This window comes from Oryctolagus cuniculus, chromosome 4, assembly GCF_964237555.1.
Source record: "Oryctolagus cuniculus chromosome 4, mOryCun1.1, whole genome shotgun sequence".
Lineage (NCBI taxonomy): Eukaryota > Metazoa > Chordata > Mammalia > Lagomorpha > Leporidae > Oryctolagus > Oryctolagus cuniculus.
Window position 1 is genome coordinate 130,607,069 of NC_091435.1, and position 132,812 is coordinate 130,739,880.

The following is a 132,812-nucleotide window of genomic DNA, read 5'->3' on the forward strand; positions in this document are numbered from 1 at the left end:
ACTGTCTTCTTCCAGACCTTTCTATCCACTTTTAAGCATACAAAAAAAGGAAGCAGTTGCTTTGCTTTACATGGTTCTTTTTTTTATGATTTATTTATTTAAAAGGTAGAGTTACAGAGAGGCAGAGGCATAGAGGGAGAGGGGCCTTCCATGTGCTGGCTCACTCCCCAGATGTCCGCAATGAGCCAGGAACTTCTTCCAGGTCCCCCACGCAGGTGCAGGGGCCCAAGGACTTGGGCCATCTTTCACTGCTTTCCCAGGCGATGGCAGAGAGCTGGATTGGAAGTGGAGAAGCCAGGACTCGAACTGGCACCCATATGGGATGCCAGTATGGCAAGCAGCGGCTTTACCCGCTATACCACAGCACTGGCCTGGCCCCTGTGGTTTTTTTGTTTGTTTGTTTACATAAATGGGATCACTTTGAGTGTTTCGGGCTGCAGCTTTGCTTTTTTTTTCATGCAACAATTTGTCTTAGAGACCCTTTCCAAATCGCAGAGGACCTGGTAGGCTGACTTTGTGGAGTTTGTTTCCCTGTTAATGGCCATTGAAGCTGTTTCCAAACTAAACAGTGATTTCATTTTAGCATATCTTCCATCATATTAAATTATAACTTTGAAAATGTGAGCATAAATCAAAATAAGAAATTAGAATGTGAATTCTGGCTTTACTCCTTTTTTTCCCCTATAGCTGTATATAATAATCACCATAAAATTACATTCCCACATTTGTTTCTGTATATCTAAATAGTACTATAATAAACATCATTTAAGAGAAAAAAAGCAGGACAGGTAGGTCTGTCCTTTGCATTTCTTTTCACATCCAAGCTCTGTGATCTTGGACAGGTTTGTTGGTTATTTATTGCTATGTAACAAATTACCCCCAAACTTACTGGCTTAAAACATCAGCCATTTATCACCTCACAATGTGTATGTCAGCTCATCTGCATCCTCTGGTCCAGGTTCACACAAGTGCAGTCACGGTCGGCCAAGGCTGCGATAAGCCCAAGGCTGGGGTGGGGGGGGCACTTCCAAACTTCCGTGGGCAGGCCTGGGGTCCTGATGGTCAGAGATGCCAATTCCTGGATGCCAAGGACCTACCTTTCCATGATGTGCTCTGAACATGGGAGCTGATTTCACCCACCGAGAAGGACCAGAAAGGTTTATAAGTGATGCTTATGTCTCCTCACCCCAAATTTGTATGTTGTAAGTGATGACACTAGGAGATGGGCTCTTCACAAGATAATTAGGGTTAGATGAGATCATGAGGGTGGAGCCCGCCTGAATGGGACTAATGTGCTCATATGTATCCCATGGGAGGAGCTGGCACTGTGGCGTAGCAGGTTAAGCTGCCATCTGCAGCACCAGTCTCCCATATGGGCACTGGTTCGAGTCCCAGCTGCTCCACTTCTGATCCAGCTCCCTGTTAATGTGCCTGAGAAAGCAGCAGAGGATGGTCCAGATGCTTGGGCCCCTGCATCCACATGGGAGACATGGGGAGTGAATCAGCCAATGGAAGATATCTACAGGGTATATACAGGGTATATCTCTGTAATTCTGACTCTCAATAAATAATCTTAAAACACACACACACACACACACACACACACACAAGAACCTGCTTCCTGTCTTAACACAGGAAGACACAGCAAGAAGAACTTGGTCCTCACTATTGACACTCAATCTTTGGCACCTTGATCTTAAACATCCCAGCCCCCATAGCGTCAAGAAGTAAGTGTTTTAAGTTTCCAGTAGTCCAATTTGTGGTATTTTGTTATAGCATCTCGGGCTGAGAAGACAGACAGGGACAGAGAGCAAGCCAGAGTCATGGTCTTTTAGCAGCCTAGTTTCAGAAGTAACACTTCACCACTCTGGCCCAATTCTATTCCTTTAAAGCAAGATCAGCTCTTACTCAAAGGAAAAGGAGGGGTGACACGGGGGTGACACTGATGGGAGCCTTCTTGTAGCTTACTTACTACAAGCAGTGTGTTCTGTCTGGACCTCAGTTTTGCCATTGTAAACCTCTACAGGGTATACTTCACAAAGTTTGTGGATGAACAAGATCAAAAGATAAGTTTCGTTTTTTAAGATTTATTTTATTTATTTGTAAGAGTTACAGAAAGAGGTAGAGACAAAGAGAGAAAGGTCTTCCACCCACTGGTTCTCTCCCCAAATGGCCACAATGGCTGGAGCTGAGCCAATCAGGAGCCAGGTGCTTTCTCTGGGTCTTCCACGTGGGTGCAAAGGCCCGAGGACTTGGGCCATCCTCTGCTGCTTTCCCAGGCACATTAGCAGAGAGATGGATCAGAGGTGGAGCAGCTGGGACTCGAACCAGTGCCCATATGGGATGCTAGCACTGCAGGCCAGGGCTTTCACCCAATGTCAATGTACCACCGCACCAGACTCAATAAGTTTGATGGAAAAAAAAAGTTAAAATCCAGCACAGTTTTTTTTCTAATTACATATTTCATGACCTTTTAGAAAACCCTTTGTATATATGATTTCAAAAATTTTTGCACCAAAGCAAAATCTTTTTTTATTCAAAGATTCCATCAATTCACTTGAGAGGTAGAGCTACAGGCAGAGAGAGGAAGAGACAGAGAGAAGGCCTTTCATCCTCTGGCCCATTCCCCAAATGGCCACATGGCCAGAATTGAACTGATCTGAAGCCAGGAGCCAGGGGCTTCCTCCAGGTCTCCCACGCAGGTGCAGGGGCCCAAGCACTTGGTCCATCTTCTACTGGTTTCCCAGACCATAGCAGAGAGCTGGATCAGAAGTGGAGCAGCCAGGTCTTGAACTGCTGCCCATGTGGGATGCTAGCGCCTCGGGTAGAAGCCCAGCCCACCACACCACAGTACCAACCCCCAAGACAAAATCTCTTAATGCCATTTTCCCACAAGCTTTTTTGAAGTACTCTCCTATCTCAAAAAAGACATCTTGAGGATTGAATGAGTTAAAATACATAAAGAGCTCAGGATGGTACCTAGTACAGGGTGAGCACTAGAGAGACAGTAGCTAAGTATGGAAAACAAGGAGCAGGCACTTGTCCTAGTGGTTAAGGTGCCCATGACCCACACCAGAGTGCCTGGGTTTCAAGTCTCAGCTCCAAACTCCAGCGTCCTGCTCATGCAGCCCCTGGGAGGCTGCGGTGGGAGTTCATGGAACTGGGCTCCTGCCTCTCACATGGGAGACAAGGATTGAGGTCATGGCTCCTGGCTTCAGCCCTTCTCCATTACGGGCATTTTGGGAGTGAACCAGAGGATGGGAGCTTTCTCTCTCTCACTCTTGCTCTGTGTCTCAAATCAGTTACGTAAAAGAAAAAAGAATGCAAATACATAGACCTGTTCTGTTCACTGCACAGTAGTAAGAGCCTGGTGAGTGGTCACAAAATAAAAGGGTTATTCAGAAGAAGTGTGAGCATGTGGAAATTACCCCAGCAGCAGAAGTACCTTATAGAGCTAAACGTTCCTACCATAATTGGTGGGGGGCCTCGTAGTCACCTCCAAATTTCCCATCAGCTTTCCCCCATGAGAACTTTGCAAGCGCCAGTGCACACCTGAGTCATCTCGGAACCTAAATAGAAAAAGCCGACCACATTTTGCTCTGCAAATGCACGCCGTTTGCCTGATAGCAGAAGCTGCCTGATTTGCAAAACCACACAATGTGTAAGGTATAGAAAAAAGGGCGAGAGCTTGTGTCTGCTCGCTGCGGGACTTCTCCTTTTCCTCAGCAATGTAGGGGAGCTTGGATGCTCACCTGTGAGGTTTTGCTCTGTTTTTTTTTTTTTATGACTCACCCTGATATTTGAAGGAATGAAAGGGTTATTCAGCACACCCCCAGTCTGTAAAGGTTGGGGCAGATCAGATGGGCTAAGGAGCAGCGTCCTGGCTGAGATACGCCGTCGTGACTCAGTGGGTGGGGGGAGGAGGAATCCCTCACCCAGCACATGTGGTAGATGACTCATAAATCCGAAGATAACAAAAGGCTGGGCTCCCCTCTCCGCCAGGCCACAAAATCACCCATTGTACAGTAGCCCTGGAGCACCGTAGCAACACATGCAAGGGCAAACACACCTGCAGCAACTCAGTTTTGCACCCATGTTGACTGCCCACAGAGTGGCCGCTCTGTGCTGACTGCCCTCCTGATGGAGAAGGCTCTAGGTCACAGTGGCCAAGGTACAAAGGCTACCTTTCTCCCGTTCAAAAGCCCCACTGGAAGAAGGAAGAAGAAAGGAGGACTGGAAAAACCAGCCAGGCAGCCTGGAAAGGTCACTGAGGTGGTTCCACCTTCAGGCCTGCCCACTGCCTTCCTGCCTGCTGTCAGGCTGCCCGAGTCTGTGGCTTTGCTCCTGTTGTTTTTAATTAACACAGGCCAACTCCATCAGGAGTGCGAGGATGTAACAGAGGAAGCAAAAAGAAATTTCTCTATATACCAAAGTAAGAGCGGATGGGGCAGTATTATTAGGAAAATTATCCCGAGATGTCTCTGCAGAGAGTAGCTTTCCCTCTTTGTTTCAACACCTCCCTAACTAAATAACTAAATAACTTTAAATAACCTGCACCTAACTGGCTAGAACATGTCGAAGGGCAAGGGTGAGGATCTGACCCTTCCAATGCCAGCCCGCAAGCCCCAGGTTGGGGATTGGTGGGTGGTAACTGCGGGGCTGGAGATGGAAGGAAGAAAAATATATTCCAATCATTACGTTTGAACAACTCGAGTTTTAAATTAAAAGTGGAAAACATGGGGCTGGTATTAAGGTGTAGTGGGTTAAGCCACCACTTGGGGCGCCAGCATCCTCTATTGGAGTGCCATTTCCTTTCCTGCTTACTCTGCTTCTGACCCAGATTCCTGCTAACGGTGCCTCGGAAGGGAGTGTTGGATGGCTGGTTGCCCACGTGGGAAACCAGGATGTAGCTCCTGTCTCCTGGCTTCCGCCTGGCCCACCCCTAGCTGTTGTGGTCATTTGGGACATGAGTGGGAAACACCCGGGACATTATTTGTTCTGGCCCTGCCAAGGCAACCACAGGTGGGACTCGAATTCAATAAATGTACAGCAGGCTAATTTTTCAGTTGATAATTTATGGCCAGCAAGTGATGTTATAAGTATCCAGATGGCCCTTGGCAGAAAAAAGGTTCTCTCCTTCCCTGTCTGTGTCATTCTGCCTTTCAATAATAAATAAATAAATCAAGAGAGAAAGAGAAGGAAAGGGAAGGAAGGAAGGAAGGAAGGAAGGAAGGAAGGAAGGAAGGAAGGAGAGAGAGAGAGAGTATGTTTGGATGCTCCCACATGGGTAGCAGCATCCCATACGGGTGCCGGTTCGAGGCCCGGCTGCTCCAGTTCTGATCCAGATCTCTGCTAATGGCCTTGGAAAAGCAGTGGAAAAGTGGCCCAAGTCTCTCTCTGACTTTCAAAATAAATAAATAAACCTTTAAAATAAAAACAAGTGGAAAACATTCCATTTTCTCCAATAACAATGAAACTGTGAATGATTTCTTTTTCTTTCTCATCCCTATTCTGTCCCCTTTATGCGACAAAAAGGTGGAAGTGGAATAAATAGAATGATTTAATCTGTTTCCCACGAGCTGCTAAGGGAAGACGTTCTGCAAAGTTCGCCCGTAGGATTCAGGACTTTGTCACAGGCCACACAAGTCTCTGCCAGGATGCTCATCTAAGCTCCTTCAAGAGTGCAAGCAGGAGTCGGGCAACACTGGGAGGAATCAGACCTGGAGTTAACAAGGGTTCCGACAGTAGGCTTTCGGCCCAGTGATGAAGACCGAGGAGTGCCTGGGTTCCATTCCCGACTCTGGCTCCTGACGCCAGCTTTTGCTAATGCAGAGCCTGGGAGGCAGTGGTGATGGTTCAAATACTTAGGTCCCTGCTACCCATGTGGGAGATCTGGATTGAGATCTGGTCTCCAGTTCCTAGGTTGGCCCCTCTGCCATTGTGGGCAGTAGGAGAGCCAACCAGCAGGTGGAGTCTCTCTCTCTCTCTCTCTCTCTCTCTCTCTCTCTCTCTCTCTCTCTCTCTCTCTAGCGGAACAAAAGCGGTGTGTGGGGGGGAATCCAGAGTGTGTGCTGACGTTCTCAGATGTGTGGCCTTGAGCAAATTAGCATCAGCTGCTCCCTCAGCTGTTAAAGAGAAGCAGTTAGCAGTAGTATCTGCCGTGTAAGACTTCCGCAAAAATACTTAAAAGCATCCACTCTGACAAATACTGAGCACTCAATAATTATTAGTTACTTGTATTTTTTACATTTCCCACAGCATCTATCCAGAAACGCAGGTTCAACCATGATACACTTTGACACTGAGGTAAAGGTCTTACTACACCAGCTGAAGGTCCCACCTCCCTGCTCACCCATTACACGCCCCCCAGCAGCAAGTCCTACTGCACCCTGGGAATGCATTCTCTCACTCTGAGCTTTAGCTCCTTCTGTGTCTTCCCATCTGCACCGCTCCAACAAAGCTGAAATCCTGCCCCGGGGAGGGTTTGGTCCGGAGCTGCCTCCTTACATTCAGGATAAAGGCACTCTCAGAGCCCTAACAGTAGCCGCCGCCACACAGTGCAGGAGACCCGTACCACAGGGGAATGACACCTATGCCTGCTACCTTTTCCAAAATTGAGATGACTCCTACCAATTCCATGCATGGAGTCTTTCTAGATGCCCCTTCTGAGATTACACTTCAGGCCTAGCAGGACGCACGACTGTTACTACTCTGCTTGGAACACCTGCTTCCCGCACTGGAGTGCTAGGTTGGAGTCTCCACTCTGCTTCCGGTTCCAGTCTCCTGGTAGTGTAGACCCCAGGAGGCAACCAATGATGGCGCAAGTGGTTGAGTCCCTGCCACCCACTTGGGAGACCTGGATAGAGTTCTCAGTTCTTGCTTTCTGTTGGGCCCAGCCCAGGCTGTTGAGAACATTTGGGGAGGGACCTAATGGATGGAGCTCTGTCTCTTTGCCTCTCAAATAAATAAAATGTGATTTATTTATTTTTTTGTAGGCTCTAATAGCATATTTCTTGGACCTATTTTATCCATGGGTATTCACTAGTATTAATTTTAAGTATATGGGGCTGGCATTGTGTTACCCATATGGGCATCGGTTCAAGTCCCAGCTGCTCCATTTTCCAATCCAGCTCCCTGCCAATGTGCCTAGGAAAGCAAAGGAAGATGGACCAAGTCCTTGGGCCCCTGCCACCCACATGGGAGATCCAGAAGAAGCCCCTGGCTCCTGACTCCTGGCTTTCGCCTGGCCCAGACTGGCCATTGTGGCAATTTGGCGAGTGTCTCTCTCCCTCCCTCTGTAACTCTGCCTTTCAAATAAATAAATCTTTTCAAAAATAACTCAAAAAAGTTTAAACATTCACTAAAATGTCCTAAAACAGCTAATATTTAAATGAACCTTATGATATATCTCATATATGACATATTTGACACATAGCATACTCACTTAACCCTTAATACCCACCTATAAGATGAGTATTGCCTTTATTCCACTTCTACAGATGAGGAAATTGAGGCCCAGATAAGTTTTTTAAGAACTTGCCCTTGCGGCTGGCGCTGTGGTGCTATGGGTTAAAGCCATGGCCTGAAGCACCAGCAACCCATATGGACGCCGGTTTGAGTCCCAGCTGCTCCACTTCCGATCCAGCTCTCTGCTATGGCCTGGGAAAGCAGAAGATGGCCCAAATCCTTGGGCCCCTGCACCAGCGTGGGGAGACCCAGAAGGAAGCTCCTGGCTCCTGGCTTCGGATCAGCGCAACTCCAGCCGTTGCGGCCATTTGGGGAGTGAACCAGCGGATGGAAGTCCTCTCTGTAACTCTCTTTCAAATAAATAAAAGAAAAAAAAGAAACAAACAAAAAAAGAACTTGCCCAAAGCCACAGACATCAAGGACACAGGCACCATTTTTCACCCAGTTGACAACCTGTTGTTCTAACCTCTGTCCCACAAAGACTACCCAATTCCCAACTAAGCAGCCCGTTCCCTTGACTCAAGCAAGTGTGCACAAAAGTAATTTAACCCGAAGCACATCTTAACCATTCAACGAACACGGGGTTCACGCCGGGCTGCCACGCCTCCAGAATCGCTTCCGCGGCGAGGCCGGTCCTCACGCAGCGCCCACAGTCTTCCTGAGCCTCACGACGCACCCTAGATGATCTCCAACTCTGCTTTAGCCTACGCTACCCCACCCCCGAACTGCTATGCAAATTAAAGATGCTCGGGTCACCAAGGCATCCTCCCCGTCAGCTGGTCACTGAATAAGGGGGGGGGGGGGTTTCCTGTCCACCCCTCGAGACAGGACCACCGAGTAGCCCAACCCCGGCCTTAACAGTCCAGCACTAGGTCCGGTGCCGGCTGCAGACCCCCTCCGAGCCCCTGGTCCCGACCCCGCGTTCCAAGCGCGACAGCCCGGCGGGCTGCGTCGCACGCCTCCCCCACGCGCTGGTGACTCAACCGAGGGAAGAGGACCTCTGGGTTTTTCCGACATGTCCCCGGCGCCCGCGCCCCGCCCCGCCAGCTCGCGTGCCGGCCCGCCCACCGGCCACGCCCCCGCGCGCCCGAAGTTGCCCCTGTGGTTTGAGGGTGGGGAACGGGACGGCTGGGCTACCCGGGGTGTGGCCACGGGACGCCGGAGGTCGGCCCTCCTTCCCGGACCGGGAACCGCGACCCCGCGCGGCGGCGGCGGCGGCCGGGGCGAGCGGGGCGTGCTCCCTGCAGCCCCAAGCAGGAAGCGCCCGCACTGGGCGGCCCCCTGCGCCGCCAGCTGGAACCGGGCGGAGCCCGCGCCGGGGCGCAGGGTGGCTCTGCCAGTCCCCGCGCGCCTGGGCGGCCGCACACGTGTCCAGGCGTCACGTCCGCGCGCGCCCCCGGGGCTTGCGTCAGCGGCCGCTCCAGAAGCTGCTGGGCTGGGTTCTGCGCGCCGCTCGGGGTCGGGGCCCGAAAGCCGCCGGGAGGGAGGAAGGCACCGCGCCGGGTGGGACGCACAGGGCTGTGCGGATCGCCCGGGGCCGCGGAGGGCGTCGGCGCGGCCCAGCCCATCTCCCACCCGCCCACCGCCCGCCTGCCGAGAGCCGACCGTCGCCGTTGCCCGGTCCGGGGGCTGGGCGCCGTGGCGTTGCCCCGGAGCCTGCCGCCCGCGGGGCGCGCACCGCCTTGACCCGGGCGGCCCCGCGGCAGGCAGGCGCCCGCAGTTCCATGGTGGGCTCCGAACGCGATGAGCCGCCCGTCCTCCACCGGCCCCAGCGCTAACAAACCCTGCAGCAAGCAGCCGCCGCCGCAGCCCCAGCACGCTCCGTCCCCGGCTGCGCCCCCGGCCGCCGCCACCATCTCGGCTGCGGGCCCCGGCTCGTCCGCGGTGCCTGCCGCGGCGGCGGTGATCTCGGGCCCCGGCGGCGGCGGCGGCGGCGGTGGCGGTGGCGGCGGGGCCGGCCCGGTGTCCCCGCAGCACCACGAGCTGACCTCGCTCTTCGAGTGCCCGGTCTGCTTTGATTATGTCCTGCCCCCCATCCTGCAGTGCCAGGCCGGGCACCTGGTGTGTAACCAATGCCGCCAGAAGTTGAGCTGCTGCCCGACGTGCAGGGGTGCCCTAACGCCCAGCATCAGGAACCTGGCTATGGAGAAGGTGGCCTCGGCGGTCCTGTTTCCCTGCAAGGTAAGCCCGGGGACCTGTCGGCAGGCCCTGAGAGGTGGGGGGCATCTTTCTTGTTTGAAGGGGTTGGGGGGGGGCAGTGTCTACCCTACGTCCACTCTTCCCCCGAGCCGGCCTGTCCACTTCGGGAGTCACTCTGGGTTGATTGACATTTGCCCGGACACTGAACCCAGAAGGATTGGCCCTCTCGCTGCTGGTGGGAACACATCCTAGCCTTCCGTGCCCTGTGCCTGCGTCCTCAGCCGACATGTGCTCGGGTGTGCTCGGTACGGCTGGGCCGCCCAAGTAAAACTTGAACTGGGTGGCTCACCGTGGGGACCGGGGAGGGAGGAAATGGGCGAGCTGAAGGCAGCATTTACCAGCACTCGGCTTGGCAGCGCTCGTACAGGATTCCTCATGCGCCCCGCGCCCCCGGTCTGCACACCCCTGACACGTGGGAGCTCCCGGGAGTGTAGCTAAAAAAAGGGCGCCCGAGCCTGTTTTCCTCCTGCAACCAGAAAGCCCTGCAAGCCACGCCTTCCCCTCTGCTGGCCTTCCCCGGGACTGAGGAGTTGTGGCTGCGTTTTTGTACTGAACAGGGTGAAAACGAGGCCGACTGGGAACTTGACAAGGGCTCCTAGGAGCTGTGTTACAGTCTTTGAAGCCCAGCATGTTATTATTACTTTTTTTTAAGTTACCAAACCACAGACCAGAAAAGTTAAGTCCAGAAAGACCAAGACCCCTCCCTTCCTTTCCCATCAGCGTTGGGTTTGGTGAGGGAAGACTTTTTAAACCATGCTTCTATGCATCCTCACAGCTAAATATAGAGCCCTCCTTGTGTGTGTGGCCGAGGAGTTTTTAATACCCACACATAAATTTTGCTCCAAAAATGACTTCTGCAACCTGGTGTTCTTAATTGATGCTATCACATGCTGTTTAATGCCTGAGCCTAGCCCAACCTTAATGCACTTGAAATGGCTGCATAGTAGTGCATTGTGTGGTCATATTATAACATCTGTTTGTCTACGGCCATTACTTTAGAATCCCCAGGAGCAGTTTCACACACTTACCTGTCTATAATCATTGAACCTAGAGCTAGACCATAAAGTTAGTCTTCTAAACTGAGAAGTGGAAATAATGCTGTTAAAAGTTAACTGTTCTGCCTCTTTGGCCATTTAGGCTGCCTTGCATATCTCTTTGGTACTATTTTTTTTATAGGGCAAGAACTCACTTTTAAATTAAAAATAATCCACCCGAGAATTCAGACTTGGAACTCACATCAGTAAAATGAGTGATCTAATTTGGTCTCCTGCCCTGCAACAAATCAGGATTAAAATAGCATATTCAAATAAGGGTTTGAATCAGGGTTTGGACGATGGGTTTCTTGCAAGCTTAATAAGTTACTTTGCTTTCAGTCCTTCATATAATGCACACTACCTCCCTCAGCCCTTCATTTCTCATAAAATTTAAATAAAATACTTTCATAGCTTTCTTAGGGGAGTGAAGAGTGTGGCAGCCTAGTGATTAAAGAAGATTGGGTGATAGTTGACATAGAGTGGGTATCTTATGTTTGAGGTGTGTGTGTGTCTGTGTTATGGGGGTAGGAGTATGCCCCATGGGATTTCTGGGGAGCCACTGTCTCATACTTTCACTTTTCTGCAGGGGTGGGGTATCTTTTCTCTGCCAAGAGTGTTGGATATTTATAACATCATTCACGGGCCACACAAAATTATCAGCCTAAAAATCAGACTATTATAGTTTTATTGAATTTTTGAGTCCCACCTGGTTTTGCCTTGGTGGGGCCAGACTGAGTGATTTCAAGGGCCTTATAGGGCCCATGGGCAGGCCATTCCCCATCCCTGGTCTAAACCTTCAGCGGCTAACAGAAGAATTGGCTTTGACAGAATTTTATTTCACACGTGAACATTTGATATGTCAGTGTTCAAAATTTAATTTTAAAACACAACCATGGGAGAATTATGTTGGTCCCAAGAGAAAAAGAAGAAAACCGTGGTAACATGATGCATGGAGCGTGGAGGTGCAGTTTCTGGATCTAGAACTGTGGTTCCTGTTGAAGCATATGCTCTTTCCTAATGTGTAGCAGGCGAGTGAAGTCGTTCTTCAAGAGTGGTTCTCTTGGGAATCAGGAATAGTAAGCCTTTTTTTATAAATCATTGATTTTCCAAGTCTCTATAAGAATGCAGTTTGGCAAAGCCATCACTTGGCAAGCTGAAATTAAAAAGGGTCAGCCATTCTCCTACAGACCAGAAACCAGGCTTCAAACATTATCGTGGGGTCACTGTGTGTGTGTGTGTGTGAGAGAGAGAGAGAGAGAGAGAGAATTTATAAAGTTGAAGTGTGCATGCTTCATCTTTGGTTGACCAGTAATCCAAGCTATTGGTAGGGCAACTCGGCCTGGCAGTATAGATAAACTAAACTTGGATATATACAGAGGCCCAGCAGGCAATCAAGACATATTTGTGTAAGAGAATCAGATGTGAGAGAATGAGACGTGATGGGGAACAGTAAGGCCTGTGTTACGCTTATGTCTTGTAATTTTATTTAGTTACTATTTATTTGAAAGGCAGAGAGAGATGGAGACAGAGAGGTCTTCCATCTGTTTGTTCACTCCCCAAATACCCACAACAGTTGGGGCTGGATCAGGCTGAAGCCAAGAGTCAGGAACCCGATATGGATTTTTCACATGAGTGGCAGGGACCCAAGTCCCTAAGCCATTACTGCTGCCTAATAGGGCAGGAAGCTAAATTGGAAACAGAGTCAGAACTTGAACCCAGGCACTCAGATATGGGACAAGGGCATCCCAAGCAGTGTGTTAACCATAGCACCAAACACCTGACCCACTGTGTCAAACTTAAAACCAGGGAAATCTGTGTAGCTAGCTAGCCCGTTGGCTCGCAGTTTGAGGTTCCTGGAAATTATAGGAACTGCCATGTCACTGTCCCTACCAGTTCTCAGAATCTCTCTCGTGAGCTGGCTCACGCCAGCAAGCCAATGTTGGGTAAAGTTCCAGGGCCCAGGTCTCCAGAGCTGCCGGGCACTGCTCCTGCTTGCCTGAGAGCCCTGTGGGCATCGTGATTTCATCATCTGTAAAAGAAGGGTCAAACTTCTGGACTTCGAAGGACCTGTCGTGTCCAGTGTCCCATGCAAAAAAAAGTGGTGTTGTGGGACATTACTGGGTGCCGCTGTCGCTAACTACTTTATGCCGACCAGGTTTTATTAGTTTGCGCTTTTGTCACTAAACAGAACCACACCTGTAGAATGGTTCAGTGTCAGTTGACTTGTCTAGCCACACAACTAGGAAGCAGGCCAGTCTGTGAACCTGCATCCCGGACCTGGACATCCTTTGTATTATTCCTTATGACATAGCGAATTTTTTTTATTTGACAGGTAGAGTTATAGACAGTGAGAGAGAGAAAGGTCTTCCTTCCGTTGGTTCACTCCCCTAATGGCCGCTACTGCCGGCGCTGCGCCAATCCGAAGCCAGGAGCCGAGTGCTTCCTCTCAGTCTCCCATGCGGGTGCAGGACCCAAGCACTTGGGCCATCCTCCACTGCCCTCCTGGGCCACAGCAGAGAGCTGGACTGGAAGAGGAGCAACCGGGACTAGTACCCGGCGCCCCAACTGGGACTAGAACCCAGAGTACCAGCACCACAGGTGGAGGATTAGTCAAGTGAGCCACAGCGCCGGCCCCAACATAGCGAATTTTGAATCTGAGTTTATACAAAAAGGCCCCACGTCATAACTCAAGACTGACACCAGTAATAAAACCATCTGCCTGGGTGAGTTCACCAGATGGGCCTCTGGTGGAACCATCCCAATAGGACAACCTATATGTTAACTATGAAATTCACTGACAAGAATTTTGTAGGGCATGTGGAATAGGCAGGTGGTGGTGGAGCGGTCACAGACCTGATAGTTTCATCCCAGTCTGAACTGGTCATGCTTTAGCCGACCTGTCCAACAGTGGATGTTTTGCCAATAGCCACCTTACACAGGTGTAGGGCCACTATTGAAGGCCAGAGTGCTGCCAGCACCTTTGACACAGGGTACCTGTGTATTATAAGCTCAGGTCTCCTTTTGTAAGCAGCATGGCTGTCTTCCACCTGGGGTAGTTTTAGTCTATCCTATGACTTATCTCATACCTGGGAACTTTTTGACATCCTGTACCTCTGTCTCGGGCTCCCCCCTCCCACCTTGGTGGAGTGTAGGCGTAGGGGAAAGTGAAGGTTGACACATATTTCAGTACAGTATATTTTACCACTCAACAGAATATTCTGATGCTAGCCAACTGTTTCTCTCCACATCTGTGGGAAGTGCTAAACCACTCTAGCCTATCTACTGTGATACAATTTTCTTTTCTACTTTCTTTGTCTTCTCTGAAAGTTTCTAGTACATCTAGAATATCTCCAAATAATCATTGCATTGGAAAGCCTTAGCCAGCCAAGTCTTCCCTGTGATTAGACTGTGATCATGTTGCTTTGTTTTTCCTCCCAAAAACCAAGTCAGGTCAGACAGCACAGTGAAGAGTTTAAAAGACCCTCTGGCTGGCTTCCTCTAGTCCAGTGAGACCAACTATAAAAATACCAGCAGGGACTAGTACCAAGGGGGCGGGGGGCATCTGACAAAGGGCCTCAGGGCAATGGAGACCATGGGTAGAGATCAGGTACCACCTCCGAAGAGGGCAGCCCTGGCTCAGCCGCAGCAGATTGATAGGAGTGAGGGGCGCATGTGGCCATGCCGAACCTTCAAAGTTTTTCAAGAAATCCAGGAATCTGGATCTTTTTGTGTTAAACATCTCAATTTTTTCCCCTTCACGCCAGCCTAATTCAAGTTCACAGCCAGCACTTACAGGCCAACCAGACATATGGGCCAAGTTCCAGCTGCCAGAACAGAGCCTCTGATCTGGTTCTCATTGAACTCCTATCTGAACTTTGCGGCCACGATAGGGCCCAACCATAGGTGATTTTTGTAGCTTTTCTTTTCATCTTTCTTTTGCCAAGAGAATATTTATTCTAACCATCAGGAGACCTGAACTGTCATCCTGGTGATTAGAGGTTTAACTTGGTACCAGTCAGTCTCTTTTTTAGGCCCAGAGGGTTGGACTCAATGATTATACCAACATTCTTTCTTACTCTAAGATTTTACAATCTAGCAGGTGGTCCCAGGGAAAAAAATTCTAGCCAAGAGACAGAAAAACTGGGTTCTGGTGCTGGCTTTGCATCCAGTCCTGTACTTCTGTGAGCCTGGTTGTCCATCCATTAAAGAGAATGGAGCCACATGGCTGGTGGTGTGTGAGATTAGGCTCTGAGTGCTGTGGAGGGTTCTGCTTTCTGACATCAGACAGAAGATGAGTAGTATGGGTGGCTGGATGGTGATGGGTGGTCACCTAGAAGGCTGAAGACTAGCCAGTCAGCAGAAACAGTGTCTGGGATCTCTTCACAGCCTCCAAACAACATTTCCTTTGGAAATTGTCCCTGCACTCCTCTCTGCTTCATGCGACTGACCAGGCTGGTCCATAGAAGCAAAGAATGAGCTGGCAAGGACAAGAGGCTCAAGACTTTAAAGAAAACTGACAGTACAGCTTTTCATTATGGAATTAAGAACAGAAGCGCTGGAATGTGTTATACAGCAGTACTGAGGTTTAATGCTGATTCTACACACAGCGGGGCACAGGTCATCATGACCTGGAGCTGGCATACATCAGGTTTGTTGAAGTGGATCCTTCCTACAACCAGAATGGAGGCTCACTAATGGTGCAGCAGGTCTGGCCTATAAAATACCAGCCTGAGATTGGATTGCTTCCTCCCATTCTGTGTTTTGAAGTCCCATAGAAAGTGGGACAAAGAAAGACCTCACTGTAAAAGATCTTAAGAGCAAGACTTCCTTGTGCACCTGGCAAGGTTTGTGAGACAGGGCATTTCTTATTCAGAGGCAATAGGGGTTCATAGTAGGTATGCTTTTCCTGAACCAGCTGCTGTGGGTTGCTGGTGAGTTGCACAGCCATGGTCCTGCCTGGAATATTTGCATGTAGCTCTGCTCTGGATACCTCTGAAAGGAAAAAAGGAAGTTTTCCTAACTGTACCTTGAAGTTGTAGGGTATGCTGGCTAAAGCTTAGGAGAGACAGAAGTTCACCTTCACCCAGATGCCCATCTTTCTCTACTAGTTTCCTGAAAATTAGAAACCTGTTTTCTTCATTTCCAGTTGGGTAAAGATGTTATGTGATGATTTTTAGACCACAGAGTCTGTTTGGGGCACATACCCCTGTGTTAAGTGAGTGGGCCTGTGCGCTCTCATCAACCTCTGAATTCATAAAGATAGGTCTTTGGGCTCCCTCCTACTCTCGTAGATTCAAGGACAGGCCCTGGCCATGCTGTTGGTCCAGATATCTACTCTGTCCCCACTGTGCATAGCTGGTGACCCCTGCAAACCCACCCAAGTCACCATGGTTTGTTGGCAACATGGAATGATGGTAGGGTTGTTAGCATCAGCAGTGCCCTGGCACTAAATATATGTGCACAGTTAGAAGCAGACCGAGAACATATAGCCAAGGTCTAAGGTTAAGTCCAGGCATAAACTTGATATACAGACGGGGCCAGCACCATTGCGCAGTAGGTTAATCCTCCGCCTGTGGTGCCAGCATCCTCTATGGGCGCTGGTTCTAGTCCTGGCCGCTCCTCTTCCGATCAAGCTCTCTGCTGTGGCCTGGGAAGGCAGTGGAAGATGGTCCAAGTGCTTGGGCCCCTGCACCCGCATGGGAGACCTGGAAGAAGCCCCTGGCTCCTGGCTTCAGACAGACGCAGCTCCAGCCTTTGCGGCCATTTGGGGAGTGAACCAATGGAATGAAGACCTTTCTCTCTGTCTCTCCCTCTCACTGTCTGTAACTCTGCCTCTCAAATAAAAAATAAAATCTTAAAAAAAAAAAAAAAGAAATACAGAAAAAGGAATCCTGCTTTTTTTCCTCCCACAGAATTTCATAGAGTTGTGTAAGATGTCCCTGACTCTGGCTTTTCAGTGATGAGACTTTTTGCCCCCATTTCTTTAATGCTTTTAAAAGGGAAAACTTGGGTAGGTTAAGCAATATTACAAAATACATGCATTTTAAAGCTTGTTCATTTTTAAATATAGAACATATAAAAGGTGCTAAAAACATTAGAAGTCTCTATAAACACCTTCCCCAGGAAAAAAAAAAAAACAACTATAACATTTTACATATAATCCTTGCAAACTCATCTCTACATCATTGGAGTTTTTCACTTGGAAAAAGAAAGAAAAGCAAAGCAGGTGCAGCGGGAATCCTGTTGTACACATTGCATCATGACCTGGTTTTCCCCCACCTAGCACATTGTGTCTGCTTTTCTACACTGATCCATGTTCCTTTGAAAGTCCTGTTTAACCTCTGCATAGTATTGTAGTTCCCTATCAGTATATCAGTACTAGTTATTTAATCTAGTTTCTGTTTATGGCCTTTTAAATTGCTTTTTTTATTTTTTAAATTTCTGTTTTTTCATCTGAAAGGCAGAGAGAAAGAGAGATTTTCCATTACTGGTTCACTCCCTGAATTCCCACAACAGAAGGGCTGGGCCAAGCTGAAGTCAGCAGGCACCGCGTAGAACTCAATCCAGGTCTCCCACAGGGGTGGCAGGGACCCAAATATTTCAGCCATGCTCTGCTGCCATCCCTGGTGCACATTGGCAGGAAGCCGGATCAGAAGTGGAGGAGCCAAGACTCAAACCAGGCACTCCGACAGGGACGCAGGCATCCCTAGCAGCTGCAGCAGACACCCACCTCAGGTGTTTTGTCTCCTGACTGCGGTTTAAAAAGGAAAAAAGAACTGTTGTAATTGAATCTATGTGCATAAGAAAATAAGTACTTCCCAATATTTCTAGAAGTTGGATGATAGAACCAGAGGGTATATATAGGCAGAAATCTAAGCTTCAGCTAGTGCAGGCCAATTGCTTTCATTCCTGGAATCATTTACAGCTGAGTACCCATTTCTTCCCAGCATCACCAACACTGAGTGTTACCCTTTCCGCTTTCCTCAAGGCTGCTGCCTGCCTTTTCTCTCTAATGGAACCTCAGGCCAGAACTGGCCACTGCCGCCACTAACTTGTAAGCATACCCACTGTTGCCTGGAGTCTCCTGCAGCCCCAGGCCGAGTCCTTCCCAAACCAGTCGCCTCCACTCGCAGCCTTCTGTGTCTGCTGGGACACAGGTAAGCACAGTGTTAGGCCGTCACAAAACACACCAAACACCGGAGTAAGGGAAAGGGTTTATTGGGGAAAACCAGCAGGCTGGAGGGAAGGGGCGAAGAGGGGAAAAAGGAGAGAGAAGGAGAGTGTAACGGAGAGGAGAGAGTGAGAGCGAGCAGGAGAGGAGAGGAGAGAAGAGAGCGAGAGAGTGAGCAGGAGAGGTGAGAGTGAGTGAGCAGGAGAGAAGAGAGTAGAGGAGGAGGCTAGAGAGAGAGCCTTGTGTTCAGGAGCAGGTCCTTTTAAAACTTTGCTGGAGGGCAGGCAGGGAAGCAGGAGTAGCGAATCCCATTAGAAAGAGGGTGGAGCTTGACGCCAGTGGTTGGGCCACATGGCCACCTGGCTTCCAGCAATGGTGGCGTGGGGCTAGGGCCTAGGATGTAAATCAGGGTGTAGATCGTGCCATAGATAAAACTGCGCCATTTTCCTAACACTCGGGGCATGCGCGGTCCGTGAGAGAGGAAGGGATGCAAGCTCTTGAGGAGGTTATGTGGGGAGGCCAGCGGCGCCATTTGCAGAGGACGCTGCTCGCCTGCTGGCTCTCCAAAGGAGGTGGGATGCGGTTAGCGTGCCTCCTGAGGGATCTGCCCGACATCAGGCAGTTTGCAAGTTCGGGGGGCAGCAACTGCAACCTGGGCCTTGTTATTACCCCTGCTGTGTCTTTTCCACTACAGCCTCCTGCCCTTCCTGCGGACACCCCTCCCCGCTCCCGCTCCCCCGTGTGGCAAGGCAGGACCCTCTTAATCGGGGTGGCCAGGTAAAATACAAGAAGCACAGTTATATCTGAGCTGCAGGTAATTTCTTGGAGGAAGGGGAGTCTAAGCAAGGCATGGAGTCTTAGTTGCGAATCTGTGAATTCGGCCGCTTTGATTGAGAAAGACAGACTGCTGAGGGCCAGAAGGCTGTTTGGAGAGCTGTCCCGGAGTAACAGTGACTGCTGGGCGGGGAACGGTCCTACAAGAGGCTGCAGCTCCCGCCCGCTCTCCCGTCCCAGTGCTTGTGTTGCCCTGGATCTGCCCTCTCAAGGGATCTCGCCAAACTGGTGCTCGCAGACAGCGTGCAGTTGCCTGCCAACTCTGGCTGCGGGCAGATGAGAAACATAACGTGGTCAAAAGTGGACTTCTGTGTGGAGTTGCTAAGAGGGAAAGTAAACCCTAGCCAGCCCAGGGAGTCTGTAAGACCAGAGCCACCTGCCCCTCGGGGCAGGACGGTCTCAGATTTCTGACACAGGAGTCTTCCACAGAGACCACCACTGAGGAAGAAAGCTATGTGCAACGGGTGCACTGTCACCTTCCTCGCAGGCAAAGTGGGTGAATGTTTGAGCCCAAGATTTTAACTAGAACCACCTTCCCAGCAGAGGGTGTGCAAAGTGTTTTCTAGTGTGACCACTGCTTGGTGACAGTGTTGGCCAGCTCTGGGGCACAGTCAGCTTGTCTTGTGTTACTACTGTCTATGCATTCACAGTTGTCTCAGGGCCCTGCCTTGTACGGGAGGTGAGGTATTCACCATTTAGGTGAAAATACACTAAGCTTCTTCTTAGCCGAAGGGTGCTAGACAGGTGCAAGTAAGAGTGAGTGCTAGCATCATTGTACTCCCATGGCCAATTCTGGATGTGCTTGTGTCTCTTACACACTGTTAACAATAGTCATGAGGTGAGTCGCAGGCAGAGGTGACTGGGAGGCTCAAGGGCACACAGGACACCATGTCCTTGAGTTCTAATCAAGTGGTTACAAACATTTCAAGCCAGCAAAAGGACAACACCCGGCTGGTTCCTGATCTGCGTAAGATTTCAGAAGAAAGAACACTCTCACCAGATTCACAGTGCCTAAACAAAACAAAATAACATTTTTCTTAGATGATTTCAAGGTCTGTTGCATTTTTTTTTTTTACTGGGAAGTTCCACAGTAAGACTGCTCATAATAAATTAACCTGGTAGAGAACATTCAGTCCTCTGCAGATAGAACTAACATGTATTCATTTATCAGCAAATATTGTGAGGGCAAGAAGCAATGAATCAGCGAATCAATAAACAAAATTAATAAACTCATAAATAAACTGGGAAGCAACCTGTGATTGTTCAGTAGTGTCTCGGGCATAGGTGGAGATTTTTAATCATGAAAGAACAACCATAAATCGCTAAAAGTCCTTTGAAAGAACGGTAAGATTATGTGTGACTTCTGTCTGAAATGTAAGTTTACCTATACTAGGTTTAGCTGCAACTTCCGTTGAACATGTCTCAAGAATACTGAGAAGATAGAAACTCCAACCCTTAGCCTGCTAAGTATGTGCCGGTCATTCATACAGTAGACTGTCAGGGACTCAGCCTTCCACTTGAACTCATAGAACTCGGCTTCCCTTTCTGTGTTCACCTCCCTAGTGCTAGAAGAAAGGGAAAAAAAAAAAACCTGTGTAAGAGAAAGGGGGCTTGGGTAAATCTCACTCCCAGAGCTCATCTTTCCCATGGAGTCTGGGATCAATAGGCATTGACCTTGGACCACTGTGGGTGGTCGATAATGAGCCTGCGGTGGCCAGACTTTGTCAGAAGGATCAGAGGACATTGCAGAACGCTGTGTCTTCTCTGGGGGCCAAAGAAGTGCTGGTTCTTCTAACAATCCATGTCTTCATTGCAAGCTTGTACCAAGTCACTAAAAGTTTCAAAGGGCCTAGAGTCAAAGAAGCACCATGAAACTTGAGTTGCTTTGACCTGTAGAGATATAAGACTATTTTTTCTTAGAAAAACACTTGATGCAACTTAATTCAGTCAGCTACCTCTGCATGAGAAATTTCTATCAAATAAAGGATAAATATACCAACTCAGTCCTGGGATTATTTAATGATTCTTTAATATATTTTTTGTTTTGTTATGCCTTGACTTACACATCAGTTGCAGTAAGACTCCAAAATAAATTCTGAAGAGCCTTTATCAAGATTCCCCACTATTTTCTTCCCCCCCCTTTGCTTTATCATTTGTGCTCTCTCCTCTCATATTTTAAAACCATGTGAATATAAACTGCAAGCTCTTGCCTTTTTTATTACATACCTCACAGTGTTTCTCCTATAAACAAGGACATTGTCTCATGTAATTACGGTACAGTTATCAAAATCAGGAAACTTGACACGCACTAGATACTATTATCTAATCCACAGACCATGCTCAAATTTCAGCTGTTGCCCCAGTAACGTCCTTCGTAGCAATTTTTGGTTTCCTAGGCCAGGGTCACGGATCTCATTTTGCCATCAACATGCATTTTGTGACCATTACAGCGTCTGTGGACAAAAAGAGGACTCTGTTGAGACAAGGTCATTTCTTGGATTTTGTCCAAAAGGATATGAGCATCACCAACAAAATATGAATTGTGCTTTGTTTTCTTGAGATGTTCTCATGTGAGGCACTGGCAGATACTTTGCTCGTACAGTTCAGCTGTCTCCTAGGAGGTAAGCCGATCGAGGGAGGGTGGTCCCCCGAGAGGAGTGTGCATCTGGTGCCTCTGAGTGTTGGCGGCCACGGTCCAGTAAATTATCCTTGAATTGCGTGGAATGGGGTTGAATTAAATAGATTAAATGAATTGTTCCAAACCATTCCCTCACACCCTGCCTAAGAAAGGTTATTTTGCTTATATACTCATTGCCTAAACAAATACAATGTGACTGTGTTTATTAGGGAAATAACAGGTGCCCTGTATTTATGCTCTGACGTATCTCATTGTATGTATTTGTACATAAAGGGTTCCTATGTCAAAGAAGGGAAACACTTTACCCCAATTCCAACATAAATACAACCTTCGAATCCTGTATGTAGGATAAGAATGGGAACTGCCTGCCGCTCTCTGCAGAGACATAAAAACGAGGCACCAGGTCACGCATTGCCTTTTGGGGCAGAACGTGTTTGCACACGACTTTTGAGCAACGTGAAGTTTCTCAAGACAAGTCAGAAATACGATTTCAACATTTCTCCGTTTCATGTCCTGCTGAGCCGTTTTCCCCCTCCTCGAATCCTTCTTTAGCTTTGAGCTTCTGTGTGTGTGTTTTCCTTGGAGAGGTTGACTTAAAACTAAGCGGGATGAGCAGATCCTCTCCCTAGGGAGCAATCTCGTTTATAGCTGTGAGCAGGTCCCAGAACACACTGGAGGGCTGCTCTCTACGGAGCCAGCAGGAGCCGTCTCGGTAACAACGGGCTACAGCTAAGAGCCTGGCGCCACCAGGAAAGCCCTCCTCGGCCCAAACACACAACTCCTCTGACCCCTTCTTCCCATGTGGTGGGGCGAGCCCTCGCCAGAGGATGAAAAGCGAAACCTCGGGACCTTCTTGCCAGGTGCCACAGAAAGTGGGGAGGGCCCGGCAGCCCGATCCTGCGGGGAGAGGTGTGGCTGCCACCTTATTCCTTAAGGAGTGGCACCTCAAGGGCTGGTGTGCTCCTTGCCAACCAAGGAAGAAGCCACTGTTGGAGCCTCCTTCAAAGGCCGGGTGTCTGTGGGCTGGGGCTTGGTGTGGGGGTAGCCAGTGGGAATCACCGCTGTTCCTTTTTCTCAAAACGTGGGTTCTTTGGTTTCTGAGGGACATGGGGCTGGGCTCCAGGTGTGTTAGGCAGTAAGATGGGTGGAACTGGCTTTCTGGTCTACCTCCTGGTCTGCAGTGGATCCAGTACTGGTGTGTGTCGGGGCTGGCGCTCCCCAGGGGCCCTGCTGGTGCCTGTTGGGCTGGGCAGGGACCAGCTGCACCTGGTCGCTGGCATGAGCCCCTCCTGCAGCTGGCAGTGTGGCTGCCTGGAAGCCAGGCTCTGTCAGTCATGGGAAGCAGCATCTGTGGTCCTCGCTGGGGCCGTTTGGTCCCCTAAGAGACATTTGGCCTTGGCTGGAGGCCCTTCTGGTTGTCACAGCTGAGGGTCAAGAGCGGCTGCTACCGCCTTTAATGCATAGAGGCCACAGTTGCTGCCAGACATCCCCCAGTGCACAGCACAGCCCCGCAACGGAGTGAGGGGCCCCAGACGGTTAGTAGCCGGGGAGATACACCGACTTGTCGGCCAAGGCGTCTTATCCCCACTGTCTCCTCCACTCACCCTGTACCAGAATGAACTGGAGCAGCTCCAGCTGCAGTCCGCTTTGTCCTTACCCCTTCCTCCTGAGCCGGCCCCTCCTGCTTTTACAGCGGTATCACTGATGTACAGTTTTCCACTTCGTAGCCAGAGCTACGTCCCAAGATTTCCCCAGCAGATGCCTGAAACTGGGTAGTTCCAAACCCTACATGTGCGTGTTTCCTCTGCTGAGCACATCTAGGATAAAGTTTGCTTTGTAAAGTATGCACGGTGACCGATGAGCAGGAGTAGAATAGAACTGTCACAACGTGCTGAAGGAAAAGCTATGTGAATGTAGTCTGTTTCTTACAAAATACACTGTCACCCTTGTGTCCATGTCAGCCGATACAGTGCCCACAGCCTGAGTTGAAGGGAGCTGGATGGTGCAGGCACTGGGGTGTGGCGTTCGCTGCTGTGGGCCCTCTGTGGTACATCAGAAGGAGGCTCCTGGGCCGTCACTGTGTTAATACGGGGCCAGCAGTGGATATAGCATGGAGACCCCGACCAAGGGGATGACCCACTCAGGGATTTCATCACGGTGCTCAGAAGGGCGTGTAGTTTAAAACTTGTGAATGGTTTGCTTCTGCAACTTTCCATTGAATATTTTGAGACCACTGTTGGCAGCAAGTAACTGAAACCACAGGAATGAAATCGGGGCTAAGGGGGCCTCCACATTTGGGTTGTTTATCGTTGCAGTGCGTGGCCCTTGCAGAGGCTGCAAGGGCAGGAGCCACAGCTGGTGCCCTCTGTGTGCTCTAAGACAGCCCTGGCAAGCCTCAGAAACCTTTGGAGCTTTTCAAGAAGGCACAAATCCAGGGCCAGGGACCAGTGGGATCTGCCCTGGCCACTCGGAGGCACAGAGAGAGTTTTATGCAGGCTTAGAGAATTTGCAGACCGTGTGAAGCCCTCTCTCTGGTCCCTGAATGGGAGCCCCGAACCAAGACTCCTGTAAGCATGCGTGGGGCCCAGGGATGCTGAGGGTTTGGGTCAAGTTTAGGTCTTTTCTTTGTGGAGACCGTCTCCAACCAGTCATCATGAAAGTGGCATGAGGGTGCAGGAAGACACTCCCGTACCCGGGATGCAGAGAGAAGGGAGAGGTTGGCATTAGAGCTCAGCTTGTTCAGAAAAGAGAGTGAGCACCTAAGGCGTTCAGAGCTGTTCACCTAAGTCACAGCCGCGGCAGCAGGCTCTGTTTTCACAAGGTCATCGTCCACACAGAAGCCAGGCAGCACCCTTTCTGCTGGTGTAATTTGGGCAGGTTCCCTCTTCCCTGTATTTGGCTTGAAGGAAGAGCTGAATGTGGGACTTGTAAGGCAAACCAAATACTTCAGAATATAAATACCACTGCTGGGATGGGAACGGTTCTAAAATGATTGCAAGAAGAGAAACATTTGTTGTCAGCGTTGAGTTGGTGAATGTGGGGCGGTTGGAGGCTCTGGGAAGGGGTACAGTTTGTACGTTCCGGTGTTGCCCTTCGCCCAAGTTCATCTTGTTCCCGGGATCGCTTCTGGGCAGCTGTGGTAAACAACCCATTCTGAAACGTCTTCAGGTCGGGATCTTGAGAGCCTGTGGCAGTCAGAGAAGCTGCGAGCCCCTGGGCTGGGTCTTGGCTGTGTCTGAAGAGGGCGTGTGTGTTTGTTTGTGTACGTGAGAGAGAGAAAGAAAAAACTCCAGGCAGAAATGCCTCACCCACCCTGACCATCAGCGGTCTCTATATCCCTAGCCACAAACTGGATTTTAAACACAGTTAATGGTAACTTGTTTTTTTCAGGCCTTTTAAAGAAGAAACACGAAGTATAAATACACTGGGGTAAATAAATTTAGTTCCCTCTGATTGCATTTTTTACACCCATGCTTTCAAAATTAGCCCATGGTTCAAAAACATGAGCAAGCCGTTCTCATCGGCAAAGTCAACAACTGTACAATTTCTGTTCAAGATTATAATCTGCTTTCGGGTGGGGAAGGTGAGGGCAGAGCAAGCTGCCATAGTCTCTTTGAGCCATTCTTCCCGAGTAGAATGCAGGCTGGTGCGCCCCTTCCACAGCTGTGACTTGGTATCTGGTGTGGAGAAGGTGCTGAGTACCTCCATGTTGCTAGCAATAAAGTCATCTGTAAAGATCAGAATTTGGGGCCAGGCATTGGGTTCAGGGGATAAAGTGCTTCTTAACCATTGGAGTACCAGGGTTCGAGTCCTAGCTGTGCTCTGGGTTCCAGCTTCCTGCTAATGCACACTCAGAGAGGCAGCAGGTGACAATTCAAGTACTTGAGTCTCTTCCACCTATATGAGATTGGATTGAGTCCCTGGCTCCTGGCTCTGGTCTGGCCTAGCCTAGCTTTTGGCATCTGGGGAGTGACCCATCAGATGGGATATCTATATATCTGTCTGTTTCCCTTTTAAATAAAAAATTATTTAAAAAATGCATTATAATTTGACTTACTTAAAGTTTGTAACGGGGTTCTTGGGAGCAGCTTCTCTGTAATACGGCCTCATTCGGAAGGGGAAACTGAGATGTAACGTGCACCCTACATCCAAGTGGTGCTTGGAATAGACATAGTCTATGGCAAAACTTGACTCAGTAGAAACCTTGTGCTGATACAGAAATGCGGGCCATAACTAACAGGAGTGAAGTCCCAAGGATATTCTGTGCTGGTGTTGGCCTTAAGGAAAGAGCCAGAGTGAATTCTAGTGACACTAGTTCTTTTGTCTCCAGAATCAGAGCAGTATTGCTAACCTTCCAGGGCCAGCAGTTGCAACAGTAGACAGTAGGTGGTGGTCTTGAACTGGCCGTAGCATGTGCTACCACCACTGTCTGGGAGGAAAAAGGGCCTGGTTGATACAAAGTCGCCAATTATTCCAGGTAGAGGCAGTGATTGTCAGGTGTAATCGGAATGTCCCTGGCCCAGGAGCTCATCTCTGCGCCCTGGATCATCAGCCGGGAAGCCAGAGCAGTGGACTTGAGCAGCCACATAGGAAAGCAGAGCACCATCTAGAGAAAGACAGAGCCTGGAGCTGGCCAGAGTCCCCCACTCCGCAGCGTGTCCCAGTGAGAGTGGCAAAATCCGCCATCAGTGGAGGGATGGAGGTCGATGCAGTTAACAGGGTTAGCCGCAGAAAGAGCTTGTCAGGCAACAGTCAGACCCAAAGACCTGGCTTTTAAAGAGAAAAGGCCCCTGGCTATAAAGGAGAATAGAGGAAATGGAGATTCTTAAAATGCCACTGTCCTCCATGCACTTCTGGACGTGGTTTCAGATCCACTGTAGGCCTCACACATGGCATCTCGGTGACCACGGTGAAGAGCGAGTGACTCACGTAGTGAATGACGCGTCTGCAGTGGGCCTGCCTGTGTGTGTGCTTCGTTGGCATGTCAGCACGTCATCTTTGTTTGGATTTATAAAGCTAGTAGTGTCTGTTGTCAAGACCCGATTTAAAGTGATACATGTTTAAATAAGTCCTGTATAGGAGGCTTCCCATTCTTAATTTTTCAGTGTGAATTATTTATATACTGCACATTCTAGAGAATATTCCTGCCTCCAGGATAGATGTTTGCCCTCCTAGGAGGGGGTAGGCATTTGATGTAGCGGTTAAGACACTGCTTGGGATGCTCACAACCCGTATCAGACTGTGTGGGACTGAGTCCCAGCTCCACTCCCAATTTCAGCTTCCTACTAGAGTGGACCCTGGGGGCAGGGGTTGATGCTTGCATCCCAGTCACCCACGTGGGAGACCCAGTTTGAGAACAAGGATCTTGGCTTTGGCCCAGCCCAACTCCTGGAGTTGCCGGCATTTGGAGAGTGAATCAATGAATAGAGGAAATCTGTTTTCTTTTCCTTTGTTTCTTCCTTTCTTTTCTTTTTTTCCTTTCTTTCTCTCCTCCCGCTTGTCTCTCTGCCTTTCAAATAAAATATAATTTTAAAAAGTTTATAAGGGCATTATGACATAAGGCAGCAGGGTAAAGAGAAGCAAACACAGATATGAGGGTTTGGGGGTTTCGTTTTGCTAGCAATTGGATGCAGCATCTTAGAAAAAGGACCTGGCCCCTCCCTTACTTGGTGCCTTCATGTCTCGGTGGAAAAGGGCGGGATCCGAGTACAGAAGCCAGACAGTTCACCTGCTGACCTGCAGCCCAGGAGTAGAAGACTGACATCTAGTTTAACCTGAAAAGGTGACTCAGGTTTCTTAATTCTTTACAAGACAGCAGCACTGTACTCTGGGCAAGTATCTGCTTGTGGGCTGATCTCCATCTGGTACCTAGGAATTAACATTGTCATTTTTGTGAGGGCTGGGAGCAGAACTTGAATTCCTTCCAGTGTGGACTATTGTCCTGGCGGGTGCTATTTATCCACTGGGTAGGGCAACTCAAGAGCAAGGGAGAGGAAAGGTTTTGTCCCTCCTCTAGGAAAGCAGTGTCAGAGGGACAGATTGACCGTGTCAGAAAACTCGTCTAGTTTCCCTTCCTTTTGGGCCTGTGGTGGGAATCCAGCATACGTAGTTGTGAACAGATGTGCACTTGAACTTGAGGAAGTGGTCTTGGGAAAGTTCTGTAGGCTTTGGGAGGAGGGTTAGGCTCTTCTCATTTTGCCTCCACTGGCTGGAATCAAACTCACAAGCACACTACTGAAAGTTCTTGCCTGTGTTTTTTTTTATTTGTCTGCTTTTTCAACCCAAAAAGTATGGGCAAAGGCCCTCAAATCGAAGGCAGGTGACGTTTCCAGCAGTGTATAGGGGTCTCCAGCCTTCCTCTGTCCTGGCCTGGTCACTCCAGTCGTCAAGAACAAGGAGCTACAGGGTGGCTTCCCCCTGGCCTGCCTGCCAGCCACCAGCTTGAGCCTGGGGCAGTGGGGGGACAATAGAGAGAAGTACACTCTCTTCAAAATTGTCTTTGTGCACAAAGAGTCCAGGTAGTAAGCGGGTACTTCCAAAAGTTTGTGGAAAGCTGAATTCAAGAGAAGTTTATTTTGATACAAGAAAGTTTAAAGTCCACATATATGAAGACTCTTCAAAAAGTTCATGAAAAATGCATACTATGAAAAATAGTATGTGCATCTCGTTCAACATTTTTGCACCAAAATATTTTTTTTTAATTCTTTTGAAAGGGACACAGAAAGAGAGATGTTCCATTTGCTGGCTCACTCCCTAAATGCCCACAACAGCCGGAATTGGACCAAGCTAAAGCCAGGCTCCAAGAACTCAGTCCAGGTCTCCCACATGGGTGGCAGGGACCCAAGTACCTGGGCCCTCACCTGCTACCACCCAGGGCATGAATCAGCGGAAAGCTGGACTCAGCGCTGGCACACAGACTTGACCCTGTGCACTCTGATACACGGCCCTGTCATCCCAGGCAGCGTCAGCTGCTGCACTGAACATCTACCCCAAACTTCATTCTATTTCTCCATGAGGTTTTCAGGCATCCTCATGTAATCATTCTTGCCCAACCCACTGTCAAGCACTTAATCTCTTCAAAAAAAATGTCATGGAAAATGAAGGGAAGGTCTGGTTGATTCAAAAGTTTTGTTTGAGATGTTTAATAGTAAGAGAACCTAGTTCTCATCTTTTTAACAGTGTTGCCATAGGGGTAATGGAAAGCAGCATATTTCTGGTTCAGGAAATGCTCTTGATTTTCTGTATATCAATATTGATGGTAAACAGGAAGTTAGACTTTTAGTCTTAGATATTTTGCTCAGAATAGAGGGATACAGGTCAGTGTTTTGGCCCAGTGTGTTAAGCCACCGCCTGAGCCACTGGCATCCCATGTGTATGCCAGTCAGAGTCCTGGCTGCTCCACTTCCTATCCAGCTCCCTGCTGATGTACCTGGGAAGGCAACAGAGGATGGCCCAAGTGCTTGGGCCTCTACCACCCATGTGGGAGACCTGGATGGAGTTCCTGGCTCCTGGCTTCAGCCTGGCCCAGCCCTGGCGACTGCCGGCATTTGAGGAATGAGCCAACAGATACAGGATCTCCCTCTCTGTCTCTGTCTCTCTCACACTCTGCCTTTCAAATAAATAAATCTTTAATTTAAAAAAAAATACAGGGATTTTCAAAAAGTTAATGGAAAATGCATACTGTGAAAAAGCTATGCATGGATTTCAAATGTGTTTGCACCAAGATAATCCTACCTGTTAATTCCACTTTCCGTTGACTTTGTGCCTTGCCCACCTTCAATGGAAGCCCAGGAAACCTGAGTGGCTACATAGTCACAGGGACTTCTATGCTGGGAAGTGGGGAGAGGACCTGGGACTCAGTGTTTCTCTTTGTGTCTCTGCAGTATGCCACCACGGGCTGCTCCCTGACCCTGCACCACACGGAGAAGCCAGAACACGAAGACATCTGTGAATACCGTCCCTACTCCTGCCCTTGTCCTGGTGCCTCCTGCAAGTGGCAGGGGTCCCTGGAAGCCGTGATGTCCCATCTCATGCACGCCCACAAGAGTATCACCACGCTTCAGGGAGAAGACATCGTCTTTCTAGCCACAGACATTAACCTGCCAGGGGCTGTCGACTGGGTGATGATGCAGTCCTGTTTCGGCCACCACTTCATGCTGGTGCTGGAGAAACAGGAGAAGTACGAAGGCCACCAGCAGTTTTTCGCCATCGTCCTGCTCATCGGCACCCGCAAGCAAGCTGAGAACTTTGCCTACAGACTGGAGTTGAACGGGAACCGGCGGAGACTGACCTGGGAGGCCACGCCACGCTCCATCCACGACGGCGTGTCCGCGGCCATCATGAACAGCGACTGCCTCGTCTTTGACACAGCCATAGCGCATCTTTTTGCAGATAACGGGAACCTTGGCATCAACGTGACCATCTCCACGTGTTGCCCCTGATTCGCCGGGTGGCTTTCCTAAACCGTTGAGATGACCTGGGCTTCGTGCTCTATGTTTAATAAAGATTTTTACAGATGTTTTAGCCAATATGTCTTCGCAAGTCAGAGCCCGCCATCAGCCGGTGTTTTTTGTTTGTCGACCAGCAGCGTCCCATCCCGACAGAGGTCCTTACAGGGGGATGCAGAGGGCTGGCCTGTTAACAGGAGGCTCCTCTGTGCTGTCAGGTCACTCCGTTGTTAACTTGTGTTTACTTCCTGAACGACACGCGACAGGTGGCTCAGGGCTCCCCAGACCAGGATACGAGGAAGCGGAGGCACCTTCCCGCTGCCTCCCTCCATCTGTCCCTACACATTGACAAAAGCACATTGATTGTCAACAGATTCCTTAATCTGACTTCTACTTTTGAGGGGTAGGAACTGTTTTCATGCATTTTAAACCAAGTCGCTCAAACTGGATGGCTGACCAGAATCATCTGGAACCCTCATCCTAAAAATGGTGATGGGGGGAGGCCATGAATGGAACCGTCTCGTCACATAGTAAAGTTTGAGGATTAAACTGTAGACACAAGGGTCCAGGTTTTAAAGGTGCTTTAAGGTTGCCCTCTGCTGATACTGTTGGTCTTTCTACTGTTTCACTCTCCAACCGCCCCCTGTCCTCAAAAATAGAGCTATAGATCCACGTGAACACACTCCTGGGGTTGGTCACTCTTGGGTCTGGGGAGGGCTGCCTAGGAAAGGCATGGCCAATGAGAGTTCTCCGTGATTAAGCACAGATGACCTGTCTTCCCAGCAGCCTTCCTTGATGGTAGCTGGTATGAAAGACTAGGTTGGTAGAGTTGGAAAAGCGTTATAAACACACCATATGCTTGCTATTTAAAGGGATGTGTTGGTTTGTTTTTTTTTTTTTTTGCCACATTCACTTTAGTTTTGTAATAAATATTTTCCAAAAATGAATGTTGTCCTCCTTTCTCCTAGTTGGATAAGATGTAACTATTGGGCAGCTCCTGTGTGCAAGTGCAACTAAACCTCATCATGCCCTCTAGGATTGGAGCCAGCTCTGTCCCCAAAGGAGGAAGCAGCCATTTGTCAGAGGTCATGGTGTGTGGGGCAGGGGCAGCACTGGAGCCCAAACTCACATCTCAGAAGTGTGGACAGCAGTGGGCCCTTCTGTGGGACAGTGCCAGGACCCCTGCAGGAGGGGTATTACTCCCGCTGCACAGAATCAGGGAGCTGGGTGGGTGCTGATGTCCACAGTACTGAGCTTGATCCAGGGTCCCTCAGTCCCAACCCTCAGTTCTCTCAAGAACTCCAGAGATTACCCCCAGTGCCCAGAAAGCCTTCAAGACCACTTTCCACAGTAAGCTAGCGTCATTAGTACAGTACCAGGTGGCAGTGAGGGCTGTGCGCTTGTTTTTGTTTCTGGTGTGTGACAGTTCTCATCCCTGTCTTCTACCAGCATAGAATTCTGGCAGTAATGGAATTTCTAACATACGTATCTTCTAGCCTATCCTTCAAATAAAGGTTTCTTAAAAATGCCCTACTCCAAGGGAGTTGCTTCCAACATGTTTGGTGAATGAATGAAAATCCCAGCATTTATCACTAAGAAAGTTGCATTTCGAGCTGGTATATGGAAGACCCTGTGGAGGTAGAACTAGGGTCCAGGAGCGGCTGGACCTGGGCCCTGGGGACAGAGCCGGTCCACATGGCCGTCCAGTACCTGCACAGCCCGCAGGCAGTGTGTTCTATCAACCAGCCTGACTGGCCAGCATTCCTTATGTCCACATCTCACGTTCCCTGTCCTGTGTGATGGTAGCAATCAGGACCAATTGGTCCACAGTGCAGCAAAGGGCAAAGCTAGAAACCAAACATCACGAAGGAGAGAGAGGAAACAAATTGCCAAAAGCACCAAATGTTAGGTTTTTAGTCCAAAGAGGTAAAGTGACGGGGCAGGAGCCCCGCTGGACGTTGGTAAAGGCAGCACGGATTCCAGAATTCAGGGCTCCCAATTCCCCACTCAAACAGGCTTCTCCAACTGCACCAATGGAAATAAAGTTGCAGGCAACACAGCTTTTTATTTTCCAGAACTGTTTACCTCACTCTGGTCTTAGTCATTGGAAGTCTATAACCTTAACCTGTACTCTCTTTCTTGAAACTGCATTTTCAGCCAGAAAACAAAAATCCCCGGGTCATTCCCTGTTTAACGAGGAAGTAAAAACACTAAAAAAGATGGTGTAAGTTGAAATGCCTTTTTGCATAGTTCTAATTGCAAATGCGGTTTTAAAACAATGATATGTATTTGCCACTTATCTCAAAGTCCACTTTACCATATTTAAGAAAAAAATTTTTTTTCTCTTTCCAGTTTCAGTTCAATCTTCTAATTTGATAAAAATCTGGCCAGATAGGTTCAACCTGTGTTTAATGAGATCTGTGCTGTTCTAAAGGGGAAAAAAAAGGTTCTGAATATAACTTGAAAGACAATGTTAACAGTCACTCCTGAGTGGCAGGAACTGGAATATACGTTATTATTTGTATTATTTCATACTTTAAACACCAACCGCACTTGAGGACAGGACTATCCAAGCCTTCTTTGAGGAGGAAGGAACTGGCTTTAGTTAGTTTCCCCGAACCCTGAAGAGTGGACACTCTTGAGGGGTTAAATCCTATTGGGGGGCTTTCCAGGGGGTTCTGAGGTGTTAACCATCCTTGATCTCCGCCCCCCTCGCCAGGAGAGCCCCGATTCCATCAACACACACCCAAAGCAGCAGCAGAGCGCCTCGGCTAGCAGCCCTCTGCAGCTCCCTCCCACACCGTGCCCAGGGAATCCTCCTCAGGAAAGAGGAAGATTCTTCCACCTCCCTTCACGCAGGCCCGTGGAACTCGCCAGCCGGCCAGCGAGGGCCCCCTGGTTGAGTCAGCAGACCTCTCTGGTCCCAAGTTGCCTAACCCGCATCACCGGGAGCTTGATCTTCTAAGTGTTCTTCCTTTTGTGCTGATTTCTCTGCAACAATTAAGCTGCCCGAGGTTGGGGTTAAGGTGTGTCAGTCATTCCGCCAGCCTTCGTTCGAGGTGACCCCGCGTGTGTGTGTCAGCACTGGCAGGTGAGTCACGCTCCAGCTGCCTCTCACGTTCCCACGGCTGAGAGCTGGGCTGGTGCCTGGTCACGGAGACCAGTTGTGCTTTGTAGTGCTGGCTTGAGAGGCCCCCATGGCCCGGAGCCCTCCTGACTCATACATCCCCAGCCTTAAAGTGCGGTTACAGCTCAACGGCCTGTGGAAGGAGGGCAGCAATGCCTGCAGGATGGAAATCCCATTCTTGGTAGTGTTCATCCTTCTGCTTCTAGAGATGGCTCACTTGTGAATACTGTTCACTTGTCTTGGCATCCCCAGATGACAAGCACGAGAGGACTTTAGACCCATTTTGAAGTAGACAGGCATACATGTTGAAATTGATTAGTTTGTGAGCTGGAAGACCACGCCTTTACCACGCCCTTGGATGACCTCATGCCCCTACCTGGCCACACCTGAGTGCCCACCGGCCAATCAGGTTAATTAACCACTCCCCTTTGAGAGTGGATTAAAAGCCTGGACCAGGGTGTGTCCGGCCCTTTCCTTCCTTTCCCTGGCCTCTTGCCAGGAGGGGGCTGGCTGCAGCCCTGCGCCTCCCGGGCATGTGGCCTTTGGGTCACCCTTGCCCCATGCTTCCAGCCTGGATGCTCTTCCACGTGGCTGGTTCCTGGTGCTCGGTATGAACCCAGATTTACTTCTCTCTTAGATAAAGCTCTCACTCTCCTGTGCATCTTTCACACTGAATAAAAGCTTAAAATGTACCATGCTGCCTCATTCATTTGTGCCGGTATTCAGAATTCCTCTCTGAATATTAGGCAAGGACCCACTAGGGCTTATTAATATTAGGAACTTATTAATAAGCATTTGGTGATATTGTATGGCACCCCAAATTCCGATAACATATGTGGCACCCCAGATGGGACTTTTGGGGAACTTTAAGGGACCACATTTCGATATATATTTTAGGGGGCCAAATTCCGATATCAATTTGACACTGCCATTCACAACCACTATCCATCTTCCAGAAAAAAATAGCTATTTTCCAGAGGGGAACCCACTGGCCCCATACCACAAACTGGTTAGTGTCTTCCATGTTGAGCAAAAGGGGAAAATAATTACAGAGCTACAAGCCAACATTTTATGATAATTAGGCAAACGAAGTAAACTTGCTCTCAGTCTTGGTTCCTCCAACTTCTCCCGAGCTCCAGTGCCACCAGTTGGGCCTGGACCACTGTCCATGCCCTCCTTCCTCCTTCTGCCCCAAACCAGTCTACTCAACACGCAGTCAGCAAGCGCTCTTTAAATGAAGATCAGTGGTGTCACAGATAATATTCCCTTTTGGAACAGCCTGTTCTTTTCTTTGATAGTCTGAGCACAATTGCAATTGTCTGTTTGTTCAGCACCTGCCTCTCTTCCACAAACTCCAGGGTGAGAGACACTTGAAGTTCTTGTTCATTTGCCCCCATATCCCTGATACCCGGGGCACCCCATTAATGTCTGGCTGAATAAATTACTACTAACGGGCTAGGCTGATGGTAGCACTGAAGTCAACACTTTAAGAGTTAATGTTCCCTGGTTTCTCTGGCTTGGCACCTGAAGTCACTAGGGGAACCTGCAGAGAGCAGAGATAATCCCACAATCTACATAAGGGAGGGGGAAAAAGGGTTTCTCTACCCCTGCCATTCTCTAGGCAGGGACAGAATGCTGGTCTGCGGGCTCTGTGCCTTGAAGTTCCTTGCGTCACTGTGTCACCTGACTTTCAGATCAAAGGCAGGCTCTGTGTTTGATGAGCCTTGCAGAGAGCACAGATAAATTCCCTTGACCTGCAGGGAATCAGATTACGAGATTAGATCAGTTTGCAAAGTCCACCAAGATCACAGCCTCTATATGGGCATCTATTGTGTGCAAGGTGCTTTGTCCACATTAACCCTTTGAATGCTCCCCAGGAGATAATAAGAAGGACATATTAGCCCCATTTTGGAAATTAGAGATTAAGTGCCTTGCTTCCAGTGCCCAGCTGGAAAGCAACAGAACTGGGATAGAAGCCCATTGCAGGGTCCACGCCTATATTCCTACAACCAAGTACCTAAGATTAGCTACTCCTGAAGGAGAGTGTGCTTTGGCTCAGGGCTTTCATAGTCCAATATGCAGCAGGACCATTTATTTGGCCATCTGCCGAGGGTGGCGGATGGCTGTGGCACACAACAGGTAAAGGAAGGTGCACATGGCAAGCCAGGAAGCCGCTGAGAGAGCAGCTGGGCCCGACTGCGGCTTTCACAGCCAACCCCCGCCCAAGAACTACTCTCCAAGAGCACGCTCCCCTCCCGCTATGAACCTAAAGACCGACAACTAGGACCACCTCTTAGACATCATACTGGGTCACATCTTAACCCTCTTCATACCATCCATCCACGGCTTTGGGACTTGACCATCTGTAGCAGGTTGGGAGTCCTATCCTATTCAAACCATAGCAGTGCCCCTTCACCACATCAAAGCATCTGTCTTCATCTATGTTTGACTTTCATACATTCTAACCACCAACACAAACCCGCTTCTTTGGAATTTATTTGGAACAGATAAAGATAAGCAAGTTATAGGGTGCAGGAAGCTTGGTGAATACAGAACAGAACACCTGTGCTTCAGAACTGCTCTGTCCACTGTCCCAGCAGCTGGAAGGGGAAGGAAACCCAGAGGCCATGTTAGGCAGGAGTCAGAAATTGAGCCTGTGTGTGTGTGTGAGAGACAGGCCTGAAGACCAGCACCTACTGGGGAAGCTCCAGGAGCCCAGCATCTGGCACTTCAAAGTCCTGCCCAGACCCTGAGAACCTCCCAGGGGACCTCCCAGGGGGTCCCAGTCCTTCCCCCAAGGAAAGCTCCCAGGAGAATTCTCTCCTCAGGACCAAATGGGCTACCTGACCTGATAGCATGGGAAGAAACAACCTTCCCAGAAGCCCTAAGGGAAGCCCCATGCTCTGCCCTGCTGCAGCTTCCCTGCAGGTGCCAGCAAATCTGGGGAGGAATTTGCTAATTTTCACCCAACAAACCCTTCCACTGGGACTCCCCATCCTTTGTCCTGGAGGAGAGGGGGAGGTGGGTAAACAGACTCCCTTAAAAACCTAGCAAGTCCAAATGGACTGTGTGCTCAGCTCTCTGCTCTCTGCTGAGCCACCCACCTGGCAGGTGTATTCTCTCCACTCAACCATGCAACCTCACTCTTCCCCAGTCTGAGCGACTGGGCGCTCTCTCTGTCCCTTCCATTCTGATGGATGCCCTATCCCCAATAAAGCCTTATCACTCTGCTCTCTGTCTCAGCCTGAATTATTTCTTGTGTGAAGACAAGAACCCCACAGCTTCCATGGCCTTTCCTCCAGTGACAGGCCATACAGAGCCTCACTACTTAAAGTGTGGTCCATTGTCCATCGGCGTCAGCATCACTAGGGAGCTTGTTGGATGTGCAGCATCCCCAGCCCATGGAGACCCACTGATGCAGAATCGGCACTTTAATCTCATCCCCTAGAGATCTGGACACACGTTCAACTTTTAAAAATATATATTTCTGTGGTAAAATAGACATACAAAATTCACCATTTTAACCATGTTTGAGTGTACGATTCAGTAGTGCTGAGCACATTCACATAGTCATTCTGTTGTACTTCTTCCTCTTCTTGCATACATATGGAAGTGCTTCAAAAAAATTATGAATATGGGGGCCCACATGGGTTAAGCTGCTATTTACAATGCTGGCATTCCATTTAGAGGGCTGACTCAAGTCCTAGCTGCTCCACTTCTGATCCAGCTCCCTGCTAATATGCCTGGGAACGCAGTGGAAGATGGCCCAGGTGCCTGGGCCCCTGCACCCACATGGGAGACTTGAATGAAGCTCCTGGCTCTTGGCTTAGGCCTGGCCCAGCCCTGGCTGTTGTGGCCAACTAGGGAGTGACTCAGCAAATAGAAGATCTCTCTCTGTCTCTCCCTGTATGTCACTCTACCTATCAAATTAATAAATGAATGTTTTAAAAATTTAAAAGTTAATGGGGCTGACGTTGTAGTACAATGGGTTAAGCCACTGACCACTCCACCAGCATCTCATATGAGCACAATTTCAAGTCCTGGCTGCTCTACTTCCAGTCCACCTCCCTGCTAATGCACCTGGAAAAGCAGCAGAAAATGTCCCAAGTACTGGGCCCTGGCCATCTCATGTGGGAGACCCAGATGGAATTCCAGGCTCCTGGCTTCTGTCTGGCCCAGCCTCAGTCATTATGGCCATTTGGGAAGTGAACCAGCAGGTGGAAGATCTCACTCTCTTCTTGTCTCTCCCTCTCTCTCCATAACTCTGCCTTTCAAATAAATAAATAAATATCTTTTTTTAAAAAAAGGGGGGGTAGAGGGGGAAGAGGTAGGCCCAGCTTTCCATGTGTTTATATACACATGCACACACACACACACACATACACACACATGTGTGTGTTTTGATTGGTTGGGTCGTTTACAACAAAATATACTCACGTATTAGTTGAGTAAGAAAGACTAATAATGGTCCTTACCCATCCTAGTTCTTTGGTAAGATCATTACCTGAGTCTTGGAACCAAATTGCCACAAAACAGCTGAACAAGAGAAACACATATACTCTAGTAGTTTTACATGTACACGGAGACCATGACAAGGGACTGAATATGAAAGAAATTGCAGAAAGCCTTTATACTTTTGGGACAGAGAATGACTAATGGGTAAAGGACTGTCAGCACAGAGGAATCTAGGGACTGTGAATTCTAGGGGAGTCCAAGGGGCGCAGAGCTAGTGGAAGATGAAAGTTAGCACAGTGCGTTTAGGTGCCCTCAGTCCCGGTCTGCAGCGATAAAGAACATTCTCGTCCTGGAAGGGGAAGGAATCCCCCTGAAGGAATCGTTATGGCCTGCTACACGTAGGAAAAAGCAGATCAGAGAGGCCTCCCTGTAACCACTGTTTCTCCAGGGTTTGCAGCTTGAAATCATCACTATATCTATGGGGCGCATTTTGGGGATGGCACCTCCTCAACTCCTTCAGTTATGCAGTTGTCATAGTTTGGATAATAGTGTGGGTGGCTCCTAAAGCTCAGACTTTAAAGGCTTGCTCTGCAGAGTCTTACGTTAATGGATCAAGGACAGAACTTAATCCAAGCACGATGCCTGAAGTGAATGGATTGGATTAAGCTGGGGAACTCCTATGATCAAATCGTGATGCCCTTTTTAGGGGAGACCCTGTGAAGTGAGCATGCGCCTGTTTGCTTCCTGGTTTGCCGTATGATCCTTGCTCTGCACACATTCTGCCATCCAGCACCCCTGCCAGACACAGACTAATAGAGCCCCCGACTTTGGACTGTGAACCTCCAAAACCATGAGCAAAAATTAGCCTTTTCCTGCATAAGTTAGCTTCTCTCAGGTACTTGAGATGTAGTAACAAAGAGATGGAAAAAGAAAAAAGAATTGGAAGTAAAATTCAGAGAGAAAGAACATACTGATCAAAAAGGGAAAACTGTCCACCCTAGAACATTGAGAAAGGAGAGACCAGGAGGTAAAGATTGGCAGTCTGTAGTAAGAACTCTTTAGGGTAAAAGATAAGGCTCAAGCAGACAGATGTGTTTCTAGTATGGGGATAGGTGCCTCAGGCTTGCAAAGAGTGATACCATTAAACCTCCCTAACATCTGATCAGCGTTTCGTACTGTGGGTCTAATTCCATGCCGCCAAACAATTTTCTGAATGCAATATGGCTTCACATGCAGTTTGCTTACAGGGCAAGAATGCTCTGGGTAGACTGTTGTAAACGGTCCAACACTCTGAGAGCTGTAGACCTTTCTTGTACTTAAATTCATTGGCTCTCAGATATTTGTTTTCTGAGAGCTCTATGGGTCCCTCAGCATCACCAAATTATGTCGACCCAGGACCTTGTCAACTGAGCTTTACTAATCCTGTAAGACTGTACTCGATTATGGTAAAGACCAATTTCATGCCATTCCATGGAGTACTTTTTGGGGCGTGGAATTAGAGGACACACCTTGTCTTTCTCACCCAGTAGGTGTCATCATGAGCACCACTGTTAATTCTCCTCCTGTCATGCGTAGTGACAGGGTCAGTCTTGGGCCATTTAGCAGCAAAATGTGGTGGCTACAAGTTCCAACAAGCATTCAGCCTCTGTGAGCATAGCCGTTGCAGGGGAGTCACAAGGGCTGACAACAGCAGTGATAAAGTGGTACCCAAAGGTGAGGGACAGGTGGGGATCCAGGCAGGAACTGACTTCCAATGAGTCCATCAGCAGACACCAGGACCTGCTATCTGGCCGCTGGGTGGGCTGGCCACATTCATTCCCTTCACATCTATTTACAACACAGCTTTGGGAAAGACAGTCCTCCACAGAACTCTCCCGATGCCACGGATACCAACTCCTTTCTGTTCTTCTGCTGTACAACTGAAGGAGTTTAAGCCATGCCACTCCAAAATACGCCAAATTCGTACCTAGATTATTTTAAGCCGACAACATTGGAGAAACTGTAGTTGCAGCAAGAGGCTCCGTGACCTGCTGCTTAACTGCTCTTTACCTGAGACGTTGCTCAGGATTGTATTTTCAGCAAGTAACTTGACGGATGAAGTAATGTCTCCTTTGGGAGCAAAGGGCAGGCTTGCTTACTGCTTACTAAATGGAATCCTCGAGAACTTCATGAAAAATGCATACTATGGGGGAAAAAAAACTATGCATAGGCTGTAATTTTTTGCACCAAGCTTTTAATTCATTTTTTCCATGAATTTTCACAAGTACCTATGACAAGTTGTGTAGTCTTCAAGTTTGGTGTCCTTCACCTGCTGCACAGACTCAGCTTTGTGCAGTACCTGACTCATTTTCCAACATCCCCGTGAGACGTGGAGGCCAGGGAAACCTGGGGCAAACGTGTTGGTGTTCATGCTGCTGAGAGGAATAAAGTCCTTTGTTTCTGAATCAGGAGTCTCACATCTTCTACCAGCATCCATGAAATAGTTAAAAAAAATTCACCAACTAGTCAGTAAGTCAGGTAGAATCAAATCCAAGATCTGATAGCACCTGCTGTGGGTTAGGCCCCATGCTAGATTTTGGAAATGGAGCAGTGTACAAAAATAGCCAATGTATCTACTCTCATGGGACATATATATTCAAGTAGGAGTGACAAACAATAGACAACTCAATGAACAAGAAACTATCAGAGGGTAAGAAGTGTTCTGCCAACATAAATGGGGTGATGAACTAGAGTTGCCCAGGTGACTGCTTTAGGTTGAATGACTGTGAAGGGGAGGAATGTACATGAATGTAGAAACCACCTGCAGGGAAGCATTGCAGCAAGTACAGAGGCCTGGGCAGATCCAGCCAGGGCTGTGGGAGTACCCTGGGATGGGGTGTGAACAGCGGGCTTAGAGCACCCTGGGACAGGGTGTGAACAGCAAGGGCTTAGAGCACCCTGGGATGGGGTGTGAACAGCGGGCTTAGAGCACCCTGGGACGGGGTGTGTGAACAGCAAGGGCTTAAATGCTTGCCTGTGAGGCCAACACCAGGGCTCTAGATTTCTTTCCAGCTACAATGGGAAGCCACTGACCAGTTTTGAGAAACATTACAGATAACCTGATTGAGGATTTTACCACTATCTCTAGCTGCTCAATAAAGAAAAATGATTGTTGGGAGAAGAACGGAAGCTCTAAGGCAGTGACTGTGTTTGCCCAGGGGACAGATGACTATGAAGGAGGTAAAGATACACCATCCCTGGTATGCTGGCTGTTTTGAGCTGAAGTCACCTAAAGACCATAGCTGCAAAAAGGCCATTTGGTAGTCCCCGTCCTACATATGGTGAACCATGAAGACTCCTTTGGAAGGAGTGCCTGCCCCTACAAGATGGAAAAAGCTGCCTCTAGCACTAGAGATGGACACTGGGGCTGTGATGGGCCTAAGACTCAACAAACTCACCAAAGGAACCCTTATCTTGCACTAGCTTTACACCCCACACCCATGCAGTCCTATCTCCTGGCTACTGCCCCAGTCCAGATTCCTTTGTGTCATTTCTTCACACTATCATTCTCATTCTAAATAGTATAAAAGACCAATAAAGCTTATATGCTTTTCTCTTGCTAATCTGTCTCCAGTCGATTTGGTTTCTAGACTCAGCATGGGGCTGGTGCTGTGGCTCACTTGGTTAAACCTGCGGCGCCGGCATCCCATATGGGCGCCGGGTTCTAGTCCTGGTTGCTCCTCTTCCAGTCCAACTCTCTGCTGTGGCCCGGGAGTGCAGTGGAGGATGGCCCAAGTGCTTGGGCCCTGCACCCACATGGGAGACCAGGAGGAAGCACCTGGTTCCTGGCTTGGATCAACGCAGCGCGCCGGCTGTAGTAGCCATTTGGGGGGTGAACCAATGGAAGGAGGACCTTTCTCTCTGTCTCTCTCTCTCACTGTATAACTCCATCTGTCAAATAAAAAAATAAATAGGTAAGAGCCCACAAGATAACTAAGGGGGTGCCGGGAGAGGGCTCTCTCCTTCCCCAACAATGATGGATTGGACAAGGGTGAGTAGAGGAAGCAATGAACAGAATTAGGCCATGTTTTAATGGTGGAGTTGACAGGGGTTGCTAAAGGAGTGGGTGGGTGTAAAGGGGGTGATGATTATAGAAATAAAGGAAAAGAAGAATCATGGATGATCACCTCTAGGTTTTCACCCTGAGTAACTGGATGAGAACCATTTATGAAAACAAAGAAGACCAGAGAGAGAGCCAGAGACACATGGTTGAAGGCATCAACCAGAGAGTTGGCCTGGAGGTCTGAGGAGAGGCCAGGGTAGGGATGTCAATTGAGGAACCATCACTATATGTACAGTATTTAAGTTGTGGGTGCAATAAGAAGACCCAGGCAGAGAATACGAACAGAGAAGAATGTGGAACTCGGGCCCATGTCCTCCGACCACCAACTTTAGAGTTGACATGAGGAACCGAGCAGATGAGTAATACAAGGCATGTATGGCGTCACACAGTCCCTGGGGGGAATAAAAAATCCAGTTCAGTGAATAGAGAAGTGGGTTGATGCTTACTGAGAAGACAGCTGAGTCACATGAGCCGGTGGCGGGGAGGAGACAGAGGCCCATAGCACTCCAGGTGATGGAACGAGCAGGACTGTAGGAGTGAGGAGCGGAGGCAGGGGCTGCAGACAATGCTTTCCGGAAGGTGTGCCAAGAAGAGTCCCAGGACCGAGCAGTAGCTGGCGGAGAACAATGGAGCCCACAATCGATTTCTATTCTGTTCTTAAGTTGCAGCCGCTAGAGCGTGGTGTGATGCCAGGGTGAAGGACCCAGAGGAGAGGGAGAAATCGCAGGGCAAAGTCTTTCCAAAGACGAGAATTCTCGGGGCGGACGATTTGCTTGTTCAATTAAGACAGTCAGGAAGCAGCCGCTGTGAAAATACAGGAGGCTGTGACCTCCGAAATTGTGCCCACAAGTAAAGGATGTCTACGAGGCCCTGCACTGGCTGGAGTCTGTGCCTCTCCGGTCCTGAGTGGGAGAAAAGGCACCCGATCCGGATCAGCCAGAGCGGTTTGCTCTGCAGGAAGCTGCAGCATTCGTCCAGGCTCCCTCAAAGCCTGGGTCAGCGTTCTCCAGTCCTGTTCTTGTTGCTGCATCCAGACCCTGCATCAAGGAGGGGCACGCTTGCAGCTCAGAGTGGAGATTCCATTGCCCCGGGCACGTGTGCCGCCAGCCGAGTGGAACTCCAGCCGTTTCTGCAGACAACATGAGGAGAGGTCCCTCGCAGTCATCCAGAGCTGCCCTCCTCCCTGGTCAGCCCACCCTCTCACCTCTCCACCGAGGGACCACAGGAGACAGCTCTGGGTGACGATGCTAAGTCTCCTCATCTTTCCAGGCCTAACTTGTTTCTCTTCAATTCAGTACATGTCAATCAGCTGCTCTGTGCCTGGCCTTGTACTTTTACATCTGATATAAGTTAATCCACACAAAATACTTCGAGATGGGTATTATTACTGGCGTTAACAAATGACGAAATCAGGGCTCAAGAACATGCAGCTGGCAAGCATTGGGAATGGGATTTTAAATTAATTAATTTATTTGAATGGCAGTGAAGGACATACAGAGACAGAGATCTCCCAAGCACTGGTTCAGTCCCCAAATGCCTGCAACAGCCAGGGGTGGGCCAGGCTGAAGCCAAGAGCCTAAAACTCAGTCCAGTCTCTCACACAGGTGGCAGAGACCCAACTACTTGAGCCATCACCTACTGTCTCCCAGGGAGCACATTAGCAGGAAACTAGAGTTGAGAGTAGAGCAGGGGCGGTGCTGTGGCACAGGTTAAAACCCTGGCCTGAGGTACCAGCATCCCGTATGGGTACTGGTTTGAGTCCTGGCTGCTGCACTTCCCATCCAGCTCTGTTATGGCCTGGGAAAGCAGCAGAAGATGGCCTAATTCCTTAGGCCCCTGCACCTACGTGAGAGACCTGGAAAAAACTCCTGGCTCCTGACTTCGGATTGGCCCAGCTCCTGGCTTCAGATCAGCCCAGTTTCGGCTGTTGTGGCCATTTGGGAAGTGAACCAGCAGATAGAAGACCCTCTCTCTGTTTCTACCTCTCTGTAACTCCGTAGAATAAATCCGGCGGGGTGGGGGCGGGGGGGACTGGTACTTGAACCCAGGCACTCCAATGTGGGAGGTGACCATCCCAAGCAGCATGTTAACCACCATGCCAAACACCTGGCCCCTAGAAATGGTGTTTATACTCAGGTCTGTGGGCTCTCCTATGGCCCTGCCTACCAGTACACACGACTAGAGTATGTACTCTCCTATCCAGCAGAAGTGTGACAGCGTAACACAAAGAGGCAACAGACAGTAATACAAAAACTGCAACCACAACTGTGTCAACTACGTCATCACAAAGCAAGCTGAGAGAAAGGCCTGCAAATCGCTACAGATTTCAAAGGACAACTGGAAAATGCTCCTTGACGGGTGGAGGCAGGGTTTGCACTGGGCCTTGAATGTTGGGCAGGGCGTTGCAGGATGGAGGTAGACAGGCAGATGTAGAGACAGGGAAGCCCCTCCCGATCAACTTCAATCCACTCAGTGCCTAAGTCCACCCCTGGCCACCTCCTGTCCCCTTCATGGATTTTCTGTCACTCACATGTCCTTTAACCTTACATTTGCAGCTTTGAACACAAGATCAACCACATAGAAGGGTCAAGAGGGAGAGGGAGAGGGAGAGGAAGAGGTAGAGGGAGAGGGAGAGGGAGAATCTTCCATCTGCTGGTTCACTCCTGAAATGCCCACAACAGCCAGGGCTGGACCAGGCTGAAGCCAGAAACTCCATTCAGATCTTCCGCATGGATCACAGGTACCCAAGTCCTTGAGCCATCACCTGCTGCCTTCTAGAATGTGCATTAATGGAAAGCTGTTTAGAAGTCAGTTGGTTGGCAGGACACAAACCTAGGCACTCTGATATGGGATGTGGGCATCCTAACTGGTGCCGTAACTGCTGTGCCATACCCCTGCCCCCTTACTAGCTAAATTTCACGACCAACTCCACTCACAATGAAACCCACTCTTTCTAGAGAATTTCCCTCCTTGCTGGAAAACTTTGCCTACAGTTGCTGGAAAACCCCATGCGAGTTCCTCATCCACAAACTCACAAAGTGGGCCAGGGCTGGTGAAACCCAAGCCACATTGCGCTCATTCATTGGCTGAGCAGCAACCAATCAGACTCTCTTAGGAGCATCAGAGACCATTGGTGGCAGGCCCCAGACTCGCAGAGCCCTAGAAAGTCAGGGCAGTGCCAGGATACGGCATAGCTGCAGGCAAAGGAGGCCCTGAGAGACGGAGGCAGCAGGCACCACTGCCCACCCTTGCAGGCCCCAGACTCCCCCCACCCCCGAGAGTCTCAGCTGTCCGTTTCCTGCTTGTACCATCTTGGAAATGGCCTACCGTGTCTTCCCAGTTCATTCCTCTTGCTACTTGTTTCCCCCTCTCAATTTTAGTCCATATTTATTGATTCCTCCCACTCAAGCTGGAAGAAAGCAGCTCCCTCTTTCGGAGTTAAATTCTGTATTGTTGTCCAGTTGGATTACGGTTTTGTATGCCTTTATTATGTAAATTTTCAAAAGAAGAAAGAATAATGCGATGAATGGGAGGTGTCATCAGCAATATCAGCATTTATCAACTCTATATCCACATGGGCATTTTAAAATCAAATCCCAGGCATTATGTAATTTCATATATATGTGTGTGTGCGTGTGTGTGTGTGTGTGTATTTCAATATGTAATAAAGATTAGGACTTTAAAGTATACTCACAATACCATTCTTATATCCATAAAAATGAATAATTCTTGAATATGATAAAAATATCCAATCAGAATTCATATTTCTCCAGCTGCTGTACACTCTGTTTGAACTGGGATCCATGTATGAGAACCTTACATTGCTACTGATGAAATGGTTATATCTGTTTTTTTTTTTCTTTTTTTCATTTATTTGAAAGGCAGAGTTAGAGAAAGAGAGAGAGAGAGAATGAGAACTTCTAATCCACTGGTTCACTCCCCAGATGTCCGCAACAGCCAGGGCTGGGCCAGGATGAAGCCAGGGGTCAGGGACTTCTTCCAGGTCTCCCACGTGGGTAACAGGGGCCCAAGAACCTGGGTCATCCTCTGTTGCTTTTCCCAGGCCATTAGCAGGGAGCTGGATTGGAAGTGGAGCAGTAGGGACACGAACCAGTGCCTATATGGGATGCTGGTGTCACAGGTGGCGCTTCACCTGCCATGCCACAACTCCAGCCCCCAATGAAATGTATTTAAAAAAAATATCGCTGGGGAGAGTGTTTGGCCCAGCGGTTAAGATGCTCACGTCCCTCTTTGGAGTACCTGAGTTCAACACCCACTATGCTCCAGACTCTCCAGCTCCCTGCTAACGCAGACCCTGTGAAGCAGCGGTGATTGCTGAGCTAACCGGCTTCCTGCCACCCACTTGGGAGGCCTGCGCTGAGTTCCCACCGCCTGGCTTCAGCCTGACTGGTCACTGCAGGCCGGTGAGCAATGAACGAGAGAGTGGATGGAAGCATTCACTGTCACCTGCTATCTGTCTCTCTGCCATTCAGATAAGGACAAGTCATTGCCTTGATTTTTTTAATTAGTTAAAAAAAGAAAGAAAGAAAAAAAACCTTGGGGCTAACATTGTGGCAAAGCAGAGGGATCACTGCCTACAGTGCCAGCACCCCACATGGTAGCCAAGCTCCACTGTCTTTTTTAAATATTGATTTGAAAGTCAGAGTTACACAGAGTAGAGACAGGGGGAGAGAGAAACAGAAAGAGAGGGGGAGAGAGAGAGAGAGAGAGAGAGAGAGAGGTCTTCCATCCGCTGGTTCACTCCCCAGACAGCTGCAAAAGCTGGAGCTGAGCCGATCTGAAGCCAGGAGCCAAGAGCTTCTTCCGGGTCTCCCACATGGGTGCAGGGGGCCAAGGACTCGGGCCATCTTCTACTGCTTTCCAGGCCATAGCAGAGAGCTGGAATAGAAGGGGAGCAGCCAGGTCTTGAACCGGCGCCCATATGGGATGCCGGTACTACAGGCCAGGGTGTTAACCCACTGTGCCACAGCGCCGGCCCCCAAGCTCCACTTTCGATCCTGCTGGAATACCTGAGAAGGCAGCTGAGGATGATCCAGGTGTTTGGGCCCCTGCCACCTCCACGGGATGTGGGCATCCTAACTGGTGCCGTAACTGCTGTGCCACAACCCCTGGCCCCGTACTCGCTAAATTTCATGACCCAGAGGAAGCTCCTGGCTCTGGCTTTGGCCCAGCCCATCCCAAGCCACTACCACCATTCGGGGAGGGAACCAACGGATGAAGAGTCTTTCTCTCTGTCTCTCCCTGTCTCTCCATCTCTTTATCTCTGTAATTCTGCCTTTCAAACAAACAAATATTTTTAAAAAATCACAATAAACTCATGGATTATAGCAGTTAAAGAATTTTTATTTATTTATTTTTATTTGAAAGGCAGAAAGAGAGCAGGGGAGACAGAGGAGGAAAGTGCTCTCTCATCTGCTGGTTTACTCCTCAAATGCACAACAGCTTGGGCAGGTGCAGGCCTACGCCAGTAGCCCAGAACCCAATCCAGGTCAACCACATGGGTGGCAGGGACTCGACACTGAGGCACTACTTGCTGCCTCACAGGGTGCACCTTCCCAGGAAGCTGGAATCCAAAGTAAAGCTAGCATGTAGGTGTCCCAAGCAGCATCTCAACACCATGGCAAACTCCAACCACATTTAAATATTTTTGATACATTCCAATTATTGTAGTTGTTGTCCTGGTTGATATTCATACCATAACATCTTGGTTTGGCAACTGTGTATTCAGCTAAGCTTGTGGGTCCTTTGACATGATCATAGATAATCGTCTTTGAAGTTCCAGCCTCATCCTGTCCTTTCTCTGCCCTCAACATAGAATTCAACTACATCTCCAAGGAATTTTGGGTTCTTTTAGTGGGAAACAATAACTTAAAGCCAGAGTCTAGAGGCCGGCACTGTGGCTTAGAGAGTAAAGCTGCTGCCTGCAGTGCCAGCCAGCATCCCATATGGGCGCCAGTTCGAGTCCCGGCTGCTCCACTTCCGATCTAGCTCTCTGTTATGGCCTGGGAAAGCAGAGGAAGATGGCTCAAGTCCTTGGGTCCCTGCACCCATGTGAAAGACCTGGAAGAAGCTCCTGGCTTCTTCTCGGAACAGTGCAGCTCTGGCTGTTGCGGCCAACTGGGGAGTGAAACCAGCGGATGGAAGACCTCTCTCTCTCTCTCTCTGCCTCTCCTCTCTCTTTGTAACTCTGACTTTCAAATAAATAAATAAATCTAAAAAAAAAAAAGAAAGAAAAAAAAAACAGAGTCCAAGCACTAGCCCTTCCCTTTACTCAAACTTCAGCCAGGGGCCAGCGCCGTGGCTCACTTGGTTAATCCTCCACCTTGCAGCACCGGCATCCCACATGGGCGCCGGATTCTGTCCCGGTTGCTCCTCTTCCAGTCCAGCTCTCTGCTGTGGCCCAGGAAGGCAGTAGAGGATGGCCCACGTGCTTAGGCCCCTGCACCCGCATGGGAGACCAGGAAGAAGCACCTGGCTCCTGGCTTCGGATCAGCGCAGTGCCGGCAGTAGTGGCCATTTGGGGGGTGAACCAACATGGAAGGAAGACCTTTCTCTCTGTCTCTCTCTCACTCTAACTCTGTCAAATGTAAAAAAAAAAAAAAACCTTCAGCCAGGTGGATTTTCCACCTTGTAGCTGAACAATATTTGACTAGAATTTTCAGTGCTTCTACCTTAATAAACAAGGTCAATAACATAAATCTTATTTAAAATCCCCACTTTTTTTAAATGATTTTTTTAGATTTATTTATTTATTTATTTTACAGGTAGGGTTTACAGACAGTGAGAGAGAGAGAGAGACAGAGAGAAAGGTCTTCCTTCCGTTGGTTCACTCTCCAAATTGCCGCAACGGCCGGAGCTACGCCAATCCGAAGCCAGGAGCCAGGAGTTTTTTCCTGATCTCCCGCGTGTAAAATCCCCACTTTTTAAAACCAGAGTGCCAAGACCATTCAATGGTGAAAGGAGAGTTTTTTCAACAAATGGTACTGACATAACTGGGAATTTATATACAAAAGAATGAAGCTGAGCTCTGGCCTCACAACATTCAAATTAACTCAAAATGATCAAAGACATAAATGCAAATGCTAAAATGAAAAAACTTGTAGCAGAAAACACCAACAGGATTCATTTAGACCTTGAGTTAGGTGATTGCTTCTTAAATATGATACCAAAAGCACAAGCAACAGAAGAAAACTGATTTCAAAGAACATCATCAAAATAGTGAGAACATAATCCAGGGTTTTTTTGCAAATCAAATACCGAATAAGGGTCTAGTCTCAGAATATAAACTCTCATAACTCAACAAAGACAAACAACTCATAATTTTAAATTGCCAAAAGATCTGAATAGACATTTTTCCAATGATAAATGTCCAATAAGTATGTAAAAATATGCATAACATCATTAACCATCAGAAAATACAAGTCAAATTCACAATGAGATACTATTTCACACCCACCATGACAACTGTAATCAAAAAGACAGATAATAACAAGTGTAGTTAAGAGCGTCAAAAATTGTAAGTCTCACACATTGCTGATGGGAATATAAAATGGTGCAGCTGCTTTGGAAAAAATTCTGGCAGTATTAAACATAGAGTTGTCACGTGACCCAGCAATTCCAGTCCTGGTAGCCACACAAACACTCAACATGGATCTTCTTATCAACCTTATTCATAATGATCGAGAAGTGAAACAACCCGAACTTCTATAAATGGAGGAATGAATAAGTGAAATGTGACATGTCCACATAATGGGATAGTCATCAATAAAAAGAAATGAAATACCCTGAAAAGACTATGCTAAGTGAAAGAAGCCAGATATGAAAGGTTACGTATTATGAGACTCTGTGAAATGTGTAGAACTGGCCAATCTACAGAGACAGAAAGTAAATTAGCGGTTGACTAGGGTGGGGGTGGTGGGCAGGTGATGGGGAGTAACTGTTAATTGCCACAGGGTTTTTTCTGGAGTGACAAAAATTTTCTAAAATTACTATTAATAATGATCCTACAACCCTGAATACAGTAAAAACTATTGAATTATACATTTCAAATGGCTCAACCATGTATAAATCATATGTCAATAAAGCTATTAAACGCATGGGGAAAACTCTCCCCTGATAAGCTGGCATGTCCAGGTTTAAGGCAACATCCATTCGTCTGTTTGTTCAACACATGTTTACTAGGTACCCACTATTCAGTCATTCATTTATTCAACAACCATATGCTGACTAGCTGCACCATGCCAGGCAATCTTTCACACAGAAAGGATCCAGGAAAATTATGCGAAAGAAAGAAAGAAAGAAAGAAAGAAAGAAAGAAAGAAAGAAAGAAAGAAAGAAAGGAAGGAAGGAAGGAAGGAAGGAAGGAAGGAAGGAAGGAAGGAAGGAAGGAAGGAAGGAAGGAAGAAAGAAATTCTAGCCTTTGTATTGCTCATGGTGGGAAACAGGCAAAAAAATGAAACTAATGCAAAAATATAATACAGGGTAATACACTGAAGACAGGCAAGTTATGGAGGAAAATAAAGCAGGCAAGTGGGGTGGGCCCAGCAGGAAATAGAGGAGAAGGAGATTGTGCTGTCCATAGGGTGAGAGGGAAGCCCTCTGGGAGGCAAGGCTTGAGTGGAGAACTGAGGTAGGTAAGGGAGTGAACCAGGCTGGTACCTGAAGGAAGAAGGTTCTAGCAGGGAAAACAGCTAACAAAGTGCCTGAGGGGGGCGTGTACGATGGCAGGGTGCAGTGAAGAGCGAGGAAACGAAGTTGCAGAAGGAAAAGACAAAATCTGCCACGTGACTGCACCCGAGCCCGCAGTGTGGTGCTGTCTCCGTGACGGGGCGCGTGCGCCTTGCCTGGCTTCAAGATAAACTTCAAGGCAATTGGCTACCATCCAATTTCAACTCTAATTTTGCCTATCTTAGGGCCCAGACAGACGGGAGAGGGGCCTCTCGGGGCAGCCCAGCACCTCAGGGGGACACAGTCACATTCTGCTTCTCAGAGCCAGCAGGCTGCCACCAGGAATCCCTGTGTGTGACAGGTGTGCCACCTTCCGCTCACCGTGGGGGATTCTGGCTCTCCGTTTACACACTGATACCATTTCCTTTTCAAGCAGAGTTGTTTAAAACACTCAAAAAAAGCAATTCCCATAAAAATATTAAGTAAACAACAACACAGGAAATATGTGGAAGTGGCATAAATGCCAAGGGTGGGTTGCAAAAGCTTGGCTAGGAAACACTAACTCAGTGAGAAGAAGCTCAGGACTCAGAAGACACACACCTGGGCTCAAACACAGACACTGCCAAACCTATTCACCCCAGTGTCCTCGTGCATAAAGCAGAGGCCCCATGTACTCCACAGACCTGTTGTCAAGAGTCAATGAGAGGGGCCGGCGCTGTGGCACAGTAGGTTAAGCCGCTGTCTACAGTGCCACCGACTTCCCATATGGGTGCCGGTTCGAGTCCTGGCTGCTCCTCTTCCAATCGAGCGCCCTGCTAATGTGCCTGGGAAAGCAGTAGAAGATGGCGCAAGTGCTTGGGGCCCTGTACCCATGCGGGAGACTCGGAGGAAGCTCCTGGCTCCTGGCTTTGGATCAGCCCAGCCTCGGCTATTGTGGTCATTTGGGGAGTGAACCAGCGGATGGAAGACTTTATCTCTCTGTCTCTTTTCTCTCTCTGTAACTCTAACTTTGAAAGAAATAAATGAATCTTAAAAAAAAAAAAAAAAAAAAAAAAAAAAGAGTCAATGCAATCCAGGGATACCCTCAGCTGGGTTCAAAACAGGGGAAAGAAAGGCACTGGGGACGGCCTAGCCTCCTCCCTGACCCAAATCTGAGAACATGTTAGACTTCCTCTCCCCAGCACGTGTGTGATGTTAGCATTCACACACACACACACACACACACACACGCACACACAGAGTTTTTGCTTCTGTAACAATTCACAGCAAGCGCCTCTCCAGGACTCCACACGTCCCCCAATGGTCGAGCCGCAGGGCTACGTCCCTGGTCCTGCCTGCCACTCAGGACACACAGAGAAAAGGCCTCAGTGCCTGCCCGCAGAGCTTTCAAGGCTAGCCAGGGAAGCGGCACAGCACGTTCAGGTCACCGAGAGAGAGGTCCAGCTGTGTGATCCCCTGGGCCTTCTCTGTGCCTGGCTGTTTGGTTTGCAAGGCCTGGAGACCCCAGCACCAGGCATTTAATGTAGAGAGGACAGCACAGCAGCACTCCCCACCGCCCACTCTGGGCCTGGCACACCGCCCTCTATGTTTTATACCCACCGTACTGCCTTGCCCGCTGGTCTCCAATCAGATTGGTCTTTGGGAGACATGGGCAGGAGATCAGGGCAGGAAAGCAGGGAGGGCTTGAGGACCCACATCCTTTCCACGCTGCCGTGTTGGGCCCGGCTGGCCCCGCTGCAGTGGTACAGAGCCCCACAGTGCTGCCCGCGCCCTCTCCTGAGGCTACTGGGTCTGAGAGCTGCTCCCTCCCTCGCCCCACAGGCCTGGGACCGCTCAGGGCTCCCAGGGGGCCACAGCCCCCCCGCCCCCAGGCCACACACCTGGGAAACAGTCTCTATAGTCCCTTATACCAACTAAACTCAGCAGAGTTGATTTGAGCCAAACAGAAAGGATGTGCCAGTCGAGCAGCCCCCAGAAGCAGGGCAGGCTCTGAGAAGGGGGCCAGCAGCATGGCCCGACGGCACCCACAGAAACCACCTAACCGGCTACAGCTGAGTCCATCAGCTGGTTATGGGTTAGTTTACTGCATGAATGGGCTGCCGAGTCGCCAGCAACCAAGCAAAGCTCAGCCGCCGCGGTAACTCTATTAGCTTCCGTCTATTGGGCCCAGGCCACGTCCACAGCTGCCTCCTACACATTTTACTTAACGTGGCTTAGAGAGCGTTTAGTGAGTGCCACTGGCAGTCATCACGATGACCCACGGATGTGGTCACCAATGGTAGCCTGATTTACAAATGAGGAAACTGAGGCACACACGGTGGCCAACTCCTTGCCCAAGTTCACACAGCAGTGAGAGGCAGGGCCAGGCAGGACCAGGCAGGGCCTGTCCTGACCATGCTCACGCTGGGATGTGACTGATAACAGGGAAGTGTGTGTTTGCTGTCATGGCCTGGGAGCCACGGGCCCGGCGGACCAGTGGGTTTCTGGGAGCTGGAATGTTTCCAGAAGCAGAAAGATCAGGCAGGCCCCAGCGAGCGTCCCAAGCCCCGCTGTCTCCCACCCCTGCTACTGCCGGATCGCTGGGCCTCAGCCACACCCTGCTCCTCTCTGCTCTCCTTGCCTCTCCTCTCCTCTCCCCACTGCTTCTTCCCCATGCCTTCTCTGTGTGGCCTTAAATTCTCACCCTCCCCCAGCTCTCCAAGGGGTCTCCAGGAGGTGGCCACTTGGTTCAGCCAGCCATTGGTTCATCCGTCCCACTCCGAAAGTCACTGACCTGCTCCCAAGTCGGGAGCTGCCTGGCTAACCAAAAAGATGGGGGAGGGAAATGGAAAGGCACCAATAAACATAATGCAGAATTATTTCAATGCAGAGGAAACACACGCAAGTGGTTTGCTCCTGTGAGAGACAGCACCCTTCCAGCCCCCTCCCAGCTGTACTCGAACCCGGGGATGCCTGCTGGCTCTCTCCAAGAACAGGAAACTGATGCACAGCAACCCGTGCGCAGTACTGCAAGGCCAGATGCAGCTTCCCAGACCCCCCCACCCCAGCGGACTCAGCCTGTCCCCAGTCCATGGCGTCTGCCCTTGGCCAGCAGCTACCGCCAGGATGAGAGGACTACCTTGTCCTGGAGTCCAGACGGGCCAGTGGCACATAAGCAGCAGGCACACTGGTTCTGAGCAGCACCTTGCTGGGCGTGCTGCACGCCAGTCTCCCTGCACTTCCCACAGTACCCAAGCACCCCACGTTCTTAGGACTCTGTCTGCCAGACCACGCCCTCCACCTCCTTCCTACAAACTGGCTCCTATTCATCCCTTAAAATCCACTCCGAGAAACCCATCCCAGGTGCCCCGAGTTGAATCAGTAGCCCTGCCCCCTGTGTCCCCCCCGTCTTGGGTCTCAGGAACAGCATTCATTTTGTTACTCTGCCATTGTTTGAGCTGCCTGCCTTTTCTCTTAGGCCAAAAAAATACTCCGAAAGGGCGAGACCCGTGTCTGATTTCTTTTTATATTACAGGACCCTTCCCCACACAGGCAACATATTAGATGTCCCCATGTGAGTACTGAAGAAATGAATCAAAGAAAAGCAAAGAAGTAACCAGTGGGGCCAGCACTGTGGCACAGTGGGTTGGGCCACCTTCTGCAGTGCCAGCATCCCATATGGGGACTGTTTTGGGTCCCGGCTGCTCCACTTCTGATCCAGCTTCCTGCCAATGTACCTGGGAAAGCAGTGGAAGATGGCCCAAGTCCTTCAGCCCCTGTACCCACATGGGAGACCCAGAAGAAGTTCCTGGCTCCTGGCTTCTTCCTGGCCCAATCCCAGCCATTGTGGCCATTGAGGGAGTAAACGAGCAGATGGAAGATCCCTGTCTCTTTACTCTGCAACTCTGCTTTTCAAATAAATAAATAAAATTTTTTATAAAGAAAGAAAAATGAAAACATAATGAGGACACAGCAAATAGGATGGCAACTGTTGTTTGCTCCTGGTAAGCAGAGCCTGAGACGAGGCTTAGCTCCCAGGCAGCAGGAGTGGGGACCAAAGGGTCAGGTGGTAAGGGTGCCCAGTCTGTCGGCACAGGGAGCTCAATCCCGACTGAGTGGGGCTCAATCCCACTGGGGGCTTCTGAGGAAATTGTGTAGAAGGGCCTGGAACATAAGAGGGGTCTTCACCTTCCAGTTCATGTCCCCCGGTCATCAAAGGTTGCTCCAAAGCACAGCAGGTCCCTCGCGTGCCTGAGTCCAGAAGGCCACCGGGAGGCAGGATCAGGGAGACATCAGGCAGAAAGTGAGCCGCTCTCGGTGCAGCTAAGGCCTGGGCTGACAGGCCACACTGCCCAGCTGGTTGCTGAGCGGTGGCTGGAGCAGTGGCAAGCGTGTGGGCAGCTTCCATGTGGGTCTGTATAAGCGGTGGAGACTGGGAGGGCTGGGAAAGTAGGGTTAGGACTGTCGTGTAGGAGGCCTTGCATATCAGTCCAGAGCTTTATCTAGGAAGCTACGAGGAGCCACTGAGGATTTCTGTGCACCGCAGCCCTCTCAAAGCAGCACTGAGAGGGTTGCTTGAGTTTATTGTAGCCCCCACCCACCATCAGCTCTTCTCCAAATCCCCTCCAAATAAACAGATAACCTTGGGGAAAACCAGTGCCATCCTCCGGGCCAGCTCCCGTCAATCAACTGCCACCCATAAGCCCCTCTAAACAGAACTGCTAACCCTCGGATGGATTCACTGCCTCTCTTGTTCTTCCAAGAAGAAACCTGAAGAAACGTGTTTTGGGATGTTCTGTGCTTTGCTTGGGTAGATCTTTATGAGCTAAAGCAAGAGGAGCTTGGGAACCTTTAGGAAAGAGCCCAGGGGGCCAGCGCTGTGGCACAGCAGGTTAACGCCCTGGCCTGAAGCGCTGGCATCCCATATGGGCGCCAGGTCTAGTCCCAGCTGCTCCACTTCCGATCCAGCTCTCTGCTATGGCCTGGGAAAGCAGTAGAAGATGGCCCAAGTCCTTGGGGCCCTGCACCTGCGTGGGAGACCCAAAAGAAGCTCCTGGCTCCTGGCTTTGGATCAGCGCAGCTCTGGCTATTGCGGCCATCTGGGGAATGAACCAGCAAATGAAAGACCTCTCTCTCTCTCTGCCTCTGCCTCTCTGTAACTCTGCCTTTCAAATCAATAAATAAATCTTTTAAAAAAGAAAAAACCTTTTGCCACACAGAATGAATCTTCAAATGATGGGGAGTTTCTATCCAAAATTTCCAAAGAGACTTACAAAAATGAGGGGTGGCAGCTTACCCTCTGGTGTGTCACTGCAGGCCGTGTGGGACACGCTTCTCCACCTCTCCCCTTGACGTGGGTGCCACATTTATACAAATATCCTCCATGTATGCTTGCTTTGTCCTTTTGCCATAAACTGGATTTTCCTGAACAAAGATCAAAGACAAGATGAGATGATTTATTTTCTTCTGTGAGTCACACCCCGGATCACCAAACACAAAGCTCCCCAAATGTTTTGAGCAGCGATGACATTCCTGAGCCACGATTATAGAGTTCTCGCGTGGTGTCTAATTAGAACTTTTCAGCTGATCAAGGGCACTGCCACTGCTGGTGACAACGTAAATTACCCTTCACCCAGAAATCCTGCTTCTGGGGATTTATCCTGAAGTGTTCGTGAAGAATGCGTGCTGAGTCTTAGAGACAGACTTCTCTTCAAAAGACCAAACATTTAGAAACAGCTCAAACATCCGAAAGAGGGGCTGTAGTTAAATGAAGATAGTGTCCTCATACGATGGAATGCGATATTCCACAATGCCAGCAATGTAAACGCTATCTACGTATACACACATATATTTATACACACATACACGTTTATACACACACATGGAAAGAATCTGTGATATTCTCCAGATTGATATTGGGTAGGTGGGATGATGAGCATTTTCCAAAGTTCTGTTTGCTTGCTTTGCCCATTATGAACGTGGACTGCTTTTGCATTATGGAAAAACAAAATAACTAAAGAAGACACACTGGAGAGTCCCATTGCTCGTGCACAAAGTGGTCACGGTTCGCCCTCTTTTTCCAGCTTCTGCAGTTTAGCCCAGGAGTCACTGTGCTGCTCACTTGGACACGCCAAACCCTGCACACGGCTGAGAACACAAAGAGGAAAATGGAGTAGGCCCCTGTGCCTGAGGGACTCAGGCTGAGCTGGGGCACACGGACCTCCGCGGAAACTCATTAGGTGTCGAAGGGAAGCCTCAGACCTAAAGCATCCCCATTGCTCCCAGAAGCCACATCTCATGTTCAAGTGCTTTGTAAGGCAGTGGTATCCTAACGTAGGCCTTCAGCTGGCTCCCATCGGTGCCTCCCATGGCGGGAACTGGCTGCAGGAGAAGCTAAGTGATCCCACAGGAGCCAGAATACAGTGAACAGCCCGTGAGCAACATCCCGTAATGCAGGAATGTGTAGGTAGACCTTGAGAAATGCTGCAGCTGTTCTTCCAGAAGCAATGCCATTCAATATTTCCCTTCCATAAAAGCATGCTACAAGGGGTCGGCGCTGTGGCACAGCGGGTTAACGCCCTGGCCTGAAGCGTCGGCATCCCATATGGGCGCCGGGTCTAGTCCCAGCTGCTCCTCTTCCAATCCAGCTCTCTGCTATGGCCTGGGAAAGCAGTAGAAGATGGCCCAAGTTCTTGGGCCCCTGCAGCCACGTGGGAGACCCAGAAGGAAGCTCCTGGCTCCTGGCTTTGGATCGGCGTAGCTCCAGCCATTGCAGCCATCTGGGGAGTGAACCAGTGGATGGAAGACCTCTCTCTGTCTCTACCTCTCTCTGTAACTGTCTTTCAAATAAATAAAATAAATGTTTAAAAAAAAAAGCATGCTACAAGATGCTGTATTAAAGGAAAGCTTTTCACTTTCCTTTGATATTTCTGGCCTATGTCAAATGAGCTGGGTTTTCTTGCGATTGCATGCTGCCCCCTAATGTCTGTCTTTATCATTGCACCATGTGATAATGGGTAGACAGGAGGCAGGTCTGTGCCCCTTCACCTCCCGTGTACTGGATGTGTGCTAGACCTGGCAGAACTACACAAATAACAGGCATTAAAACTGAGAAACATACTCCATATCTCAGTTTTTTCTGCAACAATAAAAAAATTTGGTTAGGATAAAAATAATAGCTAATAGTTATTAACCACATGCCAGGCACAATTGAATCCTGCCAAGAATCCTAGAAAGGGAGAACTACTATTTGCTGTGATCTTGCACAATGCCTTGCAATTCAAAGGAGGAGAGGACATAAAATACTATCCCAAATCAAAGCAAAAGCCAGGGACATACAATCCCCAGAAAGAATCCCGGCATGAAGAGGCACATGCAGGCGACAGAGTTGGGGTTCAGTTCTGTTGCCACGTAAGCTGTTGTTAATAACATCTGGGTGGGGTAATTTTACTTTTCCACTTCCTTTTAAAAAAATAGCTTTATTGAGATATAACTCACATACCGGACAGTTCACTCAAAGTGTGCAATTAAGTGGTGTTTGCTGTGTTCTCAGAGATGTGCTCCACCACCACAACTTCATTTTTTAATTTTTTATTTGACAGAGAAAGAGACACAGAGAGAAATCTCCCATCAGCTGGCTCATTTCTCAAATGTATACTACAGCTAGGGCACCGGGCCACAGCCAGGAGTAAGGAACACAATCCAGGTCTCCCACATGGTGGCAGGGACCCAAGTACTTGAGCTATCGCCAGCTGCCTCCCAGGATGGGGATTAGGAGGGAGCTGAAACCGGAAGCAGCGCTAGGAGTGGAACCCGGGCACTTTGCTGGCTAACGCGGGCAACCCAAGCACCATCTTCACCGCTGAGCCAAACGCCCAGCACCCAAGTGATTTTGGACCACGCTCCTCATCCCTAAGGGAAACCACAGGCCCATTACTAGTCATTCCCCACTTTCCCAAATTCTGCTGGTCCTCCACGGCTACCAATCTGCTTTCTGTATCTGCACATTGGCCCGTCTTTCCTGTTCTACATTTCATTCAAATGGAACTACTCTGTGGAGCCCTTATAACCGGCTGCTTTCACTTTTCATGCTTTCGAGGATTATCCATGTTGAAGCACGGATAAGTACTTCATTTATTCTCACTGCCAACCAGCATTCCATTGGATGAACATGCATTTTAAACACCCATGGGTCAGCTGAGGAACACTTTAACTACTGTGAATGATGCTGATGAGAACATTCATGAGCAAGTTTTTGCGTGGACACGTGTCTGCATTCTCCTAGGTGGAACTGGAGTGGAACTGCTGGGTCGGACGGGAGGGGACACCGTGGAATGCCAGAATGTTTTCCAGGACGGTTGCACCATTTTGCAGTCTCTCCAGTGATGTCTGAGAACTCTAATTTTTCCACCCTCTTCCCAATACTTGTTATAGTCTGTGTTTTTTTTTTAATCAAAGTCAGCTTAGTGAGTACAGCGTAGTATCTCATTGTTGACTTGTTTTGTAGGTCCCTACTGGCTAATGATGTTGAGGTTCTCTTTTGCATAAGACTGCTTCTTTTTGACACTGGTACTTAAACATCTACACGGGTCAAATTAGCATAAACTACTCTCACTTCTAGGAGCATCCTAAACATCCCAGATAAAATGTGAGTAAGAAGCAATGAGAAGAGATGGAGTGGAAGATGGAAAGTCATTTTTGCAGTAATTTATGTCTGAGTTTAAGAGGGAAAGATGAGGCGTGTTTGTTTCCACGGGGAAGAGATGGCTCCGCTCTACAGCAGGGACTTGAGGCTGAAGATTCAGAGAGGCAGCATCGCTGGGTGACAAAGGGCTTGGCGTGGGGGCCAGACCACCTGGCTGCAGCTCTGGCTCCTGTGCTTGCTGCTCCTGTGACTTCAAGCGTGGTGTTTAGCCTCTTTACGACTCAGAGGGCAAAAACCAGAGCCACCGCTAGAAGGCGAAAGAATGGGATGCGTGAGGTTTGGAGAGAGCCACTCTGTGGATGCTCACCGGACCTTTGCCCTCGCGGACGCCCAGCTGTCCTCTAATTCCTCACAGACATTCACACAGAGTTCCGGACTCAAAGAGGGTTGCCATGGACTGAATGCTCATATGTTGAAATCCTAAACCCCAACAGGACAGCCTAAGGAGGTGGGGCCCTTTGGGAGGCAGCTGGCCATCAGGGTAAAATCTCTCACACCAGAGAGCATTCTCATCTTCTTTCCACCAAGAGCGTGCAATCCAGAAGTGGGCCCTCACCAGAAATGGGCCATGCTGGTACTCTGCTCCCCAACAACCAGCCTCCGGGACCGGGAAAAAGAGAGTCCTATGGTTTATACACCAACCAGCCTTTGCTATGCTTGGTTATGGCAACCCAAATGTCTGAGACAGGGGTGTTGGTGATAGGGATCTATTTCTGCAACCAGAAATCAAGCACCAGAGTGTGAACACATGATCCACAATCATGTGCTAGAAAACCCACAGCCATGAGACTCACAGCAGTACCCGAATTCGAAGCCATCTAAATGTCCACCTATAAAAGGATGGACAAACCGTAGTACAGTCACACAGTGAATGCAATACAGCAACAGAAATGTGCAATCTATGGCCACACACAGAGACAAGGAAGAAGCCGGCTATAAAAGAGTGGAAGTAGTAGGATTTCATCCATAAAAAGGATAAAAACAGACACAACTCATCAGGGCTGCAGGACGTCAGGGCAGGGATTCCCCTTAGGGTGGGTAGTGATTGGAACATGTGGGAGGCTTGGGGACAGAACTTTTCTGGGGGCTGTTAAAATTAGGTTTGCTGATCTAGAACTGTTTTTTTAAAAATATATATATATATATATAATTTATTTGAAAGACAGAGTTACAGAGAGAGACAGAGAGGTCCTCCATCTGCTGGTTCACTCCCTAATTGGCCACAATGGCCAGAGCTGCGCTGATCCGAAGCCAGGAGCCAGGAGCTTCTTCTCGGTCTCCCATGTGGGTACAGGGGCCCAAGGACTCGGGCCATTTTCTACTGCTTTCTCAGACCATAGCAGAGAGCTAGATCAGAAGAGGAGCAGCCGGGACTAGAACTGGTGCCCATGTGGGATGCCAGCCCTGCAGGCCCGCTGCGCCACAGTGCCGGCCACTAGAACTGATTATTTTTAAGTTTGTGTCAACTCATGGAACTGTACAGGCTAAATATTTAAAAATTTAAACATTAAAAGGGTTTCACGAAGAGTCTGTTTAATTTTTAAAAATTAACACTGCTTGCCTCTCCTTACAGTGCCTTTAGCGGGAGGGGAAGTAAATTTGAGCACTCTGAAGCACACAGTGACAACAGGGTCCTGCACTTGGCCTAAGAGGCATCATGGCCCCAGACCCTGCCAGGCGGCGAGGACAGGTGTCTTTGCGGAAGGAAAGCCCAGCAGTCTGTCTTGGGATCTGAGTTGCTGCATTTCATCAGGGCACACTAGACGGGCAGCTTCAAAGGAAGGGCCTTGCTGATTCAGCCTGGGTATCCCGAAGACTTCACCCCAGAGGGTGGCTTTGTCAGGCCCTGGGACCTCCCCTATCGCGTGTCCGGCCAGAACAGTAGAGCAGTTTGGACAGACAGCTCCTCGTCCTCATCTGAGCCCCAGCTCCCTGACCATGTTGGGCCACCCTCCTACCTCACCTTCTGCCCACACCTCTCGGCTTCCTCTCCTTTCTGTTCAGATTCTTGGCTTTCGACACAGTGATGGGGATGACCCAGCTCTGCACCTGATGTCCACACTCTCGGCAAGTTTTCCCCTGGAACCACACCTCCAGCCTGTTTCTGCCAGACTGCATTCCTGTGATGGAGAAAAGCGGAACCACAGCGGGTGAGCCACAGGCTGCCTGGGACTCCACCTGAATGGGGCCACCGCCCTGGGCCTTGTGCCTGCCCCTGCTGGTGCTACATCTCTTGTTTCCTTCACTCCTGGGCTCTTCCTATTTTCCCAGTTATGTCCCCTAATATTCTGCAAGGTGTCCGGCGCATAACAAATCTTCCCAGACAGACGAATCAATTAATTCACAAGCTTTTATTGGGATTCCGCTCCGGGCGAGGTTCCCCAGTCCCAACAGAGCAGGGGCCGGGGAAGACGCACGTCAGAGGTTGGGAGGGTTCCTTTTATAGATACAGCGCGTGGGGGTTAAAGGTCAAGGCAGGTCTGATCCTCATTGGTTGACCTTTAGGCACCGTGGGGACATTGACAAGGACTTTTCTTCCCCAGAAGTACAGGTAGGGACTCTCTCTTCCTGGAAGTATAGGCCTTCCCTCCTTGCAGATCCCAAAGCTACCATATTCCACTTGGCTGACGTCAATACTGGAGCTTAAAGATCACCCCCATCTCAGGACTGGTGCTGTGACACAGTGGGTTAAGCCACGGCCTGCAGTGCCAGCATCCCATATGGGAGCTGGTTGGAGTCCCAGCTGCTCCAGCTCCTTGCTAATGTGCCTGGGAAAGCAGCAGCAGATGGCCCAAGTCCTTGGGCCCCTGCACCTATGTGGGAGACTTGGAAGAAGCTCCTGGCTTTGGCTTGGCCCAGCCCTATCCATTGCAGTCAACTGGGGAGTAAACCAGCGAATCTCTCTCTCTGCCTCTCCTAATTCTTTCAAATAAATAAATCTTTTTTTTTTAATCACCCATTCTTTTTCTTTCCTTCTGCCAGCTGAATGCAACTTGGAATTGAAAATAGGACAACCCCGAGGCCAGCACTGTGGCATAGCAAGTAAAGCTGCCGCCTGCAGTGCCAGCATCCCATATAGGTGCCAGTCTGAGTCCCAGCTGCTCCAATTCCAATCTAGCTCTCTGCTACAGCCTGGGAAAGCAGTAGAAGATGGTCCAAGTCCTTGGGCTCCTGCACCCGCGTGGGAGACCAGGAAGAAGCTCCCGGCTCCTGGATTCAGATCAGTGCAGCTCTGACCATTGTGGCCATTTGGGGAGTGAACCAGCGGATGGAAGACCTCTCTTTCTCTCTCTCTCCCTGCCTCTTCCTCTCTGTAACTCTGTCTTTCAAATAAAAAAGAAATCTTAAAGACAGACAGACAGAAAAAAACCAATATCAGCTCAGGTGCATTTTCCAGTAGTCAAAAACAAAGCCCATAAATTGATTCCCTTCAGTTTTTAATAATTTCCTCAAGAAACATTCTTTTTTTCAAAATGATCTATCATTGTTTTCAATTCCATTCTGTAACTAATAGGTAGGAATTCAGTTCCCTCTCCTGGTAAATTTAGTATCTTTCTAAAATTAAAAGAGAGAGAGACACAACTAAATAGATTATGTTCCATCTTGTACCAAAGAATCAAAACCTATATTCATAAAATTCTCACTAAAATATGAATAAAAACTATAAAAATAATATGTTGTGCATATCTTTGGGTATGAGACAGAACAAATTCTTCAAGTTAAGAGCATCAAATGGTTTTCCAGGGTGTTCTTTTGGAATTAGCCAGGGGAGAGAAACTGAGTATCAGGAACATAAAAGTGAGGTGATTATGACCATGTGTGTTAAGGGGCTTCCCTGCACCTGCCTGCAGGGACCCCCTCCATAACACAACGGTGAAGGATTCCAGCCTCCCACAGCTGATACGCAGAGCCCAGCTCCCTCATTCTTCTTGGACATACCTCTCGCCATCAGCTCTTGAAAGCAAAGCCAGTGCAAGCTAGTTGGGCACAAGATACAGTATTCTTAAAGTCTGATCCCTGAACAGTTCCATCAGCATCATCTGGAAAATCATTAGAAATGAAAATTTTCCAGATTTACCCCTAGTGTACTGAGCCACAAATCGGGGGGTGGGGGTAGGAGGGGGCTGAGGCGCATGCTACCCACCTCTCTGTCCCTTAACAAGCCTTCCAGGACTTTCTGCTCTAATTTTCAGTCCCCTCTTGAGCTCATCGTCCCCTAGCACACAGAAACCTGGGGTGCTCCTATTCACATGAGAAGTCATGTTGGGGTCTCTCCCCCTTGTCCCACTGGCCTACTCTGGTTATGAGAGTCCTTCTCTACCTCTCTCCTTTTTTTTTTAATTTTATTTATTTGAAAGACAGAGTTACACAGAGAGGTAGAGACAGAGAGAGAGGTCTTCCATCCTCTGGTTCACTCCCCAGACAGCTGCAATGGCCAGAGCTGTGCCAATCCTAAGCTAGGAGCCAGGAGCCTCTTCCAGGTCTCCCACGTGGGTGCAGGAGTCCCAGGACTTGGGCCATCTTCTACTGCTTTCCCAGGCCCTAGCAGAGAGGTGGATCAGAAGTGGAGCAGCTGGGACTAGAATCGGCGTCCATATGGGATGCCGACGCTTCAGGCCAGGGCTTTAATCCGCTGTGCCACAGCGCTGGCCCCCTTCTCTACCTCTTGTAACGGGGTTCTATGATAGAGACTGCTAACTGCTCCTCAGGATCCACCCCATCCTCTTCTTTCTCACATTATAGCCAGTCCTGCGCTCTGCCACAGCTGTGGGAAGGACATCCCTGTCCTCTCTTGCCTCTGGCAATGGTGATAAAAATAATTAATGTGGACCAAGAGTATCTAAACAGAAGTGATGAATTTAGCGTCCATAATATACTCTTTTTTATTTACTTATTTTATTAAATACAGAGTAACAGAGAGAAGCAGAGAGAGAGAGAGAGAGAGAGAAGAGAGAGAGAGAGAGATGGAGAGAGGAAAAGAGAGAAAGAAAAAGAGAGAGAAATCTTCCAACCGCTGGCTCACTCCAGAAATGGCTGCAACAGCTGGAGCTGGGCCGATCTGAAGCCAGGAGCCAGGAGCCAGGAGCTTCCTCCAGATCTCCTATTCAAGTACAGGAGCCCAAGCATTTGGGCCATCTTCCGCTGCTTTCCCAGGAGCATTAGTAGGAAGCTGGATCAGAAGTGGAGCATCCGGGACTCGAACCAGCACCCATTTGGGATGCTAGTGCTGCAGGCTGTGGCTTCACTTGGCTGTGCCACAGCTCTGGCCCCCATAATATGCTCTTAAAGACAAAAATAAAACTGGCCACCCTCCTCTTCCTCTTTCCCCCTCCACAGCCAGGGTGCTGATACAGCACTCCGTGATGAGGACGCTGATCACAGCCTAGGGGATGGTGGAGCCACAAGACAGACAGAACACGAGCATATGGATCAGAGCTTCCCCAAAAACTGAACCGCCTTCTCTGGACTGTGACGTGTCAGAAATGAACACGCTGTGATTCTGTTGTCACTACTCTCCTTCTCCCTCTTACAACAACCGAGCCTATACCCTTTTTCAAAGCCCAGAGCTTCCTTTCTAGAACTTCAATCCTCCGTCTTTCCCTCAAGCTGAGATTTCATGCACTCATTCCCACAAATCCACCTGTCTTAGCCTCTTTGCGCTGCTGTAACTAGACATCACGTCCTAGGCAATGTATAAACATCAGAAATGTATTTCTTGTGGTTCTGAAGTCTGGAAATCCCAAGAGCAAGGCACCAGCCAGTGTCTGGTGGGGGCCCAGCCTCTCTGCTTCCAAGAGGTGCACCTTGCTGCTGTGTCTTCACATGGCAGAAGGGGGAGGGGCAAAATGGAGGAAGGCGAGTTTCCTGTAGCTTTTTTCTGAAGGTGTGACTCCCATTCATGAAGTCTCTGCCTTCGTGCCTTAACCACCGCCAAAGGGTCCCTGCTCTCGATGCTCTCACATTGGCAATTCCATTTCCACACATGGATTCTGGGGGATGCATTCAGATCATAACGTCACCTTCCATATTCACGTATGATTAACCCCACTGAATATAGGAACCACTTTACCTAGAGGACTTCTACTTCAAGGACTCATAGGCTAGGTAACTCAGGCCAACTTTCCCACGGAGGACATCTACAAAAGCTAAGCAAACAGATTTTGAAAACACTCTCACAGGCACAAAAGAGCTGGCAAAGCACTTTAAAGTAACTGGCCTGGGACCAGCATTGTGACGCAGTGGGTTAAGCAGTCGCTTGCGATGCCTGCATCCCACAATGCTGATCTTAGATACAGCTGCTTAGCCTCTGATCCAGCTCCCTGCTAATGCACCGGGAAAGCAGTGAATGATGGCCCAAGTGCTTGGGCTCCTGCCCCCTATGTGGGAGACCAGGATGGGTTTCTAGGCTCTCAGCTTCAGCCTGGACCGGCCTCAGCCACTGTGGCCATTTGGGGAGTGAGCCAACAAATGAAAGAGCCGTTGCTCTCTCACTCTCGGTCTCCCTCTCTCTCTCCTACAAATAAATAAATCAATCTTAAAAAAAAAAAGAGAGAGAGAAACCAGACACACACAGAGCTGACCGAGGAAAGAACCAACACAACTCTAGAGTGGAAATGAGCCGAGTGTACTGGTTTCCTTCACTGCTTTTAACAAATCACCACACATAAAATATTAAGGGCAAACCTAGTGACTTAACACACCACACATTTATCATTCCTTAGCTAGAATAATATAGCTCTTTCCTGCTTTAACTCCTTCATTTAACTCTGCTATGGTTTGAGTGTCCCCAGTGACTTCAAGTGTTTGTGTTTGTGTTGAAATTTAATTCCCACTGTGAGATATTAAAAGGGTGAAAACTTAATCTAAGAGGTGGTGAGAACTTAATCCGCCTAAGAGGAAGTGATTAAGATTAGATGAGGTCCCTAGGGTGGGGCCTCCATGATTGATCCTGGTGGGCTGATAAGCAGAAGGAAAGACCACAGAAACGTGTGCTTCCTGTCTCTCACCATGCAATGCCCTGGCCACCTTGGGACTCCATGAGCCAAATCAAACCTGTTTTCTTAGTAAGTAGCCTCCCATATGTATCTTGTAATAGTAATGAAAAGCTGACTAATATAAACTCCTTCCAGAATATAACTTCATAAAGGTAAGGGCCTTGTCAGTCTTACTCATTGCTGGTTCCTCAGGGCTTAATGAGCCAAAATTGAGTATCTGTTGAATAATTCTGCAACTCACTGCAAGACTAATTAAATAAGTCATAGTGCGTCACCTGATGTGACATAATGGGCAATAGAATATACAGACATGTTTACAGCGTCATGGGAAACAAAAGGTAAATATATATAATTGCAAAATGTAAAGCAAATATACAGAAAAGGATGAATGAAAGAAGATATCTCAAAATGATAATACGGTTTGTTTCAGGATATTAGAACTATGGATAAGTGTTTTTCCCTTTTATTTTTGTTTTCTGCATTTGCAAACTGTTCTGCAATGAGTATGGGTTACTTTTATAACATGCAGGGCCTTGGGTTGGAAATAACCCAAATAACCCTACCAGGTGATGCCAGGTAATGGCTAACTCCTTCCCGACAGTCTTCAGATTCTCCTCTCTTCACTCTTCACCTCACCCAGGAGCAATCCCATCGAACTCCAAGACATCTTGTATGTTCTGGGTTTCCTTTTTTTTTTTTTTTTTTTTTTTTTAGATAGGGAGTAAGAGGCAGAGACAGATAAAGATATCTTCTGTCCACTGGCTTACTCCACAAATGCCTATAGCAGTGACTGCTGGGCCAGGCTGAAGCCAGGAGCCCAGAGCTCAATCTAGGTCAACTCAGTCCACAAGGCTGGGAGTACTTGAACCATCACCTGTGGCCTCCCCAAGTGTGCACTAGCAGGGAGCTATAATTGGAAGCAGAGCTGGAACTCAGTCCCAGGCACCCCAATACAGTATGTGGACAGCCCCTAGCATCTTAACCTGTGTGCCAAACACCCACCCTGAGACACCCTGTTGTATAGGGCTTTGGCAATTTGTCCCCTCTCCTCTCCCACTTGGCTTCTTGAGAGCAGAGGGACTTCTTTAAAGGTCTGTGAGCTCCCAACTATATTTCTTCTGCTTTTGAGACTGCACTTCAAACACATTTTTTAAAAAGATTTATTTGTTTTTATTTGAAAGTCAGAATTACACAGAGAGAGAAGGAAAGGCGGGGGGAGAGGGGGATCTTCCATCTGATGGTTCACTCCCCAGATGGCTACAATGGCCAGAGCTGTGCTGATCCGAAGCCAGGCTCCCACATAGGTGCAGCAGCCCAAGGACTTGGGCCATTTCCACTGCTTTCCCAGGCCATAGCAGAGAGCTGGATGGAAGTGGAGCAGCTGGGTCTCAAAGCCCACATGGGATGCTGGCGCTTCAGGCCAGGGCATTAACCCATCGCGCCACTTCAAACACATTTGCCCAAGAGTACAATAAACTTCTATCAGGTCTTCCTACTCACCAAGCTTCTGCTCCCACGAAATCTACTGAGTCTCTGTGGATAGACCAGTCTAGGTGAGCCTAACAGGTTCTTTTCCGAAGCCTCGCAGATCTCCCCACCCCACTGGGAGGAAAAGCCACAACCCCACACCTCTGAGTGTATGCTCCCTCATTCCGGCCGCACCAGCTCCTGCTGTGCCCCTGATCCAGAGAGGAGGTAGGCAGCTCCTTCCCGCCTTGTAAGGGGCTGCTCCAATATCAGCCTGCTCTGAGGTCTTCCCGGCCACTTCTATGAAAAAAAAAAAAAAAAAAAAAAAAAAACAATTTCCGCCCACAACCCTGCCTCCCCCTTCATGCACTCACTTTCTTTTTCTTTGCGACCTTTCCGACCTTCTAACAAAGTGATTCTTTACTGCGTGGGCCTTCTCCAGTGCAAAGCCCAAGGGTGAGCACAGGGGCCAGCACTCTGGTCCAACAGGTTAAACTGCTGTCTGCTACATGGAGGATCTCTGTGAGACCTCAGTGGAAAGAAGAGGCCATCAGAGTAGGATGTACTCTTGTCCGAAGGGAGAACTTCCACTTTGCTTATGGCCGTGTCCAGATATTGATGGAGTCTATGGTCACAGAAGGCTTCCATAGCCTTGGCAGCTCATGGCAAGAGCCTCAGGTGATCACTGACATCATAAATAAGAGTGTTAATTGTTAAAGGAACAGCAGAAGTCACTGTGCACTTACTCCCTATGTAGGACCTCCATCCCTAATGAGTTGTACTATGAGAATCAACTGCAATCTTGTTCTCAAACCATACTCTATATGTTGTGTGTATGTGTGGGTGCAAACTGTTGAAATCTATGCTTAACATGGAGTTGGTCCTCTGTATATAAAATCGAACTAAAAATGAACCATAATGAAGAAGGAGATGGGAGAGGGAGAGGGAGGTGGGATGGGAACTGGGGTGGGAGGGTGGGTATGGAGGAAAGAACCACTATATTCCTAAAGTTGTACTTATGAAAACATGCATTCATTAAATCAAAACTTAAAATAAATAAACTGCTGTCTGCATCCCATATGAGCCCCAGTCCAAGATGTGGCTGTTCCACTTGCGATCCAGCTCCCTGCTAATATGCCAGAGAAAGCAGTAGAAGATGGCTGGCTGAAGTAGTTGGGCCCCTGCTACTCATGTGGGAGACCTGGAAGGAGCTCCTGGTTCCTGGCTTTGGCCTGGCCCAGCCCCAGGCTTTGTGGCCATTTGGAGAAAAGCGGATGGAAGATCTCTCTCTGTGTCTCTCCTTCTCTCTTTGTAACTCTGCTTATCAAATAAAAAGAGCGAGCCCAGAACTCTTGTTTCCTGCTGTTTTCACAGAGCCAAGAACAGGGCCTGCCACGGAGCTGACACTCAGTAATTACTGTTAAGTGAACAAATTTGCTCAGTTGGCTGGATCAATGAATGAATGAAATCTCTTGTAGGAGGCAGAGGAGGAAGCAAGGCCCTGTGGTTGCTCATCTCAACAGGGATGGGGAGCATCTATTTCTCCACGACTGAGGGCCACAGTCTGAAGATAAGGGATGGGGCCAAAAAGGGCAATGAAGTTGCACTTGACCCCAGAGGAAGCTGTGTGAGGACCAGGCACCAGGGAGCAGTGAGCAGGCGTCAGGGACTCGGGGAGGAGAGAAGACTGTGTGGTACCTGGCTCCTTTCTCCTACCAACCCTCCCCAAGGCGGTCACACGGAAGATGTTAAGGACAACGATAAAGTGCTAATTACGAGGCATAATTGGGCTTTCAGAAATCTCCTCCTGGAAGGAACGTGTGGGGAGGGCAGGATGTGACATTGAGAAAGATGCCCTCGTACTCGTGCTGCCAGGCGCGCTCTTAATTAGCCAGCAAGGCTGGGAGGCTGCGCTTCCTTCCACCTCACTCAGCAGTGCTTGACAAACGCATTCCCAAGAGACACCCTGCCTCCTGCCTGACCCGCTTGCCCGCTGGCCACCGTCTGGTCAAAATATGCTGTATGTGAACTCATTCTCTTACTTTTCTCAAACTTTGGAGGGAAAACGGTTACTAGAAAGGGAAATAACATTCCAAATGACAACACTTACTACAGCACTATAGTATGCACTTATTGTGACAATTCTTTTTAATCCAGCTGAGCACTTATCTGCAATACTCAAGATATTTTACAGACTAGAGAAGTTAATTTTTTTTAAGATGTATTCATTTATTTTGAAAGGCAGAGTTACAGAGAGGTAGAGACAGTTGATTTTCTAAACAGAATTATGTGGTCTTTTTAAAAAACACAAACAAAATAACTTCTCAAAAATAAAATTAATAATTAAATTTTTCTCCAAATGGCCTTGTACTTCTTGATGGGCTTGAACTTCCTCAATAAAGGGAAGGTACTTAGATTTCCATCTTACAGAGGAAGGAACGAGATGAACAGCCTCAAAGTTGCACAGGGGTGCAGTGAGTCAGGGGTGGTGCCCGCCCAATGCCCCCTGATGGGGAAGGAAGGCACGGTTCTTTGGGGAAAAAGAGTTCAAGGTAAATTTCCCAAGACTTTCCAAAAAGCTTAACTAAGGTTCCAAAGAAGGGGAACTTTAAAAAACATTATTTATGTATTTGAAAGCCAGAGTTACAGAGAGACAGAGGCAAAGAGAGAGGCTTTCCACCTGCTGGGTCATTCCTCAAGTGACCATAAAGGCCAGAGCTGGGCGCATTGGAAGCCAGGAGCCAGGAGCTTCTTCTGGGTCTCCCACGTGGGTGCAGCAGCCCAAGGACTTGGGCCATCTTCTACTGCTTTCCCAGGCCATCACAGAGAGCTAGATCAGAAGTGGAGCAGCCGGGATGGAACCAGCACCCTTATGGGATGCTGGTGCCACAGTGCCAGCCCCACAAGGGGTACTTTAACAAATTAATTCACAGCTCAATTGACAAAGTGTCCCAAAAGTCACACACTGAGCTGGAGGCAGACAGCTCAGAGTAAGCACAAACACTGCCCCCTTGCTGTCTCCCAGCCCCCATCACACCTGCTGTCTGAGAAGCCTGGGGTCAGAAGCACTCTGGCCTTCTCTTGAGCCACCTGCCCTAGCCAGCTCTAAGACTGCTAAGAGCACGTTCAATATCAAGATCCTACCATTTCTGCCCAGAAAGGGATTGGGTCTCGTCTTGTTCTTCTAAATCCCCCGGATCGCATTTGTGCCTCCCCCCACAGTGCTGTGCACCATTCCAGTCCTGCCCTGAATCTGCCGCGATGCTGCTCTTTCCTCTCTAGCCACCTGCATTCTGCCCTTCTTTCCAAAGCAACTCAAACAGCCCCTCTCTGCTGGGCAGACTTTTAAAAACATTCCGTGCATTTTCTCCCTGACTTCCTGGAGTGCAGGGGAAAAGTTCTGCCCTTGAGCCCGGTAGCTTACTGGACTCCCGCCAGGGTGCTCAGGGACTGGGGCGGCTGGTGGGTGAGGGCCAGAGCTACACCTCTCCTATCCGTGCCATGGCCCAGCACCCCAGGCTGAGAATGAGGGCTGGTGGTGCTCAAGGACTGTGTCTTTGGTATTTTGTTTTGTTTTGCTTGTAAAAGAGAGATTTATTTATTTACTTACTTAACTTACTTACTTGAAAGGCAGAGATAAAGAGAGAAGGAGAGAGAGAGAAAGGAAACCTCACCTGCTGGTTAACTCCCCGAAAATGGCCACAATAGCTGGGGCTCAGCAAGGCCGAAGCCAGGAGGCTAGAGCTTCTTCCAGGTCTCCCACATGGGTGTAGGGTCCCAAGGACTGGGGCCATCCTCTGCTGTTTTCCCAGGTACATTAGCAGAGAGCTGGATCAGAAGTGGAGCAGCCAGGACTCCAGCTGACCCCAGCAAGGGATGCCAGGGGTCCCTGTCAGTGCCACAACACCTGCCCCTACATCTATGATTTAACAGTCATTAAATATTACTTGGCCAATCTAAACACTAACTTCTCCAGTTCTTTTGACAGCCCCGGCAGTACAAGTCCCCCAGGATGGGGGCTCACAGCTGGAAGCCCCTGACACCTGGAGACCACCTGTCATGAACAAGTTGGTGTGCAGCCTACAGCCAGGCCACGTGCTCTCCTGTCGCACAGACCCCTTCTTAAGGAACAACAACCCCAGACAAGATAACTCAGCCATCGTGATAAAATGAAACCAAACAAGGCCACCCCGTAATTATGTCTAAGCACAGACAAAAGATTGGTCCCAGTGCTTTTCCCCAGCTGTCTGATGGAAACCCTGGTTCCTGAGCGCCTCTCCCAAATCTTCAAAATGAAGCCTAAACCGTTTAAGACATTTCGTTGCAATAAATAAGAAACCCAGCCCAGTGTCACTACAGGCGGTCTCTGGATGAAACATGCTGATGGTTGTAGGCGCTGAGCCATGCTCCCCCACACCCACAGACATCTTGGGGGATTGCTGTTCCCATTTACACCCAGGGAAACTGAATCTGAAAGGAGTCACCTCCTGTAAGGGTCAGTCACGCAGGTGCCCACTGCGGTACCCTGCGTACCTCTTTGTGTGTATAAAGATATCTTATGGGGATGGCGCTGTGGCATAGCAGGTGCCTGTGGGGCCAGCATCCCATATGGGTGCTGGTTCGAGTCCCAGATGATGTACTTCCAATCCAGCTCCTTGTTGACATGCTTGGGAAAGCAGCAAAAGATGGCCCAAGCCCTTGGCCCCCTGTACCCACGTGGGAGACCCAGAAGAAGCTCCTGGCTCCTGGCTCCTGGTTTCAGTCTGGCCCAGCAGGGGCTGCTGCAGCCATTTGGGAAGTGAGCCAGCATTTGGAAGACCTCTCTGTCTGTCTCTTCCTCTCTCTGTCTGTAACTCTGCCTCTTAAATAAAGAAATAAATATTTAAAAAAAAATCTTACAGAAATTTCAAGAGTCATAAAATGAAAACAAAGTCCAAAAAGGACAGAGGTGGCACCCAGGTGGCCAGGGATGCCTCAGGCCTTCTCCACCTCCAGGAAACAGAGGAAGCCACAGCAGGACTGGGACCAGAGTCAGGTGCCAAAGGCAAGGAATGCCAGCAATCTCACTCAGCAAGACACTTAGTATTTAAGGCAGTGTTTTAATAAATAAATCAAATAAAAATAAATAAATAAGTAAATAATAAATAAATCAAACCTGCAAACCTCGGCCCAAGAGCTGGCTTCTGATTTTGAAAATCTGGTTTCTGTGGCAGTCCCACCTGGCATCTATCTACTCAAAAGCCAAATCCCAGCACCCATAATGCCAAGTGGCATTACAGACATCCACCAAAGCAGCCCAGGCCCCAACCACTGAAAACTTAAAAAAGGGACCAGCTCTCCAGGAAAGGAAAGGAAGCTCATAGCTCATTACGCTGCTAGCTGCCCAGGGGCCCCAGACATTATTACATTCCTCCAGCAAAAGGAGGCCTGCCGCTTTAAATCCGTGCGCGGGCCGTCGCCCTGGGAGACAGAGGGACGCACAGCCTGGCGCGCGGCCAGGGCTGCGACTCGCCTCCGCCAGCCATGGCCTCACATCACAGCTCCGGCAAGCCGGAGAAGGAAGAAGAGGAAGAGAAAGACGAGAAAGAGGAGAAGGAGGAGAAGGAGAAAGAGGAGAAGGAGGAGGAGAGGGAGAAAGAGGAGGAGGAGGAGAAGGAGGAGGAGAAGGAGAAGGAGGAGGAGGAGGGGGGCCAGAAAGAGTCCGAGGAGGGGTCAGAGGAGGAGGAGGATGTGGAGGAGGAAGAGGCGGCGGAGGCAGAGGCAGAGGCGGAGGTGGAGGCGGACACCGGAGCTGGGAAGAGGCTGGACACTGTGCAGACTGTGCCTGGGATGCTCTTCAATGAGTACCTCTGGACGGCCTTGAACTTCGACAAGGTCAAAGACTACAACCAGCTGGAACTCTGCCCGCGCCTGCCCAGCGTGGTCAGCCCCAGCCTGAGCCCGACGCCCGTGCCCAGCCAGGCTTCGATCTTCACGTGGAGCCACACGCCCAGCGCGAGCCCGTCCTCCAGCGGCTCCGTGCACAAAAGTACCGCCCCCCGTCCACCTGGGCCTGGAGGGCAGCCAGGCGTCACACTGCTGAGCCGGTGTCTGGTTGCTAAATGCATGCACCGCCGCTACACACACACACACACACACACACATAGCCTTGTCGCTAGGACCCAAACACACACGCACACGCACACGCACAGCCTTGTCGGAAAGACACATACACACACAGCCTCATTGCAAAGACCCGCGCGCGCGCACACACACACACACACACTGCCTCTTCGCAAAAACACACACAGCCTCATTGCAAAGACCCACAGATCACACACACACACAGTCTCTTCGCAGACACACACACACACACAACCTCATCGCAAAGACAATCAAATCACACACACACGCACACACACACACAGCCTCATCGCAAAGGCACACACACAGCCTCATTGCAAAGACACACAGATCACACACACACACAGCCTCGTCGCAAAAACCCTCAGATCTTGGCTGAGCTGCCGAGATGATTTACCCTTTAGGATATGGGTGAAATGCTTCGCAAAAAAAATGGAAACCCTTGCACACTTCTGTACCAAGTGCTCGTGTCACTCCTGAGAGCAGTAATACCTTAAGGATGCTGTGCTACTAGACAGCCCTGCAAAGATGCACAGCTCCTCCCTGGTGTGTCTAACTTCCCTCCCGGGAATCACCACAGTCCCTTGAAAAGACAGGCAGGACAGTTAGCGCGCTTTCTCAGGCTCCCGGGTTTCGACGTTTTGCTCTGGAAAGTTCTTGGTTGGGGCGAGGACAGGGGCCAGTTCTGTGCGTAACAGAAAGTGTAGCTGCGTCTCTGGCAGCTGCTCACACACACACACACACACATCCAGACACTGCTTCTCCGGGGCGTGGTGGGCAGGGCGGCAGGCAAGACTGCCCTTTTGAGAACCACGGGTTTAGAGGAAGAGGTTAAATGCTTACCTGCTTCATTCAACAGGTGTTCCTAAAATATTTCATACATTTAGGAAAGACGTGTCTGATGCGAACTTAGATAGGTAAGAGAATGTTTTCACTTTTCATTTCACCGTTTTTTAAGCTGACAATGTTTACCTCGTGTATAAACATTCTAGAAAGTAGAATCAAATAACCCAGGGCATTTACCATTTATTCAAAAAAGTTGTTTTTTTTTTAATGAACACTGGGGCAGGTGATTGGTCCAGCAGTTAGATACTGTTTGTGGTGCCCACATTGCCATTTCCACAGTTCTGAGTTCAAGTCCTAGTACTTCTTCCAATTCCAACTTCCTGCTAATGTACACCCTGTGAGGCAGTGGGTGATGACTCAAGTAGTTGCCTCCTTGAACCTACAGGGGAAACTGGAATTGAGTTCCAGACTCCTGGCTTTGGCCTGACATAGCCTTGGCTGTTAAAGGCGTTTGGGGAGAAAGCCAGCATATGAAGACCTCTCTCTCTCTCTCTCTCTCTCTCTCTGCCTTTCAAATAAGAAAAAATTCAATAACGCTTTGAAAAATCTAGTTAGAAGCTTTAGAAAGCTCCTGTCTATTTAGCTTGTTACATGGCTATAGACTTAGCATGTCAATTTATCGGTGTCACATGTAACAATACAAGCCCATGTGGAGGACACTAACTGCTGGGAAGTTGAAAACATAGGTCTCTATAGACTAGGAAGAGCTGTGAAAGTTTAGAACATAGGTCTCTATAGACTGCATGCAAGAATGACCAGGTACACCCTTTGGTGAGGGAAAGTAATCGTGGCCTTTCTCTCTCTCTCTTGTTCTCACTCGCTCTTGCTCTCGCTCTCTCTCTCTCCTGATTGTTGCTGTTAGCCTTCAGACAGTTTGATAGGAACATAGTAGGGAAATCTCGAATGCCTGCAACAGCTGGGCTGGGTCAGGCTGAAGCCAGGAGCTCCATCCCAGGCCCCCACATAGCTGGCAGGAACCCTAGCATGTGGGCCATCATCCACTGCCTATTCAGGTGCACCGGAAGGAAGCTGGATCAGAAGCAGAGCAACCACACCCCAACCAACCCTCAGGTGTAGGAGTGGCTTACCCTGCTACACCACCAGGACTGCTCCTGAACTTTTATAAGCAACTTTTAGATTTTTAAGCAGAATTGTTCTGTCCCACTTATACATTTTTGTCCTTTTAACTCAACTTTTTAAACATATTTATAGTTTAAAAATTTAAGTATAGAGATAGGCGTTTAGCTTAGTGATGAAGATGTCACTTAAGACACCTGTGTCCTACACGGGAGTGCCCAGGTTCAGGTCTCAGCTCTGCTCCTGATAACATGCACTCTGGGAGGCAGGTGATGGATCAAGTAAGTGGGTTCCTGCCACATGGGAACCTGGACTGAGTTCCTGGCTCCCAGCTCAGCCTTGCCCAGACCCAGTGATTTGGAAATTTGGGGAGTGAACCAGAGATGGGAACTCTTTATGTCTCTCTGCCTTTTGAATTAAAAGCAGTAATGACAAGTAGAAAGTGAAAAATTGGGGGTAAGTGTCGTTACACCACAAGTTAAGCTGCCATTTGGGCTGCCAGTGTCCCTTATCAGAATGCTGGTTCCACTGTAGGCTAAACCCCACCTCTGATCCACTTTCCTGCTGATATGCCTGGGAAGGTAGTTGATGATGGCCCGAGAACTTGTCTCATACCACCCATGTAGGAGACCTGGATGGAGTTCCATGTTCCTGGCTTCAGCCTAGCTCAGTTCTGGCTGTTGTGGCCATCTGAAGAGTGAACCAGCAGACAGAAGATCTGTGTGTGTGTGTGTGTGTGTGTGTATCTAATTCTGTTTTTGAAATGAATTAATAATTTTTTTAAAAAGAAAGAAACCAATAGTATGACTGACAGACACTGTGTCGCAGTAGGTTAAACCTCCCTGTAGGACACTTGTGTTGCACGTTAGAGAGCTGGTTCTTGTTCTGCCGGCTCCACTTCCAGAGTATTTTCCTGCTAACGTGTCCTGTGCGGCAGGAGATGATGGCTCGGGTGCTTGGGCCCCTGCATCCTTGTGGGGGACCTGGACTAAGTTCCTGGCACTTGATTTTGGCATGGCCTAGTCCCGGCTGTTGCAGGTATTAGGGGAATGAACCAGTGGTTGAAAGTGTTTGCCCTCTTGCAACTCGCTTTCTAGCTCTCTCTTTTGAGCTGATGAAAATTAACATTTTTTTAAGAAAGATTTATTTATTTATTTGAAAGTCAGAGTTACACAGAGAGAGGAGAAGCAGAGAGAGAGAGAGAGAGAGAGAGAGAGAGGTCTTCCATCTGATGGTTCACTCCCCAACTGGCCGCTACGGCTGGAGCTGCGCCAATCCGAAGCCAGGAGCCAGAAGCTTCCTCTAGGACTCCCACATGGGGGCAGGGGCCCAAGCACTTGGGCCATCTTCTACTGCTTTCCCAGGCCATAGCAAAGAGCTGGATCAGAAGAGGAGTAGCCGGGACTAGAACTGGCGCCCATATGGGATGCCAGCGCTTCAGGCCAGGGCGTTAACCCGCTGCGCCACAGCACTTGCCCTGTAAATTAACATTTTTTTAAAAAGAAAGAAATGTGATTGGATTCATGGACAAGAAATTTAATGCTATATCTGTAAAACTTGTCTCCTAAAAAGTGAACATTTCAACTCTCAGTTGTGTTTAGCTGGCTTCACTTTCTCTAGTGTGGGTTCAATAGCCACACTTTCTTGATTCCCATATTACCTTCTTTATTCTTTTCCTTTTCTTTTTGTTAGAAAAATGCTGTAGATTTTTTGTGGGTCTCGTAGGTAGTCAAATTCCTGAGTTCCTGTCTACTTGGAGATTTCTTCATTTGCCCTCATATTTTATTAATAATACAAACCAGTCTTGGGGCTGGCACTGCAGGTTAAGCCACCACCTGCAATGCCGGCATCCCATAATAGCACCAGCTCCCTGCTAATTCACCTGTGAAAATAACGAAAAGTGGTCCAAGTGTTTGGGCTCCTGCCACCCATATGGAAGACCCAGATGGAGTTCCAGGCTCCTGGCTTTGGCCTGGCCCAGCCACAGGCCATTGTGGTCATTGCAGCCATTTGGGGAGTGAACCAGCAGATGAAAGATCTTTTTCTCTCTCTGTATCTCCCTCCCTCCCTCCCTCTCTATCTATAACTCTGCCTTTTAAATAAATAAATATGCCTTTGAATATAATATGAATGAGTGTAAGAGAACAGGTTTAAAGCCATTTTCCCTCAAAGCTCTGCAGGTCTTGCTTCCTTGCCTACTCGTGTCCAGTTTCTCTGACCAGTCTGCTTCTCACACCTTTCTCAGAGTCGAGTGTTTCCTGCCCTTCGTTGCCTCTCCTTTCCTTCAGAACTCCTACTAGTGGCTGACGGGTCTCTTAGACAGATTCTGTTTCACAATTTTGTCTTTATATGTTTCATATCTTCAAACTTTATGACATTTGTGTGCATGTAGCCTGTGCACAGAATTTTTTTTATTTGGGAATTCCTATTTATAATTTCCAATAATCAGTTCTTGTTCTCAGATGGATGCTGTTCAAAATAGTTTGGTGTGTGTGTGTGCTTCATCTATTTGAAGGTGCTATACTATAAAGTTCTCCTTTGTTCTTTATCTTGGTTCTTTTTCCTCTAAGGGTTAATTGTTAGGTTTGTTTATCTTGCTCCTCCTCTTCCATGGTATTGGCTCCCCTTAAGTAACTGGTAATCCTTGGTTTTCCATTCATGTTTGTAGGTGAATGGAAGGAAGCTCGAATGGAAGCTTCCTGCCACTGAGTGGTCCTGCTTCCAGGCAGGCCTGGCAGGCAAGTGTTTATTAGAAGCCTTGTGCAGCTGGGTGGAGCATATCAAGGCCAGCTTCCTGCAGTGTCTGGGTAGGAAACAGTCCAGCTGGGACCCCTACTATTACCGGAGTTAGGACAAGGATACTTTTTGTGTATGGCTGGAGTTGTTCGTGAGTGCAATGTCCCTCCTTTCACACCCAACCCTGTTGGGCAAACCCCAAGCAAGTCATACTCTGCCTGCTTCTCTTTCAGGGCTAACATCTCCCCAGGAAGGTTGCCCACTGTTTTCTCCTTTGTAAGTAAAGACAGCTGCTGCCATCTGCCTGTAGAAGGGGAGAGACGAGGGCCTGCCTGGCCAGCTGTCCCAAGCTTACTCCTTGAACTGCTCAGACGAGTCCCCAGATCCTTCCTCGCTGTGTTTGGTTGAGTGGCTATGGAAACTTCTCAGGGATTCCCTTTGGAAAAACCTTCCTTACCTCTCTCGTCATGAGCTGTGGCATACTCTGCTCTGCTTTTCCATCAGCCTACAGCCACTTATTATTTTCTTCCTTGTAAGGCTTTCTTTTCTTCAGTATCACTTGTCTACTCATGTTTTCTGGGGCTGTTTGTTCAGTAAGATCTTGGAAGGCAGAGGAGGATTGTGTGTTCAGCTGCCATATTGACCTGGAAGTGCCTATTACATGATTTCTAATCTGTGGGAGCCTCTTTCCAAGATCAAAGTCCCTACTTCCTCACTACAAATCTTCCTTAAAAAGTGTTTTTATATTTGAAAGCAATCTCTGGTGAATTTGGTGAGATTATGAGTGTTTTCAAATAAATATGTCCTAAAAATTCATTAAAATGCAATCAATGTTGGGCAACTTCTATTTTTCATTGTTGTACTACTATTTTGGTAGTCAATTAGGCAATCTTTAAGAGGCAGAGAAATGTGGAGAAACACAGGTTTTGGAGCCAAACAAGGACCCCTGTGATTTTTGAAAGGTTCTCTAATCTCCATGATATTCAGTTTCCTTGCCTGCAGAAAGGAAATGTTAATAGTTTCTTTGATTTCCTTTTCTAGAGATAAATGAAGTTACATATATCAAGTAACTACTATATATATATATAGTATACACACACAACACACTGGGTAGTACCTTCTCAGTAAATGTTAAATTTTGTTATAATCTTCTTTCTGTCTTCCATCTTTACACAGAATTTCAGAAACAGTCTCTGGTGTTGGTTTAAGGAAGGTAGATATCTAACCAAATAATATATTGATTTTGTTAACCATTGATTTGGAAAACAAAAACATTAAATGTTGTCTAGGGATTCCTCTTTAATGCCTCTTAACTTGGCATCCCCATAACTTATTTCTCTGGGAGGTGAGATAAACAGGAATCCCCCAGAGACTGGCACAGGTGGCCTCCGCAGAGAAGTTCTTCCCCTGCTAGAAGACACACTCATTTCAGGATGAAAAACAAAACAGAGCACTTCACTGATGCAATGAAGCAAGGGCAGGAGCAGGGGACATCTTTCTGCCAAGGACAATTTGGATCTTCATAACAGCACTGCCAGGCCATACAAAATTATCACCTGGAAAGTTACCCTGTTACAGATTTCCTGGATTTCAAGTCCCACCTGTGGCTGCCTTGGTAGGCTCAGACCAATTGGGCTGGATCTCCTGGAGCCATGGGATGAAGTATGAAAAAGAAAGGTGGAGACATGACAGAACTGAGAAAGGTGAAAAGCTAGCGATCCCAAACCAAATAAACATGGTAATGTTTCAAGATCCAACAAATTATTCAAAAACTTGAAATTCAAAGAGGCAAAGAAGCTTTAAAGGCAATATTGTTTCCTTATTATCATGTAAGACTTATTTTAATTAGTAAAGTCAGCAGATGTCTACTTTCCTATTGCATCATTAATAAATAACTACTTATAAAGATAATAGGCTAATTACAATACATTTAACAGCTCTTTTAAAAGTTTGTAGTATTTTTAAGCTGTTGAAAGTGAACAGTTTAAGTTCAAGTAACTACTACAACCACCACCACCCTCACACAGACACAGTAGTAGTAATTCACCACCCGAGGGAGATGATATGGTACTGGGAGCCTGTGGGATTTAGAAAGGAATACTTTCCAAAGAATAGATGTGATGCAAATGCACTGTGCCTAGTGTTACAGAAGAAATAAGAATGTAAGAAAATATTTCAGAGAACATAGAATTAGGATCTTCCGAGTGCACTTGTTATTTGATTGTCAAACATACTGTATTTAGAAGACTTGCTAACAACCATATGTATATACTGGAAACTAATATTGTGCTTAAATTTCAGTGCTCTTTATCAGAATTTGTATCCGGGAATTGAAACATCAGTTCAAACAGAAGAAAGCTGGCTTCAAGAACTGGCTGATAAAAAGCACACACGTGAGTAGTTTGATTTCTTAGCTCTGGCCAGGAGGTGGGCCTGTGCACTGGAAACATCACAGTTGTGGAAGGTCAGGAGATCTAGGTTTGAATCCCAACCCCAGTACAATGACACTGGGCAAGCTGCTTAACCTCCCTGAATCTGTTTCTCTTGGTAACAGTCACATTATCACGGTGTTGCTATGAGGATCAGAATGAGATTGCACTTCTAAACACCACGGCATTACTATTGACAAATGGTAGTGTTTCTGCTCACATCAAGAAATAATACATACCTTTATTTTCTTGGCATACATACATATACATATACATACCTTTATTTTCTTATTACAGAAATGATATACAAGAGGACTTCAAAAAATTCATAGAAAATGCACAATATATTTTTAATTTAATTTTATTTATTTGGAAGACAGAGCTCCCCTCTGCTGGTTCAGTCCCCAGATACCTGCGCCAGCCAAGCCTGGGCCAGGCTGAAGCCAGGAGCCAGAACTCAATCCAGGTCTCCCACATGGAAGTACACTAGCAGGAAACTAGCAATGGGAGCAGAGCAGGAACTCAAACCCAGTCTGAACCACCACACTAAACACTTGTCCCCACTTATCTTTTCCTTCCATTCTTCTATGAACATTCTGAAGCTCCTTGGTGGGGCCAGTGTTGTGGCACCACCTGCCTTGCCAGCATCCTATACTGGAGCACTAGCTCAAGCCAGCTGCTCGGCTTCTGACCTAGCTCCCTGCTAATGCACCTGGGAAAGCAGTGGAAGATGGGCCAAGTGCTTGGGCCCTTGTACCCATGTGGGAGATGAAGAATGGAGTTCCAAACTCCTGGCTTCCACTTTGCCCAGAACTGGCCATTGTGGCCATTTGGAGACTGAACCAGTGGATGGAAGATCTCTCTTGCTGTCTCTTCCTCTCTCTCTCTCTGTAACTCTGCCTTTAACTTTAAAAAAAATATAGGCTCCCTTGTATGTACATTGTAAATATCAAACCATTAAGACATAATGTAAAAATTTAAAAATTTAACATATGCCCACATATTCCTCAGGTGTAATAATTATGAGAAGCCTTTCTGTCCAACCTCTATATCAGGTTTTATGTTATGGCACTGATTCAGCAAATGCTTATTGAATACCCACCATCCACCAAGCCCTGTTCTAGGAAACCAGCAGTGAGCAAAGCGATTAGATCTTGTGCCTCAGTAATCTTACAGTGTGAGAGGTGGAGGTAAGGGTGAGATAAATAACACACAAAATAAGTAAGTATATGCATAATACATTCAATGACATAAGTACAAAAGAGAAAAATCAGGGAAGGGGGTGGAGTGTCAGCGCGGAAGGACTCTTAGCTCACATGGGGTGTGCAGGGCAATCTCTGGGAAGCTGCAGTATTTTAGAAAAAACCTGAAGGAAGTGAGAGAATGAGCCAGCCAGGGGAACAGTGAGGGCCTCCTTCCAGAGTAAGGAGGCCACTGTGGCAGCAGGAGGATCCCAGGGGATGAGACGGCGGAAACAGTGAGGACCACATCTCCCTGGGAGTGAAGTGAGAAGTCCCTGGAGGGGGGCGCAGAGGAATGACGCTCTCCAGCGAATTTTAATGACGACTGACGGCTCAGGAAAGTTGGCGAAGGAGCAAGGGTCCAAGGATGGAGCCTTGGGGCACTGCTTTGTGAAGTCAGGTACACGAGATGGAGACTAAGAACAGCTTCCAGTGATGCAGAAGGAAATCCAGTAAAGGGTCCTGGAAGCCAAGAAAGGAAGCATAATGGGGCCGGCGGTGTGGCTCAGGGGGTTAAAGCCCTGGCCTGCGGCACTGGCATCCCATATGGGCACCAGTTCAAGTCCTGGATGCTTCACTTCAGATCCAGCTCTCTGCTATGGCCTGGGAAAGCAGTAGAAGATGGTCCAAGTGCTTGGGCTTCTGCACCCACGTGGGAGACCCGGAAGTTCCTGGCTCCTGGCTTCAGATCAGCTCAGCTCTGGCTATTGTGACCATCTGGGGAGTGAACTAGCAGATGGAAGATCTCTCTCTCTCTCTCTCTCTCTCTCTCTCTCTCTCTGTATCTACCTCCCTCTGTAACTCTTCCAAATAAATAAAATAGTAATCAAAAATAAAGCAGGATGGGATGACAAAATATGGAATTAAAAGAAATAAATATTATGATTATATAATAAACTGAATTATATCAATAATCATTTAAAAATAAAAAAGAAAGCAAGTGTCTTAATGAGCAGGGAATGATAGCTGGGTCAAAGGTCACTTAGAAGCCATGGAGGTGAGGACCTAGGGCTGACTGGTAGATCTAGGGTGATGCCCATAGCACCTGCCTCTATGGCGATAGACAGCTGATTGGATGATCTCAAGGGACAGGGGGAGCAGGGAATTGAAATAAGTACAGAGCAGAAATGGAATCATGCCCTCCATTTCCATTTCACTGGTAAGCTTTTAATGGTATAATTGTATACTGAAATGTAGTCTTTTTTTTAGTAAAAATAAGTAAAATTGATTCTTTTGACCATTACCCCCAAATTCAGAAGTCATCACTATGATCCTGTTGGTGTATTTCTTTCCTAAGCTTTTCTACCCATATACTCACAGAAGTACAGGCAGTAGTTTGGTCCTTTTTGGTTTTTATTTACATAGATGGTATCCCACCGAATGTGTTGTTCTGCTTGCTTTTCCACTAAATAACACACTTTGAAAATTTTATCAGGTCAGTACATACAGATCCTCCTCGATCCTTTCAATTGTTGCACAACAGTGTGTAGAATGGATGTGCAGTTGTTAGATGTGCAGTTCTTTATAGATTCCCAGGAAGGGTATTCGGCCTAGCAGTGAGGATACTGATGAAGACACCGACACTCCGTACTGGAGTTCCACATCAGTTCCGACCTCAGGTTCCAGATTCCAGCTTCCTACCGATGCAGATCATGACGGGGAGCAGGTGATAGCCTGAGTGGCTCGGAACACCACTTCCCTGTCACCCACACGGGAGACCTGGGTTGAGTTCTTAGCTCCTGGTTCTGCCTGGCTTGGTTTTTGGCTGTTGCAGACATTTGGGAAGTGAAGAGCAGATAGAAGCGCACTCTCTCTCTCTCGCTCGCTCTCGCTCTCGCTCTCTCTCTCTCAGAATTTAAAACTTTAAAGACTCTCAGCCAATACATAAAGTCACTCCCCACATTCTCACTTCCACAGTGTTACACTGTTTACTCCTTTGTGTGTGTGTGTGTGTGTGCATCCAAGAATTTCTCTAAGACAGGTGCCAATAAAGTGGTATTATTGGGTGAAAAGTTACGCATTTTAATCATCACCTTCCCTAAGTGCTAACTCCATGTATGTTTCTATTAAAAGAGAGATACTGAGGTTTCTTTTTCCCTACCCTTCCCAATACTTGGTGCTGTCATTCTTTTAAATTTTTTGACAGTAGGGTAGGTGGAAATTATACTGTATCTTATTGCATATAATCAATTCTCCTGAGGGCTCAGGAAAAGAAAGCTGTGCAGAAAGCCTTCTATTCCTAGAGAACGTCTGAGTGGTCAAGATCAGAACAGTAACACTACGCACGGTTAAGAGCATTCCGACGTGGTCTCAGACGGGAATGAAGAACGTATTGTTGGACAGTGGAGGAAAGGCCAGCCGTGTCATAAAGTGACAAGGAACTCGGGGGAACCGTGCTTCTGTTCCAGTGTTTTGTGGGAGGTACAACTAGCTTGTTAGATATCTGGCTGAAAAATTTCTAAAATAAGTGTTGAAGGTGCAGTTTGGCTGCTTTTGTAAGCTTATAAAGAAAAGAGAGAGAGATGACTTCAAGACAGAATTGTTAATTGAAAGAGAAGCAGTACTTATGGTAAATAAGTTTTAGTGAAAATCTTTGTGCATGGCATTTCTGTTGGACAAGATGCCTAATACAGGTTTAAATTTTTTTCAGATTCTTCACATCACACTGCCCACATGCATACACACACCTACACACACCCCACATGGATAACTTTCTGAAGCCTCTCTCCCCAACAGCAAACTTGAACTCCTGAGAAAATAGGTCCCTTACATCTCAGTAGCCCCCTCCTTTGCCTCTGGCCTTGGAGGCTGCTCTGATTAGTTTTTCTTCATGCCAATCCCACTTGTTTTAAATCTTTCAGACATTTGTTCAAAGTTGTGGATGTGTTGATGGCCTTCTCCTCATTTCCATTGCCTCTCTGGAATCCACAGAGGCTGTAATCCTGGTGGTTTGATTCACTATCTTGAACTGGACCCCTACCCACCCCTAGAACTCCCTTACCTGAAAAAAACCTATCAGAAAAACAGGCATAGAGTAGACATGTGGCACTTCTAATAAGCAGAAAGTAAGAATGGGTGTGTAGCTTAGTGGTTAAGACATCTGTTAGGGTGCCTGAGTGTCATATCTGTGCCTGTATCTGATTCCAGCTCTGGCTCCCATTCCAGCTTCCCACCAAGGCAGACCCTGGGAGGCAGCAGGTGATGGCTCAACCACCACTCATATGGGAGACCAGGACTGAGTTCCCATCTCCCAGCTTTGGCCTAGCCCAGTCCCAGCTTGTGGGAATTTGGGGAGTGAGCAATGCATGGGAGCTCGCTCGCTCTCTGCTTCTCAAATAAAATACATATTTTTTAATTTAAAAAAGCACAAAACAATTAAAATATTATAAACAATTAAAATATTCCTAGTAGTATCCTAGGGCTAGAAAGAAATAGGGAAGGTTAAGCCTTTGCCTGCAGTGCTAGCATTCCATATGGATGCTGGTTCAAGTCCCAGATGCTCCACTTCTGATCCAGCTCCCTGCTAATGCAGCTGGTAAAGCAGCAGAAGATGGCCCAAGTGCTTGGTCCCATGAAACCAGGTGGGAGACCCAGAGGAATCTCCTGGCTCCTGACTTCAACTTAACCCAGCCCTAGCCCTTACGACCATTTGGGGAGTGAACTGTGGATGAAAGATTCTCTCTCTCTCTCTTTCTCTCTCTGTCTCCCCCCTTCTCTCTCTGTATTTCTGCCTTTCAAATAAATAAGTAAATCTGCTTTAGAAAAAAGGAATGGGGAAGCAATTTTACATGTGATGCAGAGTGTGGTGAACTTCCTCTGATCCTTACTGTTGGCACAACGTTAATGGGAAAAGGCAGAAACACTGTCAGGACATCTATCTGTGTGAGCCATGTATTTCCTCCTGTGTATCTCACTCCTTTTCTGTTTTGTCAAGATTGATGACAAACATACACTCTCTTTACAGAGAAGAAAGCCCAGGCAGAGAAGGAAGCTGAACCTGAAAGCCAGGCTGCTAAGTTAAGAGGTAAACGGGTGCTGGGCCTCGTCCCCCTTTTGCTGGCAAAGGCCAGTTACCAGTGGGAAAGCAGCCTTAACTTGCCCTGAGGAGCAAGAATGTGTGCAGAAATGCAGGGGTCAGGGTCTCTCAATAGTGAGTATGGGGTGGGCTAAGAGCTTGGGGTGGCGAGGAAAACCAGAGAAAATGAAGTGCACAGCACAAAGGTTTCAAACTCTCCTGCTAAATGTATCCTTTCTCTTCAGCAAAGTGGGTGATTAACCCAGAAGAGTCAAAACTCAATATTTTAAATGAGCTAGAGGTAAGAAGTGGTCAGTACATCAACCTGTACACTGTTCTTACTGTAGAAAAGCGTGCTCACTCCTCGGCTTCTGTGTGCGTGTTTCTGATTTAGTTTCAGGAAGACTTCATGACACTCTTTGAGCCTTCTCTAAGAACATTACCCAGCATCGGGCTGCCGCCCATTCTGGCATACAAAAAGGAGACTTCCAACTTAGACATTAACTTCAAGGTAATTTCAATCCACAGTTTGCATTATTATTCTAAAAAATTAACCTAAAAGCCATATCATGATGTGCACCATGGATGTTAAACATATTTTAAAGAAAAAAAAAAAAAACAGCAGAGAGCTCATTCATTTGGAATAACACCTAGGGTGGCTGTTTCAGTCTCCATAGATGTGAAACAGAGCACCAGCAACTGGATGGCCTAAGCCAATGGAAGCAAGAGGGGACAGAGGTGGAAAATCAAGGTCTGGACAGGGCCGATGCTGTAAGATCTGTCCTGGCCCTTCCTCGCGTTGGTGGTAGTCGGCCGTCCTTGGCATTCCTCTGCTTGCTGCTGCCTCCTGTGGAGCTGCCTCAGCTGTCCTGGCGTTCCCTGTGTCCAAACGTCCCCCTACCTAAGGACACCCATCTTACCAGATTAGGGCCCACTCTAATAACCTCATTTTAACCTGGTGACATCTGCAAAGACCGTACAAGTATTTCCAAACATAGTCACGTTCACAGGTATCAGGGCTTAGGACTTCAACATATCTTTTTTGGGGACACAATTCAACCAATAACTGTGGCCACAGAGCCTGGAAACACAGGTGAATGTTTGCCACACCCAGTTACAGAATGTGATGATTTAACACCTGCAAGGGTGACTGTTCGTCACTTCCATAATTCCTAGAGATAGTGCACCAGCCCCTACACCAGACTCATGTGTGTTGACGTATTGGTGGAATGGCTGTTTTCAAACCTAGTTTGGACCCCTAGCCCTGTGGGGAGAATTGCACACTCCCCGGATCTGAATCCTTGACTTCTTCTGGGGTGCGTTAAGGGAGAGGTTTATACACTGACAATAAGAGACACCATGAGAGACAGCAGGTGTCAGATGCATGTGCATGGACTGGGGGAAAGACTTTGTGGCTGCATTACGGTGGTGTTCACTGACACTTTGTACAGCACACTGAACTATGCAATTCTGATGAGGCAACACATTAAATATTCATGTAATGTAAAATCAATACATAGTTAGCTAGGTTTCCAAACTTTCTGATCACCCTACAGACTCAAGATGAAAATATTTCTAGCAGTGTTATTTTAAATGAATTTATTTTATTTATTTGAAAGAGAAAGAAAGAGAGAGAGAGTACCCATTTGCTGATTTACTCTCTAAATGCCCACAATGGTCAGGGCTGGACTGGAGAGAAAGCTAGAAGCTGGAAACACATTCTAGGTCTCCCACGTGGGTGGCAGGGACCCAACTCCTTGAGCTACCCTGCCTCGCAGAGTCTACACTTGCAGGAAGCTGGAATGAGGAACCAGAGCCAGGTCTCAAACTCAGGCTCTTCAAAATGTGATGCAGGCATCTTCCCCCTCTCCCCAGAAACCTTTTATTTAAGGAATACAAACTTCGGGCACCAGTTTGAGTCCTGGCTGCTCCACTTCTGGTCCAGCTCTCTGCTATGGCCTGGGATAGCAGTAGAAGATGGCCCAAATTCTTGGGCTCCTGCACCCATGTGGGAGACCTGGAGGAAGCTCCTGGTTCCTGGCTTCAGATCAGTACAGCTCCGGCCATTGTGGCCAACTGAGGAGTGAACCAGCGGATAGAAGACCTCTCTCTCTCTCTGCCTCTCCTTCTCTCTCTGTGTAACTCTGGCATTCAAATAAATAAATAAATCTTTTTTTAAAAAGGAATACAAACTTCATGCATTTCATAAACACAATTTTAGGAATATAGTGATTCTTCCCACTGTATCCGCCCTCCCACTCCCACTCCCACCCCTCCTTCTATTCCCATTCTTATTTTTTACTAATATCTATTTTCAATCAACTTTATACACATATGATTAACTCTATACTAAGTAAAGAGTTCAACAAATTGTATGAAAAAAAAAAAAAACCTGCCACTCAACGGTCAAGACAAGGGCTGTTCAAAGTCATCTCATCTCAAAGTGTCAATTTCACTTATATAGATTACATTTCAGGTGCTCCATTAGTTACCACAGATCAGGGAGAACATATGGTATTTGTCCTTTTGAGACTGGCTTATTTCACTAAGTATGTTGTTTCCAGTTTCATCCATTTTGTTGCAAATGACAGAATTTCATTTTTTTTTACCGTGATGCAGGCATTTTTTAAAAAAACATTTTTCTTATTTATTTGAGAGGTAGAGTTACAATGTGAGGGAGATACAGAGAGAAAAGTCTTCCATGTGCTGCTGGTTCACTCCCCAAATGGCTGCAAAGGCCAGAGCTGGGCTGATCTGAAGTCAGGAGCCAGGAGCTTCTTCTGGGTCTCTCAGGCAGTTTAGGGCCCAAGGCACTTGGGCCATCTTCTACTGTTTTCCCAGGCCATAGCAGAGAGCTGGATCAGAAGTGGAGCAGCTGGGACTCGAACCAGCACCCATATGGGATGCCAGCACTGCAGGCAGAGGATTAACCTACTGCGCCACAGTGCCAGCCTGATACAGGCATCTTAACCAGTGTCTTAACCCCTAGGCTAAATGCCTGCCTATGAGCTGGAATTTGTTTTCTTCTATCCTGAGAAGTCTCTCGAGCTGTCTTTTTTTCCCTGATACCCTGAAATGGACCTGAACATGAGAAAGGCCTTGTGGCCTCTCCTGCGGGGAAACATCCCTGCGATGGCTCCTCTGGCTTCCCAGGCAACCCTTGCAGAGGTAGGGTTGATGCTAGTCCAATTCAGGGACAGCAGCACCTGCATCCCAGCTCCTTCTCCAGCCACAGCCTCTTCAGGTGTGGATTCCAATCCCGGCTCGTAGTCTACGGAAGCATGTCCATCTTGCTTCACCCCTAGGTAAAGTGAAGGGGCTATGAGCTGAGGTGGTCACTACCAGGTTCCTTGTAGGGAACAGCTCATAGAGGGCTTGGCACTGCTAAGCTCTCTTTCTGCCCTGCTCCATCATGTAACAGCTGTGCTGGACTTTTCATCACGATTCTCTATCACAAGACTTTACTCTCCAAGCATTCTGCTTTCAGCAGTGTGCAGTAGTCTCTGTTGGGTGGATTCAATGACTTAAAAACAATAGGTGTTGGCCAGCACCACAGCTCGCTAGGCTAATCCTCTGCCTGCGGCGCTGGCACCCTGGGTTCTAGTCCCGGTTGGGGTGCTGGATTCTGTCCTGGTTGCTCCTCTTCCAGTCCAGCTCTCTGCTGTGGCCCGGGAAGGCAGTGGAGGATGGCCCAAGTGCTTGGGCCCTGCACCTGCATGGGAGACCAGGAGGAAGCACCTGGCTTCTGGCTTCGGATCGGCGCAGCGTACCAGCCATAGCAGCCATCTGGGGGGTGAACCAACGGAAGGAAGACTTTCTCTCTGTCTCTCTCTCTCTCTCACTGTCTAACTCTGCCTGTCAAAAAATAAATAACAACAACAACAACAACAACAAAAACAGTAGATGTTACTCTGGGATAGTGAAATCCTGACTGAACTGGCCATCTCTAGCTCCATGTTGGGCATTTTTGTCACTCTCAGAAGATGATTTCCTGGGACAAGCACTGTGGCATAGTAGGTTAAGCCTCCACTTGTGACACTGGCATCCCATATGGGTGTGAGCAGTTCAAGATTCACCCTGCTGTTCCACTTCTTATCCAGCTCTCTGTTGATGGCCTGGGAAAGCAGTGGAGGATGGCCCAAGTAGTTGGGCCTTTGAACCCATATGGGAGACACAGCCCTGGCCATTGCCACCATTTAGGGAGTGAACCGGCAGATGGAAGACCTCTGTCTTTCTCTCTCTGTAAATCTGCCTTTCAAATAAATAAAATAAATCTTTAAAAAAAAACCAAGAAGATGGTTTCCACGGCCAATGCAGCTGCCCTGGTGGAGCTCAGATCTGGGTCTTTTCCTGGAGGCCACTGTTGAGGCCAGGCTGCTTGCCTGGCCAGGACATTGCCATCACAGACATTACCTCTGATCACTGGAACAGTCACAACATATCAGCCCCTCACTGAGTCACTGGCCCTCCCCTCCCCCACCGCATCCCTGTGCCATCACAGCACACGGAAATTTCAGAGCTGCAACCTGCAGATCCCTTTGAGAAAAGACTCTCATTTATGTTACGGAGTTAATGGTTGTACATGGTGGCCTACATGGTAGTTATGAGACTTTCTCTGTTACAAAAAAAAAAAAAAAAAAAAAAGAGGGGCCGGCACCATGGCTCACTTGGTTAATATGGGATGCGGTGCCTGCATCCCATATGGGTGCTGGGTTCTAGTCCTAGTTGCCCCTCTTCCAGGCCAGCTCTCTGCTGTGGCCCGGGAAGGCAGTGGAGGATGGCCCAAGTACTTGGGCCCTGCACCCACATGGGAGACCAGGAGGAAGCACCTGGCTCCTGGCTTCGGATCAGCGTAGCTCCAGCCATAGCGGCCATTTTGGGGGTGAACCAACGGAAGGAAGACCTTTCTCTCTGTCTCTCTCTCTCTCTCTCACTGTCTAACTCTGCCTGTCAAATAAATTTTAAAAAGAAAGAGAAAGAGAGAAGTTTTATTTATTTATTTGAAAGGGACAGTAACACGCAGAGAAAGAGAGATCTTCCATCTATTTTTTCACTCCCCAAATGCCCGCAACAGCCAGGGCTGGGCAAGAGCTGGGCAAGACCAAAGCTAAGAGCCAGGAATTTCATGCAGTGACCCAACATGTGCTGCAGGGACCAAAGTACTTGGGTCATCATGCTGCCTCACAGGAAGGGGAGCTGAGAGTCAGTGGGACTGAAAGCAGATCTCTGTAAAAAGTAAGAGCGGGAATGGGAGAGGGAGGAGGAATGGTGACAGTGTGGGTAGGGAGTATCGCTGTTTCTAAATATGTTTATACAAAATACATGAAACTTGTATAACTTACATACATTTAAAAAAAAAAAAAAAAAGAAAGTGGAGCGGGACCGGAACCCAGGCACTCCAATTCGGAGTGCAGGCATCCCAAGGGGCCACTGCTCAACCACAACACTGGGCACAGGGCGCTTTCTTATCTGGCCCTTTTTAAAAGACGACTCCGCGGTGTTTGAACACCTTAGACCCTCTGCAGAAAACCCAGTGTGTGCTTGCCTGGCATACTCTGGAATCACTGATCTCGCTGCTTAGTGCCTTCTAAAACCTTAGCCCTCTGAAAGTTCCCCACCAAGTATTTCTGGGAGTGCCCGTGGTGTCTGAGGGTTCACAAGCAAGTTGGCACCTCACTCATCCTCCTGATGTCCCACGGGACATTCACCGGCCCTGCCCAGGGCCTGCTCCTGCTGCTCTCACAGCTGCCGGGCCTCCTGGGACCACTTCACTTCTCTCTCTCTCTCTCTCTCTCTGAAGGAAGAAGAGGAGGAGCAATCGCCTGAGTGTGAATTTTGTGGAAGCGACCTAAAAGCATTTCTTTCCAATTTGGACATATACTCTGACTATAGATGCACTGAACCAAAAAAACATGTGAGTTTTGAAACAGGTTTAATGAGGAAGTTTTTTTATATAAACACTATTTTGAAACACATGTAGTATTTTCTCTTGTATCTTTCACCTGCATTGCTATTCTCAGAACTATATGACAGCTGCTGGGGAGAGGCAAATCACTCCCACAATGGGACACTACTTCACAGCCATCAGATGGCTATAATTATAAGGATAATAACAAGTATTGTCAATGACACAGAAATCTGTGCGTTTCTTCCATGATTTGCATTTTTCATGAGCTTTTAAAATCTGTTTAAGCAGGCAGAGAGAACAGACAGAGCTCCTCCATCCTCTAGTTCACTCTCCAAATGCCTGCAATAGCTGGGGCTGGGCAAGGCCAAAGCCGGGCACCCAGAACTTAATCCAGGTCTCTCACATGGGTAGCAGGGACTCAAGTACTGGTGCCATCTCCGCCATCTCCCAGTGTGCACATTAGCAGGAAGCTAGAATCAGAAGTAGAGCTGGACCTTAAACCAGACACTCTGATGGGAAATAACAGCATCCCAAGAGATATGGTAAGCACTCTGCCAAACACCTGCCCCCATGATCTTTTTGAAGACTCCTTATATGCATAAATGTCAAAAATTTTTGCACCAAAATAAACTTATTTCATTCCATTTTCCATGAACTTTTTGAAGTCCCCATCTGTACCCAAGAAAGTTGACAACATAGATCCATACAAAACCTTATGCATAAGTGTTCATAACAGTATCATTTATGATGGCCACAAAGTGGAAAGAACCTAATTGTCCATTAACTGATTAATGAATAAACTAAGAGTGGTAATTCATAGAATGAAATATAGTCATCCAAAAAATGAAAGCTGAAGTAGTGAAATGTAATACAATGTGGATGCACCCTGAGAACATTTTGCTAAGTGAAATACGCCAGTCATAAAGGGCCACATGTTTTATGATTCCACTTATAGGAACTGTACAAAATACGCAAACCTAGAGAAGCAGAGAGCAGATCTGTGGTTGCTGAGGGTCTGGGAGGAGAGACGGAAGGGAAGTGACTGTTAATAGCTAGAGGTTTCATGTCCTAAAATTGACTGTGCTGACTTTGTGAACATACTTAAAAACCAAGGAACTGTACCTTTTTTGTAAGAGTGGATTGTGTGGGATGTGAATTATATCTCAATAAAGCTGTTACCAGAAAGAAAAAAGAAGTGATGATAGAGCGGTATCCAACCCCCATTTAATTGTGTGTGGCGCCTGCTCCCTCTGATCATCTTCATCTAGGGCTAATGATAGGAAATGACCTCTTTGTTTCTCAGGCCTCCTGTTGTCTCCGTTTCCAAAATCTGATTGACTACATCTACGAGGAAAACCAGAGAGACAAAAGCCCTGATCTTGAATTAATCTGCATCAACCCCCACGAATCTCATGGCAGTGAAGTTGATAGACTCAAGGCAAAGGAGAAGGCCCTGCGGAGGTAACAGGGGGCCTGCCACCGGCCAGCTTCGCGGAAGAGCCCCCTGCGCGATGAACCCTGGTCTTTAAGAATGTGTCATTTTGAAGTTGTGTTCCCTGTGAAGAAGTAAAAATTGGCCAAAGCAAACAGATGACAGTGCCTGGCAGATTTCATGAGATTGAAAAGCTCTCAGAAAATCAGTGATCTCACTGACCGAAAGTGGTAGTTTATGAACTCTGAACTAGCAGGATAATTCAGCAGTCCTATGTTGGAGAAATGTGTCCAGTAAGCAGAGCAGGGACCCTCTGTGTCCTGATAGGCTGGATTCACAAGTAATAACAGATAAAAATGTAAAAGGATTAAAACAATTTGTATATTCTATTTTAAGTTTAAACCACTTCTCTGATTGATCCATGTTTTTTTGATTTTGTAGAAAACAAGAGCAACAAATGGCCAAAAATTTTGCAAAAAAAGCTGAATACACAAATTTATCTGAAGGTGAGTTTATCACTGCTGATATTATAGACTAGCTGTGCAGCATCAGAAAGATGTTTGAAAAAGAGATAAAATCTATACATTATAAAAATATTGAAAATTTTCACTTCTAAGCATTACTCAAAGTGGGTCAGAAAATCTGGTGTTTCAGGCATCTGGATTGTGGCGTTCTTAGTCTTCATCTAATTGTTATTATTGATTGAATTCAACTAGCAACATTTATAGAGCACTTCATAGAAGGCCGCAGAGTTTTCAAGTTCATCAGCTCCTGTTTGATTATGCACACATTCCATTTTGTTTTCAAATTTGGGTCTGGAAAATGTCAAAAATCAATCAGATTGGGCCGGCGCCGCGGCTCACTAGGCTAATCCTCCGCCTAGCGGCGCCGGCACACTGGGTTCTAGTCCCGGTTGGGGCACCGGATTCTGTCCCGGTTGCCCCTCTTCCAGGCCAGCTCTCTGCTGTGGCCAGGGAGTGCAGTGGAGGATGGCCCAGGTGCTTGGGCCCTGCACCCCATGGGAGACCAGGAAAAGCACCTGGCTCCTGGCTCCTGCCATCGGATCAGCGCGGTGCGCCGGCCGTGGCGGCCATTGGAGGGTGAACCAACGGCAAAGGAAGACCTTTCTCTCTGTCTCTCTCTCTCACCGTCCACTCTGCCTGTCAAAAAATAAATAAATAAATAAATAAATAAAAAAATCAATCAGATTACTTTCTTCATATACTGGTTTTGTCGGTTGGCTGGCCAGTATAACTGTAGCACTGGTACAGTTGGAGAATCATTGTATGACTGGCCAGTATAACTGTAGCACTGGTACAGTTGGAGAATCATTGTATGACTGGCCAGTATAACTGTAGCACTGGTACAGTTGGAGAATCATTGTAGGAGAAGGTGCTGCTCGTGTTGTGGCTCAGCGGGTTAAGCCACTGCTTCCCATGACAGCATCCCATACCCAGGTGCCGATTAGATTCCCGGCTGCTGCACTCCCTAACCAGCGCCCTGCTAACGTGCCTGGGAAAGCAGAGGAAGATGACCCAAGCGGGCCCCTGCTACCCATGTAGGAGACCTGGATGGAGTTCCCAGCTCCTGGCTTCAGCCTGGCCCAGCAGTGGCCATTGTGGTCATTTGGGGAGTGAACCAGTGTATGAAATGTTTCTCTCTCTGTGTTTATTGCATTTCAAACAAACAAACAAAAAAAAACAAATCTCAGAAGTCTAGAATTTGTATCCTTGCTTTTCTTCTTACAGGCTGTCTGATTTTGGGTAAATTACTTAACCTTTCTGAGCACCAGGCTCCTCCTTTACTGCTCAGTTATTGAACAAACACTTAGGGAGCAGGAGGGTAGCCCAGCGGTTAAGGTGCCTGCACCCCGCCCTGGAGTGCCTGGGTTCCGCTGCAGGCTCTAGCTCCTGGTTCCGGATCCCTGCTCCAGCTTCCTGCCAGTGAAGCCCCTGGGAGGCAGCAGTCACGCTTCCCACGGTTGAACTCCTGCACTCACGCGGGAGACCTACGCTGCTCTCTCTGCCTCCCAACTAAATAAAAATTTTAAAATACCTAGAGAAGACACATTTTTTTTGTAATTAAATCCCTAATACTACGTAAGTTTCTTGATACTGTTTCTCGCCAAAACTAAAGGCCAAAAAATGCCATTTAGTGAAAAGGATCTTTTTCTTCTTTTAACCAAAGAATGTTCTCACTTTTTTTCTAAAGGTTTATTTTTATTTACTTGAAAGGTATCGTTAGAGAGAGAGAAAGAAAGAGAGAGGGAGGGAGAGAGGGAGGGAGCGATCTTCCAACTGCTGGTTCACTCCCCAAATGGCCGCAATGGCTGGGGCTGGGCCAGACTGAAGGCAGGAGCCCAGAGCTTTTCCAGGGTTTCCCAACATGGGTGCAGAGGCCCAAGCACTTGGGCTATCTTCCATTGCTTTCCCAGGCCATTACCGGGGAGCTGGATCAGAAGTGGAGCAGCTGAGACTCAAACTGGTGCCCATCTGGGCTGTTGGCGTCGCAGGCTGTGGCTTAATCTGCTTTGCCAAAACACCTGTGCCTCTCCTCACATTTTTGTTTTAACAAAAGTACTCCCTTACTAACATAATGATGGTCCTCATTTTTTTCCTTAAGAACTCTGGTGAATCAATGGTTTGTAATGGTATTTGGAATTATACTTTAGAAGAAAGGTTTATTAAATGCTAAACATGTATGTAATTATTTTCCCATTAGATCCAAAGCATTTAAAAACAATTTCCTATCAACTTTCCATGGATGTCCCAGAAAAAAAGAGAGCTGATGAGAGTCTATTTGATCTACAACTAAGCAGTAGCATATCCATTGTTTGCTGTGATTCTAAGAGTGTATGTGGAAAGGTAATGGAAGTATTTTTACTCACTATTTTTAAAATTGTGTCAATGTTTAAAGATCATTTTGCCATATTCACTTCATATGTAGATACTATATATACACATACAGTTTTTCTTGAAAACAAGGATATTAATATCATATAACACGGGGTTCATGACAGTGATCATAAAGTGAGGAAAAAGGAGTGTATTGTCATGTGGGTAGTGTAATTCAATGAAGAAAGTATTTATAACTATGTACCAAATAGGATGACATCCACACTTTATGCCAAGTAGTAGACTCCACACACAAGAGAAAACCTGCTATCCATTTTACCTAAAATTGTAAAAGTTCTTATGAAGCTTAGAGAACATGATACATTTAACTATTTTCCAAAAGAATTGGTACAGACTCTGCTTTGTGATTTCTTCTAGGTTTATAACAATGTCTTAACAAATGTTTTGGTTAAAACCTTTTCATTTTAAAATGTGATAGCTGGGGGCTAGCGCTGTGGCATAGCAGGTAAGGCTGCTACCTACAGTGCCGGGATCCCATATGGGCATCAGTTTGAGTCCCAGTTGCTCCGTTTCCGAACCAGCTCTCTGCTGTGGCCTGGGAAAGCAGTAGAAGATGGTCGAGTCCCTGAGCCTCTGCACCCCTGTGCCCACATTGGAGACCTGGAAGAAGCTCCTGGCTCCTGGCTTCGGATCAGCAGAGCTCCCCGGCCATTGTGACCACCTGGGGAGTGAAGCAGCAGATGGAAGACCTTTCTCTCTCTCATTCTCTCTGTCTCTGCCTCTCTGTAGCTCTGCCTTTCAAGTGAATAAACAAATCTTTAAAAAAAAAAAAGCCAACTATTAAAAAATGTGATAGCTGCATGTGTTAGAACTTGCACTGTGCTAGACTTGCACTGCCCAATATGGTAGCAGTATGATACATGACTATTTAAACTTAAATTCATTAAAATTAATAAAATCTAAAATGTAAGGCTTCAGTCACACTAAGTGTATCTCAAGTCCTAGACAGCTGTGTGTGACTAATGGTTACACACTGCAGTGCCAACATAGAACATTTTTCTTGTCATAAAAAGTTCTAGTAGATAACAGTGTTCTAGACCTTTTTCCTTCCATAGGTCTCTGTTAACATCCTTGTAATCATATTATATATGTTAGCCTTTTTTTCAAGATTTATTTATTTATTTGAAAGGCAGAGTTACAGAGAAGCAGAGGCAGAGAGAGAGAATGAGAAAAGTCTTCCATCTGCTGGTTCACTCCACAAACGGCTGCAATGGCTGGAGCTGGGCCAATCTGAAGCCAGCAGCCAGGAGCTTCTTCCAGGTCTCCCATGGAGATGCAGAGGCCCAAGCACTTGGGCCATCTTCTAGTGCTTTTCCAGGGCATAGCAGAGAGCTGGATCAGAAGTAGAGCAGCAGGGACTTGAACTGGCACGCATATAGGATGCAGGCACCAAAGGTGCCAGCCCCTGTGTATGTTAACTTTTATCTACTCTTAAACTTAGTTGGAAAAATATGCTTTCCAGGATGGGTGCTTGTTGTAGCAGTTAGCATGCTGCTTGGGTTGCCCGTATCCCATATCAGAGTGCCTGGCTTCAAATGCTGGCTCTGCCTTCAATTCCAGTTTCTTGCTAATGTACAGCCTGAGAGGCAGCAGGTGGTGACTGGAGTACGTGAGTCCCTGCCACCCATGTGGGAAACCTGAATTGATTTCAGAATCCTGACTCAGCCTAGCCCTGACCCAGCTCTTATAGGGGCTTGGAGAGTGAGTCAAGGAAGGGCTCTGTCTCTGTCCCTCTCCCTTTCAAATAAAAATAAATAAGTAAGTAAGCAAGTAAGTAAAAAAAATTTTTTTGAATAGTTAATGAAAGCAAACTAATCCTTCAAAAATATTTTATGAGGTATTATATAGTATTCATTGTTAGGACTCACTAGGTCACTGAGACAGAAATGGTTAACTTCATACCTGGCAAACCAAGTCCCAAGGAGTGACTCTGAAGATGTCACGGTGGAATTTGTGTGTGTGTGTGTGTGAGAGAGAGAGAGAGAGAGATGTCGCTCCCCCTCTTCGTGGAGGAGCAACACTGAACCCTGCGCTGTTCTTTCGTCTGCTCGGCCTTCCCCGGGTTTGCTGCTGGTTCTTCCCGGGTTGGCTACTATCCCTTCCACCTCCGTGGAAGGGCAGTTCCCCCTGGCCGCATTCCCCACTTCCGCAGGGGAGCGGCACACCGCCGGCTGGCTTTCTCGGGGGCTGCACGGGTTCCCTTAGATGTTCCCCATAGATGTTCCTCGTGCATGCCGTCTCTCTCCTCCTTTATAGTCCTCCTCCGCCAATCCTAACTCGGCTGCCCACACGCCGAGTACGCTGCTCTCCTCCAATCAATAGCAAGTCCTACAGTTTATTGGTTGAACTGGAGGCAGCTGTGCGGAAGCTGTTTACTTCTCTCCCAGCGCCATATTATGGGAGAGCAGATGCATAGAATAAGTCTTAATTCCAGTAACAGTCTAGTCCGGTTTGCTCCCCACAAGAGAGAGAGAGAGATTTATTTGAGAAGCAGAGTTAGAGAGAGAGGGAGAGACAGAGAGAAAGGTCTTCCATTCACTGGTACACTCCCCAAATGGCAGCCAAGGCTGGAGCTGAGCCAATCCAAAGCCAGGAGCCAGGAGCTTCTGCTGGGTCTCCCACACAGGTGCAGGGGAACAAATATTTGGGCCATCTTCTGCTGCTTTCCCAGGTGCAATAGCAGGGAACTGGATTGAATATGGAGCATCCAGGACTGGACCCGGGGCCCATATGAGATGCCAGTGCTGCAGGTGGAGGCTTAGCCCACTACACCACAGTGCCAAACCCCATGGTGGAATTTTGTGGCCTATGATTCTGCTGGTTCTGACTCTCACTAAGCCTACCTGTCTGGGACATCCTGGGCTGATAAGGGCATACATCATAAATGGGTGACTTTCAGTGGCTCTGTCAAGCCACCCAAGATGTCAAAAGGAAAGAAGGCCAAGGGGAAGGAAGTGGCCCCAGCCCCTGCTGTCGTGAAGAGCAGAGGGCCAAGAAGGTGGGAAGTCCTGTGTTTGAGAAAAGACCTAAGAACTTTGGCATTGGACAGCACATCCAGCCCAAGAGGGACCTCACCCATTTTGTCAAATGCCCTCACTATATCCGGCTACAGCAGCTGAAGGTGCCTCCTGCCATTAACCAATCCATGGATCACACTGCCAAGCTGGAAAAGGTCAAGGCTAAAGAACTCGCCACAAAGCTGGGATAAATGTGCACTGTCTAGTTCCCTGTACATAATAATAAAGATTCTCATAAAAAAAAAAAAAAAAAAAAAAAAAAAAAAAAAAAACCTGGGGGATTCCAAGATGGCAGAATAAGGAACAACATACAGCACTAGGAAGTCATTGTCAATCAAGAACTAGAAAACCACAGTAGAAATTCTACGAAAGGAAGAGGAACACCGTGGGCCTGTGTGCACCACGGAAGGTGCAGACACGCAGCACAGACACAGGCACGACACACGACTGCAGCAGCCAAGAGCTGGAGGAAGCACCAGCTTTGGAGACTGAGGTGAGATCCCACTGCAGCAATCCGTGCCACTGGTGCTATAGCCGGAGGGAGAGCATGCCATGAATCCAGCCCGGAGCCTTAAGGGGGAGAGGGCACCTGCAGACGCAATAAAAAAAGTGGGGGAGACGACATTCTCTCACCTCACCCCTCCAACAATGGCACTCGGCAACTGGCTGGGAGGGGCAGGTGCTATTTCGGTCATAAGTGGCAGCTGCACAAGCCGTTGTGCATGTGCGCAGCAACATGGCATCTTCTCAGCAGGACTGGTGGCAGCAGCTCTGGTGCACCTGGCGGGGAGAAGGCAACGTTCAGCCAGTGTGTGTGCGTGTGATCAGGGATTCTAGCAGAGGGAAAAATCCGCATTCCCCACTGCCTGAGTCTGGCTGGGGGACTGATGGGGACTGGGCTCCCATGTAAGACTGTGAGGTGCCCCCAGCCTTCCCAGGCTCCAGGACTCAAGCCGCCTAGGCAGAGCACCCAGAGGAAGCTGGCTCAGGGAACATCTGCCTCTCTGTGGACCAGATAGGCTGGCAGGGTGGAATGGATCCTCTGCACCCTGTGACTGTGGGAGCCTAATGTGATGAGACTTTGGGGACTCTGTGGCTGCACGAGAGGGTGCAGGGTGTAGCTGGGTCTCTGGGGCAATCGTGAGTGGCACCACACTCTCAGAGCTCCCTGATGCCTGGGGTAGGTCACTGCAGTGGGATCTGTGCTTGGAGTGAGGACTGTGCAGATCATTTGTGTGATTCATATGGCAACGTAGACAAGGGCGGAACCCGCTGGGGGCTAACACCCAGGCATTGACCACCTTGGAGGAGAGGGGTTAGGGTGTGATTACACCAACAGAGTTGACCATACCCCCCACTCTGTTAACAAGAGGAAATCTACCACAACCAACTTGGGCGTCACCCTGGATACTCGCCCCACCCTGGAGCACTGACCAGAGCTCCCTGGCCACATCCAGCATGCACTTCTGGGTATTCACTGAAAGTGCAGACATTCCACTAAGCCACAGATGAACAGTTCAAAGTTATCTTGTATAAGCCATCAGAGGAAAAAACTAACAAGTATCTCCATAAATACCTAAAAACAAATGCAGAAATTCAAGAAACAAGAATAAAGACAACATGACCTCCCCCAAAGGAACATAACAACAATTCGACATTAGAATGTGATGAAGAGATTGATGAAACACCTGAAATGGAATTCAAAAGGTTTATCATAGGATTACTCCAAAGCAATCAAAAGTAAATCCATGAACTAAAGAAATTCATACATGACAGGAATGAAAATTTTCCCATGAAATTGAGATTTTTTAAAAGAGAAATCAAAATGCAATATTAGAAATGAAGAAGTCAATAGATCAAATAAAATTGCAGTGGAAAGCCTAAACAACAAACTTGGTGAGGCAGAAGAAAGAATATCAGAGCTAGAAGACCAATCTTTGGAAATTTTTCAGTTTGGCAAAAAAAAAAAAAAAAAGAAGAAGAAGGAGGAGGAGGAAGTGGAAGAAGAAGAGGAGGAGGAGGAGAAGAATAAATCAGGAAAATTAAAAACAGTGTTGGAGACATATGGGAGACTATCAAACAACCCAACATACAGATTTTAGGAGTTTCTGAAAGCGTTAAAAAAAAAAAAAGTGAGAGAGAGAATGGATTAGAAGGCTGTTTTAGTGAAATAATCACAGAAAACTTCCCTAATTTGGAGAAAGAGATGTCCAAGTACACAAAGCACATAGAACTCCTAATAGGGGCTGGCGCTGTGGCATAGCAGATAAAGCCACCGCCTACAGTGCCATTTGGGTGCTGGTTCAAGTCCCAGCTGCTTCTCTTCCTATCCAGCTCTCTGCTATGGCCTGGAAATGCAGTGAATGATGGCCCAAGTCCTTGGGTCCCTGCACCCAAACGGGAGACCTGGAAGAAGCTCCAGGATCCTGGCTTCAGATCTGCTCAGCTCCAGCCATTTCAGCCATTTGGGGAGTGAAACAGCAAATGGAAAACCTCTTTCTCTCTCTCTCTCTTTTTGTTCCTCTCTCTCTCTCTCTCTCTCTCTCTCTCTCTCTCTTTGCCTTTTCCTCTCCATAAGTCTGCTTTCAAATAAAAAATTAATCTTAAAAAAAAAAAAAAAAGACCTCCTGGCCAGTGCCGCGGCTCAATAGGCTAATCCTCCACCTGTGGCGCCAGCACACCGGGTTCTAGTCACAGTCAGGGCACCAGATTCTGTCCCGGTTGCCCCTCTTCCAGGCCAGCTCTCTTCTGTGGCCCGAGAATGCAGTGGAGGATTTCCCAAGTGCTTGGGCCCTGCACCCGCATGGGAGACCAGGAGAAGCACCTGGCTCCTGGCTTCGGATCAGCGCATTGTGCCAGCCTCAGTGCGCCGGCCGCAGCGGCCATTGCGGGGGTAAACCAACGGAAAAGGAAGACCTTTTTCTCTACCTCTCTCTCTCACTGTCCACTCTGTCTGTCAAAAAAAAAAAAAAAAAAAAAAAGAAGAAGAAGAAGAAGAAAAAGAAATGATTTGTATCACTGGCAGGCAACAGCATTCACTGATACACTTAGTGCTTTGTGTGTGAAACAAGTAACAGTCCCGTGTTCTGCTCTTTTCTCTGGTGCCAGGTTGTGAGGGACGAGTTCCTGGAGAAGCACTATAAACATGGGAGCAAGTTTCTGACTTCATTTCCAGATGGCACAATGCAAATATTGTATCCTTTCTTCCAAAAAGTTATTTTTGTTAGCTTCACTTTCTTTAAAAAACAGAAAAAAATATACAGAAAAAGCATTACCTCTAAAATTCTAGTGCCCAGAGGAAAGCTGGTAGCATTTTTAAACATAGCTTTCCTTATTTTTTCCTATGAGCATATACAAGGGTGCTTCAAGAAGTTCTTGAAAAAAATGGAATTAAAAGTATGAGTTTATTTTGGTGCAAAAAAAATTGAAATCCTTGCATATTGTTTTCATAATACACATTTCCCATGTATCATGAAGTCTTTTTGCACCCAAATAAATTAATACTTCTAACTTCATTTTTCCACAAATGGTTTTAAGTATGCCCATATGGATCTTTAAAAATCAACTGTTATGCAATATATTCATATCTTATAACTGGTCCTTTTATATAATAGATGTTATGAGTATATAATATGCAATAAATATAGATATGGCAGTACTTTTATAATCACATAGTATTTCATTATAGCAATGTATGAGGATGCTTCTAAAAGTTCATGGAAAATGTTCATATTATTTCCATCCATGAACTTTCTGAATTACCCTTGTACTATATCATCCATTTAACCTGTCCCCCATGACTGAACAAAGATGGTTTCACAATTTTTGCTGCTGTATATAATAGCTAAATGAACAGCTTTGTGTACACTTACTGTATATTATCTTGAATTAAATATCTAGGAGCAGAAATTATGGGAAAGAAATTCAGGCATTCTAAAGCTTTGATGGAGTGTTGCCTCCCAAATGGATACACGTTTACACATGCCTGAGCAGTTTGTTACTTTTTAACACCAAAACTCAACATCCTTTTATGGAACCCTAAGTTACTGATTGCTTGGACTTCTGCCCCATGGCCAGGCCATTTGATATTTTGGCACAAAGTTCATTTAGTATCTTGAGGAAAGTAAAAAACATGCAAGCAAAAAATGAGGCACCATTTTTCATGAACCAAGGGCCTTCCTTTTTAGAGGAAATTTTTAGTCGTAGTTTCCTAAATGTTTAACTATAATTATCAATAATAAATCAGAAAAATGGCTTTCACAACACAGGAGGCAAATTGAATTTTTAGTTCCTTAGGCCCATATATATTTAAAAACCTGAAGCAATGTTCCCGATTTTATTAGTTATCATTTCTTTCCCTGACTTTAATTCTTTTTTTAAGATTTATTTATTTATTTATTTGAAAGTCAGAGTTACACAGAGAGAGGAGAGGCAGAGAGAGAAAGAGAGAGAGAGGTCTTCCATCTGCCAGTTCACTCCCCAGTTGTCCACAACCGCTGGAGCTGTGCTGATCCGAAGCCAGGAGTCAGGAGCTTCTTCCCGGTCTCCCATGTGGACGCAGGGGCACAAGGACTTGGGCCATCTTCTACTGCTTCCCCAGGCCATAGCAGAGAGCTAGATCAGAAGTGGTGCAGCAGGGAATCGAACCGGCACCCATATAGGATGCCGGCACGGCAGGCAGTGGCTTTAACCCACTGCGCCACAAAGCCAGCTCCTGACTTTAATTTTTTTTTTTTTTTTTTTTTTGACAGGCAGAGTGGACAGTGAGAGAGAGAGACAGAGAGAAAGGTCTTCCTTTGCTGTTGGTTCACCCTCCAATGGCCACCGCGGCTGGCGCGCTGCGGCCGACGCCCCGCACTGATCCGATGGCAGGAGCCAGGTACTTATCCTGGTCTCCCATGGGGTGCAGGGCCCAAGCACCTGGGCCATCCTCCACTGCACTCCCGGGCCACAGCAGAGAGCTGGCCTGGAAGAGGGGCAACCGGGACAGAATCCGGCGCCCTGACCGGGACTAGAACCCGGTGTGCCGGCGCCACAAGGCGGAGGATTAGCCTAGTGAGCCACGGCGCCGGCCTGACTTTAATTCTTAACTCTCTTGAAGGTTGTGATGGATTTTCAAAATGACTCAGAATCAATCTTGTATTTATTGTATCTCCAGATTTCTCATCAGCCTAAACATGGACTGAGTATGAGTATTAACAGTGAATTAGCCTCCGTATATATTTTTGCTGCTATTATAAATGGAATTATAAAAATTTCAATTTATTTTTATTTATTTGAAAGGCAGAGAGCTGGAAAAAGATAGATCTTCCATCCACTGATTTGTCCTCCAAATGTCCTCAATTGCAAGGGTTGGGCCAGGCCAAAGCCAGGAGCCAGAAACTAAATCTAGATCTCCTCTGTAGGTGTCAGGGACCCAAGTACTTGAACCATCATTTGCTGTCTCCCAGGGTGTCCAGCAGGAGGCTGGATCAGAAGTGGAGCCAGGACTCAAAACCAGGCTCTCCGATGTGAGATAGAGGTGTCCTAAACAGCATCTTTACAACGCTGCACCAAACACCCATCCCAGAACTGTTTTCTGAATTTCATTCTCAGAATGCTCAGTGCTCATGTGTAAAAATACAATGTATTTCTTGGAGCCTACCACTCTGAAGTCATGTATTGTTCTCTGAATTCCTTAGGATTTTCCGTATACAAGAGCATGTCATCTGCAGAGGCACCACTGTACTTCCCTTCCCAAGCTGATTCCTTTCATTTCTTTTTCTTCCCTGGACTTTCTGTGATCAAAACAACATTGACTAGAAGTGGAAAGAGTGGACATCTCTGTTTAGTGTCTGATCTTTGGGGAAAAGCATCCAATCATTCATCATTAAGCATGATTTTAACTGTAGGTTTTTCGTAGATGCCTTTATCATGTTGAAGACAGTCCCTTCTATTTGAAGTCTATCGAGTCTTTTTGACAAAAGTGTGTTGGGGTTTTTCCAAATGCTTTTTCTGTGATTATTGAGATGATCATGTGTTTTTGCTCTTTATTGATATATATATATATTTTTTTTTTTGACAGGCAGAGTGGACAGTGAGAGAGAGAGACAGAGAGAGAAAGGTCTTCCTTTGCCGCTGGTTCACCCTCCAATGGCCGCCGCTGCAGCCGGCGCACCGCGCTGATCCTGGCAGGAGCCAGGAGCCAGGTGCTTTTCCTGGTCTCCCATGGGGTGCAGGGCCCAAGCACCTGGGCCATCCTCCACTGCACTCCCTGGCCATAGCAGAGAGCTGGCCTGGAAGAGGTGCAACCGGGACAGAATCCGGCGCCCCAACCGGGACTAGAACCCGGTGTGCCGGCGCCGCAAGGTGGAGGATTAGCCTATTGAGCCACGGCGCCGGCTATCTTTATTGATATATTACATTAATTGATTTTCAGATATTAAACTAACATTCCATTCTTGAGATGAATCCCACTTCATCATGGTACATAATTCTTTTTATATATTGTTAGATTCCATTTGCTGGTGTTTTTTGAGTATTCTTGTATCTCATAAATATATAATATATATTTTTTATTTATTTAAAAGGCAGAGTTACAGAAATGCAGAGGCAGAGAGAGAGAGAGAGAGAGAGAGAGAAAGGTTTTCTAACTGCTGGTTCATTCCCCAAGTAGCCACAATGGCTGGAGCTGGGCTGATCTGAAGCCAGGAGCCAGGAGCTTCCTCCAAGTCTCCCACGCAGGTGCCGGGACCCAAGGACCTGGGCCATCTTCCACTGCTTTCCTAGGTCATAGCACAGAGCTGGATCGGAAGTAGAGCAGCCAGGACTCGAACCAGCGCCCATATAGGATGCCAGCACTATGGGCTGCAGTTTAACCCACTACGCCACAGAACAGCCCCCCCCCAATAAATACATTTTAATCCACATAAAAAGCATAAAAATTGTTAATAATAGTATCTCTTATTTTCAGAATGCTATATAATTAGAAAGTACCCTTTCATAAACTGAATTTATTCCCAGAACAGTTAGGACCATTAGAACAACTCATACAACCTTATCTGAGTTCAGCTATCCATCTGGAAACCTAGCCATCGTCCGAGTGCCCAACAGGATAAATGGTTTCACTAGTATAGTTCAAGAAGATATGTCTACTAACCCCTCCATCCTGGCAGTGTTGGACTCCTCTGGCAAAAGTTCCTGCTATCATCCCAATGGAAATGTCTGGTAGGCGTCTAGGTTCCTCCTGCTGCCATTTTTACTTTTCTTGTATTTTATTTTATTTGAGAGAGAGAGAGAGCCACCACCAGCTGGTTCACTCCCCAAGTGCCTGTAATGGCCAGGGCTGGGCTGGGGCTGAAACTAGGAAGTGGGAACTAAGAAGTGAATCAAGATCTCCCAGGGGTAGCAGGAGCCCAATTGCTTGAGCCATTTGTCCACATCAGCAGGAAGCTGGAGTCAAGAGCTTGAACCAGAAATCAAACCCAGGCTCTCTGATATGGGATGCACAACCTTTAACCACTAGGCTAATGCCAACCTCCATTTTATTTTTGATTTTGTGGGAAAAAATTATAAATGTTAAGAATGGCTTTAAGTGATCTATTTAAGTTAGGGTCATTAGGTAGAAATGTTCAACTAAGAAGCATTTTTTAAAGATTTGTTTATTTATTTGAAAGGCAAAGTTAGAGAGAGTGAGAGGGACGGAGAGAGAGAGAGAGATCTTCCATCCACTAGTTCACTCTCCAAATGGCCACAATGCCTAGGGGACTGACCAGACCAAAGCCAGGAGCTCCACCTGGGTCTCTCATGTGGGTGGGAGGGTATCAAGTACTTAGACCATCTTCCACTGCTTTCCCAGATGCTTTAGCAGGGAGCAGGGTTGGAAGTGGAGCAATGTGGATTCAAACCAGCCCCATATGACCACGTTGGTGTTGCACGCAACGTCTTAACCCAATGCGCCATAACACTGGCTCCAGAAGAATTTCCATTCCATATGCAACTCAATGGGAAAATTCCAAGCAACTACACAAAACAAGGCTCATCATATTCTTTCTATAAAGGTTCTAGTCCCAGTTGAGGCGCTGGATTCTGTCCCAGTTGCCCCTCTTCCAGGCCAGCTCTCTGCTGTGGCCCGGGAAGGCAGTGGAGGATGGCCCAAGTGCTTTGGCCCTGCACCCCATGGGAGACCAGGAGAAGCACCTGGCTCCTGCCATCGGATCAGCGTGGTGCGCCAGCCGCGGCAGCCATTGGAGGGTGAACCAACAGCAAAGGAAGACCTTTCTCTCTGTGTCTCACTGTCCACTCTGCCTGTCAAAAAAAAAAAAAAAAAAAGTAAAAAGTAAATATGAACTGGGGCCGGCGTTGTGGTGCAGCGGATTAAAGCCCCAGTCTGAAGGATCAGCATCCCAAATAGGCATTGGTTCAAGTCCTGGCTGCTCCCCCTTTAATCCTCTCCCTGCTTATGCACCTGGGAAAACAGCAGAGGATGGCCCAAGCACTTGAGCCCCTGTACTCATGTGGGAGATCTGGAAGAAGCTCCTGGCTCCAGATTGGCTCACCTCTGGCCATTGCAGCTATCTGGGGAGGAAACCAACAGATGGAAGATCTCTCTCTCTCTGTCTCTACTTCTTTCTGTAACTCTTTCAAATAAAAAAAAATCTTTTAAGAAAAAGAAAATATGAACTATACAATGGCGCAATTGTTATTGAGATACATTCCCTTCTTTAAATCTTCTTTTTAAAAAGATTTATTTATTTATTTGAAAGTCAGAATTACAGAGAGAGAGGGAGAGACCCAGAGATCTTCCATCCCCTGGCTCATTGGCCAGGGCTGGGCCAGGCTGAAGCCAGGAACAAGGAGCTTCATCTGGGTCTCCCCTGTGGGTTCAGGGGCCCAAGCACTCAGGCCATCCTCTGGGGCTTTCCCAGGCACATTAGCAGGGAGCTGGATCAGAAGTAGAGCAGCTGGGACTGGAACATGGATGCCAACACTGCAGGTGGCAGCTTAACCTGCTATACCCCAGTGCTGGCCCCAAGATACACTCCTAACTTGTAAGCTTCCTTTAGCCACAACCAACAATAGTAACACACACACAAAATCTCTGAAAGAATTAAGTTCCTGATCCCATTTTGATCGACTAACATACATACTCTATGGGTTCATATTATATCATGTAGCCTAACAAAGTGAAATTTGGATTCACTATGATTAACACCTTTTGAGCTTTTCAGAAAGAGATATTCATCCCTCTAAATTATTTACAGGTGTCAAGACTCTCATCTTGCCAATAATTGGCCAATTGGGCCCCTGCCAGTACTTGAGATACAGTGACTTATTTGTGTTTACCTAGCAGTCAGTCCATTACCACCAAACATACTGGAAAATTTTGACTTAACGTTCGGAATTCAGTGGCAATTCTATGCTACATTTGGTGGAGTGCTTTACTGTCACCCGAAGTCAATGAGAGCTGGACTACAGATTCTAGACTGCATGAAGCCACCTGACCCACAAACCACACCTCTGGCAGGCTGGCGGCTCCTTGATCCGCTCAACACCCCCTGTATCTGCCTCTTGAGCAGCAAGTACATTCCCTCTGCTACAGGACGCCAAGTTCCTTGAAAAAACACACCATGAACTTGTGCCACCACCTGGCAATCTGTCTGTACAAGGCAAAGAATGTATATTAAATTCAAAAAGGACCAGCTTACCCAGATAATGTCAGCCAAGTATTATTTTCACTCATATTTCAAGATAAAACTAAATTTCTCCTTTCCTAAGTCTGCTAAGATAATCATCTCAATTCCTCCTTTGTGTCTTTGCTATTAGGTTCCTATCACTAATCAATACTGGGGAGATAAGATTTTTTTATCTTACTTTTGGGGAACCCACATGACCAAGTCTGTCTCTTTCTTTTCTCTGTTCTATTTTATTTGAAAGGCAGACAGAGATCTTCCAACCACTCATTGACTCACCAAAGGTCTGTAACAGCCAGGGCTGGGCCAGGCTGACGCCAGGAGCCTGGAATTCCATCCAGGCCTCCCATTAGGGAGTGCAAGCACTTGAGCTATCGCCTGCCGCCTCTCAGGGCGCACATCAGCAGGAAGCTGAACTAGAAGTGAAGTAGGCAGGCCTTGAGAACCTAGTACTCCAACATGGGACACAGGCATCCCAGTGGCTAATTAACCACTGCACCAAACGCTCAGCCAACTTACCTCACTAACAAAATAATTCACTAGCAAATTAAGCCAACTTTTTTTTTTAAGATTTATTTTATTTATTTGAAAGAGTTACAGAGAGAGGTAGAGACAGAGAGAGAGGTCTTCCATCCACTGACTGGTTCACTCCCCAGATGGCCGCAATGGCCAGAGCTGCGCTAATCTGAGGCCAGGAGCCAGGAGCTTCCTCTGGGTCTCCCACATGGGTGCAGGGGCCTAAGCACTTGGGCCACCTTCTACTGCTTTCCCAGGCCATAGCAGAGAGCTGGACTGGAAGAGGAGTAGCTGGGACTAGAACTGGCAACCATATAGGATGCCGGGGCTTCAGGCCAGGGCGTTAACCCACTGCACCACAGCACAGGCCCAGCCAACTTTCTAAGTCTCTCTAAGTTCTCTCCTCAAGGTGGGGGCTGTGATCCAGATTGGAGAGTCTGCTGAGACAACTGAGGAGAATGGCACAGTTAGTGCCACCAGATCTCAGCGTGTACAGGGCTCACTCTGTGTGCAGTGTAGTGAAATGTGGGGCACTCGTGGTCCTAGAGACTGGGGAGCCCCAGCTGGTCTGCATTCTTGCAGCTTCTGCTCCGTCACAGAGCTCTTCCCTCCGGCAAGGGTCACAGGCGCTCTCACCCAGCCCTCGGGGGAGGCCTCCCGGTCCTCAGTCTGAATTGGTGGGCTGCTAGAAACAGCTCTCCCGTACTGAGGCTGGCTCAGACTGCTCCGGAACTTACACCCATGGGCGAAAACCTAAGCTCTGGCCTCCTGTCCTTCAGAAACGGTCTCTCTCTTCTTTCCCAGACCAATACTTTTCCTGCTCCCTCTTCCTCCTTGCAGAACGCTTAGCCATCTTGGTTCCATCTTTTGGACTCATTTTAATTTATCAGTAGGGCCTCACATTGCACTCAGCACTTCAGATGAGTGTGGGACGTGGTGCTGGGATTATCACTCCTGAGAACCCCTGAGGTTCCCACTGCTCATATGCCATTAGCTAGCAGGACTGTCACTCTCCTTGTCTAGCCAGGGACAGGACTCACTCATCCCAGCATGGAATTGTAGTTACTGCTTGTGATTTTTTTATTTTCTTCCTCCCCAGGGTGTACATCAATATCTTGGGAGGTCAATATTCAGACCAAGCCGGCAACAGAGTGAGAGCTTGGAATTGGTCAAGTGTCCTTGCTTCCGCATCCTTTGTTTCATTTAAACCTGTCTTTCTGGCCTTGAACTGTTACGTTGGAATTCGCATCTTAGAACAGGACAAGATTTCTATCACTTTCCTAGCAATGGGCCGACAAGCAAGAATCAATGCTGGAACCAAAGTGAAGGTACGTACATTTGGAAAACATTCTAAAGCATTTACAGTATGAGTGAAGTAACTTCTGTTCATACTATTACTGATAATATTTACATATATATACCCTGCTATCCCTTAAGAATTTTGGAATTCAATGAAAAAACACAATGAAAGCTTCATGTGGGATTGGGGCAACACTGCTAATTTTCCTCTTCAGAAATTCCTTAGTTCAGACTTGGATCCAAGTAACACTTAATGAGTGTTTACTCTGGGACCGGTAGTGGTGTCGCTCTGGGGGCTTTGTCTTAGGATTTGCTACTGTGTTTTTCTCCAGGCTGTGGTAGAAAGTCCTGGACTGTTCCAGGAGACCGGGGTTCTTCTAATCATGTTCAAGACCGAACATGGGGCTCACCTTGTTAAAGACACTTCCTGATTCTCCTAGTCCTCCGCCCAGTTAGCACTGACCACATCCTCGGGGTTGTCCAAGAACCAGCCTTTACCATGTGCTTGCTGAGCCATGCTGCCTCACTTGGCCGCATGGCTGCCTTTCCTACTGGACGGTGAGTTCCTGAAGCATAGAATCCCTGTCTTACTGACTGCTCTGTCGCTAGTGCCTTGCACAGGGCATGGCCCAGAACACACTCAGCCACCGGCAAGAGTGCACCAGCATGAACATGGACTTCAGGTTACTTACAGAATCTCTAGTTCAGACCCCAGCTCCACCACTTGGCTAAAGTGAATGAACTAGCACTTCAGTCCCTCATTCATAAAATGGGCTGATTCCTAACTTATAGATTGCTGTGAAGATTCAATGAGAATGCAAAGCACCAGATGTGGTACCTGGCACTGAATAAGCACTTAGTAAATGTTAACTCAACACAGATACAGAGGTGGCCATAAATAGAGATTGATGTGTATGTATCTACATTTATAATGGATATAGTGTGTGACTTTGGACAAGTCCCTGGAACTCTAAAGACCTTTGTGTAACAATTTTTTTAAAAGATTTTATTTATTTATTTGGGAGGTAGAGTTATAGACAGTGAGAGGGACAGACAGAGAGAAAGGTCATCCATCTGCTGGTTAATTTGGTCCCCAAATGGCTGCAATGCCCAGAGCTGCACTGATCCAAAGCCAGGAGCTTTTTCTGGGTCTCCCACACGGGTGCAGGAGCCCAAGCTCTTGGGCCATCTTCCACTGCTTTCTCAGGCCATAGCAGAATGCTGGATTGGAAGAAGAGCAGGCGGGATTAGAACCAACGCCCATATGGGATGCCGTTGCCACAAGTGGAGTATTAATCTACTGCGCCACAGCACTGGCCCCAGTGTAACCAATTTTTAAAGGAAGATGGAGCTCCAAACTTCAGAAGTGTCTTCAACTTCTGAAAAGCCCGTACTTTTACATGCATAGAAAGAGGATCTCAGTGTTCAGCACGAGCAGGACTATCTTTTGAATATCAAACAAAAGGAAGTTTCAGATGCCGCTAACAGGAAGTGATGGTCCACGTTGTGCTAAGCACTATTCTAGCTATGCTCTGTTGGTCTAGCTAGGGCAGTCAGATGATTGGGCTCCAGACAAGTTTCTTTCCTGATTAGAAGCGTGGACCGTAGCCTCCCGTGGCACATTACACTCATGGTAAGTACATCCTGACCTGAAACATAACAGTGTTCTCAGTCAGATGCTTGGGGTTCCTGCTTCCTGATCCCTCCCCACTAGAAATGAACTTTTAGCCAACTTAAGTCATTTTGATGCAAAAAGAAGAATTTGATGTTCAAATATTTTACTTTTTTTCATTGTTGTCACAATCACCCTTTCTTTGGGTTTCTGAAAATGAATAAAATGACTGTGACTATATCCTCATATTTGAAGATTATTCAAATAATATGTAGAGGATAAAGATGAGACTCCCTCAGGGCCAATGCTGTGGCATAGCAGGTAAAGCCAACCTGGGAAAGCAGTAGAAAATGGCCCAAGTCCTTGAGCCACTGCACCCACGTGGGAAAACCCAGAGGAAGCTCCTAGCTCCTGGCTTCAAATCAGTGCAGCTCTGGCCCTTGCGGCCAATTAGGTAGTGAACCAGTGGATGGAAGACCTCTCTCCCTCTCTGCCTCTCCTCTCTCTGTGTAACTCTGACTTTCAAATAAATAAATAAATCCTTTAAAAAAACGAGACTCCCTTTCATATCTTCTTCTATTTTAACTCCCTTTCCCAAAGTAATCACCATCCCATGCTTGCTGGGTATTTATAGATTATTCATATACATTTTTAAAAAATAAGAATTAGATCAGACTATACTGACTGTATTGTTGGAGGCAGTTCTATTTACTTTTGTTTTCAACTTAAATGAAACAGAAGGTTTCTCCATGTCTGCATTTTCTGGAACACTGAAAATCTCTTTTAAATTGTTACATAATATTTCACGTGTCCTGGAGCTGATTTATGCTAAACCCGATGAGCTCACGGCACATTGTACTCAGTCCACCACTTCCTCTGCCTGGAAGCCTGCCTTCCCTTACCTCCAGGATCCTGCTCCCCCTCGCGCCCCCCCCCCCCCCAATGTCACAGGCTGTGCTTAGCTCGCTTGGCTGGAATCAGGAGCCGGGCTGGGATGTGAACCCATGCATGAGATAGGAGATGCAGGCATCCCAACTGGGGTCTCCACTGCTTGGCCAAACGCCCGCTTCAGAAAGGGAGTTTAAACGACCCCCGGTCCTACCTTCTCTGAGCAAGACTGGCCCCCTCAGCGCCTTCCCAGTGGGCACTCCGCACACCATCCCGGGCGGGTGCACCCGGGAGAGGGGCTATTTGAAGCATCTGTGTTCTTCCCTCAGTAGATGCCCGCTACCTTACTTGATTACATTCCAAGCTCCGGGTAATTTCTCAGGTCTCCACAGCATTTCAGCTCTTTCTTAGGTTAGAATGACACCATCGCCCCTGGTTACAGATAACTAGACTGCTGCTCCTCGGTAGGGAACCGAAGCCCAAATGAGTGCCACCATTTGGCTCCTCCCATCTCCCCAGTGCCACTCCCGTCTCTGAGCTGCCCTTTCTCCTTCTCTTTGCTGAAAAGCTGCTGCACCCCGAGGAGATTCCGATCTTCCGGTACCTGAACGGAGACGACCTGCTTCTGCTGGCCAAGTTAATAAAGATCCGACGCCTGTTTCATAAACTTGAAGGATGTACGAATTTTCCCTCAAGCCAGGTTTTGGGAAAACTAAAGCAACCTTCCTACCTGTCTTCGCTTTCTCTAAAACTAATTGCCCTCTGTCACAATTCTGGCATAAAGCGGGAGATCATGACGGCCATACGAAACATAATCAATGAAAATGTTTAAGAACCACGGTGCTTTCGTTGTTTTGTAGGAATTTTACTTTTTATTGGCGGGGGGAGGGGGAGGGAGGGTGGGAGGGAGTTGGGAGGCTTCCAAAACAGTTAACAGTGCAACCAGGAATCTACGCAGAAATATGGGACGTTATAAACTCAGAACCCGCATCTGAGGTCGTTCCTGGTGTAAACACTCTGGGTCAGAAAACTACAACTCAATTGCCTGACACCAGGAAACCAGCCACTCAGCCCAAGTACGAGAAAAGGAGAAAGCAGGGCGGGGTTAGAGGCTTCACTGAGCCACTGGGAGGGCTGGGCAAGTAGCACCCTGACCGCCTGCCGGAACTGAAGGAATCCCAGGGAGCCCTGAAGTCAGTCCCGTGGAGGGGCAGGGGCCCAAGCAGTTGAGCCATCCATCATCACCTTCCTCCCAAGTGCAATTAGCAGGAAGATAGATCAGAAGCACAGAGTAAGCGGGACTCAAACCACACTCTGCTATGGGATGCAGCCACCCCAAGAGGCAGCAGAGCCTTGTGTGCCCCAATGCACATCCCGGGTTTTATTTTGCTTGCACATATTTTAGGTTTTATGTGTCTATTTTTAGACAGATAAAAGGACCACCTGTCAAGAACATAGACAAATGCACTCCTTGTAACTGACAGGCCAAGAAATTAAATGTCTTGGAGAGAAGGACCAAGATAGCAGCTGAGAGCGATGCTTGGGTGATCACCTGGCCCGCAGACACCAATCTGAACGGCTATTTGCACATCAAGTCACCCGCACGAGAGACCTGGAAGCCAGTGCCGGGTTTTACTGAAACAGTAAGATGAGACCCGCTGAAGAAAGCAGGGAGCAAGGGGTTGCCTGTGTCACCCCTCTCCAGTTCCAAGCTTGAGGGAACAAGAGGGAACCAAGGCCAGCCCTTAGACTTGGAATCCAGCACCAGGCCTGCCATGATATAAACCAGGGCTCGGCAGGGCCCTGTGCCCCCCTACCTTCCCCCGCAGGCTCCCATTTGCGAGTTGAGGTTTTGGACTTCCTTAGCCAGGTGGCTAAGAAACTGCCTCCACCTTCCCCCTCCCAGCCTCTGACAGACAGCGGAGCCCGACTCCAGCTGCCGGGGAGCAGGGCGAGAAAGGACACTCAGACACTTGCCTTGGAGCTCAGGCCTGGACCGGCACGGTGAGACTCGGAGCCTGGGGAAACCCGGAGGCCTCTAGCGCCTGGGCCAATGCTCCCAGATGCAGCCTCTGGAGTGGCCCTTGCCATAGAGATCTGTGCCCCCATGGGACGGCCATGGTTAGGCATGTATTAGTGCAATTGGGCGCTGTGTGTACCGAGACTGCACAGAGCCTGGTGAGTGTGAACTGCCGCTCAGGGCCACCCTGGGCAGTGACACGTGGGGTGTTCTATCACCTCCCACCCCCAATCTTGAGTAGGCAGCAAGGAACCTCAGGACCTGGCACTCAGTGTCGAGCTGGTAAAAGCCGACGCTGGACAGATCCTGACAGCCACTCCTGCAGGTGGAGCTTCTAGCCTGGCTTCGGCATCAGGTAGACACCTGCACCAGTCCGGAAGCCTGAGTGTGCCACACTGCCTCTCAGGGGCCTGCTGCGCGCCCCTGAGGCTTTGCAGGGCCTGAAGACTGAGAGCCAGGTATGACCCAATTTAATGCCAGTCTAGGTGGCCAAGAGATTGTATTTGTCACCCTTCCCCATCCTTGTGCAAACAGCAAGGAATCGCAGGACTGTCTTAGGACTCAGCTCAGGGAACCATGACATCACCCAAAGAACAAAATAACCACCTAGGATCTGACATTGTCAAATATTCAGATAAAAATTTTAGGTAGTTGAGTTTTTGTTAAAAATAAGATTTGTTTCACTTATTGAAAGGCAGGGTGACAGACAGAGGGAGAAACAGAGTGAAATCTTCCATCTGCTAGTTCACTCCCCAGTTGGCTGCAACAGCTGGGACTGGTCCAGGCCAAGGCGAGGAGCCTAGAACACCATGCGGGTCCCCCACACGGGTAGCAGAGCTCAAGTACTCAGGCCATCGTCTGCTGCTTTCCCAGGGACATCAGCAGAGAGATGGCTTGGAAGCAGAGCAGATGAGACTTGAACAATATGGGATCCCAGGGTCGCAAGTAATGGCTTAACTCACGTACCCCAACACCAGCCTCTAAAATAGCTGTTTTAAGAAAACTCAGTGAACTTCAAGACAACACAAAGAAACACTTATTAGTCTAATAGAGAGATATGACAAAGAGTTGAAAGTTATTTTTAAAAATCAAACAGAGAGGCCAATGCTGTGGCGTATTGCGTAAAGCTGCCATCTGCACCCAAGAATATGGCACCCAGAAAAGCTACCCTTTAGATATCAAGGAAAGACAATGGTGTTCTCAGACAAAAGTTTAGAGAATAAGACCTCTCTTAAATGCTAAAGGAGTTCTTCAAAATCAAAGAAAGGGATGCTAATAAGTTAAGAATAAATATCAGAGGGTAGAAAACTCACTGGTGGTGTGGGCATTTAGGAGCAAGGTAGATGCCGGTTGGGACGCCTGCATTCTGTATTGGAGTGCCTAAGCACAAGTCATGGCTCCACTGTAGCTTCCTGCTAATTCTTATCCTGAGAGACAGCAGGTGACGTCTCAAGTGTTGGGTCTAGGTCACCCATGTGGGAGACACAGATTGAGTTGCTGGCTCCCAGCTTCAGCCTGGCCCAGCCCCAGCTGTTGTGGGTAAGGATGATTAGAGACTATTACGAACAATTATACAACAACAAATTGAATAATCTAGAAAACATGGACAAATTCCTGGTCTTATACAACTTGCCAAGATTGAAGCAAGAGGAAACAGAATATCAAAACAGAGCAATAAAAAATAGTAAGATCAAGTCCATAAAAAAAAATCTCCCAACAAAAAGAAACCCAGGACCAGATGGCTTCACTGGTGAATGTTACCAAACATTTAAAGAATTAACACTAATTCCTCTAAATTAGTCCCAAAAATACGAGAGAAGGGAATTCTTCCAAACTCATTTTATAAGGCCAGCATTACCTTGACACCAAAACCACAAAAGGAGACAATTAAAAAAAAAAAAAAAGAAAGCTTTAAGCCAATACCCTTTATGAACACAGATGTAAAAAATTCTCAACAAAATACTAGCAAACAAATCCCACAGTACATTAAAAATATTCACCATGACCTAATGAAATTCATTCCAGGGATGCAAGTATGGTTGAACATACACAAATCAATAAGTGTGATATATGACATCAACAGAATGAAGGATAAAGAACCATATGATCAATTCAGAAGAGGCACTGATAAAGTCTAATACCTCTTCACATTAAAAATTCTGAACAGGGGCTAGTGTTGTGGCGCAGTATGAAAAGGCTGTCTCTGGCCGGCGCCGTGGCTCACTAGGCTAATCCTCCGCCTTGCGGCGCCGGCACACCGGGTTCTAGTCCCGGTCGGGGTGCCGGATTCTGTCCCGGTTGCCCCTCTTCCAGGCCAGTGCTCTGCTGTGGCCCGGGAGTGCAGTGGAGGATGGCCCAAGTCCTTGGTCCCTGCACCCCGTGGGAGACCAGGAAAAGCACCTGGCTCCTGCCATCGGATCAGTGTGGGGCGCCGGCTGCAGCGCGCCAGCTGTGGCGGCCATTGGAGGGTGAACCAACGGCAAAGGAAGACCTTTCTCTCTGTCTCTCTCACTGTCCACTCTGCCTGTCAAAAAAAAATTTATATTTATTAAATAAAAGTTAAAAAAAACCAAAGACTTCATTAGAAATTTATTAGAACTAATTTCAGCAAAGTTACAGGATGTAAAATCAACATAAAAAAATCAGTAGTGTTGTTATATAAGAATAGCAAATCATCTGAAAAAGCAATCAAGAAAGGAATTCCATCTACAATAGTTAAAAAAAATAAAATTTTTAAAACTAGGAATAAATTTAACCAAAAAGGTAAAAGATTCCTACAAAGAAAACTAGAAAACTCTAACAAAGGAAGTTGAAGAGGACAGAAAGCAATGCAAAGACATACCATGTTATGAACTGAAGAATGAACACTGTTAGACTGTCCATACCACCTCCAGTGATTTATAGGTTCAATGCAACTTCTTACCAAAATACTAGTGATATTTTTAATAGAACTAGAAAAAAAAACACTGCTAACATTTGTGCAGAACCACAAAAGTCTCCCAAATATCCAAAGCAATCTTAAACAAAAAGAACAAAGCAGAAGGCATTACATTACTCGAAATTAAAAAGTATTACAAAGCTACAGTAATAAAAATAGCATGGTATTGGAATAAGAAGACACTCAGACCAATGGAACAGAATAGAGGCCCTACAATTAAACTCATGTATCTACAGCCAGTGAGCTTTGAGAAAGGCGCTAAGAACATGCATTGGAAGAAGGATCAACTTTTCAATAAATGGTGCTGAAAAAACACACTAAAGAAAAAAACCAGGCACCTACTTCTCTCCATTTACAGAGATAAACTTAAAGTGAACTAAAAACCCAAATGTAAGGCCTAAAATTTTGAAACTACTATAAGAAATCATGGAGAGATGCTTCAGAACATCGGAATGGGCAAGGATTTTTTTTTTTTTTTTTTAGATTAGACACAAAACACAGGAAACAAAATAATAGACAAATGGGACTGAATCAAACTAGAGAGCTTCTGCACAGCGAAAGGAAAGAATCAACAGAGTAAAGAGAAAATACTTGCAGGTTATACGTCTGACAAGAAGTTAGTAACTAATCCTCCACCTTGCGGCGCCGGCACCCCGGGGTTCTAGTCCCGGTCGGGGCGCCGGATTCTGTCCCGGTTGCTCCTCTTCCAGTCCAGCTCTCTCTGTGGCCCGGGAGTGCAGTGGAGGATGGCCCAGGTGCTTGGGCCCTGCACCCGCATGGAAACCGGGAGGAGGCACCTGGCTTCTGGCTTCGGATCAGTGCAGCGCACACGGCTGCAGCATCCATTTGGATGGTGAACCAACAGAAGGAAGACCTTTCTCTCTGTCTCTCTCTCTCTCACTAACTCTGCCTGTCAAAAAAAAAATTAAAAAAAAAAAAAGTTAGTAATTAAATATATAAGGAACTCCAATAACTCAATAGAAAAAAAAATCCAGTTTAAAAACGTGCCTAACTTAAACAGACCGTTCTCAAAGGAAGACATAAGAAGGGCCACATGAAATAATGTTCAACATCAGGCCGGCGCCGCGGCTCACTAGGCTAATCCTCCGCCTTGCGGCGCCGGCACACCGGGTTCTAGTCCCGGTCGGGGCGCCGGATTCTGTCCCGGTTGCCCCTCTTCCAGGCCAGCTCTCTGCTGTGGCCCGGGAGTGCAGTGGAGGATGGCCCAAGTGCTTGGGCCCTGCACCCCATGGGAGACCAGGAAAAGCACCTGGATCCTAGCTCCTGCCATCGGATCAGCGCGGTGCGCCGGCCGCGGCGGCCATTGGAGGGTGAACCAACGGCAAAGGAAGACCTTTCTCTCTGTCTCTCTCTCTCACTGTCCACTCTGCCTGTCAAAAAAAAAAAAAAGAAGAAAAGAAAGAAATAATGTTCAACATCATACTCATAAGGAAAATGCAAGGCAGAACCACAGTGAGACACCACCTCACTCCAGTTAGACTGGCTATTAGCAAAAAGACTAAAGGTAACACGTGCTGCTGAGGGTGTAAGACAGGGAGCCCTTGTACTCTGCTGGAGGGAGTGGGAATTTGCACAGTCATCGTGGGAAGCAGCATGCAGGTTGCTCAAAAACCTCGGGGAACTACCAGACGACGCTGCAGTGCCAGTACTGGGTGTATGGCGAAGGCTATGAGCTCCCTTTCAGACATCCCCGCTGCCGCGTGAATCACACCACCAGCCACAACAGCCGAGAAAGGGGAAACAACGTAAGTGTCCACCCACTGGTGAGTGACGAGCACCACATGACCTCACGTTATACAAGGAGCCTAAAACGCCAACCTCACAGAAGAGTATAATGGTCATTATGAGACAGGAGGTATTAGTGGGGAGAGAGAGATGGGCATAGCTTCGTTTTTTTTTAAGATTTATTTTATTTATTTGAAAGAGTTACAGAGAGAAGGAGTAAGAGAGAGAGAGAGAGAGAGGGCTTCCATTGCTGGTTCACTCCCCAAATGGCTACCACAGCCGGAGTTAAAGGGCTGATCCGAAGCCAGGAGCCAGGAAATTCTTCCGGGTCTCCCACGCAGCTGCAGGGGACCAAGGACTTGGGCCATCTTCTACCAGTTTCCCAGGCCATAGCAGAGAGCTGGATCGGAAGGGGAGCAGCCGGGACTCAAACTGACACCCACATGGGGCTGCCAGCACTGGGCCCCATAGCTTTATTGCAGTGTGCTATGAGTGAGTTCTGTGCTTCTGTCACACAGCAGACTGACTACAAATAATGACAATGTACTGTATGTCTCTCTAAAAGGAAAACTAGAAGACAGGATTCTGATTGTTTTCACTATAAGAAATGTGAAATGCTTGAGGAGACAGATACGCTTACTCTGGTTGGACATTACACAGGACATACACATGTAGACACTTTACATCATACCCATAAACATGTATAATCTTTTATGCATTGGTTAAAAATAAAAGAAATTAAAATGTTCTGCTTCAGGATAATTTGGCAGCAGAGTGTATTTGGCAAAGCTCTGCAGAGAGTGAGACACAAAAGAGTGCCCCGTGTAAGAGCCTACACAAACCTTAGAACACAGAAGCAAAATATTTAGAGGATGCTTGTTGGTGGCTCACACTGCTACCAGAAGTACTGCCAACCTACTGCAGAAATTTTAGAGATTACAAAAAATTATAAAGGTATTTTAAAACACAGAAACTAATTGTATTTTTCCAATTATGTTAAAAAGTGAACCAAGAGCAATTACAAAAATAGATTTTACCTCAAAATAAGTAATTTTCTCCTCATTTTTTATCCCATTTCCCTGAAATACAGTGCTTTTCTTATTTTTAAAATTTTAATTAGTTTTTCACAGATTCAGTATAGTTTATAGATACAATTCTAAGAACAGAATGATATTCCCTTCCTCTCTCCCTCTCCCTGTCCTTTTTTTTTTTTTTTTAATGGAGTTTTTGAGGTAACTTTTTTTTTTTGACAGATTGGACAGTGAGAGAGAGAGACAGAGAGAAAGGTCTTCCTTTACCATTGGTTCACCCTCCAATGGCCGCTACGGCTGGCGCACCGTGCTGATCCGAAGCCAGGAGCCAGGTACTTATCCTGGTCTCCCATGGGGTGCAGGGCCCAAGGACTTGGGCCATCCTCCACTGCACTCCCGGGCCACAGCAGAGAGCTGGCCTGGAAGAGGGGCAACCGGGACAGAATCCGGTGTGCCGGCGCCACAGGAGGAGGATTAGCCTAGTAAGCCACGGCGCTGTCCTGAGGTAACATATTTTAAATTCACATTATAGTCGAAAGGCCTAATACTGCAGCAAATTAAGAAGTTTACCAAGTAAAAAGCAAAAAGACTCTAGCTTAGCAGGAATATAGGCAATAATTGAAAGGGAAAATGACAATATATATATTGTCTTATTTTTTGCTTATCCTTTGCCTTATTCCAGAAATGATAGAAGCCACACTTTAGAAATATTTTCAACACAGAAAATTAAAATAATTTAGGGGCCAGCTTTGTGGCACAGTGGGTTAAACCTCTACCTGCATGCAGTGTGCCGACATCCCACGTGAGTGTTGGTTGAAATCCTGGCTGCTCCACTTCTGATCCAGCTCCCTGCTAATGTGCCTGGGAAAGCAGTAGAAGATGACCCAAGTGCTTGGGGCCCTGCGCCCACGTAAGAGACCAGGAGGAGGCTACTGCCTCCCGGCTTCAGCCTGGGCCAGACCTAGTTGTTGCAGCTATCTGGGGAGTGAAACAACAGATGGAAGATCGATCTGTCTCTCTCACTCAAATGAAGTTTTTAAAAATTTTTCATAATATGAAACGAGGAACCAGATTACTTTCAAAATGCATCCCACAATGTCTAATGCCCTTGTTTCAGTTGGGGCAACACAATCTCTAATGAAAAGGTAACTGACAAGCAATATCTTTTTCTTTTAAGATTTATTTATTTGAAAGGCAGGGGGGAGAGAGGGAGAGCGAGAGAGAGAGAGAGAGAGGTCTTCCATCTGCTGGTTCACTCCCCAAATGGCCACAATGGCCAGAACTGGGCTGATCTGAAGCCAGGAGCCTGGAGCTTCTTCTGGGTCTCCCATGTGGGCACAGGGGCCCAAGGACTTGGGCCATCTTCTACTGCTTTCCCAGGCCATAGCAGAGAGCTGGATAGGAAGTGGAGCAGCCAGGTCTCGAACTGGTGTCCATATGGGATTCTGGCACTGCAGGTGATGGCTTTACCCACTATGCCACAGTGCGGGCCCCATCAAGCAATATCACAGCCTCCTCAAAGTACATGTTTTCCCTAGAGGAAGTGTCTGCGTCAATTTTTCCTCTATAACAAAGCATGAAATCCAGGAATTAGGAACTCACTTCATGGCTTACTGGAATGCACACTGGGATGAATCTCTGTCTAAAAATGTGTGTTGCACTTTTCCCGTGTCCACACCACCTACACCACTTCTTCCCCCAATTGCAGGGTCAAGCAGGGATACTACACTTCTAACATTTGACAATTCATGTGCTATAGCATTCAACAGAGATAGAAATACTAACTCAGTTCCCAATTCCACAGAATCCAATGATGCTTTGGGAATTCTTCTCTGACCAAAAGGTGATAGTTTTCCATCTAGTCTACGAACACAATAAGAGCAAGAGGTAGGACAAAATTATATTTCTTCATATTCAAACATTGCTTACAGACTGGGTTGCCCCATAATCCTACAAATTTCCAACAAAGACAGTAAGGACTGAAAGACTATTGGTAAGTGACACTCAGGTCTCACAGCTACCAGGAAGTGGAGTGAGAAAGTGAGTGCAACTCTTCCCATCCCATTGAATGTTCTCTCCTTGCTTCCCTCTGGGACACTCTTTGACAAGGGCTAGAGCACGGAGGGGCACTGTACTAGTCGGCTTTTTGTCCCTATAACGAATACCCAACACGGGCCACATATGAAGGAAGGAGGTTTATTTTCCAGCGCACGGTTTTGAGGCTCACCATCCGAGCCTGGGTGGCCCCGCTGTTTCAACTCTCTAATGAAGCCGGTGAAGCGCAGAGGAGCAATCACACAGCGAGCCAGGAAGCAGAGACAGGGACGCCAGGCCGAGCAGGCTGCACAAACACCACTCTCCCAAGAACTACCTTCCCAGGGCAGGCCTTTAATGACCTAAGGCACTTCCCCTAGTGTCGCTCCCCCTCTTCGTGGAGGAACGACACTAGACCCTGTGCTGTTCTTTTGTCTGCTCGGCCCTTCCTGGGTTTGCTGCTGGTCCTTCCCGGGTGGGCTGCCGATCATTCCACCTCTGTGGAAGGGCGGCTCCCCCTGCCACTTTCCCCACTTCCGCGGGGGAGCGGTACACCACCGGCCGGCTCTCTCGGGGGCTGCTCAGATGTTATCCGGATGTTCCCCTTAGATGTTCCTGGTGCATGTTGTCTCTCTCTCCTCCTTTATAGTCCTCTTCCACCAATCCCAACTCTGCTACCCACACGCCGAGTATGCTGCTCTCCTCCAATCAGGAGCAGGATCAGCTCCTGCAGGTTATTGGTCGAACTGTGTAAAAGTTGTTTACTCCTCTCCCAGCGCCATATTGTGGGAGAGCAGATGCATAGAATAAGTCTTAATTCCAGTAACTTAGTCTAGTCCGAGTTGCTCCCCACACCCTAACACCCCTCCTAGAACCACCTCAGGACTCGGGGGTTTCAATAGTGCTCAGGCTTTATAGCCTCCTGACTTTGGCTCCCCAAAATTCATGTTATTCTCACATGCAACACAGAATCACTCCATCCCCCGAATTCCAAAGTCTTAACTTAGCCAAAACTCCCAAGCCTCATCTGAGACTCAAAGCAAACTAACTCCCTTAGCTCAGGCCACCATGAGATCAAATGTTACACACTTCCAAGATACAATGGCGAGACAGGCACCAGGTACACATTTCTGTTCCCAAAAAGGGCCAACAGGTAGAAAGAATCCATTGGAGCAAACCAAGCTCCCAAACCAGCAGGGCAAACACTACATCCCGAAGTTCTACATCTGGCATCCTGGGCACACCGCAGTGGCCAAGGGCAGGGGAAAGGGCAAGGGCAGCCCTGCGCCTGGGCCTTTGCTGCTCACAGCCCGCGCTTCAGTTCTCATGGCTCAGTCTCCTCTCTGCAGCTCCGCTAGCTGTCGCCCTGGCGGGGACTCTGGGAGGAGTTCTGAGCCCACCTTTCCACTTGGCACAGCCCTAGTGGGAGCTCTGCAGACTCCACCCCTGTGATCGCCTCTGCCTAAGCCCCAGAAGCCCTTTGAAATCGAGGCGGAAGCCTCCCTACCTCCGCTGGTCTCTCCACCTGGCCGCTCTCTGAAGCTGCATTGTGGATACTGGTGGCTTCTCCACTGGCCCGCTGCTTCTAGCTTTCCTTGGCAGGCATCTCGTGTTGCTGGCAGCTCTACCTCTTTGGGGTCTCCTTGGCAGCTCCACTCTCTTGGCTGCCACAGTGTGCACAGGATGCTCCAAAACATTTTTTTAAAGATTTATTTTTATTTATTTGAAAGACAGTTACAGAGAGAGAGAGAGAGAGGGAGAGAATCTTCCATCTGCTGGTTCATTTCTGAAATAGCCACAATGGCTGGGGCTGGGCCAGGCTGAAGCCAGGAGCCAGCAGCTTCTTCCAGATCTGCCATGTGGGTGGCAGGGGCCCAACCAACCAAACACTTGGGCCATCTTCGGCTGCTTCCCCAAGTGCATTAGCAGGGAGCTGGATTAGAAGTGGAGCATCCAGGACTATAACAAGGTGCTTGACCTTCTGTGCCACGATGCCAGCTCCTACTGTCCACGTTTAAATCAGTATTCCGGGCTTCTAAGCCCTCATCAAAATTACCCACTCAACCTACAGCATTCTAGGCTTTCTCCAGCCCGCTCCTCCAAAGTCTTCCAAGCTCTTCCATTAACCAATTCCCAAGGCTCCTCCACGTGGAGTATAGCTATACTGCTCCTCAGCACGTCTGTACTAGTTCTGTAATAGTCAGCCTTCCATCACTGTATCAAATACCCAACACGGGCCACTTACGAAGAAAGAGGGTTTACTTCTGCTCACAGGTGTAGAGTTTACAGTCCAAGAGCAAGAAGCCCCATGGGTTCGGCCCCTAGTGGGCCAGCAGATGGGAGCGGAGATGGCAGCAGGTGCGACTCGGGCTTCCTAACGCAGCCTTGCACAGGAATTACCTTTGAAGACCTAAGGACTGCCCACTAGACACCCGCCCAGACACTGTAACTGGATTGAATCTTACCCTCGGGACTGTTAACGTAGGACTCTGGGGGTTAAGCACCCGCATGAGTTGAGGAGCCACATCAGGCTCAAACCACGGCTGGTAGCGTGCAGAAAACAGCATCCAGGCAGACTTTCCAGGGGCAAGAGCCAGCTCTCCACCAACTGTGTGTCCTTGGCCACGTTACTCGCCCTACCTCTATAAACTGAGAAAGGTAAAATCAACTTCTGATGGTTCTGGTATCTCAGTCAGTTTGGGCTGCTGTAACAAACTACCATAAAGTGCATGGTTTAAACAACGAACACCTCCCAAGGCCAGGAACCCAAGATCAGGGTAACAGCATAGCTGGGTTCCTGCGAGTGCCCTCTACTTCCAACTTGAACTGTACCCAGCTAAACTGTTGCAGAAGGAGCTGGGGACCTCTCTCGGTTTCCTTTGACACACGCATTAACCCCACGTATGCACGCTGCACGCTCAGCACCTCGTCTCCTCTCAAAGCCGTCAGCTCCGCATACTACCATGTTGGGGGTGAGGATTTCAGCCCGTAAATTTGGCGTGAGACAGAAACAGACAGGCCATAACACGCTGGGCTGCTGAGTGCGGTGCTCAGTGATGGGAGCCACGGTAATTAGAACAGAGAACAAGTAAGGCTTGCGCCCCGCTGCAGCCTCGCTGACACAGCCCTCTCAGCCACCAGGGAACCAACTTGCAACTTTTTTTTTTTTTTTTTTTTTTTTTGGACAGGCAGAGTTAGACAGAAAGAGGGAGAAAGACAGAGAGAAAGGTCTTCATTCCGTTGGTTCACCCCCCAAATGGCCGCTATGGATGGTGCACTGCGCCGATCCGAAGCCAGGAGCCAGGTGCTTCTCCTGGTCTCCCATGGGGTGCAGGGCCCAAGCACTTGGGCCATCCTCCACTGCACTCCTGGGCCACAGCAGAGAGCTGGACTGCAAGAGGAGCAACCGAGACAGAATCCGGCGCCCCAACCAGGACTAGAACCTGGGGTGCTGGCACCGCAGGCAGAGGATTAGCTAGTGAGCCGCGGCGCCGGACAACTTTTTTTTTTTCTAACTGAGGATTAATAGGGTTAGAAATAGAATGTGGAGGGGCCAGCACTGTGGCTCAGCGGGTTAACGCCCTGGCCTGTAGTGCTGGCATCCCACATGGGCACTGGTTCTAGTCCCGGCTGTTCCTCTTCCAATCCAGCTCTCTGCTGTGGCCTGGGAAAGCAGTAGAAGAAGGCCCAACTGCTTGGGCCCTTGCACCCACGTGGGAGACCTGGAAGAAGCTCCTGGCTCCTGGCTTCGGATCGGCACAGCTCCAGCTGTTGCGGCCAACTGGGGAGTGAACCATCAGATGGAAGACCTCTCCCTCTCTCTCTCTCTGCCTCTCCTCTCTCTGTAACTCTGACTTCCAAATAAATAAATAAATCTTTAAAAAAAAGAAATAGATTGTGGAGTTAGGTTAGACAATTCAATAAGAGAGTAACTAGCTATACTAGTACCGTATATATGGGTATCAGAATGGAAGAATTTAATTACTACTACTAAAATAAAGCTGTATTAATCCACTTTAACAGCAGAAGTGACTTTGTGTCATAGAAACATGTTGCTTCTCCTTCACTGACAGCCAGTAGAAAATACCACAGGAAACACACCCACATAATCGCCATAAGCACCATCGAAGGTTTTGCAGAATGTATTATTTATGTATCTGAAAACAGATCAGAGTATGGATTAACTTCTGTTTCATTGCATTCTCTCATTAGAAAAGCCTAGGGAAAACAAGGACAGGGTTTAAAACAAATCACCTTAGCCTACCAGCGAGAAGCAAGCAATCCAGCCAGACCAGTTCTCACACTTTTCCCATTTCACCTTACAGGAATATTTTTATGTATGTTGTCCCTGGCACATTTGTCAGTTCCATCTATAATGGCTCATCATAAGTTTAAGTCTTTGCAAAGATGTGATTTCCAAAATAGTCTCAATCTTGACATCTTGAAATAAAACATTACTTTCTAAAATGAATGCAGTGGAATCTAAATACCACAGTAATGTGATACTCCCATTATTCATTGAAAAAATATAAACTAATGGGGCCAGTGCTGTGGCATAGCAGGTAAAGCCGCCACCTGCAGTGCCAGCATCCCATATGGGCACCAGTTTGAGTCCCGGCTGCTCCACTTCCAATCCAGCTCTCTACTATGGCCTGGAAGGGCAGTAGAAGATGGCCCAAGTGCTTGGGCCCCTGCACTCACGTGGCAGACCTGGAAGAAGCTCATGGCTCCTGGCTTTGGATTGGCACAGCTCCGGCCATTGAAGTCAACTGGGGAGTGAACAAGAGGATGGAGGACCCCTCTCTCACCCTCTCTCTCTGCCTCTGCCTCTCTGTAACTCTGACTTTCAAGTAAACAAAATATTATATATATATATATAAAATAGCTTTTAATACTCATAAATGTGGCAATATTCTTTTTTTTCTTTTGGGAATTATACTTTCACCCTTCCTTCAGAGAATTTTTCTTAAGATGTATTTATTAGAAAGGAAGAGTTGAAGAGAGAGAGAGAATCTTCCATCTGCTGGTTCACTCCCCAAATGGACACAGTGATAAGAGCTGTGCCAGGTGGAAGCCAGGAACCAGGAGCTTCTTCTGGGTCTCCCAAGTGGGCGCAGGGGCCCAAGCATTTCAGTCATCCTCTGCGGCTTTCCCAGGCACGGTGGCAGGGAGCTAAATCAGATGTGCAGCTGTCCGGGACTTGAACTGGCATCCATATGGGGGCCAGCACTGCAGGTGGTGGCTTAACTTGCTATGCCACAATGCTGGCCCCCGGCAGAGAAATTTATTGAACTGTGATATATTTTTATGTTTGAAAATGTATTACTGATCATCTCATTTATTGACTATAAAGTATTTAAATTTGAAAATTTTAAACTTCACTTCCTGGGGACAGCATTGTGGCACAGCAGGTTGAACTGCTGTCTTCAGATGGAGTTCCAGGCTGGCTTCTGGCTTCAGCCTGGCCCAACCCCAGCTGTTACAGCCATTTGTGGAGTGAACCAGCAGATGGAAAATCTCTCTCTTTCCCTCTCTCTTGCTCTCTCTGTCTCTCTCTCTCTCTCTCCCTCTCTCTTGCTCTTTCTGTAACTGCCTTTCAAATAAATGGGTGACTCTTTAAAGCAAAAACAAAAACCAAAAACTTCCTTTGACCTTAAGGCTCTAAGTGTTAAAAAAAATTCTTTTGGTAGACTTAGCAGGAAACTTATCAGCACACAGGGCAAGCATCGTTTGCCGAAGGTTAACCTTCAACTTGGGATGCCAGCATCACATACTGGAATCCCGACTGGAGTCCCAGCTACTCCACTTGCAATCTAGCTCCCTGCTAAAACAGCTGCAAAGCCTAAGTTGATGGCTCAAGTTCTTGTTCCTACCACCCACATGGGAGACCCAGGTGGAGTTTCCGGCTCCCGGCTTCAGCTTGGTCTAGCCGCAACTATTATGGCCGTTTGAGGAATAAGCCAACAGATAAAAGCTTGCTCGCTTGCTCTCTCTCCTCTGTCACTCTGCCTTTCAAATTTTTTTTAAAAGATTTATTCATTTATTTGAAAGTCAGAGTTACACAGAGAGGAGAGGCGGAGAGAGATAAGTTTTTCTTCCGTTGGTTCACTCCCCAGATGGTCGCAACAGCCGGAGCTGCGCTGATCCGAAGCCAGGAGCTTCCTCTGGGTCTCCCACGTGGGTGCAGGGGCCCAAGGACTTGGGCCATCCTCTACTGCTTTCCCAGACCATAGCAGAGAGCTGGATCAGAAGTGGAGCAGCTGGGTCTCAAACCGGTGCCCATATGGGATGCCAGCGCCCCAGGCCAGGGTATTAGCCTACTGTGCCACAGCGCCAGCCCCCCATTTTTTTTAATCAATGGGACATATCTTGATAAATGGAAAGCAAAATTTTAGTGGAAATTTATGATTCACTCTCCTCAAGTTTGGTTGAAACGAATTGCAAAGCTGCCTGCTAGGTTACTTATTTGTTCAACTTGGACCCTCTGGGTGGAGCCCTGGAGGGCTAGACCTCTAACAGAGAGACAGCCCAAGGTCGAGGACTTTGTAAAGCAGACAGGAGCCCTGGGGAAAGCAGCAGCCCACATCTCCAAAACACATTCGGTGTCAGCTTGCAGAGAGGATGCAGGGAACTGAGCACAGGACCCCTGAGCCCCGAACAGCCCATCACAAAGGGTCCCCAGAGCCCCAGACTGAGAAGCACCAAATCAGACCACCCCTAGAGGCTGAAAATTGTAGCTGAACATCCAAGGTAGAGCTCACACCCCAAACGCGGCAGCTCCAGTTTCTCCTCCATGAGAGGTGCAAAGCGGATTCTGTTTGGTCACAAAACAGATACCATTACACACACACACACACACACACACACAGGGAGGTGAATTTTCTCATAGGCCGTAGTGCTCAGGGCCTTTGAGTTATCGATGACAGATTAACAGAAAGGGGTATTGGGGTATTACACACAACGAAGCAAGGGGGAGAGGGTGGGGAACTCCTGATCAACCAGGGGTGGGGGCTTATCTATCAGCATAATCAAATCCAAAGTGGTGCCTGGCTTCAGTGGGGGAAAACATGGGAGGTTCTAGAAGGCCTTCACACAGCTTCCTTGGAATATCATTGTGTTTTCCCCTCAACTCCATGTCCCCCCATTCACAGTACACACAGGCACGAGGCCTGAGCTGTGTGTACGGGGAAGGTGTGCCCTGCCTCCTCCGTCTACAGTCAGTGTGAGCACAGCCGCGGCAAGCAGCCGGCGGCAGGAACGTCAGTGTTACAGGCCTGGCCCAGGCCGGCGCTGTGGCGTAGTAGGCTACTCCGCCTGCAGTGCATCCCCCGATATGGGCACCGGTTCGTGTTCTGGCTGCTCACCTTCTGATGCAGCTCTCTGCCAATGGCCTGGGGGAGCACTGGAAGATGGCACGAGTGCTTGGGGCCCTGCACCCACCAGGAAGAAGCTCCTGGCTCCTGGCTTTGAATAGGACCAGCTCCAGCCAATGTGGCCATTTGGGGAGTGAACCAGCAGATGGAAGACCTCTCTCTCTGTCTCTCCTTCTCTGTCTGTAACTCTATGTTGAAGGAAGGAAGGAAGGAAGGAAGGAAGGAAGGAAGGAAGGAAGGAAGGAAGGAAGGAAGGAAGGAAGAGAGGGAGGGAGGGAGGGAGGGAGGGAGGGAGGGAGGGAGGGAGGGAAGGAGGAAGGACCCATCCCTTCTCTGTCTGAAGACAGAGGGGCGGAGAGTAGGCACTGCAGGTGAATTCTCAGGGAGCTCTGTTTGGGGCAGCTAAGGGAAGCTCAGATGAAAGGTCTTCCTGCCCATGACTGCGAGGCTGGGGGGACCCTCCAATCCTGGGTAATCACCACTCGGCTTGGTTTCAGAGTTCCACTTTTTCAGATTCCACACATAACTGACATCAAACAGTTCTTTTCTGTTTCACTTAGCGTGATGCTCTTGCGGTTCAGCCATATTGCTGCAATCAGCAGAATTTCCCCTGGATAATATTCCATCTTACACGTATCCTTATCCGTTCATCTGCCAACAGACACTTCGGTGGTGTCCATGTCTTGATGTACTGTCAGTTTCTTGTTACCCTAACACACAGGCCATCCAGGAAGCACGGTTTAGTTCAGCTTGCGGTTTGGAGGGCACGCTCTCACATCTATGAGACAGATGCTCTGGCCTCTATGAGGACAATGGATGGTGGAATCACTAGAGGAAGGATCCCATGGGAGCCGGGAAGTGAATGGCTGGACCAACTCAGGCTTAGAGAACCAACTGCCTTGTGATAAGTACCTTCTGAGGCTATGCCTCCAGTGACCTAAAAACCACCCACCAGGCCCAGCTCATGAGCTCCATAACTGAAATCAAGGCACCATGCTCCTAGCACCACCAACCCCTCACTTTGGGGGTTAAATGTGTGCACAGGCTGAGGGGTAAACTACTGGGTCATATGGTAATTCTATTTTTAATTAAAAAAATTTTTTTATTTGAAAGGCAGAGTGACACACAGAGAAATCTTCCATTGGCTGGTTCACTCCTCAAATGTTCACAAAAGCCAGGCCTGGGCCAGGCTGAAGCCAGAAGCTGGAATTCCATCTGGGTCTTCCATGTGGTTGTCAGGGACTTCAGCTATCACCTGCTGTTTCCCAGGGTGCATTAGCAGGAAGCTGGACTGACAGTGGAGGTGGGACTTATCCCAGGCAATCTAACACGGGACATGCAGGTGTCTGGGACATGTCAGGTGAACTGGCAGTGCCACAGTGTCCACTCTAATTTCAGTTTTTTGAGGAATCCTGACACTGCTTGTAATAATGGCTCTACCAATTTCTACTACTACCAACAACATACAAGGGCTCCCCTTTTGTCCACATCTGACCAACACTTACCTTTTGTCTTTTTTGTTAATAGTCAACCTAACATGTGAGAGGTGACATCTTGATGTGGTTTTGATTGCATTTGCTAGGTGATAAGTGAGGTTGAACACCTCTTCACGTGCCTATTAGTCTTCTATACAAGGATACTTCAAAATGTTCTTGGAAAGGAGACGGTATCTGTACAGCAGTCTTCACACGGCAGCTGGCATACCCGCAGCCCTTATCAGAACCTGAGTTTGGGCCCCGGCTCTGTTTCTGATTTAGGCTTCTTGCCCACACTCACGCTGGGGTGGCTCAAGAAGCTGTCTCTGCTACCCACTCTTCCTGAGCCTGTAATTCCTGTCTTCATCGTGTTGTTCTCAAGTCAACTTCATTCTAAACATAAATTCACGAGCGGTCAGGGTTGTGGCACCGTGGGTTAAAGCCACCACTTGGGACGCCAGCATCCCACATCAGAGAGCTGGTTCCAGTCTCACCCATCCTGCTTCTGATCCAGCTTCCTGCTAATGACCCTGAGAAGGCAGCAGAGGACGACCCAAGTACTTGGACACCTGCCCCACCTATACAGAGGGTCTGGCTCCTGGCTTCAGCCTGGCCCAACCCTGGCTGCTGTGGCTATTTGGGGAGTGAACCAGGAGATGGAAAATATCACTCGCTCTTTCAAATAAATAAATCTTTTATTTTTTTAAAAAAGTAATTTTTGTAGAGTACAATTTCCAAGATCCCTCTCCCTGTCTTGGAGGTTGTGAGTTCATGCTAATTACTTAGTCTCCGATTAGCAGCTCATCCAGAGGCTATCCAGGGACCCCAACCTTTGTCACTTCATTAGCAGCAACTAGGTCTGATCAAAAGAAGCTCCTACAAACAGCAACAACCAATCCTACCACTGGGGAAGTTCCAAGGATTTCCTCGGAACAAAGATGAAAGATGTTTCTATCAGCCACACATCACGCAAGCTGCTGTTGAGTTCCGGGCAGTCTTCAGGCTAGCTTAGCCCTACTGCCACAGTGTAAACCTGCTGGGATCTCTGTTGAGTGCTCCAGATGAATTCTCCACTCCAGCAGCTCAGAACATGACTCCCAGCCTTTTGGAGCTCTGGGAATTATCAGCTAACACCTCCCCACTAGTGCCTCACAGGGCTTCTG

The 132,812-nt window shown here is 47.9% G+C and overlaps 2 protein-coding genes, 2 long non-coding RNA genes and 1 pseudogene across 4 annotated transcripts; 2 read left to right on the forward strand and 3 right to left on the reverse strand.

Moving 5' to 3' along the window:
* The first annotated feature begins 8,639 nt into the window (after window positions 1-8,639).
* Window positions 8,640-30,737, forward strand: SIAH2 (siah E3 ubiquitin protein ligase 2). Its single transcript, XM_008266327.3, has 2 exons — window positions 8,640-9,648; window positions 29,227-30,737. Exons 1-2 carry the CDS (start codon window positions 9,211-9,213, stop codon window positions 29,782-29,784), a joined length of 996 nt encoding a protein of 331 aa, XP_008264549.3. The 5' UTR covers window positions 8,640-9,210; the 3' UTR covers window positions 29,785-30,737.
* Window positions 16,638-67,973, reverse strand: LOC127482878 (uncharacterized). Its single transcript, XR_011388133.1, has 3 exons — window positions 67,682-67,973; window positions 55,438-55,565; window positions 16,638-21,158 (listed from the first exon to the last, which is right to left on the reverse strand). It is a non-coding gene; the product is annotated as an uncharacterized lncRNA (long non-coding RNA).
* Window positions 66,595-67,661, reverse strand: LOC127482879 (uncharacterized). The gene is made up of 3 exons (XR_007908762.2): window positions 67,470-67,661; window positions 67,341-67,373; window positions 66,595-67,202 (listed from the first exon to the last, which is right to left on the reverse strand). It is a non-coding gene; the product is annotated as an uncharacterized lncRNA (long non-coding RNA).
* A 4,808-nt stretch (window positions 67,974-72,781) lies between the features above and the next one.
* ERICH6 (glutamate rich 6) lies at window positions 72,782-113,882 on the forward strand. The gene is made up of 14 exons (XM_051818716.2): window positions 72,782-73,335; window positions 74,290-74,347; window positions 80,391-80,482; window positions 85,724-85,783; window positions 86,020-86,075; window positions 86,169-86,285; window positions 91,575-91,688; window positions 92,986-93,143; window positions 93,556-93,620; window positions 95,836-95,978; window positions 102,155-102,240; window positions 106,097-106,252; window positions 110,333-110,561; window positions 113,601-113,882. Exons 1-14 carry the CDS (start codon window positions 72,831-72,833, stop codon window positions 113,862-113,864), a joined length of 2,103 nt encoding a protein of 700 aa, XP_051674676.2. The 5' UTR covers window positions 72,782-72,830; the 3' UTR covers window positions 113,865-113,882.
* Window positions 113,883-129,932: 16,050 nt separating this feature from the next.
* On the reverse strand, window positions 129,933-130,055 carry LOC127483088 (small nucleolar RNA SNORA51; annotated as a pseudogene).
* Window positions 130,056-132,812: the final 2,757 nt, after the last annotated feature.

Excerpts from the sequence above, each read along its gene's own strand:
- SIAH2 (XM_008266327.3), top strand. The coding sequence starts at position 9,211 with ATGAGCCGCCCGTCCTCCACCGGCCCCAGCGCTAACAAACCCTGCAGC. Across the intron at positions 9,649-29,226 it reads CGGTCCTGTTTCCCTGCAAG|TATGCCACCACGGGCTGCTC; the intron begins GTAAGCCCGGGG and ends GTGTCTCTGCAG.
- ERICH6 (XM_051818716.2), top strand. The coding sequence starts at position 72,831 with ATGGCCTCACATCACAGCTCCGGCAAGCCGGAGAAGGAAGAAGAGGAA. Across the intron at positions 102,241-106,096 it reads GATGGCACAATGCAAATATT|CTATCCATCTGGAAACCTAG; the intron begins GTATCCTTTCTT and ends ATCTGAGTTCAG. Across the intron at positions 106,253-110,332 it reads CATCCCAATGGAAATGTCTG|GGTGTACATCAATATCTTGG; the intron begins GTAGGCGTCTAG and ends CTTCCTCCCCAG.